General features: G+C 44.3%; 4 protein-coding genes and 1 long non-coding RNA gene across 9 annotated transcripts in view; 2 read left to right on the top strand and 3 right to left on the bottom strand.

Annotated features, from left to right (window-relative positions):
- Window positions 1-15677: 15677 nt before the first annotated feature.
- On the top strand, window positions 15678-21280 carry LOC310782926 (dephospho-CoA kinase domain-containing protein-like; the record flags this gene model as incomplete). Its single annotated transcript, XM_083643720.1, has 3 exons — window positions 15678-15789; window positions 17168-17371; window positions 21233-21280. 3 exons carry the CDS (start codon window positions 15678-15680, stop codon window positions 21253-21255), a joined length of 339 nt encoding a protein of 112 aa, XP_083499846.1. The 3' UTR covers window positions 21256-21280.
- A 39-nt stretch (window positions 21281-21319) lies between these two features.
- On the top strand, window positions 21320-28201 carry LOC310781931. The gene is made up of 6 exons (XR_014552993.1): window positions 21320-21522; window positions 23018-23124; window positions 26057-26159; window positions 27263-27339; window positions 27510-27616; window positions 28123-28201. It is a non-coding gene; the product is annotated as an uncharacterized lncRNA (long non-coding RNA).
- Window positions 28202-68291: 40090 nt separating this feature from the next.
- LOC310782423 (mitotic checkpoint serine/threonine-protein kinase BUB1-like) lies at window positions 68292-97438 on the bottom strand (the record flags this gene model as incomplete). Its single annotated transcript, XM_083643082.1, has 23 exons — window positions 68292-68649; window positions 68999-69105; window positions 69536-69713; window positions 70841-70998; window positions 73508-73669; window positions 74362-74462; window positions 74992-75890; window positions 76371-76428; window positions 77418-77598; window positions 79050-79140; window positions 79451-79529; window positions 80039-80224; window positions 81980-82099; window positions 89005-89051; window positions 90501-91084; window positions 91369-91508; window positions 93067-93236; window positions 94344-94366; window positions 94475-94554; window positions 94725-94786; window positions 95412-95608; window positions 96243-96384; window positions 97422-97438. The coding sequence occupies 23 exons, from the start codon at window positions 97436-97438 to the stop codon at window positions 68457-68459; spliced, it is 3975 nt and encodes a 1324-aa protein (XP_083499208.1). The 3' UTR covers window positions 68292-68456.
- Window positions 97439-104162: 6724 nt separating this feature from the next.
- Window positions 104163-116057, bottom strand: LOC310782759 (heterogeneous nuclear ribonucleoprotein Q-like). Of its 5 annotated transcripts, none has more exons than XM_083643497.1 (11): window positions 115951-116057; window positions 115086-115266; window positions 110946-111064; window positions 110269-110490; window positions 109740-109916; window positions 109413-109548; window positions 108639-108844; window positions 108108-108257; window positions 107068-107189; window positions 106271-106812; window positions 104163-104565 (listed from the first exon to the last, which is right to left on the bottom strand). In XM_083643497.1, exons 1-11 carry the CDS (start codon window positions 115951-115953, stop codon window positions 104537-104539), a joined length of 1887 nt encoding a protein of 628 aa, XP_083499623.1. In that variant the 5' UTR covers window positions 115954-116057; the 3' UTR covers window positions 104163-104536. The 5 variants fall into 5 exon arrangements, with proteins under 5 accessions (XP_083499623.1, XP_083499624.1, XP_083499625.1 ...); XM_083643498.1 differs by having other exon boundaries at window positions 104163-104562; XM_083643499.1 differs by having other exon boundaries at window positions 106428-106812.
- Window positions 116058-122618: 6561 nt separating this feature from the next.
- Window positions 122619-144179, bottom strand: part of bach2b (BTB and CNC homology 1, basic leucine zipper transcription factor 2b) — a gene marked incomplete at its 3' end in the record, with an annotated part of 121223 nt that continues 99662 nt past the window's right edge. The window contains exons 4-5 of the mRNA XM_083643495.1: window positions 124536-124742; window positions 122619-123146 (exon numbers count right to left, since the gene is read on the bottom strand). Of these exons, the coding sequence (XP_083499621.1) occupies window positions 122619-123146; window positions 124536-124742 (735 nt within the window). The remainder of the gene's footprint in view (window positions 123147-124535; window positions 124743-144179) is intronic.

The following is a 144179-nucleotide window of genomic DNA, read 5'->3' as shown; positions in this document are numbered from 1 at the left end:
GGTAAAACATTTAAAACACAAGTAACCATACATACAGGGGAGATTTTCAAGTGTTCCCTAATTTTAAACACTAAAGGGTACATGAAAGAAAGGAAAAAGGGAAAAACACAAGAGGAACAGTGGACACAAGTATCTCCTTTTGCCTGACGCGGCTGGATCTGCCAGTGTTTTGTCATTAAGAAGGTGTTAAGAAGGCTCCAGACCCTTCTTACAAAACCTTCTTAATGAAAGATCATCTTAGCGCTAAGAAGCTTTTGGGAAACGCAGCCTTCTTAACGGAGGATAATTGGAAGATAATTTTAGGCTAAGAAGCAATCGGGAAACGCGTTGGCTTCGTTGGCTTCTTACGGGAGCCTTAAGAAGGGTCAAAGAAGCTTCTTAGCGCTAAGAAGCTTTTGGGAAACGCATGCCTTCGTAAAGAAGCAATTGGGAAACGCGTTTGCTTCTTAAGGGGGCCTTAAGAAGGGTTGAATTAGCTTCTTAGCGCAAAGAAGCTTTTGGGAAACCCAGCCATTGACTGTAAAGTTACATAGGCTATTGAAGTACAAAATTAAAAAGTTGGTCAATATCGCTCCCTTATGTCACATCCTGTGTTACAGGATTTGTAAAGTCAAGTCAACTTTATTTATAGAGCACATTTACACCACTGGGCAGTGGGCACACCTGAATCCAAAATGTCTTCATATTGCACAACATGCGGCCCAACGTTTGCATTTGGTTGACACAAAATCATCTGTGAATGATCAATCGCAAGATTATGCCAATATATATATATATATAATATATAAATGAGTCCAGTAGTAGGGTCACTTTGGGCCTAGGGTGTTCATAGTGAAGTGAATATGAGCATCAGTGCAGACTTCGCTTTGTTTGCTGTAGTTGGTTGGGTCAACAAACCACACCGCAGGTCTGTTGTTACAGGCCTGAGACTCAGAACATCATGGCTGCCTGTGAACGCAGCCTGAAGCCCCACTCTGTAACACAGAACATCATGGCTGCCTGTGAACGCAGCCTGAAGCCCCACTCTGTAACACAGTGGAGTTCACTCTCCTCACTAACAGGGCTGGAAATGAGTGTAACCGAATGAATGTGAGTCCTCGTGAGTCCCGAGTGGTAGCGAGTAGGGCTGGGCGATATCGCCTCTAAAGAATATCTCGATATTTTTCGGCTATATCGCGATATAGATATCGGCTGGTTTGGGGTTAATATCAGTTGTAGTTCATTACACAGGAGGCTGGTTTGCGGTTAATATCAGTTGTAGTTGGTTACACAGGAGGCTGGGTTGGGGTTAATATTAGGGGTGTAAAAAAATCGATTATAAGATGCATCGCGATGCGGACGTGCACGATTCTGCATCGATTCACAAATGCCAAAAATCGATTATTATTATTATTTTTATAATCAAAGAAAATATAATGGAGGTACATGCATTTGTTTATTTTAATTATGGATCATAATACAATGCAATTCCAAATGCACTTTATTTTAAAAGTAGCCACACAGTGAGAAAAAATAAATCATGTGTTGGGGGGGAAAAAGTGATGCATCGATTTAAGATGCATCGATAATCGTAATCGAATTGAATCGTAGCCCTCTGAATCATAATCGAATCGTGAGGCCAGTGAAGATTCACAGCCCTAATTCATATCCCTGTATACATGATAAAGTACTAGTATCCCGGTTACTGGTTACTGCATGCTATCTGCGCAGGCGCCTGTGATGTTTACAACACAAACATCACCTGCATGCTCGCTCGTATCGGGTGCGTGATGTCATTCACCTTTTTGGGCCAAGACACTGCGGGATTCCCTGGGATTCCCTCTTCTTCACGGGTGCCTGGTCTCCGTTCACGCGCTGCTTCCTTCCTTCATTGTAGGCAGCACCTCTGCACAGCATTTCAATGCTTTACTCACCTCACTGAAAGACAAAACTGTTTCCTCATCGCTCCACAAGTGTTTGACATTTTCTGTTGCATCGTTTGGCTGAAGCTGCGCCTGCGCAGGCATTCAGCAGCTGCGCAGGCATTCAGCAGTGGTAAGAAACCAGGATAAGATGTATACATTACATGCAACAGTATCCCGGTTTCTCTCAGAAGCGGCATAAGGGCTGATCTAGGTTTCTGATATCAGGATATGATTTTTACATGATGCGCAAACACAAAAACCCCATCATAACCGGGATACTCGTTGTGTCCTGCTAGGGATGCCACGGTGTTGACATTTTCCCACCGGGTAATAAACACGTCTCAGCACCGGTGTTACCGGTTACACCGTGTAAAAAAACAAAAAACAGACTCCAGAGCTGCTCAGCAGTCCTCACGGTCCGGAGTTTTAATTTAACTGCTCTCAGTCACACCCGTCAAGATAGTCACCAATGCAAGCGTGTTAGGGATGTCAGGTTAACCACAGAGAATAGTTTGGAGCAGTTACGTTTGTCGGTCTATAAATTAGGCTACTTTGCACACAGTCCTTTCTACCCCATGTTTCTCCCCCAGTCAGTCAGCCCCTCCCATCCCTGCTGCTGTGCGCTGTTGTGAGCGCTGTCTGTCAGCCTCACATAACGGTGTTCAGTGCTGGTGGTAATGTAGTCACATGCCAACGTTCATGTCTCAAACCAGCTAAAGTTAACATGCTAGCTTTCTTGACAAAAAATCTGTGAGTGTTGGAGGGAGAGAGGAATGGAGGGGTAAAGGTTTGTCACAAGTTTTAAATCAAAGAATTAATTTGGATACATAGGTAAAACACAGCTTGTTCAGCTGAAGCCATGCACTTCAAGTGTTGTTAGATAGCTGCCCTTACATTGTAGAGAATCCAGTCAGTGCACAGTAGTAGTGAAAATCCAGTCAGTGTTTTTCATGTTTCAAAAACATTTAAAAAATGTTTTTAGTTTGTTTTTTCGCAGGCAACATTTTTTTGTTTTTATTGGCGGTGGAAAGGTTTGAAAGAAGGCTGCGTAAGGCATGCCACATTAAGTGTGGCATGGCATTAAGGTTTTATTTGTTCTGCACTTTATTCAATTCACCTTTTGATTGTATGGTGTAACATTTTAAATGCTGCTACCTATTTTTGTTTGAAAGGTCTTGGAAAGAAAGACATTAACAAAGCTGGAATTGTTTTTTGTTTTATTGTTAAAAACGACTTGAGTTGTGTCTCACACTGAGACAGAAAATTGCAGCTGTTTGAAAAGCAAATAAATAAATGTTGCTGGAAGCAATCAAAGTTCTCATCCTTGCATTATAATATAAAGCAGTTTGTTGATTGTGATGTTTGAATATGGTAGGCAAATGCTCCATTGTGTTTTACATTTATTACAGTTAATATTGCACTGAAACTTGAATTACAAAAAAATCGAAATTAAATCGAAATCGCAATATCAGTCAGAAAAATCGCAATTAGATTTTTTACCCAAATCGTTCAGCCCTAACCATGATGTGCAAAGAATAACATTGATCTGGAAGCGAAAAGATGCTTTGCACCAGACTATATTCAATTTGAGTAAAAAGTGGTTCCTATAATGAAGCTGTAGGCTAACTGTTCATGATTATTTGCAAACTTTAACCCTGACACAATAGTTTTGGTTATATATATATATATATATTGTAACAAAGTGGGTATTTGTCCAAGGAACGGAGAGTTGTAGTTGGTACAGGTTCTTTATTCACAGGCTCCTTTAGCTCCTAGCAGCTAGCTTCACACCGCTAGCTCTAGACACAACAACCGGTCTGCTCGCCCACATGGCACTGACTGGTTTCCGCCCCGGCCGCTGGTCACATATATCCCCTTCCCCCTAGGAACACACCCACACACATCAGTTCCTAGCCGCAGTTGAGACACTTCTATTGCACATCACATTACAGGTAATACTTGGATTACCTGAAACGCTACATACTCCTCACCCAACATTAGTCGACGCCCACGTCGACACCCACAACCCACACACATCCCCCTGTACCAAAACACACCCAACACAATATTTTTCCCATCACCACATCAAAATCTAATTCCCACAAACCCCACAACATTTCAATTCCCCACAATTAGTCCCTTCTTTTTTTCCAACACCCCCTTCATAATGTCCAGTTTGCATCAGGTACTCCGTAATGTCTAGTTTTCCATTAGGTACCCCCATAATGTCTAGTTTCCCATTAGGCACTCCATAATGTCTAGTTTTCATTATTTCCTTCTTTTTCACACATTCATTTAAATTCAACACAATAGCCCATTCAACAATAACCCCCACATCTCAATTAAACACAAGCCCCCACATTTTCCTTAACTTTTCTTTTTTAAACCCCATTTCCATCCCCCCTTTTACAGCTTCTGTCCCCCCTGAAGCACGCTAGTCCCGCTCAACCCCCAGTGGGGTTAATCCTCTGCAGTGTAAGTCAGCACGGTCCCCCCTCTGTGCCCCACAGTCCTCACACGCATCGCAGTATCTTCACACATCCTCCTTCTGTTTGCCCCAGTAGAAATGTCCACGGATGCGGGTGAGTGTCTCTTCGGGCCCAAAATGACTGGAACCAGGGCCCTTGTGTGCCCCCTTAAGCGCCAACTCTCGCAGGCAACCGGGTACAACCGCCTGCCTCCCTTTTTCCCCGTGCTCTGTTCTCTCCAACAGCCCGTCTTCATCCAGCCGCAGGTCGGAAAACACGTTCCACAGTCCCTTCGTGGCACCGGAAAACATGTGAGTCTCCTCCACAGGGGGCCGGCGTCCGGCCGCCACCCACGCAAGCACCGGACCGATCTCCGCGTCCTCCGCCTGCCTGCGTCTCCACTCACTCACGTCGACATCCTTGATGGTCGCTCTGTCGTCCTCCAGATCCACATCTGGACAGTCCTCCTCGTCTTCCTCCACCTCCTGCACTCGGTCGTCCTCCCGCCCCCCTTCCCCAGGGGACGGCGTGTTCAGGACCACAGGGGGAACACAACCGGCCTCGCTCTCCACCTCGGCTTTCCGCACAGCAACCGTGGGGGGCGCAGTGCAGTTTCTGGCTAAGTGCCCAGGCGAACGGCAAGTCCAGCAGAGTCTCACCTGTCCGCCGCCTGCACGTCTCTCTTCTCCCGCTGCCCTCCGGTCCCCGACAGCCTTTTGACACTCTCTAGCCAGGTGTCCAATCTCGCCGCATGCCCAGCAGGCTCCCTGCTGTCCATGTCGTTGTCCCGCATACCCGGTCCGTCTCCCGGGACCGCTTCTGCACCACCTCGCCACGTGGCCCGGCTCTCCACATGTCCAACACAGTCTCTTTTGCGGCTCCGCGTGGGGCCCGTGCTCAACTGTGACGCGGTATACAGTGATGTTATTGACGTTTGGTTGCTCCCCTGGAGCGGTGGGAGGGTGACCCATCTGGACTACCGGCCCCCCTGCAAACGTCAGTGTGCTCTTCCCTAGGTCTACTGTGCATTGGTTTAGCGTCAAGTAGTCCTCCCCCAAGATACAGGGCCCCGCCATCTCTACTACCCATACCGGAAAGTTCACTGTCTGTCCCCCCACAGTTATCATCACGGACCCCCTTCCCCTCATCGGCATCAACTCACCGGATACTGTCCTCAGCAGCTGGTCCGCTGGCTGCTCCAGAAGCGCTCCCTCTGGCATCATGTTGTAGTTCACCAGCGTTGCCGTACACCCCGTGTCCACCAGGGCGACACAGGGCTTCCCTTGCAGGCGGACCTGAACATGGCAGCCGTTCATCGTGTGCGGCCCGTTCTGCATGTTGACAGCGCCGGCGATGTCGTCTGCTTCGGGGGAAGGCGACGCCCCACCTCCCCGTCTGTACCGCTGGGCCCCCTCCAACGGTGACGTGGCCATAGGGAATATGACGTAGGGGGCCCGTCTCGCCCCTCTTAGACGGGCCCCGCGCCGTTTCCCTGGTTCCACGCTCCTCCGCGGCACTCTCTGGCCCGATGCCCGGGGCGTCCACAGGTCCAGCAGCGCATGGCCCCGGGCCCCCTGGCCCCGGCATTGTCTCGTGGGGTGGGCTGCAGGGTCGCTCTTCGGAGCAGTTGTTCTGTTAACTGGCGCACCGACTCAGATAGCTCTTTCACCATGTTGCCTTGCTCTGCCAAGGCCGTCTTCCACGCTGGCTCTTCTTGTAGCTGGCTCTCCGCTGCCATTCTCACCACTGGGGCGGCCTCCATTATGCCGCTGCTCTTATCCCAGCCTTCTACTGTCTCTATCTCCAGCGCCAACTCCAGCGCTGCTCCCAGTGTTTTTGGATGTCCCAGCGTTACCTTCTGGCTTAGACCCCGTGGCTCGATGGCCTGGACAAAGTAGCTTAGGGCTAACCCATCCAGCGCCTCCGTCGGTAGCTGGCTGTATGCGCGCCGGCTGAGAGTCTCAATGTCTGTTGCCAGTGCACGCAGCGACTCACCCTGCCGTCTGCGTCTGTTACACAGTTCCGCGGCTACGATGGCCTGCTCTTCACATCGTCCGAAGCGTCTCCGCAGGGCCGCCATCACAATGTCTAAGTCTTTTGTGTCTGCCATTGCTGCCACACATGTTATAGCTTCGCCCTCGAGCGACATCACCAAGTGACTGGCTCTCTCTTCCCTCGACCAGCCATTCATGTCCGCTGCTACGTTAAACATTGTGCAATATGGCTCCCACTCGCCTTTACCGTTGTATTTCGGGACGGGCACGTCCTTCCTGGTTCTGCGGGCGCCATCCCCCGCCGTCGCGTGCCGTGCTTCAGCCTCGTCACTCCCCGCCTGTCTGCCAGCGGGGCCCGGCTCGGCTCCGCTCTCCTCCCGCCCGAGGTTCTCCCTCATCAGTCTGTATTCCTCCTTCATCCGTCTGTATTCCCCCTTATTCTCCGGATACACCGAGGCTTCAGACTCTTCCACCTCGCTCTTCATCTTTAGCCGCTCCATTCCGCACTTTCTCCGTCGTTCCTCCTCACTCTCTCCTCTCCCGGCCGAATCAGAGGCGTTACCGCTTTACTGTCTGACACCAATGTAACAAAGTGGGTATTTGTCCAAGGAACGGAGAGTTGTAGTTGGTACAGGTTCTTTATTCACAGGCTCCTTTAGCTCCTAGCAGCTAGCTTCACACCGCTAGCTCTAGACACAACAACCGGTCTGCTCGCCCACATGGCACTGACTGGCTTCCGCCCCGGCCGCTGGTCACATATATCCCCTTCCCCCTAGGAACACACCCACACACATCAGTTCCTAGCCGCAGTTGAGACACTTCTATTGCACATCACATTACAGGTAATACTTGGATTACCTGAAACGCTACAATATATAGGCTATATGGGCCATTCTACCGAATTGGTTAAAATTGCAGTCCCACAATAAAAAACACATTTAAAAAAACAATTAAATATTCAAATCTTGGATATTTAGTAATGTCATGTTGTGATCTATTTAATCCCAAGGCATTAATTCAGATAGCAATACATTCAATATATAAATTATTCACCTTTTTATGTGACTTTCTATTGGGAGGCGGCTGTCCCAACCTCTAACCCCTCAATTTAAATTACTGAAAATACTATTAAAATGATTTTCTTAATATTTTACAACTGTGTTTTTTTATGTGTCTTTGTGATCTATTTTAAAGGGAAGTTGAAATATTTAAATAGATTTTGTGGTTTTGTTGGAAATTCAAGAAATATATCCCAAAAAAGCGGTCCCATGTTTTCATGTCACTACCGAAATACAAAGAGTTTTAGTCCATAGGTGGAGCCTGGTTTCAGCCACACCCCTACCATTTTCACCAGGAAGTGACATAGGGTTCCTGTCTCTCATGGCCTCATGGTGAGTATAGAAGTTGTAATATCTTGAAGTAAATGTGTTCCAACGTCTGAAAGTCAACGTGTGGTTTTAAGGAATGTCACTACCGAACACATAATTTCTGCAATTAAATAAATGTTCTTGTTTTTATTCAAAAGGGTTATGTTTTTATCTATGTACATCTTTTCAAAGCTGTGGTTGCTAGCCATGATTAACCTAGCATTGTTGTGTTATGCTAAGAACTAGCTAGCGTTGTCACTACCAAAACAGTCACTACCGAAATATATGATAATGTTTCGGTTGTGACCTGATGGTTTCGGTAATGACAAAAATTGATGTTCATTGTTTTTATACATATGATTAAACTTTATTTTTTAAACATATAGATAATTTCTGATAATTACTATAATAATTAATATTTTTCTATTTTATTATGTGGTTTCCCAGGGAGAGAGAAGATCACCAAAATGCCCAAACAAAATGGAAAAAGTGGGGCAGAGCGATTGAGTGAGCACAGGCAAAGACAGAAGAATGACCCAGTGAAATACCAAGAGTATTTAAGAAAGGAAAGAGAAAGAAATAAGAAACGAAAGGAAGAAGGACAGTTGAAATCCATCGGTGAATTATCGGACAGAGAGAAAAGGAGGGTCAGAGCAGCATGGAGGAAAAGACAGCAAGATCACAGGATGTCTGTGAAAACACAGAAAGAGGTGGATAAGTTTCGTCTGGCTTCCACACCACCAAGCACCTCCAGTGAGGGTGATCAAACACCAGGGCCTACACCAGAGCCTGCACCAGAGCCTACACCAGGGCGTAGGCTTTCAGGACAAAAACGGGAAAGAAGTGCAAGAACACGCAACTACAGAAAAATACAGAAGTTAGAGTTGAAGATCAAAGAAATCAAGAAGAGGGGAGACAAATATAGAAAAAGGTATCAGAGGTTGAAGTCAAGTTTGACAACAGACCTGTCCGAATGTTCTCCAAGAACGAAAACTCGGAGGGAAGTATCGAAGCACAACGTGCCTGCTCATATCAAAAAGACCCTTCTTTTTCATAACACACTTGTTCACCATATTCAGGAAAAATACAAGTCCCCAAGTTATAAGGAGAAACATACATACAGAAGAGCTGTCTCAACCATGTTGCTCAGAAAATACAGACTTGTTTCCATGGCGAGAAAAGCAGTTGGTATCTACCACAAACAGTTCAACAAGGCTGCAGACAACCCAAATGTTGGGTTCACCAATCAGAGGAGTAGTAGTCAAAAGACCATGGACACAGTCAAAACATTCTTTAGTCGAGATGACAACAGTCGGGCATCAGCAGGGAAAAATGAGACTATTACAAAATTCAAACAGAAGAAACAAAAGAGGTTCCTCTCTGACACAATGCTGAATTTGCACAAGAAACTGATGGTGGAGATGCCTCATCTGAAGCTTTCCTACTCACTTTTCTGCAGGATGAAACCTTTTTGGATTGTTACCCCAAACATTAACAACAGGGAGACATGTGTCTGCAAAGTCCATGACAATGCTCAAATGAAAGCAGATAGGCTGAAGCAGCTTGGCATTATTACCTCACAGAACCTGAACAAAGTGGCAGAGGACTTATGCTGTGACACACATGCAAAAGCTTGTATGTATAGGGAATGTCTCCAATGTATGAACAAGTCACTTCCACACACCACAAGAAGGTCCGGGACAGGGTTCACATGGTGGTACCAGTGGCTCACAAAGAAAGAGGACTATGAAAAAGAAGTAGATGGCAAAAAAGAGAAGATCACTGTCACAAAAACTGTGAAACAGAGATGTGAGGGCTACCCAGAGCATCTTTTGGAAGATTTTGAAAAAGAAATGAAAACCAAAGTTTGTAAGCACCTCTTCAACATCCATCATCAATACACACAGCTACATTCCTTGCACAGATCGCTGAAGGAAGATGAAGCCATACTTCACATTGACTATGCTGAAAACTGGCAGTGCAAATATGCAAAGGAGGTCCAGCAAGTCCACTTTGGAGCATCCCACAGACAGACAACACTGCACAATGCGGTTGTGTACACCACAGATGGTACACTTTCATTCTGTGCCTTATCATCCTCTATGAAACATGACCCCCCTGCCATTTGGGCTCAACTTGAACCGATTCTTCAGTTCTTGAAGGAGAACTATCCAAAGGTCCAAAAACTCTTCTTCATCAGTGATGGGCCAACCATGCAATATAGAGGGAAGAAGAACTTTTACCTCATGAGCATCATTCCATTCCAGATGGGATTCACTGCTGTAAACTGGAGTTTCCTGGAAGCTGGTCATGGCAAAGGGCCTGCTGATGGAGTTGGGGCCACTATCAAGCGAACTGCGGATTCAGTGGTAGCCAGGGGTACTGACATACCCACAGCTAAAGCCCTCTATGATGCACTCCTTGCACTTACCAAAGTTAAGCTCATCTACGTGGAAGAGGAAGAGATAAACAGAGTAGGCACACTCCTTCCGAAAGAGCTGCAAACCATCAAAGGTACACTGAGCATTCATCAAGTTATCTGTACTACCCCCGGCAAAATCCATCATAGAGTGCTCAGCTGTTTCTGCAACAGAGACGACATCTGTCCATGTTTCCACCCATCATCAACCAACATTGCACCACAAGCACAGCCTGAAAGTAATGCAAAAGCATCTACTTCAACAGCCCCAGAAGATGCACAACAAGAAAATCATTCCACCTCAAGCTCTGGTTGTGATGGGACTCTCTGTCCAGTGGATGATGTCACTGAACACCTTGTTGGAAAGTGGTGTGTTGTCACATACGACAATGTGCCATTTCCTGGGATAATCGAAGACGTGGAAGAAGGTGATTTTCTTTCCCCTCATTAATATTAAGCTATATTATTTCTAACAAACATTTACTCCCATTTGTCCATCTCTCACTGTCACATGTTTCAATTTCCATTAAATCAAACTTTTTATAGTCATTTATGCAACATTGCAATAATGCTTATACCAGCTATGTCAAACCCCATGTTTTCTGACCCCCCTCCCACACACCCCATCTCTCAACAGGTGCCCTTGAGGTCAAAGTCATGCACAGCATTGGGCAAAACCGCTTTTTCTGGCCAGCAATGGATGACAAGATCTGGTACACCATGGACAAGGTCATCACATTAATCCATCCACCTGAAGACGTCACACGGAGGCATGTCCAAATCAGCCCAACTGTGTTTAAAGCTGTGTGTGAAAAGCTGAATCTTTGAATAGATTGATTAATGCTGAAATCACTTGTAAATTGTGCCCCACTCCAGCGAAAGGGGGCTTAAATAGAGATTTATGAAACGGACAAAATACTTCTTTTTTCTTCATAAAAGTTTGAATGTGTAAGAACACTCATAACACATAACACTAAATACTTAAAAATACTAGTTAAACTAGTCTGTGTTTTGTGTGTTTTCAGAGAGCACTTATAGGGCAGAGAGGCATCATTCATTCATTATGCGTGATAAGCTGGTTTGGTTGGGTAATGGCTCCTTTTGTTCCTCTGTGATAAGATGAAGAGTGCTTAGGATGGAGTTAACCAGTTATTGTTCACACCCTTAGCAGCCTTAGCTGTGGAAAGGTCATACACTTTGAGACCATATTCAGTTTTAAGTTTCAGTTGTAACTCCACTCAAATGTTTGTATTGAATTTTGTCAGGTATGAATGATTAACCTTTTTGTCCATCCAAATAAATGGATACGGAAGTTGAAACCAGTGGTTGTGTCATTAATAATCATTTAATATATTTAATTGATATTTTGTTTATTTAATTTAAAACATAAATTATGTTAAGATTGAGCAAAAATAGTTCAGGGACTATAATATAACCTTGCAAATAAAACTATGGTCACTACCGCAACAGTATAGTCACTACCGAAATAGTGCAGTCACTACCGAAACACGGGTTATTTTGTAAAAAATAAAATATCTCTGGTTATCAAACAACATTTTATGATAATGATTATTTAGGTGTCTGTGTAATTTCAACAATCATCCATTCTGGGGGCAATATAATCAACTTTATACGTTTTACAAAGAAAGATGGCATGTATATTTAAATGAATCTTATAAATTCAACATACAAATCTGTTAAAATGTTAATTTAAATTAATTTAGCTTTGAAAACCTTCTAAATTAATTTTAGAAAAATAGTCTGTACAGGGGGGATCAAAAAAAAGATGAATAGGTTAATACAATTATTTTTATTCTGAATGGAATTCTATGTTTCGGTAGTGACAATTTTTGGGAAAGGAAAGTTATTACAAAAAAATATGAAAATACAATATCAACATTGACTGTACTTTTACTAAATATGTGTACCTTAGATGTTGTGCAACAGGTATGTGATGAAAGTTTTGATAAAAAAGAAAACAAATTTCAATCAAATTCCAACTCTGAATTTGAACCAATTCGGTAGAATGGCCCATATATTATCCTATATTATACACAAATACACCCATGACAGCAGCGCAGAAGAAGACAAGTGTTTGTAGCTGATTCATTTTGAAGAAATTAGACCTGGGGTTCAGTGAGGGATTAAACATGTTTATTAGTGGCGCTAGTGTTTCTACATCATGCGCGGAGGTTCACACAACCCTTTTCGGTCCGTAAGTACATTTGAAATTTCATTTGCGAAACTTTATCGAGTAGTTAGAACAATTTTGCAGACGGAGCGACCTGTTTCCGCTACATCGGCGGTGTACTAACAAGGGACTGCGTAGTAGCGTAAGCTATGTTAGCAGTTCCGAAAGGGGCAAATAGTCAGGATAGTGTAGTGTTTTAGGAAACCATTCTGATCCACACTCCATTTCAGAAGGTGGCGGTAATGCACCATAAGTTGTTTGCCAACCGCCATAAAACACTAGAAGAAGAAGAAGAAGAAGATTTGCCGGCGGAACAGAGGTCGCTTCTGGCGGCATGCTGTAACGTTAGCTGTCGAGTCAAGGGGAATCGGAGGTGGAGAGAGACACTGGAGTGTTGAGACGCTGATCAAATTGAACATTAGCTGACTGTGTCAAAAGAATAAATAAATCATGGGCAAGAACAAGAAAAAGCACAAATCGGAAAACCAAGGCGGAGGGAGAGGCATGGAAGCCTGTGGGCAGAATAGCGAGCAAAGTAAGGCTGGAGTGGGGTTTGAAAAAATGGCGGGTGATAGTGACAGCGACGAAATGGAGTCTGAAGACACTGAAATACAAATTGAGGATTCAGGAGGAGCTTTAAAAAAAGTGATTCCAGTAGATCAGTGAGGAGGAGTGAGTCGTTTGTGGTTGGAATGATTGCGGTAGCACAATCTGATGGTATTTTCAGAGATGCACATGTTGTAGGTAAGTTTGTTGAAAAGAAATTAGGAAAGGTTCGTTCGGTCAGGATTACAAGAAGTGGTATGGTTGTTATTGAATGTTTGTCAAAGAGGCAGCGAGATAAAGCTTTGAATATCAGTACGGTTGTAGCAGAATTTGATGACGATGGTGTCTATTGTTCTGTGTCTTGTTTCCCACTTGGGTCAGAAGTCAGGAAAAAAGGAGTGGTAAGTAGCGTGCCTTTTTCTGTGGAAGCAGACTTGTTTTTGGATGTGTCAGGTGTATGTGAGGCCAGGAGGCTAACACGATTCAGTGAAGGGAAGAGGGAGGATAGTAACTCAGTGTGCCTCAGTTTTGAAGGGGAAATGCCAGAAAGGGTATATCTAGATTATGTGTGTTACAGGGTTAGGCCTTACGAGAGAGCTCCACTAAGATGTTTTTGTTGTCAGGAGTATGGCCATGTTGCAGCGGTATGTAGAGGACGTTCGATTTGTGGGAGGTGTGGGGACAAGTATTGTGATGGAAAAAGGTGTATGGTAGGAAAAGGAAAAGATGAGGTGAAGTGCTTGCATTGTGGCGGAAATCATCATGTGGGGTCAGCACAGTGCCCTAAAAGAGTTGAGCAAAGAATAGTGAGCAAGATTAGAGAGGAAAATGGAATATCATATGCAGAGGCAGTTAAGATGTCAGAGGAGAGAAAGAAAGAATCAGAGCAAAAACAACCGGAGAGGGAAAAGGGACAAACTAACCAGAGTAATGTCATTTGCATGGAAAAGAAGCAATTCCTGGCTTTCATAGCCATGGTTATAAACTGTGCTGCTAATTTGAGTGGGAAGACGGAGAGGATTGAGATGGTGCTTGACGCTGCTAAGAGGTTCTTAAATGTGGTGGATGTATCTGGAGCAGAGATCGATAAAATACTGAGGGATGCTTTTGCGGAAACCCGGACAACTGGGTCTGAGTGACAGTATGGACAATAATATATTATTAACTGGAGCACGTTGGGGGGTGGTGGACACTATTTATTTTTTCATAATTGATATCTTTCACCTGCGGAGGGCAGTAAGACGCCAAGTCTGACACTATATACTGCTGAAAATCTGAAAGAAGAAGAAGAAGAAGACCTGTGAGAGGCAGCAATGTGCCGCAATGTACTATCAATGGCCGCAAGGCATCCAGTCTGCCGGAAAGCTAATAGAAGAAGAAGAAGAAGAAGAAGATTGTTTGTGATGCGAGCTCCTGTCTAGCGCTAGGTTGTTAGCACTGCAGTTAGCCAGTCGACTCGACTATGCGTTATAGTTCAAAGTTCTAGATAGCAGTTTTAAGAAATACGCGTCGTTTAAACCTGTTCATCTGACTGCATATTGTTTTATTTCGAGGTGGAAATGGCTGCGGCATAATTTGCTCACATGTGGTCGTATTGACCTATACACTTGTGCTAACGCTAGCTTGTTTAGCAAGCTTGTTTGTTTACTTCGTCTTCCCCACTCTGGCTCCTCTGCACGGATTTCCATTGTAATTTCAGTTCAACTAACGTTAGGGAGTGCCGCACGTATAAGGTAAGGCGAAAAGGCTAATTAGTTATTATCTATTTGGAAAGCAGGGTCAAATAACCCTAGTCTCTAAACAGTAAAGTGTCACAATGCTTTTGAATTTAATTACAAATTAAGTAAGGCTCTGTTAACGTTAAGCCTCGGGGGTTTAGATACCCATTGAACCAAGAACAACCTTCCACCTAACGATAACTTTCCAAATCTCTCAAACAAGTCTGACACCATAAATTGGCTGCTGAGCCCAACATCAGCTGTGTAGTAACGTTACTTTTACAGCAGAGAGCGTGTTGCCTCCTGGTAGCATGAGAAAGTAACAATTCAGTAACTAGTCACATACATTATTTACATACAGTTTTTCCGATCAACTCAACAGGGTTGTTGTTCAGCATAGCTTTACCCACTGACAATCTTTTATTTACAGTTTTAAAAGATTTCCTCGACATGTTTCCCAGTTAGGCTTTGGTGTTGTTTTTTCCTCATTTTAGATGGTTATAATGCATTCCTAAATCCTCTTCCACTCCAGAATAGAATTATATTTTTCAATGTAACGTTACACAGCATGCTGCACTATGGCCCCTAACTAGATGTTCTAGAAATTAATGTACCAGTCCAGTCCACTAGCCCCCAATTAAGTTATAGATGGCTTTGAGCCGCTCTTGTTTTATATCTTCTTATTATTAAAGCCTTACCACAGCAGTACAACAGACCCTTTTGCACAGATTTTTTACTTATTTCCCATACTCTGTTTTTGTAAATGTATCCCCTTTCATTTGCTTTTAATAGACACTATTATGTGTGGATCTATTTTTTTTATATACATCAAATGCACAACCTGTTAATCTGCAGATGTGTATTTTTCTTGTATGCAGGTATTTTTAATCTGTTCAAGTTAACCATGCTCTGACTTTTTTCTCTCTCAGTTTGAGGCTATTATGTTTTTAATAATACAACAAAATAGACAATATTTTTCCAGTTTTTTGTGTGGCTTTGGCTTTGAACCACCGACCGTAAATATGGATAGTGATTCTGGTAACATCCTGACCTTTGACCTTTGCCTCCAGATGTTTTTGGTGGGACTGACCGGCGGTATCGCCTCAGGGAAGAGCACAGTGTCTTCAATGCTGCGGGAGCTCGGATGCCCCATCATTGATGCGGATGTGGTGGCCAGGAAAGGTAGGCCACTCCCTCTCTCTCTGCTGGTCCTTTAGGCCACGCCCTCTCTCTCTGCCGGTCCTTTCCAGTGCAACCTCTTCTGGTTCACAGAATGAATATACTGTATAGAGATACTGTAGAGAATTAGTGATGTCACGGTACCAATAATTCAGTAGTCGACTCGGTACCGGTACTAGTGAATTTCCACGGTACTCTGTACCAATTTCGGTACCACGGTAAAAAAAACAGACTGATATTTCTTCAACATATTCTCCTTTATTAAAGTATGCAACCATTTCCAATGAACAAATGGCATGTAGCCTTCAACTTTAAAACAAAACAATGTGCTTCTGCTTACTTCTTACATTCAACTCTGTATGGCAGTGAGGGCAGACAGTGCAACACCAGTGGCATGTAGCCCTCAAGTATTGTTTATTGAAAAAAAAAAAAAAAAAAACCCCGATACGCTCGGTACCATGCAAAAACAGGTACCGAAGTACCGAAAACAATGTAGTACTGACTAAGTACCGAAGTACCGAAAACCGTGACAACACTAATAGAGAATATATATAAAGATATAGTTATGGACAAAACAAAACACTACTTGGTTAGGTAACAAAAAAAAGATTAAGAAAAGCATTTACATTATGTTAGGTTATTTAGCAGATGCTTTTATCCAAAGCGACTTACAATAGTACATTTTGGCAACAGTAGTGCAATCAACTGTGCATCACAATCTTTATCAGCGAAGACCTTAAAAGGTGTGTGTGTGTGTGTGTGTGTGTGTGTGTGTGTGTGTGTGTGTGTGTGTGTGTGTGTGTGTGTGTGCGTGCGTGCAATAGGGATGTAACGATAACCGGTTTTAATGATAACCATGATAAAATTCCTTATGATACCGTACCGTTTCAAATTTTCATTATCGTTAAAACCGTGGTACCGTGATTACAGTGTGTTGAAAAACATGGTAAATACTGTCCATTATCAACCAAAGTTGGCAACCTTCTCCCAGATGCAAATGTGCAGCCTTGGAGAAATGATTTAAGTGAGTTTATCAATCCTTTTTGGGTCCGAGTTTTCAATATAAAACGTCGTAAAATGATTTCAGTGAGTCTCGATAATGACGATAACCGTGATAGTTTTGGTCACGATAATCGTGATGTGAAATTTTCATACCGTTACATCTCTTGTGCAATACAACATAACAGCAAAAAGACATAGGACAATTGGGCAGTGTTAAAACTAGACATTAGGTGATTAAGAAGACAAGACAGTACAACAGTACAGCAGTTTACCTTGAGTTGGGAGGTTGGGTTTAGCTAGTGTGTAATTATGTGACATGTATGATGTCAAGTGGCATTTGTTAAGCACCAACTTCTCACTGCCCGTGCCTCGGTAACAGTGGTGGAGCCCCACAGTGCTGCCTACTGCCGCATCGTCGACCACTTCGGCCCAGAGATCCTGCTGGAGAGCGGGGAGATCGACAGGCAGAAGCTGGGGCAGCTCATCTTCGCCAGTGAGGAAAAGAGGAAGCTGCTGAACTCCATCACTCACCCAGACATCCACAAAGCCATGCTCAAAGAGATCCTCCTCTACTTCCTCAGAGGTGAGGGAGGAATCAGGCTTACATGGCTCAGTTACAGGTTGACTTGGGGGGGATTAGCTCACTGTGAGGCCATCAGATTTTAGGCTGTTCTTCACAAAGCTTCCTAAGTAGGGATGGGGCCGATCCAATATCGGTATCGGGTGCCGATACCGACATAATTCACGGATCGGAATCGGATCAGAATTTATATATATATATATATATATATATATATATATATATATATATATATATATATATATATATATATTTTTTTTTTTTTTTTTTTTTTTTTTTGCAATTCCAGCACGGGCCGCACGCTGGCCGTAATTTGCCCATGTATAATACTATCCTTCTTTGCCTTGTATATTTTCTTTATTTTGTCTGCTTTTTGCAAGGTAGGCCTATATTTTAAAAAAAATCTTTAATTGGCCAAATCTTTGCCTATGCTGTATATTCAAGAAAAATATCGGTATCGGAATAATATCGGTATCGGCAGATATCCAAATTCAGGTATCGGAATCGGATCGGAAGTGAAAAATGTGGATCGGTGCATCCCTATTCCTAAGCATAAGAATTGCTCTTAAATTAAAAACAGGAACAACATTCCCAAGTCTATAACATTTTAAGAGGTGGAGAGTAGTAGGTGGTTGGTATACATTTGATCTTTGGTGGTCAGCTTTTTAAACTATCACAGTTCTTGTTAATCCAAACAAGTCTTTATTGGTTAGAATTAGAAATGTTGTATTCAAACCCACAATCTGCAAATGGATGGTAATGATAGTAAAACATAGATGGGTGTTACATTACATTTAAATTATGTTTCAGCTTATTATTGCCTTCAAGGCCAAAATAAACCACTGCTTTATGGTTATATTTCTAGCTACATAGCTACAATGAAAAATAAATCACTTATTCCTGTAACAGCCCCCTCACACTCTACTGCAACAGAAACCCAGGGGCATACGTGAGTCGAGTCTTTGAAAACGATGATAAATGTCACAACTTGTACTGACTTCATGCCTGGCTGCACGTGACCGCTCGTGTCAAAAATAGGCCAGACGCAGAAACGCTCGCTGCAGGGCAGGAGCCGCCCGCCCCGTGCCACGCCACAGCCGGTGTGGTCCCACCCCGTGCCACGCCACGGCCGGTGTGGTCCCACCCCGTGCCACGCCACGGCCGGTGTGGTCCCACCCCGTGCCACGCCACGGCCGGTGTGGTCCCACCCCGTGCCACGTCACGGCCGGTGTGGTCCGTCTACTCCGTTAACAAGGACGCCGAAATTAAACTATCCACATGCTTCCATTTCCAGTGTGTTTGCACCGTTAGAAGGTAGTGTGTCTTTGTGGGGGGGAAATGTTCCTTTCCAAATAGAACCTTTTCTAAATAGAACTCATCTATTGACAGAAAACTTTTCTTTCTGTCTAGATAACATATTATGTAGGCAGCTGTGGCTCAGGAGGTAGAGCGGGTCGTCCACTAATCAGAAGGTTGGTGGTTCCATCCCCGGCTCCTCCAGTCCACACGTCGAAGTGTCCTTGTGCAAGGCACTGAACCCCAAATTGCTCCCGATGGCTGTGCCAGCACCCTGCATGGTAGCTTGCCGCCACTGGTGTATGAATGTGTGTGTGAATGGGTGAATGTAGGCATGCATTGAGTAGGGTTGAATTAGTTTGGAGTCTGCTATACTGTAGGTTGGAGGCTTTAGCTGATGTGGCCTCCAGAAGCATCCTACGTGAGGGGATCCAGGACCGTCCTCACGTGATCAAAGACGTCCCATAAACACGAGACCGGACAGACGTGACAAAGCAAAGCAAAATGAGACAGACACTAATATTAACTGTCCACAGGTGATGTGGTTGTGCGTACCAGACTGACCTCTCGAGGGCCGAGGCAGACGCCATTTTAAGTACGCCTATGGCAGCCCCGTATGGACAAAAAGGCACCATACGGACAAAGAGGTGATATAGAGGTATAAAGGGTGCCTCTATATCCTTCTAAATGAGCAGAGCAGATCAAAAGATGAACAGCCACAACAAATAGACATAAATATTGATCATATCTACATGCGAAAGGGGGATGACTGTAACACTACGAAACTGTGATATATGAACAATATTAAAGCCCCATTCAGTAAGTTTCCAACTGCGCCCTCTGCGTGCATTAGTATCGATAACGATATCGCTGTTCAAAGTCAACAAAACACAGCGCCAGAAAGCTCTATGTACATGTTGTGACATCGGGTACTCACCACGTGATGAAATAATAATCCATAGTTCCGTGAAACATCATTTTCGTAGCAAATCCGAATCGAGTTACTTCCTCGTTTTCATGAGCACAGCGCTTCCGCTGTACAGCGCATGCGCGCATGCTTCTCTTTTTTCTTTTTTCTTGCTACGGGACGTGACAGACAAACTGCTTAGTCCCAGTGCTGGCCAATGGAGGGCGGTGTGGGATAAATAAAGACGAGGGTCTCCCTATTAAAAGTCAATCTACCATGTCCTGTGAATAAAAAGCTGTTATATTTCAGTAAAAAATGTCAAAAATCTTACTGATTGGGGCTTTAACCAATTTTCTGGGATATTATCTCTCCTCAGAGTCACCTGTTTGAGAGCATCCAGGAGGGCCAAGTATGAGTTTCCAGACAAGGACTGGGCTCACATCTCAGAGGGAGCCAAAGACCTCATATCCAAGCTGCTGGTCCGGGATGCCACTCAGTGCTACAACAGGTCCTCCAGCACCCCTGGGTGCAGGGGGTAGGTGTCTTCTAAACTTGTATTTACACATGACTACTGGTACTCTAATTCATCCAGTGGCATTTATTAGTAATACAATTAGGAGTTTATTTCACAGTCTTTATTTTGTGGTTATTTAAAAGTTAAAGTGTACATGAAGAACCCATGCTGGTGTTTTCATTTCCCCAGAATGCTCCAGAGAGAGATCTTCCAACTCCTCATTTTCTCCAAAGGTAAAAGCAGATAGCTTTGAAAACTGTCAAATTCATCTCTAAAGCCCTTTAAACAATTGTCAGTGCTTGTGCAAAGTGCTTTACAGAGCAACAAAGGACATTGATAAATACATTTTAATTAATTAAATTAAATTAATTAATACATAATACATAAATAATTGTATTACTTTCTGAAGACTGGACAATGTGTGGTGCGTTTATACTATTACATTATACTTTTATACCTCTCAAACCATTTCTGTTGCTCTGCACAGCCCAGCTTTATTTTCCAACTTTTCTCAAAAGTTTCACAATCTAGGCCGTCCGGGTAGTGTAGCGGTAGATTCCCTGCCTACCAACATGAGGGTCGCAGGTTCGCGCCCCCGGGTTACCGTCGGGTGTCGGGCAATGGGTCTGCGGGTGGGAAGCCAGATTAAGGGTATGTGTCCTGAAGCGGCTGGCATGTCTTGGAGGAAGCATGGAGCTAGTCTACGGCTCTCCCCAGATTGGCAGAGGGTGGAGCAGTGACCCTGGGCAGCAGGGGGAAATTGGCCAAGTACAAATGGAGGGGAAATCTGAAAAAAAGTTTCACAATCTAAGCTTTTACTCTGAAGGCAAAATCGCTCTACTTCCTGTCTCACCCTGGTTAACTCCTACAGTAGGTAACTTGACGCAGCAAAATCGCACCACTTCCTGTCTAGTCCTGAGCAGGAAAGCTAACTTTTACTTGGCCCACATGTTCTTTTGGGCATGAAGTGTCCTAAATGAGAGCATTCAACCGTGTGTGTGTGTGTGTGTGTGTGTGTGTGTGTGCCGTACTGTTTGTCTTCATACTCCAAACGGACAGTAGGCGTTTTCGGACCAGAAGAGTTAGTTCTTCTAACTCAGGCATCCATGATCTTACAGATGCTCTTCTCCCTTCTCTCTCCTGACAGGAACAGCAGCACCAAAGACTTGACCCAGTTCGCTGCGCACGCTATCGCCTTCAACCGGCAGCTGTCCCAGCATGAGGAGCAGCAGGAGGAGGTGGAAGCCCTGGTCTGCTCCATGAGGCTCCAGCACGACGAGAAGCAGGAGGAGGTGGGAGCCCTGGTCTGCTCCATGAGGCTCTCTCCTCCCTCCAACTCCAGGCTGGCCCGCAGTAGGGCCATGTCCAGCGCCCTGCGAGGAGGAGCCATGGAGGAACTCACCCCCTGACTGACTCAACCCCCCACTTAAGGCTTGGGTGAACGTCCTCCCGTCTTTGTCGTCCCACTGACAAGTCGCTCTATTGTTCATTCTTAAAGGAGAATTCCTGTTTTTTACACCCCAGACCTTATTTCCAGCTTAAAATATGTTTTACTCGCCCAAATAACTTTGGTTTCATTCTGATCCCCCTAGAAGATATTCAGATCCAAGTAGAGTCCTGGAACTGGCCAAAACAGGCGTAAATGGGGCATATGTCGTTCACACTGTAAAGAACATATTTTCTGTCACCTCGCAGTTCATTATGGTTGTTATATAATTATGGGAACATGAATTAGCTATGTAATGAACCTCAGATGTGCTTATGTTCTTCTTATGTGGTTTTCTCTTCTTATTCTGTTACCAAACAGAAGCGCTTCTCGCTTCTTCTCATGAAGCACACCCGGGGCAGGTCAGAGTTCACTCCGTCTGTTGTGTTTTGTAGCGTAGCAGCCTATCTTAGCATAGAGATATGATCTGATTTCAAGATTATGGACGATTCAATTAAATTGCTGCTTGTATGGAATAAGGCCATATATCGATTACAAACAGCAGCGGGAGATAAAGCGGGAGATGTTATCTATGTGACGGACACTCGGACAGCAAACAGAGCAGGCTGTCGGCAGCACGGGAGGTTCGTTACATAGCTACTTCATGTTCTCATAATGATAAGTCACCCCTTGGCCCTTAACCCTCCGTTTTGCATGTTCACGTGGAGGGTGTCCCGATTGTTTTTTTGCATCAGATTATTTATATACTATAAGAAAGAGAGTTGGAGAAAGAAAAAAAGGTGCAAAATCTTAATGGGTGCGTTTTTATTATTAATTTAAATATCCAGCATTATATAAGAATTTAAATCTCCTACCACTGCCAATACCAACATTCAGCTAGGGAAAGCAAAATACAAATAAAGCAAGACACTATCTGTCTGCTGCACTTGCCCCCAAATCACTAAATATCCCCCCCCCTGCCTGGAAGTAAAATTTCAACAGAGATGATGCTAGACTGGGTTTTTGATGATAACACACCCAAACAGCTGGATAATGTTTACTACCCTCGTCTTTTCACCCATGTTCACATAGTCCTACCTGATGAGGTGGGTCGGGGCATTATTGACAGATGATGAAGTCGTGTGAACTAGCTTGTTCCCCTCCCCCCCGAACAGGCGCCCCAACTGACCAGAGGAGGTGCTAGTGCAGCGACCAGGACTCATACGCCGCTGGCTTCCCACCGATAGACACGGGCAATTGTGTCTGTAGGAACGTCTTGAGCACGCCGAAAATACCGCTGCCCGGGAATTGAACCCGGGTCTCCGTGGTGGTAGGCGAGTGCTTATTATACCTCTACACTACCCAGACCCACCCTGTCAATGAAATGTTTAACTTTAACAAATCACCAGCTTACTGGGGACCCCCTGATGGTCCCCAGACCCCATGTTGAGTCGACAACCACTCGTTAGGTTCTATCTTACTAATTGCATTATTATGCTTCTCAAGGTGGATATGGTGAATCCCATGAAGAATAAGAAGTGCAACCACCACTATGATGAAGCAGCCATCCTGGCCCTCATCAAAGCAAGACACACCCAGAAGAAGAAATGCGGGTAAAACACACTCCCTCTGCAGACCGCTAGAAAGTCCACTCAGCTTTTTCCACCACTAAACAACTGGGCGGGCCGGTGTGGGACCAGAACTTAACCTTAACTCACATTTTCTTCATTATAGCGCTTTGATGTTTCAGACAAATGAAGTTTGGCTGCCTCCTAGAGGAAAACAGATGAAATTGTGCCACCTGGCCAGTTGTTGTGAAGGAAACGTGCTTATTGTCTTGGCCTTGGTTAAGCTGTGTTCACACCGAGATATTTATTTTTCTCTCTGTCGCTCGATTCAACCCTTTGGAATCGCTCTGTCGCTCTGTTTAAATCGCTCGTCAACAGGCACAATAATTGACGGACATGTGGGGGCTATAACGTTACGCAATGTCATGATGTTTGTCCACTACGAGGCCGAGCCACCGTAGTTGTTTACAAGCTAAGCCTATCAGCGTGCTCCTAATGCGAGCTCTATACCGGTAGTACAGACTTCACTTCATGTCAGCTGTCAGCCTGTCAATCAGCTGTCAATGCAGTTTGTTGCCACACAATAAACCAGCGGTTTGTTCCAAGCCAGTGTGATCCTTGACTCACTCTCACACGGCAGCCAATCAGCGTTGAACAGCGATCGACTGATGCCAGCGTAATTTTGCTCGAGTTGGGATATTTCATCTCGGGCGTATTTTCGCCCTATCGTTCTGTCTCTGTCGCTCGGACGCCCAGCGATTTTTCTCCCGGGCGAATATACGCTCAATCGCTCGTTTGCATTGACTTTGTATGTAAACTCGATGCCAGCGAAAAATTTTAATAGGTCGGTGTGAACGCAGCTTTAGCAGTTTGTTTTCAAAGACACAAACTCTGGACGTTTTAATTTTGGGTAAAGCCAGAGGGTTTTTATATGGCTTACGCCAGCTCTGGGAGTATGAAGTGCTTTGAATGTGAGACGTTAAACGGTCTGGTTAAACGCAGGTAGACGCGTCTACTTACTTATTCTTCAGACGGATTTGCGTCTACTCACTTCTAAATCTCCTTTGATGCAAATCCATTCAAGTTTTTTTTCTCTTTTGGGACTAAAGTCTCTGCCGGGCAGCCGGGCAGATTGAGATTCCACCAGGAAACGTTGCATTACGACGGCGAGATGAGGCGGACGTAGCCTGTCTAGTGAATACTTGTGTCCACCAGAGGCGTCCCCGAAGCGGCTCTCCGCTCTGCTCCACAAATCAGCCTGTGTATTTTAGCTTCTCTCAAGAGTCACGTCAAGCAGCACAGAGCAGATCAAGCTGGGCAGGAATTCACGAGAATAATAAAATAAAACATCCTGTCGATTTTCCCCCCATTGGGGGGTGCCAATTTAGCCTGCTTTCTATAATAATGCATCCCTCAATTACTTGAATGCTTCCATTATTTTGGCAGCTACTTGGGTTCAAATTAACTTAGTGAGTTGGTTTGAAATTTGTGTATCAATGAACTAAATTCAGTAATGTTCAAGTTATGGTAGTCTAATTGTTCTCATTGTTACATTGTAGCCTTTAACTCAATCAAAATGTTGTTTTTGTAGACACCAATAATGACTGCCCAGCAAATGTAGTTGAAACTAGTAAGTATAGTTAAAGCAGGACTAAACCCCCAAACACCTTTTTCAGCTTTTAACCAATATATATGGCTTTTGGGGTGGTATGTGAAGGATTCTGGTCAAAATCTCCACATCTGTGACCAATCTGTTAAAATTGTACAAACCCCTATCATTTCAGCAGCATAAGTTCCCTCTATGGGTTCAAACCTGCTTTTTTTTGTGCCCTCAAATGAATGGGCGATTTGGTACATCGTGACGTCACGGTGGTATTTGCGCGTGCCCCACTCATGTGAAAATGTGTTTTTTCCCCCCATGTGATTATTACTGTAGTTAATGCGGCGCGAGCCCTTTAAGAGCAATGTGGCACGTTGGACAACAGCGGGATGGTGTACACAGCATTAATTATAGCCTCCTTCACCGCCTCGGCCGGCATCTTCTTTGAAAAGTTGAAACAAATCTCGGAACGCCTCCTCTCGAGACCTCGACTCTGATTGGCTAAACGGACAGTGACTATCCGACCATCCGACCATCCGATACGTCTATCCAGAAAAAGTTCATCCCTCTTCAACTTTCTGTCCATCAAAACGTATGCAAATTTTCTGGATACGTACGCTTCTGAGTACTCCACGGACAGTCGGACAGCTGTCATTGAAAATGAATGGAAGTGAACAGAGAAATGAACGCACACGGACAGACACCACGGATCAGTGTGGCCAAGGCCTAATGTAACGCTACGCTGTGTCCGTTGCATTGTTTTTGAGATGACCTGGAACATAGTTGTTAGTTGTGAGCTAATAACGTTAGTTGTGTGGCAATAAAACGACACTGAATTACCAGTTTGATATAACGGTCAACCGAGTCACACTCTTTCCATGAAGCCCACCAGCTTTAATAATATCTGTTGGCTAGTTGTTGATATTTAAAGTCCCTGGAAACCAGAAATATTTCTTTATTATTTAGCATTTTGAGTTCATCACATCACAGGACCCTATGTTAATAAGCCACCAGCCAAATTTGAACGATGATGAACGTCGCAAAGTATATAAATTTAGGTTTGACAGTCATGGCAAAAGTCATGAGAATCAATTAGTTTTTAGAGTGTATTTTCTCCCGCGGACTGTGTGGGCGTGTCAGGCTGTCTTGAGAAATCTGATGTAGTTACCGTAGTTCATTTGTTGACTGAATGTTTCTCAGAATGCGATTATCATGCTGCTGACTAACCCTGGTTTTAGTGCTGTGACTCACATATATGTGGACATGTTCCTATAAGTGCCTTTTATAGTTTCACTGTGCTTATGTGTTGATCTATATCTGATGGAGAAAAGTTGATTTTCACATTAATTATAATTAAATATTTTTTTACATTGCCAGGTTGCAAACCAACAAGTGAACTCCTACAACTCATCAGTTCAACTGGAAAATGGCAGCCATGCTAATTAACGTGGCCATGGGCCTGAAGTCACTTCACAGCTGGGTAAGTGGGTCACTCACATCACTAACCTGTTATTTTACGAGCTATTATTATATGACTCTCTTTCAAGAGTCATATAAAAAAGGTATCGAACACTCTAAAATTCAATCTCTGCAATTTTAGGCAGATTAGAGCATCTCTGACTGACAGTGCGGCTCTAACCTTTCTCCATAACTCCATTCAATGATTTTTGCACATATAGACTACTGCCTCACTGGTCCTTCACAGGAGTAACCACCTTGAAGCCCATCGAGTCTCTATATAAAAAGGCCCTGCAAATTTTAGATAAGAAACCTATATCTTACCATCATTGCAATATACTTCTAAAGTACAAGCTCCTCAGCTTTGCCAATTATAAAAAATTTAAAATTGCCTGTATGATTTATAAAATCCTTCATGGGCTAGCACCACCTCCTTTAGAATGCTTTATCAAACGGAGAGCTACCCAGAACACCACGCGAAGCTCGTCGAGAGGTGACTGTGAACTACCTCTGAGACGGTCCTCTGTCGGACAAAATGTTTTGTCCTACAGGGGTAGCAAACTGTGGAATAGCCTACCAATGTCAGTCAGAGAGAGTAGCAGTTTTCACACCTTTAAGGGGCTGTTAAAGTCATGGCTCAGATCAAATCAAAACTGCGACCATATCTAAACCCTTTTGTTTCATGTGTTGTTTTTGTATATATATATCCTTGTAAGTCCTATGTCTACCTTGGTCAATGTCCCTAATGTTTCCTGTTTTTGTTTTATTTGTATTACATACCGGAATTGAAGGTCTGTATGTGCCCACTTGAATTGCAAAGTTAAATGCCTCCTTCATGTATATGTATGTCTCCTCTCCTTTTTACCCTATGTGTATGTATGTGTCACCTACATTGCACCCCTGTCAGTTGCCCTATGTATGCACTAATTTTTCTATTTCTTCTTTTTAAACTTTTTTGTACCTCACCTGTCGAGGGACTACGGATGGAAATTAGCTAAGGCTATAATCCGGCACATTTACATGCAAATGTTCATTAATGTTGCACTGTCCCTGAAATAAATAAATAAAAAATTACCTACCTGTCTTTAGACTAAATGTCATGACTTTGTTTCAATCTTTTTACAGTTAACAAACAAGCCAGAGCTCCCAGCCCACCGCCCAGCGACATGGTTCTGTGAAACAGTGCCTTCTCCTTCAACCAGGTATAATTCTGGACTTGATCTGAAAGCTTGTGTGATTTATCAAATGTCTTCAAAGGGCGTAATGTAGGGCTAGCATTTGAATCCAGAGGTAAATTAGTATTTGGGACAGCCCTACAGTTGGAACAATATTTGGCATTAAAATGTAATACTTTAATTTGCCTTCATTCCAGTGGCAGCTGGTCTCCTCTCCATGACCTTCTGCTCATGACCGATGCCTGCAGCAACTGGCGGATGGAGCAGGATGTGGCCGTGCTGACCAAGCAGCTGGAACAGCAAGGTAGAGCATGAAGAAGCACACATGAATTTGAATGAGTTTTCATAAACTGTTAAACTCCACCTACCTCCCCCCCATAGAGACACTGCGGAGCGTGCCATCATTCAGAAACCACGCCCAAAACGGGGGAAAACACAATCTCCCCTCCAATCCTGGCATTCCTCCTATGTCGCGTGCATGGTCGGGTGTTGCACAAAAATATCGTATATGCGGAAGATGAACACTCCAACTTACTTCATTGACAGCAACATCCACATTTTTCTTCTTGCCAATTCTCAATGGCTTCCTTGTTTTCCTTGGGAGTACAAAAAAATGTTAACTGGCGATTTTTTTTTACATTTGTTGTCTGCGCAGCCCACCACACAACAGCTTTTAGCTATGTTTAATTCAAGGAAAATGACACTGGTGTGTGGAAATGAACTGTGCTTTTCCCCCGTGATGGGCGTGGCCTATTTCATACTGTACATTTACTGTTTCTCATCTCACTCTGTAACCATCTATCTATACAGACTGAGAACATCCAGTTGAAACGCAGTCTGGAGAAGCTGAAAGGACAGCGTGAGGAACAGGAGCTAGAGATCAACAGGTAAGCACCTAAGGACTCAAAACACTTTTTTTTTTGTTATCAATTTTTTTTATTCATGATTTTGTTACATAAAACAGTGCAATGTCAAGTACATTTTGAGATGACCCCGGAGGGATCAGGGAGCATAGGAATAAAAACAAAAATACAAAAACAACCAAAAACAAACCCCCCCCCCTCCCCCCTCCCTTTCCCACCCCTGTGGCGATCCGGACCCACCCCGCCCACCCCACGTTGGTTGTAGAAGAAACAGAGAACACTGTGTTACCATTCAACAAAGAAATTAAAGAAAATGAGTATTTAAACAAAAATGATCAGGTCAACAGCTGTTTGACGTTAGTTGCTGTAGAGGTCCATGTTAGTAAGGTTTTTTCACAAGCTCCGTGCATTCGAGCTATTGATAGTTCCATATGGACAATGTTCAGGAAAGACATAAGCCATGATTTATGGTTGAGAATGTGTGGAGGACTCCATCTTAGAGCGAGCATTTTCTTGGCAGCTGTTAGACCTGTAAATAATACCTGAGATTTATAAAACGGTAAAGCAAAAGGTGATGTGTCATTCAAAATTAATAGTTTAGGACAGCAGGGGACAGGCACGTCCAACAGTTCCGATAATGTAGAGGAAATTTTTTGCCAGAATATTACAACTCCGGGACACTCCCAGAACATATGGATGAATGATCCGACAAGGTTGAGATTACACATTTGGCAGACAGGGGTGGAGATGATTTTCATGAGGTTTCGTTTTCTTGGTGTGAGATAAAGTCTATGTATGAAATTAAAGTGAATTAGTTTATGGTTTGGATTTTTGGACGTCCTGTCTATATTGTCCCATACAGTGAACCAGTTCACCTCTCCTTCATTGAGACCCAGGTCTCTCTCCCATACTTTTTGGACAGCAAGTTGACCAGAGGAGGAAGTCAGTAACAAGTTATACAGTTTGGATACCAAACCAGTAGTGTGTACACCTATATTAAATATAGTATGAAGATTATGTGATCGTAAGGGACTGGTCCACGGGACGCCATATGCACGCATGGAAGATCTGAGTTGCAGATATAAAAAGAAAGAAAAGCCGGGTAAATCATAAGTTACTCGAAGATCGTTAAATGATCTGAGACCCTCATCACTACAGACATCAGCCAATACATGGATACCCCTACTACTCCACTGAGGAAAAGTAAACGAGACACCTCCAGAAAGTAAAGCAGAGTTATGAAAAATAGGACTATTTTCATGCCATTTTACATGAGAATGGGTGGCTTTCTCTACCTTATGCCAAGTGGATAAAAGAAAAGACATTATGGGGCCCATTGATTTGTGGCGTTTAAGAGGTAAATTAGAGTAGATTAGGTCTTGTAAACGGTGTGGAGAAGCTATTTTTTCCTCTATTGTTCGCCATGAGACTGAAATGTTGGGGTCTAACCAGACTGATAATGGGCGTAATACATATGACCAAAAATACATCTTTAGGTTGGGCACGGCGAGTCCTCCATCCTGTCTGTCACGTTGTATAGTAGTCAATTTAATTCGTGGGCGCTTCCCTCGCCAGATAAATTTTGTAATGAGAGCGTGAATCTTATCCCAGTAGTTTTTAGGAGGTGAGAGGGGTATCATATTGGAGAAGAAATTAATTCTAGGTAAAATGTCCATTTTTATAACTGAAATGCGGGCTTGCGGAGAAAGTGGGAGAAGAGTTCGTTTTTCTAAGTCGGCCTCCACTCTATTTAAAATACCTTGGTAATTTTTAGTTGTGGTTATATAGAGAGAGGGGAAAATTTCTATCCCAAGGTATTTAAAGGATTTGACTATTGGGATGTGAGGAGGTAAAGTGGAAGGGCAAAGAGATGAGTTAAGTGGGAGTAAGGAGGACTTAGACCAGTTAATTTCAAAACCTGAGAGAGCACTAAATTCTTTGAAGATATCTAAAACATATGGTATGGAGGTAGTGGCATAGTCTATGTATAATAAAATATCATCTGCAAATAAAGAAATGTGATGTGTAGTGTTACAGAATGTGATGGGGGAGATCATAGGGTGTTGTTTTATTGCTAAAGCTAAAGGTTCGAGTGAAAGCGCAAATAATGATGAGGAAAGTACGCAGCCTTGACGGGACCCTTTGAAGATAGAGAAAGGAGAAGAGAAAATATTACCTGTGATAATCATAGCTGAAGGATTAGCATAGAGAACTTTAATCATGCTAATGAAGTTAGTGCCCAAGCCAAATTTATCTAGGGTCATCCATAAGTACTCCCATTCTAAACGATCAAATGCCTGCTTAGCGTCCAGTGAGAGGACTGCACAAGGGGAAGGAGTGTCTTGTGAGAAATGTATCACATGTAAAAGTCTACGTATATTATCTGCAGCTTGTCTAGTTTTAATGAAACCGGTTTGATCGTGATGTATAAGTTTGGTCATATGTTTTTCAAGTCTCATGGCTAACACCTTTGCATATATCTTGATTTCTGCATTCAAGATTGAAAGAGGTCTGTAGCTGCTGCAAAGGGAGGGGTCTTTCTTAGGTTTTAAATGTACAGTCAAAATGGCAGAGTTAGCATCCCTATTAAAAGAGCCCTGTTCTATAGAAGTGGAGATCATCTGTAACATGAGGTGACCCAGGGAATCCCAAAAGGCAAGATAGAATTCTGGAGGAATGCCATCCCAGCCAGGTGATTTGCCCTTTTTCATGGCCTGCGTAGCTAACTTAAGTTCCTCAAGGGAAATAGGAACTTGTAGCTGTTCAGATGTCTCCTGAGTTAAGGATGGTAAGTTCACATTATTAAGAAAGGTTTCACATTTATCGTGATCTAGAGTAACTTCTGAAGAATACAGACTAGAGTAAAAGTTACGAAATTCATTATTTATATCTATAGGATTGGTGATAGTGTTATTTGAATGGTTGGAGACGATAGTAGAAATAATAGTGTGTCTGTTGTCATGTCTCAGTCTCTGAGCAAGGAGATGACTCGGCCTGGGTCCATTAAAGTAATAATTTCTTCTAGTTTTGTGAATAAGAAATTCAGCTCTCCTTCTGAGGAGGGAGTCGAGTTCTATACGCGTTACTTGAATATTTAGATTTCTGGTTTCACAAAATGACTTTTGCTGCTGCCGCTCCTGCTCGACTAATGTTGATTCCAATTCTTGAATTTTATTAAATTTAATCCTGCTGAGATGAGAGGCATAAGATATTGTGGTGTTTCTAATACATCCCTTCAATGCATACCAGAGGATGCGCGGGTCGTCTACAGAACCGACATTTTCTGATAGGAATTTATCTATTTCAAGTCTGGCAAATTTACAATAGTCTGCATTCTTCAAAAGTTCGGTGTTCAACCGCCAACGTGTTGCCTTAGGAGGTGTATTTAATAAAGTAAGTTTGACCAAAATAACAGAATGGTCAGAGAGTGGGCATGGAAATATTGTCACGTTATGTATTTCTGAAATGGCAGGTGAAATGAAAACGTAGTCTATCCGTGAGTATGTTCTATGTCTATGGGAGAAGAAACTGTATTGTCTAGCTGAGGGATTAAGGACTCTAAACGTGTCTAATAGATTGAAGTCTGAAATAATTTTTGATAAAGAAGCTGTTGCTGATGTTTGGGAGTGAGACCTTTGTTCGTGTGTATTTGAACAATCAATTTTAGGATTTAAGACTGTATTCATGTCACCTCCCATGATCAGAGCATAATCGTGAATATCCATCAGTAACCTAGATAAATAATTGAAAAATTCTTGATCATATTGATTAGGGGCATAAACTGACAGAAATGCAAGCTTACGACCTGCGATTATGGTTTTAATCAATGAAATACGCCCGTCATCACTGCCAAAGTTCTCTAAGATATTTATTGATAGGGAGCGTTTTAAAACTATAAGAGAACCACGTGATTTGGACATAAAAGAAGCTGACGCTGCTACATGGTAGGATCTGTTAGCAAAGCGATTTATATCAGCTGCTTTAAGGTGGGACTCCTGAATAAAGGCAATATCAATATTCTTCCTACGAAGAAGATCTAGGCATGCTGTGCGCTTTGTAGGGCTGTTTAAGCCTCTAGTATTCCAACTAGCTAACTGGAGAGATGTCATAATAATGATACAATGGTATGAAAAGAAAAACAGGAAAGAATGATTGATAACTGTACATGATTAGTTACCCAATTATCACTGTAAAGGTATGTAAAGAAACCAACGTTGAAACCCCCCTGGCCACGGAGGCCACAGTACCCAATTTTGCCACCCCATGGCAGATAAACGACAAAATAAAAATAAAGAAAACTATTCCCCATTCCCAAATATTCTAACAAACCTGACACTGAGAAAAGGAGGCTATAAACGCTATCGTGCCTCGCCATTCCATTAAAGGAAAACGTTGATTGATCAAAACTACCTTACACTATCTAAGTTATTAGGAAAGAAAAAAAGAGAGAAGAGACTAAATTAAATAGGGGGATAATTCCCACTGTTATCTCACAATATGGATAGAGTTTAGCAGGTAATGATGATAGAACATGAGTGAGAATTGGTGACCCCTCTTTTTTCTTTTAATAATATATATATATAAACACCTCTTTCTTACATGAAATAAAGTAGCATTCAAAACGTAGTGCAAGATAACTTCTGGGACATAACAAAATCAAGGTGTTGTGCAATATAGTTACCCAGAATAATTTATGTTAACTGAATGTGTATCTAGTGAACCTGAGCCATCTAGTCAGGTTCTGGGTTGCTGAAATGAAGAATGGAGATGGGCGTTGGGTCCATTCACTTATCCACCGACGATTGTTGAGCTCGTAGGAAGTCCTCAGCCTCGGTCTGGGAGTCGAAGACGTGTTGTTGGGAGCCAAGGATGAGTTTCAGCCTGGCTGGGTAGAGGAGGAAGGTTAGGAATCCCTGCTTCTTTGCTGTCTCGATGGTGGGAGTGAAGGCCCGGCGTCGATTGATGGTGAAGGGGCTGTAGTCAGCAGTAAAGCGGATGCTTTTGCCGTCCAGGGTTAGTGGGGACCCTCTTGCTGCTTTCAGAACTTTATCACGGTCCAGGAACCGCAGACATTTGCAGATAAGCGTACGAGAGCCATTGTGATTGGCGTTCCTAGGAAGCTGGATCCGATGTGCTCTCATAATTTCAATCGGCTGCTCGCCGAGGGTTGGGAACCATTTAGGGAGATTTATAGTTAAGTACTGTACTGCATTAGTACCTTCGGCACCCTCGGGAACCCCCAAAATGCGCATGTTGTCCCGCCGGCTGCGGTCCTCTAGGTCGGCTAGCTTAGCTTCTAGCTTTAGCAAGTCAGTTGCGTGTAGCGTTGAGCTTTTCTCAGCCAACGTCATCCTCTTGTCCAGCTCTTTGCAGTCACCACGGAGTGTGTGGATGTCCTTGGAACAGTTAGCGAGTTGTATTTTGATATCGTCTAACTTGCCGTTCATGCAGGAAAACTGGGTTTCAATGTAGGAGCGTTGATTCTCCATAGCAGCGCTTAGCATAGCAGCTATCTCGCTGGTACCGGCTGGTTCTCGGTCTGGCTCGTTATCGCTCGGCATTTTGTTGGATCTTAAATGCCAAGTGGCGTCAGCAGGTTTGGGTTTCCTGATCGACATCCAAACAGTGAGATGTTGGAATCAAAGATTGTCTCGGAAAGTTACTTCATTGGTAGTTTTTTAAGTAAAAATGAGAGGGAAGAGGCGAGCGCGAGAGCGTTAGGCAGCCATCTTCTCTACAGGTCACGTGAACACTCAAAACACTTGAAGGGAATGTGAGTCTCTCTTCTTTTTTCATTTCTTTTCATGAGTGCTGGTTGTACGACAAGAGACCATTTCTCATTTGTGACTCAGAAAAAACGACAGGACTTCTGATGAAGCTGTTTTTATTCATTCATGTATAAATTGCCTGACCCACAGTTTCACTGCTCGCCTGTCTCTTTTAGGTTGACAACACGCCTGAAGGAGGAGAGAATCCACTACTTTGACCTCTGCAGTGAGCAGGGGGCGAAGGAGTGGATGCTGACCCAAGAGCTCATCTCCAAAATCAAGGATGAGAAACATCAGCGGGAGATCCAGGACTTGAAGAACCAGGTGGGGAAGCACTGTATGCTATTGTGTGCTGGGGCAGCAGGCTGAAGGCAGCGGACGCCAACAGACTCAACAAACTGATCCGTAAGGCCAGGGACATTGTGGGGCTGGATCTGGGCTCTCTGACTGCGGTGTCAGAGAAGAGAACGTTGTCCAGGCTACACTCCATCATGAGCAACGACTCACACCCACTCCACGGCGTGCTAGTCAAACACAGGAGTACGTTCAGTGAGAGACTGATTCCACCTAGATGCAATACGGAGAGGCACAGGAAATCATTCCTGCCTGTGGCCATTGGTCTATTTAATGCCTCTCTTAAAAGAGCACCTCGGAGACGCTCAGTCAAGGACAGTCTGTTGAAAGGCCAGGAGCCCCTGAGCCCCTGATATAAGAGTCATGAAACAGCTTCCCAGTGTCAATTCCTTTTCTCACCCCTCCCTCATGCCCTTATAGCCAATCCAAGATTCAAGATTCAAGATTTGTATTGTCACTCCAGTCCGTAGTACAAGTATCACGTGTGAAATTCTTGTGCTGTAGACTCCGTTACAACATAGTGCAAAATAGCAGGGCATATGAGTGCAAAAACAACAAGAGACACAACAAGCAATAAAACAAGCCAAAAAACAGTGACATATTCACTGCACATAGGTGCAAATAGTATAGACATAATTTAAACATAATTATAATAATGTTTAATAATTAAACATTCTGTTTGCACAGGTGCAAATAGCATAGACCTAATTAGAATTAAACATACATAATGGTAGTAGCTGCAGTACAGCTACTACATGATTGTTGGGAGTTTATTTGTGTATGTTAAGGAGTCTCGTGGCCTGCGGGAAGAAACTGTCCCTCAAGCGATTTGTGCGTGCTTTTGGGACAGTGTATCTCCTCCCTGAGGGTAACAGGGAGAACATGTGGTTCACATGTGGGGGTGGTTTGTGTCCTTGATGGTCTTCAGGGACCTCCTGAGGCAATCCAATATTGCTGTAGAGGTGGAATGATGAGCAGCTGTAGTGCCTTATGCAACTTGGATGACATTAGTTTTTCGGCCTCTGCATCTTTGACATGATAGTAGAAGTGGTTACCAGACTGGGGTGGGGACATCTCTCTCTGGCTGTCGTGTGTGTTTTCCTGATCAGAATGTATCTTTGACATGATAGTAGAAGTGGTTACCAGACTGGGATGGGGACATCTCTCTCTGGCTGTCGTGTGTGTTTTCCTGATCAGAATGTATCTTTGACATGATGGAGAAGTGGTTACCAGACTGGGATGGGGACATCTCTCTCTGGCTGTCGTGTGTGTTTTCCTGATCAGAATGCATCTTTGACATGATAGTAGAAGTGGTTACCAGACTGGGATGGGGACGTCTCTCTCTGGCTGTCGTGTGTGTTTTCTGATCAGAATGCATCTTTGACATGATGGAGAAGTGGTTACCAGACTGGGATGGGGACGTCTCTCTCTGGCTGTCGTGTGTGTTTTCTGATCAGAATGCATCTTTGACATGATAGTAGAAGTGGTTACCAGACTGGGATGGGGACGTCTCTCTCTGGCTGTCGTGTGTGTTTTCTGATCAGAATGCATCTTTGACATGATAGTAGAAGTGGTTACCAGACTGGGATGGGGACGTCTCTCTCTGGCTGTCGTGTGTGTTTTCTGATCAGAATGCATCTTTGACATGATGGAGAAGTGGTTACCAGACTGGGATGGGGACGTCTCTCTCTGGCTGTTGTGTGTGTTTTCCTGATCAGAATGCATCTTTGACATGATAGTAGAAGTGGTTACCAGACTGGGATGGGGACGTCTCTCTCTGGCTGTCGTGTGTGTTTTCTGATCAGAATGGAACTTAGGCTGGAAATTGGAGCAATTTGTTATGCAGTAACCTCTGACATCACTGTTCCCCTTTGTTGCTGGAGAAGAGTTGAAAATGCTATTTTGTTCAGATTGCCTGTTCCAGTGTGTTCCAGGCCAACGGCGCCCCCGCCAGGCCAGAAAAAAGATTGATTTTTTTTCCTGCTTTCCCCAAAATTTCAATAAACCTTTATGGCATATTATTACAATACAACAATGCTGGTGTTGACAGTGTTGACAGTAATAGAAGATGCCAAATCATTAAAAACAATAAGCATTTTGCTTTTAGGAGCATTGTGCCAGCGTGCAGCGCTGTTCCAAAACGTGTCAACGTGTGTCGTTGCCTGGGAAACGCACATCCCATAATACAACTGTTCGCATCGCATCCCATAATAGTATGATGATACTTGGGATGCCATTGCGTACATGGATGCGAACAGGTTAGCTAAAAGTTTAGTGTCGCCAGTGAGGGCCCCCATCGTTGCGGTCGGGGTACATTTCGAAATCCCTCCAGGCCTGAAATTTTTCTAGGGGAAACACTGCTGTTCCCATATTATTCTCAGAAGCAATAATCAGTGATTTGATAATGTTTGCTTTTATACTAAGACCATCAAAGCTAGATTCAGAAAAAAGAGCGAACATTTTCTGAGGAGTTAGGAAACTATTCAAATCTCATAAAACAATCAAATGTTCACTCACTTTATTATCCATTCAACTGATGCAAAAGGCATTAGCATCTTGTCCCTTGTCCTTACAGGTTGATAGCATGCGGGGCAGTGATGCGACCCTACGTGGAGGCCAACATATCCCACAAGTCCCACACCACCATCAAGTACTTCCTGAAGATGTGGAGCAGCGTCAGCGAGACGCTCATCTTCAACTTCCTGGGCGTGGCCACGGTGGACGGACAGCACTCCTGGAACTGGACCTTCGTCACGGTCACTGTCATCCTGTGTCTGGTGGCACGGGTCATAGGTCAGCTCTACTGTAGTGGTTTCCAAACGTTCTGAACGTATATGTGATGGCAGGCGGGGGTGTGTTAAGATATACATTCAAACGGAAACAACTATGCATGATGTCATGGTGGACTGCCGTTGATAATCTATGCACAAGTCAAGTGAATAGCTTCTTATGAAACACGTTTGTCACAAAGTTCACTATAGAGCAAGTACTGTACATAATATGTTAAGCAATGAGCAGAGCATATATATATATATATATATATATATATATACATATATATACACCAGAGGGTTAGGGTAGCGGAGCGGTGATAATTACCGCTCCTCGCTCCCAGAGCGGTCCTTTCCACCCGCTCCAGCGCTCACGGCCGCTCCAGACCGCTCCCCGCTCGATACAGATTTCACCCGCTCGCACTCACCGCTCCACTCCGCTCAAGAGAGATAAAAAGGCCAGGGTGTTTTAATTTGCATTTAAACGCGTTTCGGCATATGTGCCTTCATCAGAGCAGAGCATGCTCTGATGAAGGCACATATGCCGAAACGCGTTGACCCTCAATAAAAAAAGAAAGTGGAAATCTGAAGTCTTGCATCTCAATTTTTGGCGTGCTGCTACCGTCACTCTTGTAGTGATTTTTTTGATGATATACTGTCTGTCTGTGACTTCATTGGTTGTTGCCAAGAGTCACGAGCTCATCACAAGATACTGCCACACACATCATGTGATGGGAGAGCTTGTGATGGAAAACCGTTTTTAAGTTGTAGCGGTCAGTGGGTTTGTGGTCACTTCAGTGCCTACGGAGCCATCTCACATAGAGTAGCTTATTAAAACACACAATCAGAGAGAAAAGTCATTTGACTTTTATTAGAACTAATTCATAAAACTCTGCAGTGACAGAACAGCAGCACGCAAAATCTGCACCACGGTAATTTACCCCGATTCATAAAATTATGAATTATGATTGTGAATACCATGATGGATCCACATTAGTTATTAGTCAGCTGCAACACAGGTGATCACAGCCAATCACAACCAACATGTTAATTAAGCTTGACATACTGTATGCAACAGTCTGCCTCTGAGTCTGTATCTGTCAATGGGCAGCAGAGACATGTTAGAATGGCAGATGATGTTGGGCATGGTAAACCAAATGTTTATGATGTCACTGACTGAGATTATGAATTGGTCAGTGGTGATCATCACCTGATGAAGACCTATCAATGCTCTGTAAGATAAATATATAGGAGCATTGGTGGCAGCAGCCTTCTCTTTAGGCTACTTTATCTCTGCTACACTCCAGCACCTGCTAAAACGTTTATGTGACGTGTATGGTCATCTTCTCTTTTTCAAAATGATAATTTTCATTAGTTAACGTTCATTTTTACAATAGACCGTGACCAAAATGGGTGGAAGAATGGAGAAAACGGGTCATGCAAAATTTGCAAATCGCTTCCCAATATTTCGCATTTTGAAGCACCCTACCGTGACGGTATCTGCCCCTAACGTTACTCTAAACCTGCCAGTAAGTTTTATGATACAGCCCCATTCTATGGCCCTAAATGGTCAACTCTGGCAACTAAATAGGCAAAAAAAATAGCAAATATTACAGTATTTGACCCAAATCTGTTACACACACACTCAAACCCAGTTTCTCATGACATTGTCCTTCCCAGGTGTGGTTGCTCTGGTCTACGTTATCAACAAGTTCCACATCGTCAAGCTGACCACCAAGGACCAGTTCATTATAGCCTACGGTGGCCTGCGAGGAGCCATCGCCTTCTCCCTGTGCTACCTGCTGGACAAGGACCATTTCCCCATGAGAGACATGTTCCTCACCGCCATCATCACCGTCATCTTCTTCACTGTCTTTGTCCAGGTACTGGGACACCATCTTGTCTGTTCTGTTCCCCACTCAACAGACTGTGTTGTCACATCGTTAGCCGTTAGCTGTTAGCCGCGTTAATATAAGAGCCCGACCCGTCACCCGTGACGTAAACACATACATGCAGGCAGGCTACATACACAGTCACTCGCAAAGGTTTATTACAGCTGAGAGGCTAAGTAAGGGACGCTAATGTTATCTCTCTGACTCGTTGGCTCCAATACACCCTTTTCACGGGGGCCATTTTGTGTCAAAAAGGCAGGGTAAACACAGGGGCAAGCATAACACTAATGAGGGTTTCCAACTTCCATGATTCACCCGTTTACACAACTTCTTTGCGGGTTATCTGCCCCGGTGTACAACTGATTCAGCTCAGTCTGTCAGGAGGTGTGAGGTGATGCGCTTCATCAGATGGCCTCTAAGTTTACACCAACCGCAAAGATCATCTCATATCATACGAGGGAGTCCTGTTCAGTCTGTCTCGTGGTGTTGCCTAGTTGAAGGATTTGCCTAATAAGATTCAAGATTATTTCAAGATTTCAAGATTATTTTAATTTGTCCCGAGGGAAATTTGTCTTGGACATACAGGCTGCCACATAGGTACACAGTGCCATAACAAAAACAACAACAAAAAACAATAGTGCATAGCACACCAGTGCCGACATGTGCAAACACACAACCAAAGTGCAAACATCAATAATTTACAGTACAATCAACAATACATTACCTATGACCTGAGTTTAGGAGACTGACTGATATGGGGATGAAAGAGTATTTGTATCTGTTGAGGTGTCTTTTTTTGTTCTTGATTGGGACTCTGTAACGCCTGCCAGATGGAAGCAGTTCGTATTCTGAATACAAGACATGAGAGGGGTCAGCAATGATCTTCCTAGCTTGTCTTATGAGTGATTTTGATAGCGAGGATGATATGCCATTCACCTTGGTGACAAGAGGATACAATTATGAACCAGAGAGAATACAGAAGAGGAACTTTTGCAGAGAGTGAAGTGAACAGGCAGAGAGATGCGCCTCCTGTCTAAATGCCTGGGTGCCCTGGCTGCAGACCTTTTTCACCATTCCCAGGATAAATTGTGGAAAACGTCCCAGACCAGAGAGGCCAGGTGACTTGTTGTCTCTAAAGTAAGTCAGTGTTTTATCTCTCTTCTAAGCCTTCCTGTTTTGTAAACCGCGGCTCTGTGCTCTGTGCAGGCTTTTAGCGGAGGAATACGGTAGTTGTACGGTTGGGAGAAAAAGCAGTGCCGAATGAAACTGCTGTTTTGCGGAAAAGTAAAGCGCTGAAAATTGTCAAAATAGAGCGTGCATGTACACGGATATCGATTTGTTTAGGTGGGCGTTGTTTTAGGTGGCTAAATTACGTTTTTTTGTTTAGTTGTTGACCCCCAGGACTTAGAGAGAAAAAGCTGGTGATGCTGCTGCTCTGGGTGCCGGATCTCGTTCGACGCTGCGCCCCGCTTCAAGAACACTGTACCTAATTAAGTTAGTGTATCTGACTAGCTGATACTTGTTAAATACTTGATAAATGTTTTAACATTGCATGATATAAAGTATAATCTCAGATATCCGGCAAGAAAAAAAAAATTAATTTCACTAAACTTCCTGAAATTCCAATTCACTTCCAATGTTTCATTGGAATTGATTGATTGATTGATTGATTGAATTGACCCCAATGCTGTTGCAGACCACCATGCCACTGCATCGTGGCAATTACGGTCAGATGCAGCATTGGGATGCTGAAAATAGGTGTTAGATCTACTGTATGCAGTAGATGGCGCCATTTTGCAATGACGAATACCTCTGTTACATTTAGACTTCACTGTTTATACCAAGATATATTTGAAGCTGCTAGTGTAAGAACGGAAACCCACAGTGACCTTGGCTTGTGTGATGAACACCAACATGAGGAAGGGATCAGTGGGATATTGCAGCAGACGTGTCTTTAGCATACATGTAACAAACACTGACTTGCATGCAAGATCATGTGACACAGTTCCATTTCTATTTGGTCCTAGATAGTCCATGGGCCAAGGCAAAAATCGGTACCACCTGAGGTGACCGCACGATTTTGTTATTTTTGTCTTCCTACATGTCTGTAGTTTATATTTTGGTATGATAACCCTGCCCATTTGGTAGCTTAAGGATAGTTATCACTCTGTAAACAAACCTACCCCCATATAAATGACAAAACCCTGATTTCTGTGTATTAGTCCAGATGATATGTGAAAATGATGTTCCCTTTTTCGTAAAAGCATGAAACTTGGTACGCTTATAGTTTGGGGCCCTGTACAGTTTCAGAAATTGAGCCATCACAAAAATGCCTTGTGGCGGCCATTTTAATTCTGCCATAAGCATAGTTTGCATCATATCTCCTGAACCACACATGCTAACACTGAAAAGGAGATGTCTATCCCAACGTTTTCATGGTCAAGGATTACAATGATACCATAGAACATCATAAAGTGTTAAAGTGACTAATCAATTGTGAATTTGATGACGTTGTGAGAAGGAAATGACAGTATCTGATAACTGATGCTATCCTCTCCCGGTAGGGAGGGGAGGCTGGCCAGCGAGACTAACATAATTATGAAATTACCCTCAAAACACAATAATTGTCAATACTAAACCATGTTTGGTAGGCATGAATTTGCAATTAAAATAGCTATAATTCACCATTGTTAATCTCCGTCCTTACTCTAAAAATGGTAAACCCCATCTTGGATTTGGCCGTCTGGCAGAAAGTCGCAGGATGTTTGGGAGGGGCCTGGGGGCTATTTTAACAAAAGGCCCATAGAAGTAACCCTGACCCAAATTACTCATCAAAAAATGTTAGCCAGAGAGTGGTCATGGAATTGAGGTTATAGCATCAGTTATCAGAAACTGTGATTTCCTTCTCACATCATTAAATTCACCATTGATTAGTTACTTTAACAGTTTATGATGTTCTATATGGTAGCCATCACCTTTTCTGTGTTATCATGTGTGATTCAGGAGATATGATGCAAACTACATAATTCACTTATGGCGGAATTAAAATGGCCACCACGAAGCATTTTTGTGATGGCTCAATTTCTGAAGATTTACGGGGCCCCAAACTATATGCGTACCAAGTTTCATGCTTTTATGAAAAAGTGAACATGATTTTCACATATCATCTGGACTAATACACAGAAATCAGGGTTTTGTCATTTATATGGAGAAGGTTTTTTACAGAGTGATAACTATCAATAAGCTACCAGATTGGCAGGGTTATCATACCAAAATATAAACTAGAGACATGTAGGAAGACAAAAATACAAAAAGTGCGCGGTCCCCTTAGGTGGTACCGATTTCACCATTGGCCCATGGACTAATTGCATTGTATCTTTCTCAAAACACCACTGAATTCACCAAAACATCACTGAATTCACCATTAACTATTCATGTGAACAGTTTATGATGTTGTATAGAGTGTCATTGTAATCCCTGACCATGAAAACATAGGGGTAGACATCACATTTTCTGCATTATGTGTGGTTCAGAGATATGATGAAATCAGGGTTTTGTCATTTTTTGGGGGTAGGTTTGTTTACAGAGTGATAACTATCCTTAAGCTACCAAATCGGAAGGGTTATCATACCAAAATATAAACTAGAGACATGTAGGAAGACAAAAATAACAAAATCGTGCGGTCACCTCAGGTGGTACCGATATGTCAAAATTTCAGCCTTGGCCCATGGACTATTGTGGGCGTGAGATATTTCAACATTGTATTACAATGTTTACAATGATGACTGTTGTCTTTTCGGGTGTAATTCTCCACCCTGGACTTTGTGTCTGCTAGCTTGGCTTTCTTCTTCCTCTGTATGAGCAGTGAAAGTTACATTTTGCCTACATTGTCGATTAATCGGTTAACATAGATTGATCGATCAAATTCTTAGTGTAGTAGGAGGAGTAGGGTTGAATTAGTTTGGAGTCTGCTACTATAGGTTGGAGGCTTTAGCTGATGTGGCCTCCAGAAGCATCCTGCGTGAGGCGATCCAGGACCGTCCTCACGTGATCAAAGGGGTCCCATAAACACGAGACAGGACAAAAGTGACAAAGCAAAGCAAAATGAGACAGACACTAATATCAGCTGTCCACAGGTGATGTGGCTGTGCGTACCAGACTGACCTCTCGAGGGCCGAGGCAGACGCCATTTTAAGCCCCGTATGGACAAAAAGACACCATAAGATCAAAAGATGAACAGCCACAACAAAGACATAAATATTGATCATATCTACATGCGAAAGGGGGATGACTGTAACACTACGAAACTGTGATATATGAACAATATTAACAAATTTTCTGTGATGTTATCTCTCCTCAGAGTCACCTGTTTGAGAGCATCCAGGAGGGCAAGTATGAGTTTCCAGACAAGGACTGGGCTCACATCTCAGAGGGAGCCAAGGACCTCATATCCAAGCTGCTGGTCTGGGATGCCACTCTGCGTCTCAGTGCTGCTCAGGTCCTCCAGCAGCCACTCTGCGTCTCAGTGCTGCTCAGCTCCTCCAGCACCCCTGGGTGCAGGGGGTAGGTGTCTTCTAAACTTCTATTGACACATGACTACTGGTACTCTAATTCATCCAGTGGCATTTATTAGTAATACACTTAGGAGTTTATTTCACAATCTTTATTTAGTGGTTATTTCAAAGTTAAAGTGTACATGCTGGTGTTTTCATTTCCCCAGAATGCTCCAGAGAGAGATCTTCCAACTCCTCCTTTTCTCCAAAGGTAAAACCAGATAGCTTTGAAAACTATGTCAAATTCATCTCTAAAGCCCTTTAAACAATTGTCAGTGCTTGTGCAAAGTGCTTTACAGAGCAACAAAGGACATTGATAAATACATTTTAATTAATTAAATTAAATTAATTAATACATAATAGATAAATAATTGTATTACTTTCTGAAGACTGGACAATGTGTGGTGCGTTTATATTATTACATTATACTTTTATACCTCTCAAACAATTTCTGTTGCTCTGCACAGCCCAGCTTTATTTTCCAACTTTTCTCAAAAGTTTCACAATCTAGGCCGTCCAGGTAGTGTAGCGGTAGATTCCCTGCCTACCAACACGAGGGTCGCAGGTTCGCGCCCCCGGATTACCTCCGGCTTAGTCGGGTGTCGGGCAATGGGTCTGCGGGTGGGAAGCCAGATTAAGGGTATGTGTCCTGAAGCGGCTGGCATGTCTTGGAGGAAGCATGGTGCTAGTCTACGGCTCTCCCCAGATTGGCAGAGGGTGGAGCAGTGACCCTGGGCAGCAGAGCAGGGGGAAATTGGCCAAGTACAAATGGAGGGGAAATCTGAAAAAAGTTTCACAATCTAAGCTTTTACTCTGAAGGCAAAATCGCTCTACTTCCTGTCTCACCCTGGTTAACTCATACAGTAGGTAACTTGACGCAGCAAAATCGCACCACTTCCTGTCTAGTCCTGAGCAGGAAAGCTAACTTTTACTTGGTCCCACATGTTCTTTTGGGCATGAAGTGTCCTAAATGAGAGCATTCAACCGTGTGTGTGTGTGTATATAACCTTTATTTAACCAGGTAGAAACAAATTGAGATACGAAATCTCTTTTACAATTGCGACCTGGCCAAGAAGGCAGCAAGTTACAGATCAGATCATACACACATTTACATACAAGATACAAAAACTAATTAAAACAGAGCACAGACTACACCAACACTGCATCAGAAGTAATAGTAAAAAGCATACGAAATAAAATCGTATATTACGATTTACATCCTAAAATCATAGTCATAAAATGATGATAAAAGAAGCATAAAGTGCAGAGGCATATTGTGCACAGAGGAGTCCAAATATTGCTACGAGAGGCATAAAGTGCATAAAGAGACAAAGTGCACAGTGGAAATTTAAATGTTGCCACAGGAGCAGCTCGAGACAAGAACCTCTGACAACTTGTGTTTAAAACTGGACAACGAAATCAAAGAAACCAACTTAAAACGTGTCTGCAGGTCATTCCAGGACCAGGGACCAAAATAAGACAAGCTTCTTTTGCCAGCCTCAGTCCGTACAGGAGGCACTTTAAAGCGCAACCAGTTGGATCTGAGATTATACGAGGTAGTTATGGACACAAATTTAGAGCATAAGTAAGAGGGTAACTTACCCAGAATGGTCTTATACATGAGAATATACCAATGCTGCATCCTACGCATAGTCAGGGAGGACCATCCAACTAGATTGTACAAGATACAGTGATGGGTCCTGTAGCCTGAGGTGGAAATATATCTCAAAGCAGCATGAAAAAGTGGATCAAGTTTGGCCAGGGTAGTAGGACTCGCGAATCTATAGATAGTGTCGCCATAGTCTAACTGAGACATGAACAGGCTTGCCACCAGGCGTTTACGAGAAGGCATAGAAAAACACGATTTCAATCTATACAAGGAGCCCAAGGTGAATTTGAGCTTCCTGGACAGAGTTGCAATATGGTGTTTAAAATTTAGGTCCTTATCCAGCCAAAAGCCTAAATATTTATAAGTATCCACATACTCAATGGCTGTCCCTTCAAGTGTGTGGATAGCAAGCGGAGGAGCCACAGTGCTGCTATGTGCAAATAACATTGTCTTAGTTTTGCTGGCATTTAAGAGCAGCTTAGCTTCGTTAAGCTCGTGCTGCAAAGAGGTGAAATCAGATTGAAGATTGGCAATAGCAGCTTCACAGGAAGGAGCAGAGGAGTACAGAACAGTATCGTCCGCGTACATGTGGTACTGTGAGTATTTCAGACGGTCACAAATTTTGTTTACATATAGGAGGAAGAGAAGAGGCCCCAAGACGGAACCTTGGGGAACCCCTTTCTCCAAGACAACAGGATCCGAAACAACATTACCAAACCTTACAAGTTGTGTGCGGTCGGACAAATAACTCTGAAACCAATCAGCCGCATTCTGACAGAAGCCCGCCTTCAAAAGAATGTCAATTAAAATAGCATGATCAACTGTATCAAATGCCTTGGTTAAATCAACAAATAACGCAACACAAACAGATTTCTTGTCAATGGCAGCCTTAATATCATCTAATACTTTAAGACTAGCAGAAACGGTGCTATGCCCAGGTCTGAATCCCGATTGCATAGGATTTAGTATATTGTTGGAGTCAAGAAACATTTTAATCTGGTCTGATACTAGAGACTCCAAAATCTTTGCTAAAGCAGAAAGATTAGAAATAGGTCTATAATTATTCATTTCAGCTGAGTCACCAGACTTTAACAGAGGTGTGACAAAGGCTTGTTTCCATAAGACAGGCAGTTTCTGAGAAGCAATAGAGAGATTGAAAATGTCTGTGATTGGTTGAGCTACAATCACAGCTGCCAGTTTCAGAAGAAAAGGATCAAGGCCGTCAGGCCCAGCAGTCTTCTTGGGGTCAAGTGTCTGCAGGGCATGCAGAACATCAGACACCAAGAAGGGCACAAAGTCAAACGCAGCATCGGAAGCGGACTGTGTAGAGTCAGCCGGTACATGACTAGAGGTGTTACCAGTACCTTGCGATGTGTTTTGGCTTTGTTCAAAGATGTGACCCGACTTCTTAAAGTGGGCATTAAACATGTCAGACATGACTTTTTTATCAGAAACAAAAGAAATAGAGTCACTGGCTTTCAGTTTTTGCGGAAGGCTGGCAGCTTTGCCACCCCGTAGTGCCTTAATGGTTTTCCAGAATTTAGTGTGATCGTTAAAGCTGCTCGTGGTTAGAGTCAGATAATAATCTGCCTTAGATTTTCTAATCAGAGCAGTGCATTTATTTCTAAGTGTGCGGAAAAGCTGCCAGTCTTTAACAGCATTAGACTTTCTGGCCAGGGCCCATAGTTTATTACGATCATGAAGTAAATCAGCGAGTTCCTTCGAAAACCAAGGATTATCCCTGTTTTTGATCCTGTGTTTTCTGAAGGGTGCATGTTTATTTACAATCAGTAAGAAATGATGTTGAAAAAAGGCAACAGCATCATCAACTAACGGGATTAAAGTTATTTGCTGCCAATTCACTCCAACTAAATCATGGAGGAAGGCCTGTTCGCAAAACTGTTTAAAAGAACGTCTTATTACTATTAAGCCAGCAGACTTTGGCAGCTTGGTGCTCCTGATACAAGCAATGGTACAATGATCACTTATATCGTCCGGGAACACACCAGCTGCCACATACTTATGGGCTGAATTAGTTAAGATTATATCTATCAAGGTGTCCTTACCAGGTTTAGCAGAATTGATTCTGGTAGGACTGCCTATAAGTTGTGTTAGGTTCATATCATCACATATGAGCTTTAGGCTAGCAGATTTATCGCTCATCCAATCCAAATTCAAATCTCCAAGCAGGATCAATTCAGATGGAATTATATTGGCTAACAAGTCAGACAAGCTTGTGATGGAATCACTAACGGCTGATGGTGGCCTATAACAACCAATGACTGTAAGAGGGGTACCAGCTAGCATTATCTGAACAGCCAAAAATTCAAACTGCTTCGGAATTGTTATCGAATGGATTACAGTACCTTGAAATCTCTCAGCAACGTACACAGCAACACCACCAGCTCTGGCCTTACGATCAGTTCTAAAAACATTATAACCAGCAATATGAATGACACTGTCTGGGATAGTAGGTTTTAACCATGTTTCAGAAACAACCACAATGTCGGGCTTAGTAGTCAAAAACCAAGTTTTAAAAATGTCCAACTTTGGTACAAGGCTCCTAGCATTAATATGTAGGAATCCCAGACCATGCCTATTACTAAAATCGTTGGGAGTTGTAAGCTGATGAAGGTTTCCAGTGTAGGGCTCAGGGCCAGGATTACTATTCACATTACCAGAGGCTAAGAGCAGCAATACAATAAGCAATCTAGACATTGATTTTCTGGTATTCATTTTAGAATGTTCTTTTTCCTGAAGAGCAGCAGGGCCATGAAAGTTCCTAGAAAAGAGTGAGTCCAGGATTAAAAGGGCATAGGGCAGAGGACTTTTCATGGCATCAATTGGCACCATACTGAAGGAACAGTGTATGGGCTCCAAATGTGTAGTGGCGCGGTCCGAGTGGTGGAAATGATCAATAGGACCACATGATGGCAGTCCGGTGGAATCACTATTATTTGATCTAACCAGAAAGCCAAAAAGGAGGACCAGCGACAACATGACTTTCAACATAATTGAGCTAGCTCAGACTAGCTGTCTGGTAGCTAGGAGTTACAGGCTTTGGAAGTCAATGAGTTCCTGGCCTAAATTACTGGAATTGCATTCATCACAATACACACAAATTACAAAAAGAAAAAGAAAAAGAAAAGAAAAGAAAATTGCAATCATCACAAGCAGATACTGAGGAGCTCTGAATCAGAGGGTTCCCCTCAGCCCAGTTAGATTGGAGCTCTGAATAACAGAGAGTTCTCCGCACTAACTGGCTTGATCTACCCTTAATTAATTAATAATTTATAAATTAATTAGGGCCACCTAACATTACTAGCCTAGCACGGGCTAGCTGTCCGGTAGCTAGGGATAACAGGCTTTGAGAAACAAAGAGTTCCTGGCTCATTGGGAGCTGAAAAAGTGAATACTAGCTTGTGCTATAGTCCCGCGATCATTTAGTTTGCTCAAATTGAGTGATATTACCGAACATTGAGGAAGAAGAAGCCTGCAGCAGTAAGCAGACACAGCGACAGGGGAGTTCCAGGGCAGAAGGGCAGGAGAAGGCCCGCTCCGGGGTCCGGGAAGCAGCAAGCCCCGTCAACAGCCCGACGACAGCAGGGTCTACCGGCGTGGAGAGGCACCTGGCCAGCAGTCAGCACGCCCGAGGTGACGGGCAGGAGGAAGGCGGCCCCGCACAGCAGCAGCCAGCACGCCCGAAGATGATGATGGAGAGGGCCGGAGGAAGGCCCCGCACAGTAGCAGCAGCCAGCACGCCCGAAGATGATGATGGAGAGGGCCGGAGGAAGGCCCCGCACAGCAGCAGCCAGCACACCCGGAGATGATGATGGAAGGGGCCCAGGGCAGAAGGAAGGCAGCTCCGCACAGCAGCAGCCAGCACACCCGACGACGATGATGTAAGGGGCCGCGTTCGGCTCCAAGGAGCAGCCGCCAGCAGTTAACCCGAGAGCTAACGTTAGCATCAAAGCGCCGCCAACGCTGGGTTGCGATGGAGGGCCGCCGCAGGCCACAGCAGCAGACGCCGTCTACCGCCCCGGCAACAAGAACAGACACCACCGGAGATCCAGAGGTGCAGCAGCTGCCGATAATCGATGATATAGGCTCGAGATGAACACTTCCGAGAGCCAGTGTTAGCACCACAGCTCCGCCAACGACAAGAGCAAGGCAGCCCCGCTACAACAGGCTATCGTTAGCAACGAAGCACCACCAACGCTCAATGGAGACGAGGGACCCTGTGTGTGTGTGTGTGTGTGTGTGTGTGTGTGTGTGTGTGTGTGTGTGTGTGTGTGTGTGTGTGTGTGTGTGTGTGTGTGTAGGTGTGTGCGTGCGTGCGTGCGTGTGTGTGAGAGTTCTCCCGTTCTGGAGTCCCAAAAACTGTTTGTCTTCATACTCCAAACTAGGGATGTTCATTTTGAAAATTTTCCAAAATCGATAATCGGTGAAAATTAACGATCAATTATCGATTATCGATCATATTAAAGGAACACTCTGCCCATTTTCAACCAGCTTTGTATCATTAGAACATCAGTAGTATATCAGAAAACTGTAAACTGTTTTGAAGTCTGTCATTTAATTTGACAGTTTTTGAGTGTTAAAGTGTGGACCAGTGACGTCACTGGTCCACACTAACTAAAATTAATAACTCATTCACTCAAATCAACTCTCAATAACTGTCAAACTAGATGAATGATGAATAGTTTGACAGTTATTGACAGTTATTGAGAGTTGATTTGAGTTCACCCAGAGTCGATTCCAATCCTTAACGATCAATTATCGATTTTCGACAATTGATGAACATCCCTACTCCAAACGGACAGTAGGCGTTTTCGGACCAGAAGAGTTAGTTAAAGACAGTCATCCATGATCTTACAGATGCTCTTCTCCCTTCTCTCTCCTGACAGGAACAGCAGCACCAAAGACTTGATCCAGTTCGCTGCGCACGCTATCGCCTTCAACCGGCAGCTGTCCCAGCACGACAAGAAGCAGGAGGAGGTGGAAGCCCTGGTCTGCTCCATGAGGCTCCAGCACGACAAGAAGCAGGAGGAGGTGGAAGCCCTGGTCTGCTCCATGAGGCTCCAGCACGATGAGAAGCAGGAGGAGGTGGGTGCCCTGGTCTGCTCCATGAGGCTCCAGCACGACGAGCAGCAGGAGGAGGTGGAAGCCCTGGTCTGCTCCATGAGGCTCCAGCATGACGAGAAGCAGGAGGAGGTGGGAGCCCTGGTCTCCATGAGGCTCTCTCACCCCCTGACTGACTCAACCCCCCACTTAAGGCTTGGGTGAACGTCCTCCCGTCTTTGTCGTCCCACTGACAAGTCGCTCTATTGTTCATTCTTAAAGGAGAATTCCTGTTTTTTACACCCCAGACCTTATTTCCAGCTTAAAATATGTTTTACTCACCCAAAATAACTTTGGTTTCATTCTGATCCCCCTAGAAGATATTCAGATCCAAGTAGAGTCCTGGAACTGGCCAAAACAGGCGTAAATGGGGCATATGTCGTTCACACTGTAAATAACGTATTTTCTGTCACGTCGCGGTTCATTATGGTTGTTATATAATTATGAGAACATGAATTAGCTATGTAACGAACCTCAGATGTGCTTACATAGCTAATTCATGTTCTCATAATTATATAACAACCATAATGAACCGCGACGTAACAGAAAATACGTTATTTACAGTGTGAACGACATATCCCCCATTTCTTTTTTTTTGCCAGTTCCAGGACTCTACTTGGAGTCATAAAACATCACATTTTAAGTTTAAGTAAGACATGCAAATTGAATTGCACACGTTCTCTAACCGATTTTAGCCTCTGTTTTGACAGGATTATCCACACAGTATCAGAAATGACTAACTGTGTACCGTAGTTTCTCATGCTGTGATGCCAGTGTTGCAGCTGTCTCTCATGGCCAGTAATCTTCTCACCTGGACCCGTTTCACACTTATGTCCCCTATCGCGGCATACGGGTCTTATCACAAGGTTAGAAGTGGTCAAATGTCCGCGATGACGGGGGCGCGCTTATACCGGAAAACAACTTTCACACATGAAGGCATTACACCGCTTTCTGGTAATTTCCCGGTATAAAGCGCATGTGTGAAAACGGCTCTGGAGACAAAGAGCTGGAGCACTAAGGAGACACCTTATCCTTTGCTGCTGCTTGAATGAGATTTGTCCAGGAGTCATTGGCGTTCCCAGAGTTTAACACATGGACTTCATAGTTTGGGAGTAGCTCCCTGTTTAGTTTTAAGAATTTTATATATAGATTGCATATATTTATCATTCTCCTAAGTACTAATACAACTCATGCTGAATCCAATACAGCATAAACCCCTCTTTATGCCAACAGTTTATACTCAGTAGCCTATCGATGCATATCATAAACACAGGGCATTACAGTTATGCAGCTGTTGCAGCCTTAAGATGCAATATCTTCCTTATTTTATAGATTGTATTTGTGTTGTACCAACTGTGAATTGATTTCTGTTTAAATATTTAATTGCTAGTTCCTGAATTTTGTAAGAGCATTGCTTCTCAGCCACCTGATGAGGCAAGGCTAGTCTTAATTTTTTATTTTTTAGGCAGTCTAGCCTGTATGTGATTTGATTTGTGTGGATGTAAAAGGTAGACAATGGACTCCACTTAAGGGATTGGGATTACCTTGCTGTTCCAAGTCCATCCTCATTGGTCTGGTTTACTGCTGATGTTTTGAAAGGGCATATGCAGAATTTATGGAAAAGTGCTGAGTGAGGAATGTGAATGGATTCAACATGAGGAGAAGTTCAACATTTGATCAAATTGTAGATCTTAGAAAATCTAGCTTTCACTTCAATGCAAGCTACCTGTAGCACCAATGTACTTTGAATTAGTACATTGAATTACTAGTTTACCCGAAAGCTAGATTATTTTAAGATGAAGCATCACTTTGGTTGAAAACTGTGAATTGAACACCTGCTATTTATAAACCAACTTTACCTCAGATTCCTCAATTGAACCACGGCGTTGCATGTTTTGTACAGATGCAAAATCATTTGAACCAGCCACAAAAGATGTGCTTGCTTTCTTAAAAATAAGTCTTATTGATCAGATATGAGTGTCTTGTCAGTCTGAATGATTTTGAAATGTGACAATTAGACTTGTATTTGGTATAAAATGTTGCTTTTATTATTATTATTATTGCCATATAGTTTACATTACATCTACTGGGATGGATTTTTTTTAACCAGTGTATGTAATGGATTGTGTTGTGTTGGTTCGGTTGCATCTATTTGTTAATTCCACCAGCTGGTTGATTTTCCCTCCTGATTGCCTGATTGGCTGTGTGAGTAGGTTCCAGGTGTGTTGTGTGAGTGCTTGATGCCATTGGGCCAGGTGCCAGCGGGTGATTGGTCGGTGTTGGGCCTTTAAAAGAGAGCAATAAGCAGACACAGGTGCGTTCAGGGGCCGTATCCCATCCTACTCTACTCTCAACCAGCCACATTTTTGTTGGAGCTGCAGGAGCAGGCTGCCGTTTAAGGTAAGATGCTGTTCTTTGGTTTTCTCTTTTCTTTAGGTAAGCTTTCAATTCCTAGTGAGTATTTTTGGCACAGGCCTACTCTGAAGCCAACCCTCCAACTCAAGCAGCTCAGCTTCATCTTATTTGTTATTTAGAACTCAGAATTCTTGTCCACAATCTGAATTTGGAGTTCTAAATAAGATGAAGCAGATGCTTGAGTTGGAGCATTAGCTTTACTAACTGGGAAGTTAAAGCCTACCTAAGGAGGAAAACTGGAAGAAGACAGCATCTTCACTTAAACAGAAATGGCCGTCTACTCCTAAAGCTCCAACATAATGGCTGGTTGGGGGGAGAAGAGGATGGGATATGGCTTCTAGCCCACCCCCCGGGGGGGGTGGGGTCCTCTGCACAGAGGGGCCTTGCTGTTGCAATGTGATGTAACTATTGCACGCACACACCTTTATTTCATTGCCCCATGCAAACACAGACACTTTTTCCACAAGAATAAAACACCTCACAAGGCTGAGACGTTGAACCCATTGAATACTTAGTGGTTATTTCTATTTGTTCTCCTGATTGGCTGTGTGAGTAGGTTCCAGGTGTGTTTAGTGCTTGATGAGATTCAGGTGGGGTGATTTGTCAGTGCAATCAAGAGGAGACGCCAGCTTTACATCCTGCATTACCACCTCAAAGTGGTTGCTGTGAAAAGGGGCCTAATTCTGAGATGGGGCTCGAACATGTTTCCATTGAAAGAGAATGAGCCAATAAGGTGGGAAAGGTAGAGGTTTTCGCCGCCATCATGGTTTTGCTGGGCCCAGTGTTACTTCCTGAACAAATCTCAACAAATACACTTTGTCCCTATCTGTGTACGCTTACCTGGTAACTGATTGTATTATTGAATGTAGTTCCGGTTTGACTGTATTTATATGCCATTGCCGCCTGACTCGGCACAACGCTGTATACTGTGCTATTGAAAAATTGAAAATAAAATTTTGTGAATTTGGGAGTGTAAATAGAAAATAGAAAAGGAAATAGACATGGGTCATTGAAAGTGCTTGTGCAAGTAGCCTATAGAAATTGCATGTCATTTTGTTTGTTTTTAATGAAAGTGATAATCTCTGATTTTCATGTAAATAGATGTATGTTATGTCAGTATCTATCACAACTGTGTCAACACAAAGGTGATTGAGCCTATGGCCCATTGACAGAAGCCTTTACATTTAGAGTATTGCAGCATTTATGAACTGGGTGTCTGTGTGTTCATGTCAATTGGCTAAAAGAAGCATGGAGGGGCAATTTGAACCAACCTACATTTCTGAAATTTGTATATGTGGCTGCAGCTATTGCAAAACAGCGCTTGTATTTTACATTATAACCATTTTCTGGAAATGAAAAGATTCAAATACAAGCAGAACATTGGAATTGGAAACAATATCCACTTATTTGAGGATATTCCAGAATAGCGGTCCGACACTATACTGTATGTACTGTAGTTTTGTATTTTTATGCCCAATATGCCCTACTGAAATGTCATAATTTGTAACTGACTCTCAAAATAGGATCAAGCTTGTGTCTAGTCCATCCAACCCTGCCACAACAACACAGAACGTCTTTGCACAGAAACATCAAACAAGAAGTCCCAAACTGAATGGGAGCAGCTCACCTGCCATCAGGCCGGGGCGTTTGACAGCTATAGACGGCCCCTCAGTCGGTGGGGTGGAGGCCAGATCCAAACAGCCTCAGCTCATAAGACACTTCTTAAAACAAAAGTCACACACACACACTGACACCCACCCGTGAGAACAGAGGGAAAACTACTAGGGAACAGGGGCTCCAGAGAATCAATCATATATCACCCTGTAACACTAACCAATAAATAAAAACTTGAAGCGAAAGTAAAACTCAAAACAGTTTATTGGCATCACACATCAAACTTTTTTTCTTTCATATAAAGAGGGAATGTATCAAGTATAGACTATGAAAGTGCAAATAGCATTTCAAGGATTAGTTGTTTTACAATAGAAAATCTCAATGCATTACAAAATATGTTTGCCATTTAAAAATAAATCACCTTGACATTGGAAGTGAAATACAAAGGAAAATCCAAATCCCATTTAGATTTGTACCCATTTCATGCACAGCATACTGTTACAGAAAAAGGACAAAATGTGTTAACTCCTCTGCTTAACCCATGTCCAACAAAGTTAGCTCCACTAACCATATGGCACTCACAGTTTCACAACTTCAAGACACATTTCAAAGCAATCAATACATTTAGATTTCAGTGGCTCTCTCAGTCGGCTAGAATATAAAGGTAACTGAGTAAGGGTCTGGAAAAGAAAATCTATAAGTGTGACGTAATTTCTAAAATACCAACCTTACTTATTATACTCCACACACTTTGTAGACAATCAATACATTTGAACTCAAATGGGTTATCCATTGTCAAGGACAGTTTTTTTTTTCTTTTTTCAAATAAATACCAACTTTATGTTGTGAGTGTCTTCCATTTAGTGTCTTCAGCTATGATACATGGAACACATACAATAAGTCAACTCAGTCAATACAATGTTTTTAGTTTCCAAACCACAGACAAACCAACTGTATCAAAAAGAGCAAAGCCAAGCTCTACTGCACAAAATGAGAGATAAATAAAACGCGTGTATAAAACGTGTGTGTAGGGGTTATCCATGAACACATTACAACCCCACACAAAATCTAACAATGTCATAATGTGACCATAAAAGGGAGGCTACAAATATTTAGATGAAGAAAAAAAATTAACTTGATGCGAGAAAAATAATTTTAAACAGGTGTTTTAGTTTGTATACACCGTTATTAATTACTGTGTAATAATCAAAAGAAAGAAAAATAAATAGCTGTGATTGACATAAAGGCACTATAATAGATTGTGTAGAGAACCGTTTCAAAACACATGGACTCCCCATGTTTTTGAGACATTCATTTCCCCCCCGTGTTACATTGCAGCCCCGGAGCTTTACAAAGGCTTAGCCTAAATGACAGTTTCAAAGAAGCCAGTGACACATGACAGTGACTTGGGCTTGATTAATTCACAGGACTGAATGTGATCGCCTGATTATCTTGTCTACTGGCCTTTCTCCTGCATTATATCAACAGCAGCTCACTGCCTATTTAGTCTGTCTTACCACTTGGATATGCTCCACATTCAGCCACAGTACAACATTCATTTAAGACAGGCTACAATGGAATTCAGAGGATGCTGTTACAAATGGTGTTAATTGAATGATATTCTGCAGCTGCATTGGGACGGCAGCATTTGTTGTTTTAAGACACTTCTCCATGAAAGCGTCTCAGTATTGAGGCCTCGAGATGAATAACCAGCGAAAAACATTTGGACTTGACAACGGTTATTGTCAACTCCATTTTCAAATGTTTTTCACTAGCTAGCATACTTTCATTTGAAAAATGAATTTGACATTCGAGTGTGAATGTTGCACGCAGTCCCCCCATGGTCTTTGCAAAAATAACTAAAGATTTACACAACACAGCTTTTAGATTAGTGTGATTTGGAAAATATCACTCAGCTGAAATCTCAAAGAACATAATGGCTGTCTTACGGAGTCCTTCACATTGAATTTGGGCTGGATCAATGAGATTGTAGCAAGAAGAATCCACTTGGTGATAGCAAATTGTGCTTTTGCTAGTCAGTGTTTTGGCACCTATATAAAGTAGGCAGATACGGAGAGGAGTGAGACAAGTATTTCTCAGACTGACTACAAACTAGGGATGGGCATCGAATTTCGAATTTTCGAATAATCGTTGTTATTATCAAGGTCGACTTTTATTATTGAAATTCGAAATTCGATTTTTTTTTTTTTTTGAGTGAAATGTTGCATTGTCTCCCCTGATTCTAAGTATAGTCAAATCGCTTGGTTTGAGCAAGTAAAACAATTTTTATAAGCATTTTAAGCAAGGTTTATGGAAAAATTTATGGCAGATGAAATCCCATGAAGAGGGAGAGGGGGTGACTTTGGCACCCCTTTGGCACTCAGACCTGAGCCTACTAAATATTTAATGAACCACTCATGATTGTCAAAACTGTTTTTTATTTTCGAAAATGTCAATGTCATGTAACATGTTCTTTACTTCAGTGGTGCAATGCTTGTTTGAGCTAAAAATCCACAGCAGAAGCTTTTTATATTAATTAATAAAGCCGTAGACTTAGAATCAGGGGAGACAATGCAACATTTCACTCACAAAATTTTTTTTTTTTTTTTTTTTTTTTAACATTTTTTTTATTTATTTTCGAAATTCGAATTAAATTCGAATTTGGCCAGCGAATTTCGAATAGTGTTTTTGCTAGAAATGCCCATCCCTACTACAAACCTTACATTGGAACAAAATATCACTCTGCTCACTATGTACAGTTGAAAAACCTCCAATCCAAAACGCATACAGTAGGCTTTTACTCCAGTTGAAAAAAAAAGAAGTATATGGTATATGCCTGCATATGTTCTAGGCTAAATCCTCTATATTTATAATGTTTTTATCTCTTCTATAACAGATTTCAGAAAAAAGGAACTTGCACACAATCCATTTTAGGAAATATATTAGTGCTTTTCTATCCAGGAATGAAATCAATCGCCTAGCCATCTGTCGCAAGGAGGAGGGGGGGGGGGGGTTGGGATTGCAACAATATAGGCTAAAGCCCCACACGCACAGGGAGCACCAGATCCCAGCATTTGGAAGCCCACCCATTGTTTTAAACGACCAAACACGCACCAAGAGCGTTCTGACGCGCGTCAAACTGCCTTGACGCCCGTACTCCCAACCTGTTTCCATTTTCGAGCGTCAAATGAGGTTCCAGCAGCGACCAAAGCCTCTGAGCTTCCCCCCTCCCTCTCTGCCACTTCCATCCCCGTCTCTGTCTCGTAGTGCTCCTCAAAATCTCACGGCAGTTTAAATACAGGCATTGCTACACTAGCAAGACTACAACGTGAGAATAATGTTCGAAACACATCGGCTAGCAAAACATAGCCTATCCCTGGATGTCATGATGAGATTAGAATAAGTTTGGACAGAATTGCATAATTTCCCCCCGCAGCGCTGCCTTTTTTCTCTCCCCTTCTGCACGGCAGAGCGACAGACAGGTAGGATGATCCAACAGCCTCTATCTCAAGCTTGCCCAGAATGACGTGCTGAACAAAAGGCTATATTTCCCGCTGCAAAGTCGATCTCTGAGAAGAATACTAGAGGAATAAATGCATTCGAAACATATTGATCCAGAGGAGAGAATTGTAGCCTATCTTTCCTCTGCAGTAGCCAGGCAGCAGCACTGTGCTCCAAACCACGCCGGAGCTTCTCCCCATGTTTCGAAAGTGATTAAGCGGTTTATTGAGTCATGTCTAGCAGGGTAACTGCGGTGGATAGTCAGACCTGATTCTACGGTTATAATCCGCAGTTCATGTTTAGAAGGGGCTCAAAACTACGGTATAACAGAGACGGGGATGGAAGTGGCAGAGAGGGAGGGGGGGGGGGGGCTCAGAGGCTTTGGTCGCTGCTGGAACCTCATTTGACGCTCGAAAATCGAAACAGGTTGGGAGTACGAGCGTTAAGGCAGTTTGACACGCGTCAGAACGCTCTTGGTGCGTGTTCGGCCATTTAAAACAATGGGTGGGATCTGACGCTCCCTGTGCGTCTGCGGCTTAACTGTGCTAAAGCAGAGTGTCTTCTTCTTCTATCTTTTCCAACCAGCTACCAGCCTGTGACATGTTCTTCATTCCTGTATACATTTGTCCGGGTCCTACTGGAGGAATAGGTAGAGACTATCCATATTCCTCACTTCTACTTTGCCATCCAGATTGGTTTTTGGCCTTCCAAAACAAAACAAAAGCTCCTTCCTGTCTCAACCAATCAGATCACACCAAGTGCACTTGGTCCTCCCACTCGGAGGAGCTGCTGCTGGGCAGCTGGTCGGACACCGAGTTGCACCGCACCACCGGAGTGTCGACTCGGACCTAGGCGCTTCCCCGCTCGGCGCGGTCGCCGCCCGTGTCGAGGGCGGCCATGTAGGGCAGCGTCATGGCGTCCAGCCCTACCAGGTCTAACTGGATGGGCCTCTGGGTAACGGCCGACTCCTTCTCCTTCAGGAGGCCGGGTCTCTGATGGCAGAAAGCCACCTCCTCCTCCAGCCCTTCCTGAGGCTTTGTGTTGTCGGGGAGGACGAAGACCCCGATGGATGTGGAGGGCACCAGCGTGATGCCTTGAGGGTTCATGTCGTGGAACCAGGCCATGATGTTGCCCAGCAGGTTAGCGTTGGCCGCCGCCGCCGAGGACGGGTCGCGGCTGTCGCACGCGGTCCAGTCTGTGGTGTCGCTGGAGGACGAGAAGAGGCCCGTGGACGAGTTGCTGCCGCCCGGGGCCACCGGGATGGGCACGGAGCCGCCGTAGCTCCGCCGGTGACTCTCCGAGTGCCGAGACGCCACGGAGACACTGGCCGAGTACTGGCTGTTGATGTTGCCCAGCCTGGCCAGGTTATCTCCCAGCTCCAGCAGCTCTGAGCTGCTCAGCGAAGCTCTGGGGAGGACCTCCACACCCGGAGCGCTCCGCTCCAGCCGGGAGGGCAGCGAGGTGCCGATGGCGCTGAGCGACGCTTCGTTGGCGAGGAACTGGTGGCTGGTCCCACACGCCATCGCAGAGTCCTGGAGTGACAGCTGGATGGCCAGGAGAATGTTAGGGTCATCGTCGTCTAAAGAACCAAGAGCCTGGAACAGGACAGAAAAAACCTGTTTAGCATTTATGCAACCAGGTGAAAAACAATCAAAACATCTGGAAGACTGACCGCAAAGGCGAGACCCTTTTACTTGATTATCATAGTTGTCGTCGTCGTGCTTAATTGCACCAGTTTGACAACTATAGTGTCACTACTTTTTCAACCATTTTTTGTAAGGGAGGATGCCCATGGAAATGGCACTGAAAGAAACTAGGAAAGTACCTGTGCCCACACACCTAACACCCACATTCAGAGGAATCCTGTTAAGTGAGAAATGAAATGCAGACGTTGCATAAAATAGGCACAGCTATGGCAACGTTTCACAGATGTTGCTCTTAAAAGCGGATTATCTGTAGTTTGCTGTAGCCCCATTCCCACTGTGTTTGGAACAATCAATTCAACTGTTTTTCTGTTGGCATGGTGCCCAAATAGCAGTACAAGGACATTGTTTTATAGATCTGTTAAAGAGAGAGAGAGTTATGAAAATCTTTCCCACCACAGCTTCCCGAGCCACTTAGTGCTGCAAGGACTTTTACAAGTGAATTCTAATTGATTTCTGAGGTGCTTTTTGTTTGACCTTATCTGAAAAGTTTTCAGATGATGTAAAGAAACGCATGCTGGAGTGGAAACTTTGGAGGCAACTCACCATCAGAGGACCTTGTCTGTGGCCATTCTGGCTGGTATGCAAGCTCAAGGACCTGGGACTTAACACAGCAATGTGCGACTGGATCCTGGATTTCCTGACAGACCACCGCCAGGTGGTGAGGGTGGGCAACCTCACCTCCTCCCCACTGACCATCAGCATAGGAGCGCCCCAGGGGTGCGTCTCCAGCCCCTTCTGGTACGACCTCTACACCCACGACTGCGTGGCGACTCAAACCTCTAACACCATCGTGAAGTTTGCAGACGACACAGCAGTCGTGGGGCTGATCTCGGGGAGCGACGAGACGGCCTACAGAGAGGTGGGGGCCCTGGAACAATGGTGCCAGGACAACCACCTCTCTCTGAACGTCTCCAAGACCAAGGAGATCATTGCTACAGGAGGGGGGGGGCGCACACCCCCCAATCACCATCAACGGCACAGTGGTGGAAAGGGTGGACAGCTTCAAGTACCTGGGAGTCAATATCCACCAGGACCTGACTTGGGCCGGCCACACCGCCACTGTCGTCAAAAAGGCCCAACAGCGAATACACGGACTCAAGCGCCTGAAGAAATTTGGGCTAAGGAAAGAAATCCTCAGGGACTTCTACAGAGGCACCATTGAAAGCCTGCTGACTGGCGGCTTCACCACCTGGTACGGGAACTGTACCACCATGGACCGCAGGGCGCTACGGAGAGTGAGACGCGCGGCACAGCACGTAACAGAATGTGAGTTGCCAGATCTGCATGAACTGTATAAACAGCGGTGCCTCAGGAGGTCCCTGAAGATCATCAAAGACACAAACCATCCCCACAACAGCCTGTTCTCCCTGCTACCCTCAGGGAGAAGATACAGGGTTCCGAAAGCACGCACAAATCGCTTGAGGAACAGTTTCTTCCCGCAGGCTACGAGACTCCTTAACATACACAAATAGTGTAGTAGCCGCACTGTACCGTACTGTAGCTGCTACCATTACGTATGTCTAACGTTTAATTGTATGTTTAATAAGGAATATGCTATTTGCACCTGTATGTCAAATACGCCGAATTTAAAATGCCGAGTTTAATTGTATGTTTAATAAGGAATATGTTATTTGCACCTGTATGACAAATACGCAGGATTTAAAATGTTTAAGCACGTCTAAAGTATGCACACGACATGTGCACCTATGTGCAGTGAATATGCCACTGTCTCTGACTTGTCTTATCACTATACTGCCTTATTGCTTGTCCGGGTCGTTACTGTTACCAATGGCTTTTAATGGGAGTTTGAGTATTTCCTGACATGTTTTGCTTCCCAGGTGCGCTGGATTTGCGTTGATCACTTGAGCCGCCGTCTCCGTGTAACAGCATGTGTTGTTTGCTCGCCGCGTGCAAGTGGTGCACCATGATAATGAGATCAAACACACCCTGCTGTAAATTCAGCGCAGGCTGTGGAAAGAGGGGTTCGAGTTATGGGGGGGCCTATGGCGTCTTGGACCCCATAGCTAGAGTCTGGGACCCCATAGGGGTCTAACCCCCATAGGGGTTAGAAATCACGCGTCAATAACACCTGTGGGACCCCCACAATATAGCTATTTTTGTTTTCTCCTCTCAAATAATTTATTTTTCAATGTAAGAATTACATTATTTATGTTAACTAGATAAATAGGCTAAATAAGAAACATGTTTTCAGTTTTCCAAAACTACCGTGTGAATTGTTGTTTGTGTGAAATAGGCTGCATTTCACCTCCAAGCCACCATGCGTCGCCCATGAGGGGGTCCACGCGTTAGTACGACACCCCATAGGTCAGACTACACATAACTCCGACCACCCGCTAATCCTACCATTGATGTCTACGGCGAGTTTGATCATTGTAGTCTCATAATGTCGACCCTCCATTAATCCGACCATTTTAACGCCATTATTCCGACTGTCGGATTTCATACCCAGTAGTTCGACCTCGCGTAAATCCGCCTATATACAGCACTTCCAACAGAAGCGCCCATGAGCGTGTGTTCTAGGCCTACTACTACAACCCAGCTGGTGGAGAAGCCAAGGTGTGTGCAACATCACGTGATGTCAACAGCCTGCCCTGCCCTGGCTGAGCTAACAATTCATCTTAGCAGCGCCGCCAACGGGGTTTACAAGCCTTGATAACTTCGGTTTTGTAAAGTGACAAAAAACTGCTAACGGACAACAACCTGTTGTTAGCGCGGTAGCTAGCGCCACTGAGTGCTACTGAAGTTGCTAGTACTAGTTAGCTCTGCTGCCAGGTCTGATGATGATGATGATGATGATGTGACAGCCAACGTGGATAACGTTACCGCGGCCGCCGGGCCTGAACCTGGACAGTCCATCAGATTCTGAAGAGGGACGTGAATCGCGCGATAACGAGAGGTAATGACGAGAGCAGAAGAGAGGAGACATGACTGGAGAGCAGAAGAGAGACACGAGACCCAGGGGTCCTTGAGGGGGTTTCAATTGTTTTTTTTAGCAAATTCACCGTTAGGCTGGGTTCACACCGACGACCCAAGCCTTGCCTATGCCTTGCCTTTACCCACGCTTTTTAATAGGCGTCCGTTTTAGTCAACGAGGCTGTGTACACCGGCCGCCTGAACGTGAACCCTGCGTGTACCCACGCCTTGCCTGTGCCTTGCCGATTTTATCGAATAGGCGTGAGTTCTATTTTGAAGCCGACAAGGCGCGTGCAGGCAGACTTCTTCTGTCAAGCCATGAAAGAAAAACGCACAATATCCGTCGGAAATTGCAAAGTCAACTGAATTTCAAAATAAAATGGAGTTACAACATGTTGAGCAGAGAGACAGAGATTGACGGGTGGCTATCACGTGGGGCTTTCTCCCCGTCGGCAAACAAATCTTCATGAGAGAGAATAGCGACCGAAGAAGCAAGATGGACAATGTTGTTGTGCCAGCACATATTCTTGCAAGATCACCTCTCTAAAATGTCCGACTATAGTCAGACCTGGTTATACATATCCAGCATCAATAGAACATTAAATATATCCGATTTATTTTACCTAGAGTAGAGGCTACCCATGACAATTCTGGACAACACGTTAAAAAATACAGTCGGGAGAGAGGAGAGGCGCTTGTGACTCGGCTCCAGGTTCGGCGTGCAAAAGGCGTGCGGTGTGATTGCAAAAGCGTGTAACAGGTTCACGGCCAGCTCGGCGTAGGCGTGGGTTGAGGCAAGGCAAGGCGTAGGTTGTCTGTGTGAACGAAGCGTTATGGTTGACAGACATGACCTCTGTTATACGGATGGAGACTTTGGTTCCTGAGGACCAATTCACTTCAAAAGTTTTCAACCATATAGGACCCGTTTCTAGATAATATATATGTAATGATAATATAATAATATATAAGATAATACATGTAATAAGACATTTCTGACAGCACTTGGACGCAGCATGACTTCCCACAAGGGCAAAGGGGGTCCTGGTTTAATTGGAGAGTTTTGTGCTCCTGCCCGGGGCGCGGCCGCAGACTCTGCTGCTGCCTTCAGCCAGAGATATCCATAAGCAAGCTAGAAATTATCATGCAATATTTTTAGTCCTATTAATATTTGTTGTTACAATGTAATTTCCCACAGGAATCAAATCCAACATCAAGTCTCATCTTCAGCCATTCGATCTGCTAATTTTGAGCTTGGATGCTTCCTCTGAAGGTAGCACAGCAGTGGAGCAGCTTTCCATAGGTTTCAAAAGGTGAAACATTCCTGATGTGCTGTAGTGGAGCCTGGCTGGGGAAACCTGGAGGCTCATGACACGGTGTAGTAGGGAGAAATATGCAGGAGACAGCAGCTGCAGGTCTGGACATGACTGACGAGGAGCGGAGCGGAGAGGTTTCACTGTCTGCAACACACACCGCCTCCTCAGACGACCGTTTTTCCTTCAGACCAGTAAGTAGTCATGAAGTCTATGAGGCTCTCTCCAAATTGAATGCCAGGAAATCCAAGGGTGAGGACGACATTCCACCGTTCCTTTTACGCCTTGGCGCTGACCTGGTCGCCCCCTCAATTGCCCATATATTTAATTTAACATTTGTCACGGGCGAGATCCCGGCCATATGGAAAACTGCTCAAGTTACACCCCTCTTTAAAGGTGGTGACTTGAGCGATCTAAATAATTACCGTCCCATTTCTAAATTGTGCTGCCTAGCCAAGGTGCTTGAAACCTTGGCAAACGTACAGCTCCGTGCATTTCTAGATACTTACAACATTCTTCAGCCTCATCAATCTGGTTTTAGACCCGGCCATAGCACGGTCACTGCCACATCCCTCGTTTTGAATAACATTCTGAATGGCCTGGATAGCCGCCAGCACTGTGCGGCTCTCTTTGTAGACCTCTCCAAGGCCTTCGATACAGTAGATCACAACATCCTGATTGATCAGTTGTCTGCCATCGGATTAGATGACCCCTCAGTCAGATGGTTTACTAACTATCTGACTGGAAGGAAACAGTCTGTAATGGCGGAAAATATCAAATCCATTTCATTGGACGTCGGGAAGGGCGTGCCCCAAGGTTCCATTTCCGGGCCTATCCTGTTCACTCTTTATATAAATAATATTTTTTTCCCCTTCTGATCTCTGCAACGTCCATTATTATGCGGACGACACAATCTTATATTGTTTCGGACCCACCCCGGCACAGGCCGTCTTATCTTTGCAGGCCGCTTTCGATTCGTTGTAGCGGTCCCTGTTCGATCTTAAATTAGTTTTGAACTCCACTAAGACAAAGTGGATGTTGTTCTCAAGATCTTTAAACAGAAATGATAATTTGTGTATCCGTACGCTTCAAGGCGACCAAATTCAATCAGTTCATTCTTATAAGTATCTTGGTATTTGGTTGGACACTAGGGATGTCAATTTTCGGTTAATTTCACTTTCGATTAACCGACGCTAATAATCGATTAACCTATCGGTTAATTCATAATTTTTTAATATTAAAAAAAAAAAAAAAAATTTTTTTTTGTCTATTTACTCAATGAGCTCATGCCCAAACAAGGCGTGTCTATTTAGATGCTGAAATGTTAATGCTTTTTGTGTTAGAATTTCTAACACAAAAAGCATTAACAAGCATTAACAAAAAGCATCAACATTTCAACACAAATTCTTTTTGTGTTAGAATTTCTAACACAAAAAGCATTAACATTTCAGCATCTAAATAGACACGCCTTGTTTGGGCATGAGCTCATTGAGTAAATAGACCAAAAAAAAAAAAAAAAAAAAAAAAAAAAAAAAAAAATAATATTAACTGATAGACCGACAGCAATAACCGAACAACGACGTTAGCGACGGTTAATCGATTAACGGTTAACCGTTGACATCCCTATTGGACACCAAACTTTCTTTTCATGTACATGTAGAACATCTCACAAAGAATTTGAGGAGAAAAATCGGCTTTTTGTATAGAAACAAGTCTTGTTTTTCACTATTGGCCAGAAAAACTGTTGTACAATCTTTGATAATGTCAGTTTTTGATTATGGTGATGTGATTTACATGTATGCCTCTCCATCCGTCTTAAAGCCTCTTGATGCTGTATATCATAGCGCTCTGCGTTTTGTTACAGGTGATGCTTTCAGTACACATCATTGTATTCTGTACGAAAATGTGGGTTGGTCCTCCCTGTCGAAGCGTAGAGATCAGCAGTCTGATATTTATTTATAAAGCATTACCGTAAATTCCGGACTATAAGGCGCACCGGTGTATAAGCCGCACCTTCTAAGTTGACTATTTTTTTCTTATATAAGCCGCACCGGACTATAAGCCGCGGGTGTTTTAATGGTATTTTTTGTTTTTTTTTACAGTGCACACAGTGTCCGCGGTGTGGTGAAAAGAGGGCAAGAGAGGAAATTAAAACAGAAGTGGATTTATAGTTAGAAAGAGTGCTAAAGAAGAGAGAATTCCGTTTTTTATTTTTTTATTTTAGTTACTCACAGTACTATTGACCAGTCCAACTCAAAAGATATTCGGCAGTTTCACTTTGAGCTCTTGTTCCGCCGCTGTCCATCAATGGTTATGACGAGTCTCGCTGGGTACAGTACGCCAAAGCGATATCCATTGACTTTAACCTTTTCGATTATGCTGTTGTATGTTGCGCGTTTCTGTTGCACCAACGCGGAGAGGTCCTGCCGGACGAAAAAGCGCGTACCCTCCCAGGTGAGGGGCTTCTTCCCCGCAGCCTGGAGGATGAGTTGACGGTCGGGCCAGCGGAGTAGGCAGATGAAGATGGCCCTCGGTGGCAGGCCGGGGTCTGGACGTGGCCGAGGCGCCCGGTGTGCCCTGTCCACCTCTGGTGGTTTCTCGCCTTCCTTCAGGTCCAGGATGTAACACAGGATTTTGCCACGAAAGCGTCCATGTCACCAATCTCAGCTCCCTCTTTTACATTGATCAGGCGAATGTTATTTCTTTTACTCCTGCTGATTAAGTCATCAACCTGCGTGTGCAGGGTTTCGATTTGTCTTTGCATTTTATCCACTTTCGGACTCACTGTGTTGTTTTTGTCCTCCAGTGCGCTGATGCGCTTTTCCGCATTAGAAACTCTGTTCGCTTATTTTCTTTAGTGAGTGAGTGGATGGACTTCTGCACGTTTTCAAACTTGTTTTCAAGCTGCTCAAACCTCTGAGCGATGTCGGACTTAATCGATAGTGTTTCACGGAGTAAAAGTTTAGCCCAAGCCGTGTATCTCCAGCCTCCAGCAGGTGAGTCATTTCCTCATTCATGGCGGTGATTGCTTCGTCTTTTTCTTTCTGCTTACCTGTGTTGTGTTATGTTATGTTATGTTATGTTGTTAAAAGAGGGCAAGAGAGGAAATTAAAACAGAAGTGGATTTATAGTTAGAAAGAGTGCTAAAAAAGAGAGATTTTTTTTTTTTTTTTTGAAAAAATCCATAGATAAGCCACACCGTTATATAAGCCGCAGGGGCCAAAAAAGGCCAAAAAACGGGAAAAAAGCCGCGGCTTATAGTCCGGAATTTACGGTAATTAGGAAACTTCCACCTTACCTATCCTCACTCCTTTCTTGTAACAGTGGAGGTTATCAAACACGATCGCGGTCCTATATCAGACTGTCCCACGGGTGCGAACCGAACAAGGAAAGACCGCTTTTTCTTGGTTCGCCCCCAACAAATGGAATGTGCTCCAGGAAAACTTAAAAATGGATCACTTGATCCCGCTTGCTTCTTTTAAAGCACTTTTAGAAAGCATTCCTCGTAGGGTGTGTTCATGTTTTCTTTGAAATTATTTAATTATGCTCTTGATGCTTGTTTTGTCTGTTATGTTAACCTGTAATTTTGTAATTGCTGTATATGTTCTTTGTACACCAGGGCTCTCTTGTAAATGAGAGCTTGCTCTCAAGGGACTCTCCCTGTATAAATAAAGGTAAAAAAAAAAAAAAAAAAACATAGGCTACATGTTTTGTATAGTGGGGAAAAACATACATTTGAGTGAAGATATCTGAACAGCGCAATTTGTTTGCTGTCTGCTGTTAATCTTTAATTAAAAGTGCATGATTATATATATATTACCTTAACAAAACTTTATTGTGAATTTCTAATTGGGCCATGTTCACCCCAAACCACTGACAAATTTATTTATAATGACATGACATATCTATGAGCTCCTGTCGGATGGGCGGTGGGTGTTGGTCTCGCACGTGGGCTGGGCCGGGGTGTGGTTGCCTGGCTCGGGGGCGCGCCCGGGAGGTGGGGGTTTTGAGGGGGGCGAATGGAGAACTTAACTGAAGAGAGAATAAATAAATACACCAACCTCAGACGGTCAGACCGGCTTCCTCCTACAGGCTTGGGAGTGATCCCGGGTGGGGTTTTTTTATCGGTGGACCGACCACCCCCGACAGGTCTGGGGGAGGGTCCACTGCAGCTTCCCCCACTTGAGAAGAGTGAAAATTGTCACTCTTGAAAACTAAAATGATTTGTGGTTGACAAGAAAGCAGAGGGGAGAGAGCGAGACAGAGGGAGAGGTTCTGTGAAAGTAGTTCAGAAATACTTTTTATTGCTACCTGGAATTGCATTTAAGACAAATTTAACATCCAGTAAAAAAAAACAAGGCAAAACAAACCTATTTCTGATTGAACATGTTGAAAACATAAGACCTCTAAAAAAAGTATTTAGGAAATTTAACAAAACTAAACGAGTTAAAAAGCCCTGGAAAGAAATTATATTGCCGCAGAAACGCATAAATCAAACACCACAAATTAGAAATTATTAATTAAAACATCTATAAACAACATAAAACGATATGACTATTGTCTAGGGATGGGCAGGAGTACTCAGGTACTCGTTCATAACTGTCCAAAGTGTCAAAAAAGGGACACTATTGTTATTAATTGCGTTAATGAACGAGTACTCGAGTACTCATTCATTAGTTAATGAGAGTACTTGAACATTGAAATAACTTAAATGCCCATCCCTAGTATCATGTTCATGTCCTGGTCCGGTTCTCCAGCAGCAGCACAGTCAGGCGGGACTTCAAACCGGGCAGCTTGCTGCTGTAGGGCTGCAGGGCAGTGGTCAGCATGCGGCGCAGGCCCTGGAGCAAGTCGGGTGGGGGGCCGCAGGCCGGCACGTTGAGCAGTGTCTCCAGCAGCTGCAGCCACATGTCGGCGTGCGGGATTCTGTTCACCAGGGGTTAACAATACACAGACATAAGCTCCTTAGCTGTTCTGCATCATATCATTTTCTCAGGCTGGATTCTGTTCACCAGGGGTTAACAATACACAGACATAAGCTCCTTAGCTATTCTGCATCAGATCATTTTCTCAGGCTGGTGGCCCCAGGAGACAGCAAAACCTAACTGAATTCTGAGGACTTTGTTCAAATTGGTCCAGTTACTATTGACCAAGATCGCAGCCTCATTTGCACACATGCCCCTCCTGCACTACATCCACTAAACAAGCTTGTTTTTGCCACTGGCCTCCAATAGACATGTTGCTTGCCAGAGTGAAATATCTCTGGAGGAATTACCTTCTGAACGCATTGCCGCTCGTCCACCTGCCGTCCTCCTGCTTGACCTTCATGTAGTGCCCAAACAGCATGCAGTACACAGTCGCTGCAACTCCAAAGTAGTCCGTCTGAAATGTACATTCTACCTTAATATATCAGCTTTGAAATCATTTGGATCATTCCCACTCAGCACCCTGAACGCCTCGCCTGTTACTGCACCACCTGGATGTCCTGTAACTCCCATTTTCTACTGTAGCTCCTTCATATTAAAAGCTTTCCTCTGGCAAACGATTATGAAGAACATATAGGAAGTGAAATGTGTTTATCGCTAGCTAGCTTGAATAGTGGCACAATTAGCAACTTGTGTCAATAAATGTTGTGACAACAACATTTGGAGCTATTTCCCCCCCCCAGCGAATCAGTTGCTGCTAAACAGATTGCTACATATTGGAGCTATTAATATTCAATTTGTAACATTGAATTATTGTTGTTAATATAACAAATCTACATATAATGTAATAATGATAGCAGCTGAAGTTACAGTAAAGCCATGTGCACCTGGTAGTTCCAGCGTCGGTTGCTGAGCATCTCTGTGCACTGGAAGCCGGAGGTCTGACACTTTGCACTGAAAGCAGTGCCTTCTTGGAACAGGTCCATGTCGATGCTCTGGCCCCAGTCCACCAGTGCCAGGCCGTGCTGCAGGTCCTCCACATCACAACTCCTGTTCGCCAGGAACCTGAAACACCACCAGACAGTCATCTTAGGTCTGATGAGCAGAGACGTGTTTCTTTGCAACTTGTGCAGCCCAATAACTGCAGTGCTGTTCTCTGTGTGTGTCTGTTCTCTCTTTGTTCAACTCTTTGTCTGGTCCAGAGCGGAGATACCGGAAACAGTTATTCCGCCATGACAGTTGCCCGCATGGTGAAAAAAAGAAGAAAAGAAAAGCCACAATATTGTTATCAACAACTAGCCAGCATAAAGCTGGTGGGCTTTATGGAAAGAGCGTGACTCGAACTGGTTGACAGTTATATCAAACTGATCATTTAGTGGCGTTTTACTGCCATGTAACTAATGTAGCTCACAGCTAACAGCTAGCTAATGCCAGAGGCGAACGCCAGCTTTTTAATGTAACTCCATACTGTAATGTATTATCTGAATATCATACGTCAGTCGTTAGACAACCATAATGTCTGACGTCATCACCCATTTTTACCAACAGCTTATTTTTAGGGTTTAGGGTGGGGCGGCTTTAGCTCAGGAGGTAGAGCGGGTCGGCCAATGACGCAAGGGTTGGCGGTTCGATCCCCGCTCCCTCCCAGCTGCTGTCGTTGTGTCCTTGGGCAAGACACTTAACCCTCCTTGCTCCCGATGGTGTGTAGGCACCCTGCGTGGTAGTCTGCCGCCATTGGTGTATGAATGGGTGAATGTAGACAATCTACTGATTGTAAAGCGCTTTGGATAAAAGCGCTATATAAATGCAGGCCATTTACCATTTACCATTTTTTAGGACTTTGAGCCCAAGATAAGGTTATTCGTCAACAAAATACACTGACAGGGAAAAACCCAGTAACACATGAAATATCTTAGAAATTACTAAATACACTGGAGGGGGCTTTAGACTGCTGAAAGACACATTCATTTTCCAAACAATTTCAGACCTTTGAACAAGTTTGTCTTCTCAGTGACATGAATGAAATGATAAAATTGATGTTGTCTGGAGCGATTTCACTTCCTTACCCGTGACTAGTTCAGGATGCAGCAGATAGATCTTATAACTTCAGTTTCGTCTCCCTTAAATTGACTTAAGGGCAATGTGTTTTACAGTGCTTGGTGTCTTTCAGAACGGTACTAAATGATTTGTACCTCTCTCCCAGCAGGAAGTTGTCAGGCTTGATGTCGGCGTGGACGATGTGGATGTGGTGCAGCTGCTCCACCATGTGCAGGATGCAGATGGTGAAGTACATGACAAGAGGCTGGGGCATCATCTTCTCACTCAGTTTCTTGTACATGTTCACTGCGTTCTGGTGGGCGGAGTCACAGCGTGTAAGTCACATACAGTCTGGTGGGCGGAGTCACAGCGTGTAAGTCACATACAGTGTGCTGGTGGGCGGAGTCACAGCGTGTAAGTCACATACAGTCTGGTGGGCGGAGTCACAGCGTGTAAGTCACATACTGCGTTCTGGTGGGCGGAGTCACAGCGTGTAAGTCACATACAGCGTTCTGGTGGGCGGAGTCACAGCGTGTAAGTCACATACAGCGTTCTGGTGGGCGGAGTCACAGCGTGTAAGTCACATACTGCGTTCTGGTAGGCGGAGTCACAGCGTGTAAGTCACATACTGCGTTCTGGTGGGCGGAGTCACAGCGTGTAAGTCACATACTGCGTTCTGGTGGGCGGAGTCACAGCGTGTAAGTCACATACAGCGTGCTGGTGGGCGGAGTCACAGCGTGTAAGTCACATACAGTGTGCTGGTGGGCGGAGTCACAGCGTGTAAGTCACATACAGTCTGGTGGGTGGAGTCACAGCGTGTAAGTCACATACAGTGTGCTGGTGGGCGGAGTCACAGCGTGTAAGTCACATACAGTCTGGTGGGTGGAGTCACAGCGTGTAAGTCACATACAGCATGCTGGTGGGCGGAGTCACAGCGTGTAAGTCACATACAGTGTGCTGGTGGGCGGAGTCACAGCGTGTAAGTCACATACAGTCTGGTGGGCGGAGTCACAGCATGTAAGTCACATACATGGTGGGCGGAGTCACAGCGTGTAAGTCACATACAGCGTGCTAGTGGGCGGAGTCACAGCATGTAAGTCACATAGTCTGGTGGGCGGAGTCACAGCGTGCAAGTCACATACAGCGTGCTGGTGGGCGGAGTCACAGCGTGTAAGTCACATACAGTCTGGTGGGTGGAGTCACAGCATGTAAGTCACATACAGTGTGCTAGTGGGCGGAGTCACAGCGTGTAAGTCACATACAGTCTGGTGGGCGGAGTCACAGCATGTACTGTAAGTCACACAGTCTGGTGGGCGGAGTCACAGCGTGTAAGTCACATAGTCTGGTGGGCGGAGTCACAGCGTGTAAGTCACATACAGCGTGCTGGTGGGCGGAGTCACAGCGTGTAAGTCACATACAGTCTGGTGGGCGGAGTCACAGCGTGTAAGTCACATACAGCGTGCTAGTGGGCGGAGTCACAGCGTGTAAGTCACATACAGTCTGGTGGGCGGAGTCACAGCGTGTAAGTCACATACAGCGGCTCTGCACACTGGACCGGCTTTGTACGAGCTTCAAAAGGCAGGGTCAATCGTATTTTCTGAGTGCAGAGCTGTCAAATCTGTGCTTGTGGTCAATATGTCTAATAAACGTCAGATTTCTCATTCTGGGGATTTACATCATTGCTGAAGTCAGTGTTGCACAATTAATTGTGTGTATAATCTGCCCATTATAGTTGAAAATAGTCAAGATGTTAATGGCAAAGGTGCTGTAATATAATTTCATTACTCAAAAACATGGAGACTAATAATCTTGATTAACAATTGTGATCATACATCATGGACTTACCATTTTAGCCATAATTGTGTCGCTTTAACTGAAGGCATGTCAGGTGTATTATGCTTAGTAAAAAAGAAAAGGAAGTTTCAGCTGCTTCTTGCTTTCATTTGGGACACTATAGAACAGGGGTGGGCAATTATTTTTCATGGGGGGCCACATGAGAAACCCAGATTGTTCCCGGGGGCCGAACAAATATTGTCATGCCGTAACGGTTACCCATGGATGGGTAACTTTGATGATAGAGAGGGCCACAAAAAATGTCCTCGCTACCATTTTGCTGATTTTTGCAGCGCGAAAAATTTGGTGCATTTGAAGCCAGGTTTAGAGGAATAACAGTTGTGATGTCATTATTCAGTCTTAACCACCAATATTTGATCCTTTTCTCACTCACTCCTATGTCACCACCTGCTCTCAGGGCTTGAAATTAACTTTTTTGACCACCTGCCAATATGGCTGCTAGATTTTAAAGTTACCAGCCAATTAGAATTTCCACTAGCTGAAATGTTTTTCTTGAAATAAATCAGAATATGAGTGGGTTAATTTAAGCATAAGTATCAGTAAGTGGCCCGGGATGATCAAAGCATGTGTTGAGGGTCACACAAACAAAAATGCAGTCTTGAAGCTAAATAAATCCAAAACCAATGAGTTATTTGTTATTTAAATTTCTACTTCAATGTAGCCTTTTAGTCATAAAGATTATTGAAAGATATTCCATATTCCAGACTGAAATGCTATAACAGAAGTGGAGTATTGGCCAGAATATGACATGAACATTTGGACACTTATTCAGCGGGTATCTTGCATGTTGCGTTCAGGTGCACTGTGTAAAAGAAAAAGAAAAAAGATTTTTTTTTTTTTGTTGCAAGGGCCGTATTTTGCCCATGTGTGCTATAGCTGGTTGCTTAATATGGTACTTTGAGTTGATTGTGATACATTCAGGACGTCTCCAGTTAACAGTGTGAAGTGATCAGTACATGTGAACCTACCAGCAGAGTGCCACAGTTGTAAAGCTTGCCCACTAACACGCTGCCGTCGTGGAAGACGTGAGCGGAGTGGATCTGGCTGTAGAGATGGCGGACGTGAGGTGGCATGCGAGTGTCCAGCTGGGTGTGGATATAAAACTCCCAGGGACTGGCTGGCTTCTGGACCTACGATGCCGAGACGTCAAGAGAACACACAGTGACATGCAGGCACTCAGTGTGAGCTTGGGGGAGGAAACTAGCTTTTTTGTCTATAGTGGCAGGTAAAATAAATCCAAAAATGTTTTCACCATTTTACCAGTCAAACTGCTTTTCAGACTATGACAATGAACAATGATGGCATGACTGTCACGTGACGGCACACTAGCTCCTTGATTTGTCCTACATATCTGTCAGACTGAAGTGGGTGGAGCTTATGGGGCTACCGTTATAGGCTGATAATGATTCATTTTGGGTAAGAATCTTAGTATAAAGGCAGCTGCAAAACCCATCTTCAGATCATCGTTTTGTTGTTTTAAACCAAATACCACGTTAGTTTTATTCTGTTACCAATCTGACAGTTGTATTAAATTACACACAAAAATGCTAATTTCATAATTGGCCACATACTGTATCGGCAGTAAAAAATAGTTGAGCGATACTGCTATTGCTTTTAAAAGCTGATAACAGGCAGATAGCGAGTCTGCTGATATATCGATGTGTCCCAATAAAAAGCTTTAAATCTGAGCCAACCGATATTCCCATCTTACCTTTAAAACCACCTTATCTGATGTCATCACATCTTACCTTTAAAACCACCTTATCTGATGTCATCACATCTTACCTTTAAAACCACCTTCTCTGATGTCATCACATCTTACCTTTAAAACCACCTTCTCTGATGTCATGGGGTCAGTGGCCTGGAAGACACTGGCGAAGGCTCCTTCTCCCAGCAGGCCGTCGACTCGTAAAGACGCCTTTCCTGTTAGCAGTCAGGCAGTTTCAACTTAGCAGTTAGCACACACCCAAAACACCAGCTTACAGTCAGACAGGTCCATCAGTGCAAACATTTCTGTTGTGGGAGGAGCCAGGCCCTACAAGCCCTGGCACTGAAATGTACTTAAAAAACAACAACATCCAAATGACAGAGATGCAAACTCATGGAGAAAAAGGTGACAGATCTACCAGGGCAGACACAAAAACACTAAAAAGCATGTGTAGCCATATGCACCAATGCAAACTCACAGACAGTGAAAAAGGTGACAGAAAACAACTAAAAATCATTCATTCAAGCGTACTATTTTGGGATGAAAAAGGTGACTGGCACCAAAAGGCGACTAGTTTGCATTCCTGCATGTGTGTATCAGGGCAGATTTGTGTGTGTGTGTGTGTGTGTGTGTGTGTGTGTGTGTGTGTGTGAAAAAGAACAAAGAAATACAGCAAGTTGCAACAGAGTCAAAGGCTAAAGGTTGCAGCAACAAACGCGACAGTAAAAAAAAACTTCTCCTTACCCATGGTGATGGTGGTCTTGGCGGTGAAGCTGGGGACTTTACACTGCCAGGTAGTGTAGCTTGGGTGAGTGCTAAGAGGGGGGCTCAGTTTAGAAAGCAGAGCGGCTATCAACTCATTGTCCCAGGGATCTGAAACCAGCTGAGCAGGGGCTGAGCTGGCTGCTGCTGGACTCATGGCCATGTCTTCACTCATCCTCAGCCCTCTGTCTGGACTCATGGCCATGTCTTCACTCATCCTCAGCCCTCTGTCTGGACTCATGGTCATGTCTGCACTCATCGATTCATCCGCGGCCTCGAAACACGGCCGCTGCGCGGGGCTCATGGGCACGTCGGAACAGAACGGTGCTTGTTCCGTGCTCATGGAGACATTCAGGCTCTTCTGAGGAAACGCCTCCGCTCTCTCGCCTCGATGTGGACTCAAAAAGGCATCGAGGTCCGGCTCGGACACGACTTTGGGGCTTCTCATGGCCGCCAGCCACTCCGGTCCTGGAGCTCCAGACTCTGGGCTCATGGGAACGTCGGGCGTCTGGTCTCGTTCTGGGTTCGCAAGTCGCAAGAAATCGTTAAAGACGGCAAACCTTTGGCTTTTGGGCTTGACTGATCTTTCAGGTTTCTGTGAGAGTGGAGAGGCCGGTTTGGGAGACCTCTCTGGACTCGTGTCCAAGAGCACACCCCAGCTGGGTCCTGCGATCCTGGGGACGGAGGGTTCGGTGTGAGCCAGTGTCTGGTCTCTGAAGGACAGCGTGGCGGGAGGCGGAGGCTGCACCACAGTGACAGAGGTGGCTACCAGGCTGAGACCCTCACAGATGATGGTACCTTGCTCAGCGGAGCCTTGGATTCTCAACTGGCCCAATGCTGTTTCAGAGAGCGTGTCGTCAGAGCTCTGCTCTACGATGGGGCTGGACAATGACAAATAAGAGAAAAACTGATGTCAATAAAGATTGAATTTTATGGGATAGTATTGCTGTATGTCTACACTTTAGGACTGACATGAATGTCAGTTACAGTCTTGAAATACTTGTGATTTGCAAACGATCACTCAAATACTCATTCTCAATGATAAGACATATTCGCTCAAAATAACGTTAAACTATTAGAATCCAAAATGTACGTTTAAATGTCAGCCTGATGAACAAATATCCAAATTGACAGGGCCAGCACTAACAACACACTTAGCATAAAGAAGGCTGTGATAAGCCTCCTGAGGATGTATTTATTTAAATCTGCATCATCTCTGGTTTTGGACGTGAAAATTGTGTTTCAGAAGCGTTACTTTATGCATCCTGGCATGTTTGGATCATCAAAATGACACTGGGACAAACTACTATAAACAGTAACCAGTCACATTAGCACCACTCAGTGGGGGACAGATTTGTTACCTGAGTTTTTGGGATTGTCGTTTGGTATAAGGGTTGTCCTCAGTAGCACAGCCGTTCTCTGGACACAGAAAAAATAAACTACAAATAAATACTTTCAATCCAAAATGAGATAAACAATTTGAACAAACAATCTTTTAAAGGCTAAACCACAGATGTGAATCTGAATTCTCCATGCTTTACAGATACTGAACTTACCTGCCTAAAAGCCCCCCTCCAGCGTATGTTGTCATTTGTAAGATATGTAGGTAAAGTCCCACTGATTGTCACACAATGTGTGAAATTTGTTCTCCGCATTTGACCCATCCCCTGGGGGAGCGGTGAGCGGCGGCGTGCGGCGCGCTCGGGAATCACATGGTGATCTAACCCCCCAATTCCAACCCTTTGATGCTGAGTGCCAAGCAGGGAGGCAAATGGGTCCCATTTTTATAGTCTTTGGTATGACTCGGCCGGGGATCGAACTCACAACCTCCCAGTCTCAGGGCGGACACTCAGACCACAAGGCCACTGAGCTGGGCCGTAACAATATTTCATGTGTTGCTGGATTTTGCCCTGGTCTACTGATTAGCCACATTGTTCTCATGTGTATTTTAGTGACAAATAACCTTATTTTGTGCTCAAAGTCCTAAGAATAAGCTTTTGGTCAAAACGGGTGATGACGTCAGACATTATAATTTCTGAGGAGTGACGTATAAACAATATTTACAGTAATTACCCTCCGCCGTTAGCTAGCCGTTAGCCGTTACGTTTGTTAACTAAGTGTTCACCTGGCTTTAATGTTGAAAAAAAATGCATGTGGGGAAGGGAGGATTGCGATGGAGATGATGAAAATTCTTAGGAAACACTTTGATATAAAGTGAGTTTCCAGTGCCAGACAAAGCACAGGAAAACCTTTGAATGTTTTAACAGCCTTTACATATCAGGGGGGCTGCCTTATGCGACTTTGTTGTTTGTTGTTATAACTGAAAGTTCTGCTTAATTGTAGAGTCCTACAGTGAACATGGAGGATATGAGCAGGAAGTTGAATGTAGTTGGTAAGCCAGTAGCTACCTTGGTCCTCGTCGTGGGAAGTGAAGACAGGAAATGTGCCTGTGAACGGGGTGGAGACCATCTGGGCCGACATGGCGAAGTCTGTGGTGCTGTTGGGGCAGGAAGCCAGCGAGTGAAGGGAGTTGTAACGAGCACCCCACATCATGGTGCTTTCATCTGGTACCAGCTCCGGACCAGTCTCCTGATAAACACACACAGCACAATGCATTACATAGACCAGTCTCCTGATAAACACACACAGCACAATGCATTACATAGACCAGTCTCCTGATAAACACACACAGCACAACAATGCATTATATATTATACAATGCATATATCTATGTGTGTGTGTCTACAGCTGTTATTTTTATTTTATTTTTTATTTAGCCTTTATTTATACAGGGAAGCACTTGAGAGCGAGCGCTCATTTCCAAGAGCGCCCTGTTACAAAAGAACATATACAGGAGTTACAGACAGACAAGATTACAAAATTCACAATCAAGCAGCTAGGGATGGGTAATTAAGTACAATAATATATAACACAAGCAAATACAATAAAAAGTCCCTGCTGAGAGAACATTAGGTAAAACACGAGCATTCCTCCTGTAGGGTGCTCTGTGAGAGCGCTTTGAAGGCTTCAAAGGAGACAAAGTGGTCCAATTTCAGTGTGTTCTGAAGACTGTTCCATTTGTCTGGGGCATAATAAGAAAAGGCAGTCTTGCCTTGCTCCGACCTCACACGCAGAGTAAACAGTCTGATGTGAGAACGTGAGCGTGTTTGATGACTTATGTCGATATGGGTGAGGAGTGAGGACAGGTACAAGGGGAGCTTTCCGGTTACAGCTTTATAGATGAACAATAAGCAGTGTTGCTCTCTTCACACAGGGAGGGCCAACCCACCTTATTATATAAAGTGCAATGTGTACGAAAGCCGTCACCTGTGATGAAACGCAGAGCACTGTGGTATACTGCGTCTGGCGGCTTCAAAATGGAGGGTGAGGCGTACATATATAAAATGTCTCCATAATGGAAAACCGACATTATTAGTGAATGAACTAAAGATTTTCTAGTAGAAAGTGAGAAACAGGATTTCTTCCTATACAGAAAACCTATTTTTATCCTCAGCTTTTTTGTAAGGTATTCTACATGAGTGTGAAAAGAGAGTTTGGAGTCCAGCCAGATGCCGAGGTATTTATAGGAATTAACTTGATCTATCTGTTCGCCCTGAATTGTACGGATATAAATATTGTTGCTGGGAGTAGGGGATCTTGAGAATAACATCCATTTCGTCTTCTTTGAATTTAAGATCAAGCGGAGAACGTTGGAAGGTGTCAAAAGCAGTCTGTAGACTTGCAGCGGCCTGTGCAGGAGTGGGCCCGAAGCAATATAGAATTGTATCGTCAGCGTAATAGTGGACAAAACTGTGACCGGAGGGGGAGTAAATATTATTTATGTATAGGGTGAACAGGATTGGGCCGGAAATAGATCCTTGCGGGACTCTATGAACTCTTACTTTAATTGATTCTAAACAGACCCTTTGTCTCATGTCGCTTGCCTGAAACTCTGCATCGACACGATTATCTAAACGATAAATGATGCATTTTCTGGCACTCGGCTAATGGATGAATGGTTTCAGCAATGCTGTACTTACATTAGGCTTGTGTGGTTGAGACACAGCCAGAGGCCTGACGGGTTTGGCCATCTCAGCCACAGGGGGAGCAGCAGCAGCAGCACTGGACAGACTAAGACAAATGCAAAGCAACAGGGCTATTATTGGTCTACTTGTAATGTGACAACCCTCAATTTCAAATTTCATCATAACATAATGATGACATCATATTTTTTTGTTGGAATACATTTTAAACACGGGTGCTCCCAGTGAGATTAAGTGCCTGCACTGGACAACACAGAAAATCATTGCATACATTTTTCATAATCACAACTTTGGCCTGCAGGGAGGAAACCATTATCAATTCAAACCCTCGGAATTACGAAAGCATGCACAAAATCTATGTGGTTGGTTGGCTGAATGGTTCTGGAATCCATGTTTACCTGTGGTTCTGCTTGTCGTCCTGGAAGATGGTGAATGGGACTGTAGTGGCAGGAGGTTTGGTGAACGAACAGGTCGCTGCTTCACATGATGGAAAGAGACAGAAGGGTGATGTTAACAGGATGGGAAACAGGGCGTCCGGGGAGTGTAGTGGTAGATTGCCTGCCTACCAACACGAGGGTCGCAGGTTCGCGCCCCCGCTGTTACCTCCGGCTTGGTCGGGCATCCATACAGGCCCCATTGGCTGTGTCTGCGGGTGGGAAGCCGGAAAGAGGGTATGTGTCCTGGTCACTGTACTAGTAGCGCCTCCTCTGGTCGGTCGGGGGGGCGCCTGTTCGGGGCGGAAGGGAACTGGTGGGAATAGCGTGATCCTCCCACGTGCGACGTCCTGCCGGTGAAGCTCCCCGCTGTCAGGTGAAAAGAAGCGTCTGGCAACTGCACATGTATCAGAGGAAACATGTGTGTGTACGGCTCTCCCCAGATCGGCAGGGGGGGGGGGGGGGGGGGGGGGGGGGGCAGCGACTACATTTTCAATGACTTTTACTAGCCTCAGACCCTTTCCACATCCAAAAGGGATAACAGTTAGTTACCATTTCTGGGGCAGCCAGAGTCAGACTCCTTCTCAGCACCGTGGTACATGTTGTTGAACGGATCTTCTGTCCGGAGAGTCGGGGCCTTGAACATGAACGGGTCTTCTTCCAGGAGAGTCGGGGCCTTGAACATGAACGGGTCTTCTTCCAGGAAAGTCGGGGTCTTGAACATGTCCATGATCACACCTGGATGGGACAAAACCATCAGCAGATGACAGCATCAGGCCACTACCTTGGTTCTGGTCCTCTGAATAGGGCCTTCTGCTCCGTGCCTCAGTTCAAACTTAAAATCCAGAGGAGACTGTATTTTGCCATGATTAACATTGGCTGTGTGTTGTGAGGTTTCTGTCAAGTGTTTCAGAATTATAAAGACTAGGGATGCACCGATCGATCGGCACGTGACCGGAAATGGCCGATTTTCACGTGATCGGCCTCGATCGGTGATCTGCGCCGGTCACTCTAAAATGCCGATTCTGTGAGCCGATTTTCAAGTGACGTGCGCGAACCCAAAAGCAGCGAGACAGAGACGGATGAGTTGCAGCCAAAACAAAAGCTGCCACTACACACATGTCACAGCATGTCTTCGTCGGTGTGGAGCCGTGGAGGGGCAGGGTAGGTTGGAGTCCACTCCAGTCTGAGCGGCTGGCTTCACCTCACCAGCTCTTCCCCGACCAGCGTCCACTTCACCGCTGCCTGCTGCTGCTGCTATCTGTCAGTCATGACTCACATTGTAACGTGGATACAGCCAGGAGAGGACTTGTGTTTCGTATTGCGAATAGAACGACGAACATAATAATAAAACGCATCGGACCAGTGTGCGAGATGATTTTTTTTCGAATGGCGGATTAAAAAAAACACGCTCTGTGTGTAAACTACGATATTCAAACGGAGTCAACTCGAACTCATTTCCTCATCTAGGCTACTCAATAACAGCCAAATCCACAACTGTAGAGTGGGCATGGCTTCGAAGGTCTCTGGGCTCCAGAGCTATAGGCTATAAACTCCTTGTCCATGGATAACATTTTGACGTTTATTTATTTTATTTTATTAGTTTATTTGTTAGGGACATATACAAAAAAACATTAAACCCCATAGGGGAAGATATGCTTTGTAACAGATTTAGCCATAGGCTACTTTCCATCTGGAGCCCCTGTTCTGTTGCACCTTTTTTCTTTTGGAAAAGTAAACGCATGATAGCTGTGGGATATACTGGAATTAATTGTTTTATATTCATTGCATTTACACAAAAAAGAAAAGCTCTGTCCAGTAACCTGGAACACTTTTATTTTGAGATGTTTTTGAGTGAGATCGTCCTACCTCATGCAAATGATAAGAAATGTGACATGAATGTTAATTTTCTATTAAAGCAAAGTTAAAAAGTTAAAAAAATAACCTGCCAATTATTGTTCTTAGAAAAAAAATCGGAATCGGCAAAAATCGGTATCGGCAAGTCAGACTATTCAAAAATCGGAAATCGGCGAAGAAAATCGCAATCGGTGCATCCCTAATAAAGACAATTCGAGTCAAACACTTTCTCATTTAGTTGTGTACTTTATTTATCCCATCAAATGTTTTTGGCTAAATGGTCTTCGACAGTGACCCTAACAGAAAAGAGGGTGCAATTATTTATTAATATTATTATTTATTTATTTATTTTCCACTGGAATTTAAGTGTTTGTGACATACAGTATGTACTGTGGTCCTGACCAAAGTCTGTGGCAAGAAGTTCTGCATTGTTCTGGATGGAACCAATGACAGCCGGGATTCCAGGAAAAATATAATAAAAAAAGAAAAATGAAAAAGAATAATAATAATAATAATAAATAAACATGACAGAGAAGATTTGAGAAAAGCAGTGGATTTTAGAGGGCCTGAGATAAAAGATGAACACAATGAACTCCCTTATTACACAATGTAAAGAAGTGGTCGATCTGCACTCACCCAGTGCCTCGCGTGTGTTGACAGTGGGTGATGGCAGCACCCTTGATGGTGTGGCGTAAACCAATCCCAGTGAAGTGTTAGGAGTGACGTGAGACAGGTTACCTGTGCCAGCCTGTGACACTGAGAGAGAGAGAGAGACAGAGTGAGACAGGTTACCTGTGCCACCCTGTGACACTGAGAGAGAGAGACAGAGTGAGACAGGTTACCTGTGCCACCCTGTGACACTGAGAGAGAGAGAGAGACAGAGTGAGACAGGTTACCTGTGCCACCCTGTGACACTGAGAGAGAGAGAGAGACAGAGTGAGACAGGTTACCTGTGCCACCCTGTGACACAGAGAGAGAGAGACAGAGTGAGACAGGTTACCTGTGCCACCCTGTGACACAGAGAGAGAGAGAGAGAGACAGAGTGAGACAGGTTACCTGTGCCACCCTGTGACACAGAGAGAGAGACAGAGTGAGACAGGTTACCTGTGCCACCCTGTGACACTGAGAGAGAGACAGAGTGAGACAGGTTACCTGTGCCACCCTGTGACACAGAGAGAGAGACAGAGTGAGACAGGTTACCTGTGCCACCCTGTGACACAGAGAGAGAGACAGAGTGAGACAGGTTACCTGTGCCACCCTGTGACACAGAGAGAGAGACAGAGTGAGACAGGTTACCTGTGCCACCCTGTGACACAGAGAGGGGGAGAGACAGAGTGAGAGAGGTTACCTGTGCCACCCTGTGACACTGAGAGAGGGAGAGACAGAGTGAGACAGGTTACCTGTGCCAGCCTGTAACACTGAGAGAGAGAGACAGACAGAGTGAGACAGGTTACCTGTGCCACTGAGAGAGGGAGAGACAGAGTGAGACAGGTTACCTGTGCCACCCTGTGACACTGAGAGAGAGGGAGAGACAGAGTGAGACAGGTTACCTGTGCCACCCTGTGACACTGAGAGAGAGTGAGACAGGTTACCTGTGCCAGCCTGTGACACTGAGAGAGGGAGAGACAGAGTGAGACAGGTTACCTGTGCCACCCTGTGACACTGAGAGAGGGAGAGACAGAGTGAGACAGGTTACCTGTGCCACCCTGTGACACTGAGAGAGAGGGAGAGACAGAGTGAGACAGGTTACCTGTGCCACCCTGTGACACTGAGAGAGAGAGAGACAGAGTGAGACAGGTTACCTGTGCCAGCCTGTGACACTGAGAGAGGGAGAGACAGAGTGAGACAGGTTACCTGTGCCACCCTGTGACACTGAGAGAGAGGGAGACAGAGTGAGACAGGTTACCTGTGCCAGCCTGTGACACTGAGAGAGAGAGACAGAGTGAGACAGGTTACCTGTGCCAGCCTGTGACACTGAGAGAGAGGGAGAGACAGAGTGAGACAGGTTACCTGTGCCAGCCTGTGACACTGAGAGAGGGAGAGACAGAGTGAGACAGGTTACCTGTGCCACCCTGTGACACTGAGAGAGAGGGAGAGACAGAGTGAGACAGGTTACCTGTGCCACCCTGTGACACAGAGAGAGAGAGAGAGAGAGACACAGAGTGAGACAGGTTACCTGTGCCAGCCTGTGACACTGAGAGAGAGAGAGAGAGAGACACAGAGTGAGACAGGTTACCTGTGCCAGCCTGTGACACTGAGAGAGAGAGAGAGAGAGAGACAGAGTGAGACAGGTTACCTGTGCCACCCTGTGACACTGAGAGAGAGAGAGAGAGAGAGAGAGACACAGAGTGAGACAGGTTACCTGTGCCAGCCTGTGACACTGAGAGAGAGAGAGAGTCAGAGTGAGACAGGTTACCTGTGCCACCCTGTGACACTGAGAGAGAGGGAGAGACAGAGTGAGACAGGTTACCTGTGCCACCCTGTGACACTGAGAGAGAGAGAGAGAGAGAGAGAGACACAGAGTGAGACAGGTTACCTGTGCCAGCCTGTGACACTGAGAGAGAGAGAGAGTCAGAGTGAGACAGGTTACCTGTGCCACCCTGTGACACAGAGAGAGAGAGTCAGAGTGAGACAGGTTACCTGTGCCACCCTGTGACACTGAGAGAGAGTGAGACAGGTTACCTGTGCCACCCTGTGACACTGAGAGAGGTAGAGACAGAGTGAGACAGGTTACCTGTGCCACCCTGTGACACAGAGAGAGAGTGAGACAGGTTACCTGTGCCACCCTGTGACACTGAGAGAGGTAGAGACAGAGTGAGACAGGTTACCTGTGCCACCCTGTGACACTGAGAGAGAGGGAGAGACAGAGTGAGACAGGTTACCTGTGACACTGAGAGAGAGAGACAGAGTGAGACAGGTTACCTGTGCCACCCTGTGACACAGAGAGAGAGACAGAGTGAGACAGGTTACCTGTGCCACCCTGTGACACTGAGAGAGAGAGAGAGACAGAGTGAGACAGGTTACCTGTGCCACCCTGTGACACAGAGAGAGAGACAGAGTGAGACAGGTTACCTGTGCCACCCTGTGACACAGAGAGAGAGACAGAGTGAGACAGGTTACCTGTGCCACCCTGTGACACAGAGAGGGGGAGAGACAGAGTGAGACAGGTTACCTGTGCCACCCTGTGACACTGAGAGAGGGAGAGACAGAGTGAGACAGGTTACCTGTGCCAGCCTGTAACACTGAGAGAGAGAGACAGACAGAGTGAGACAGGTTACCTGTGCCACTGAGAGAGGGAGAGACAGAGTGAGACAGGTTACCTGTGCCACTGAGAGAGAGTGAGACAGGTTACCTGTGCCAGCCTGTGACACTGAGAGAGGGAGAGACAGAGTGAGACAGGTTACCTGTGCCACCCTGTGACACTGAGAGAGAGAGAGACAGAGTGAGACAGGTTACCTGTGCCAGCCTGTGACACTGAGAGAGAGAGACAGAGTGAGACAGGTTACCTGTGCCAGCCTGTGACACTGAGAGAGAGAGACAGAGTGAGACAGGTTACCTGTGCCAGCCTGTGACACTGAGAGAGAGAGACAGACAGAGTGAGACAGGTTACCTGTGCCACTGAGAGAGGGAGAGACAGAGTGAGACAGGTTACCTGTGCCACCCTGTGACACTGAGAGAGAGGGAGAGACAGAGTGAGACAGGTTACCTGTGCCACCCTGTGACACTGAGAGAGAGTGAGACAGGTTACCTGTGCCAGCCTGTGACACAGAGAGGGAGAGACAGAGTGAGACAGGTTACCTGTGCCACCCTGTGACACTGAGAGAGGGAGAGACAGAGTGAGACAGGTTACCTGTGCCACCCTGTGACACAGAGAGAGGGAGAGACAGAGTGAGACAGGTTACCTGTGCCACCCTGTGACACAGAGAGAGAGAGAGACAGAGTGAGACAGGTTACCTGTGCCAGCCTGTGACACAGAGAGAGAGACAGAGTGAGACAGGTTACCTGTGCCAGCCTGTGACACTGAGAGAGGGAGAGACAGAGTGAGACAGGTTACCTGTGCCACCCTGTGACACAGAGAGAGAGAGAGACAGAGTGAGACAGGTTACCTGTGCCAGCCTGTGACACTGAGAGAGAGAGAGAGACAGAGTGAGACAGGTTACCTGTGCCACCCTGTGACACAGAGAGAGAGAGAGACAGAGTGAGACAGGTTACCTGTGCCAGCCTGTGACACTGAGAGAGAGAGACAGAGTGAGACAGGTTACCTGTGCCAGCCTGTGACACTGAGAGAGGGAGAGACAGAGTGAGACAGGTTACCTGTGCCACCCTGTGACACTGAGAGAGAGAGACAGAGTGAGACAGGTTACCTGTGCCAGCCTGTGACACTGAGAGAGAGAGAGACAGAGTGAGACAGGTTACCTGTGCCACCCTGTGACACTGAGAGAGAGAGAGACAGAGTGAGACAGGTTACCTGTGCCACCCTGTGACACACAGAGAGAGAGAGAGAGACAGAGTGAGACAGGTTACCTGTGCCAGCCTGTGACACAGAGAGAGAGAGAGACAGAGTGAGACAGGTTACCTGTGCCAGCCTGTGACACTGAGAGGGAGAGACAGAGTGAGACAGGTTACCTGTGCCAGCCTGTGACACTGAGAGAGGGAGAGACAGAGTGAGACAGGTTACCTGTGCCAGCCTGTGACACAGAGAGAGAGAGAGACAGAGTGAGACAGGTTACCTGTGCCACCCTGTGACACAGAGAGAGAGAGAGACAGAGTGAGACAGGTTACCTGTGCCAGCCTGTGACACTGAGAGAGAGAGACAGAGTGAGACAGGTTACCTGTGCCAGCCTGTGACACTGAGAGAGGGAGAGACAGAGTGAGACAGGTTACCTGTGCCACCCTGTGACACTGAGAGAGACAGAGTGAGACAGGTTACCTGTGCCAGCCTGTGACACTGAGAGAGAGAGAGACAGAGTGAGACAGGTTACCTGTGCCACCCTGTGACACTGAGAGAGAGAGAGACAGAGTGAGACAGGTTACCTGTGCCACCCTGTGACACAGAGAGAGAGAGAGACAGAGTGAGACAGGTTACCTGTGCCAGCCTGTGACACAGAGAGAGAGAGAGACAGAGTGAGACAGGTTACCTGTGCCAGCCTGTGACACAGAGAGAGAGAGAGACAGAGTGAGACAGGTTACCTGTGCCAGCCTGTGACACTGAGAGAGAGAGACAGAGTGAGACAGGTTACCTGTGCCAGCCTGTGACACTGAGAGAGAGAGACAGAGTGAGACAGGTTACCTGTGCCACCCTGTGACACTGAGAGAGAGAGAGAGACAGAGTGAGACAGGTTACCTGTGCCAGCCTGTGACACTGAGAGAGGGAGAGACAGAGTGAGACAGGTTACCTGTGCCACCCTGTGACACAGAGAGAGGGAGAGACAGAGTGAGACAGGTTACCTGTGCCACCCTGTGACACAGAGAGAGAGAGAGAGAGACAGAGTGAGACAGGTTACCTGTGCCACCCTGTGACACAGAGAGAGAGAGAGAGAGACAGAGTGAGACAGGTTACCTGTGCCACCCTGTGACACTGAGAGAGAGAGAGACAGAGTGAGACAGGTTACCTGTGCCACCCTGTGACACAGAGAGAGAGACAGAGTGAGACAGGTTACCTGTGCCACCCTGTGACACAGAGAGAGAGAGAGAGAGACAGAGTGAGACAGGTTACCTGTGCCAGCCTGTGACACTGAGAGAAAAAGAGAGACAGAGTGAGACAGGTTACCTGTGCCACCCTGTGACACAGAGAGAGAGAGTGAGACAGGTTACCTGTGCCACCCTGTGACACTGAGAGAAAGAGAGAGTCAGAGTGAGACAGGTTACCTGTGCCACCCTGTGACACAGAGAGAGAGTGAGACAGGTTACCTGTGCCACCCTGTGACACAGAGAGGTAGAGACAGAGTGAGACAGGTTACCTGTGCCACCCTGTGACACTGAGAGAGAGAGACAGAGTGAGACAGGTTACCTGTGACACTGAGAGAGAGAGACAGACAGAGTGTGAAAACATCCAGCAGAATCTGTGTTTATAGGGCTGTTTATTTGTTTATTAAAAGGAGCCACCTAGACGACAGCTAGTCTTCCTGGGGTCCAAGACAAAATATACATTACATGACACGCAATAATTAAAATACAAAAACACAAAGTAAGAGAATAGAAGACAGAATAAACAACAAATCTAAGTTAAGACAAACATTAGCATGGTCAGCTTAGCTAAGCTATCTAGGTGGCCAGTAAGACAAATAACAACGTTTGGTCAGTAGTTACAGTATTTGTGTGAGTGAGGGTAAGTGTGTGTGTGTGTGTGTGTGTTATAGTGTGAGTGAGTGTAAGTGTGTGTGTGTGTGCGTGTGTGTGTGTTATAGTGTGAGTGAGTGTAAGTGTGTGTTATAGTGAGTGTAAGTGTGTATGTGTGAGTTATAGTGTGAGTGAGTGTAAGTGTGTTTGTGTGTGTGTGTGTGTGTGTGTGTGTGTGTGTGTGTGTGTGTGTGTGTGTGTGTGAGTTATAGTGTGAGTGAGTGTAAATGGCTCTAAGCATCCTTTTAAAACAAGCTCTCCCTTTAATGGAACAAATGTTGCATGGAAGACAATTCCAAGTGGCTATAGACCTGTGTATGTATGTGTGTGTATATATATATATATTTATAAAACGGCTCTCTCAAATCAAGCAATCTGATTGGTTCACAGCCATTGTATAATTCCAGTAACCGAGTTCAATAACCCATGGCCATGGGTTATTGGTTGCCATGGCAACTCTCTTACTAAGAGAGTAATAATAAGGCTTACCTCAAATGACAACGTAGAAAAAAAAATGGCGGAGACAGCTGTCAGATCCTTGTGAATCGATCTTCGCTTATAACTTTACTAATACTTCGCAGAAAATGATGTTTTGTACAAGAATAGATGCGGGCTAATGTCTTCTTTGCAAAAGAAAAGCTGTTAACCCCGCATTTAACTCCGCATTTAACCCCGTAACGTTAGTTGGTGTCGGGCTTTGCAGAAAGCATTCAGCTTCTCAGCAAGCGCTGAGAATGCAACGCTGCGCTCGAGCTGCCTGTCGGGGTTTCTCAGCAAGCGCCAGGATTGGCCAATGTCAACTTCAGTCTCCAGAACGATCCAATCAAATCACCCGCATGTTCTTGCGGTCCCGCCTTACAGTAGTGTTTCAACTGACTATCAGAATGACATGCCAGTCGGAGTCGGACTTATAGTATTATTATTATTATTATATTATCATACTTGGAAACCGTTTTATAAAAGCAATATATCACTCGAGCTGCGTGTGTTGTGGAATATATCCCCCTGCTCAGCAGTTATCCCACTCGGCCTGCGGCCTTGTGGGATAACAGCTGATCAGGGGGATATATTTGGCACAACACACTGGCTCTCATGCTATATTGCTTATATATATATATATATATATATATATATATATATATATATATATATATACATATAGTTGGTTTTTGGTCTAGGTAAAGTCATCTGGCCACCATCTGGTAGAGTGTGTGAGAATCCCTGAACTATAAATTGTTATTGAAAATAAATGTGGGAGTTTGATTTTGAATAACTGTGAAAAGATATGAGTAGGCTGTGGTTGTGTAGTGGTTGCTGCTTACCATCTAATTTCTCCTCAGGCTCTTCAGACATGCTGGCAGATAGGTCCCTGGAAAAAACAGGTACTCCCTATTAAGCTCCAAAACATTCATGGGAGGAAGCTGTGTCCAGGCTACATCTGGAAGCTGTGTCCAGGCTACATCTGGAAGCTTTGTCCAGGGTACATCTGGAAGCTGTGTCCAGGCTACATCTGGAAGCTGTGTCCAGGCTACATGTGGAAGCTGTGTCCAGGCTACATCTGGAAGCTGTGTCCAGGCTACATCTATTTTACTAGATATTTCAGGCCAACTAAAAACTACATTTATAAAAACACACAGCATCATGCAGTCATGTCCCACACATCATGTGATCCCATAGATGTCCCCATCTTACTTTAAATTTAAACAATATATATATATATATATTTTTTTTTTCCGATTATTCATTCAAACACATTGAGGGTTGCAGGGTGCGTCTTCATCAGAGTCCTGAGACTCTGATGAAGATGCACCCTGTGTCGAAACGTTGGTTCAATAAAAAAAAAGTCTATCCACCTTATTTTTGAATGCCCCGCTGTACAAATAATTGTGGGTACAAGTTCCGGTTTAACGTGACTTATTTTTGCAGCTTGCCATTTCCCAAAACGGTATTCTACTTGATTTGAAAGATGGCCGCCTATACTCCCTTGTACCCTGGCTGAATTGAACATAACTTGGTCAATAAGTATGTAACATACCAAATAAAACAAACAGTAATGTCTTTATTTGATGTAGAATGCAGAGGACATGTCACTGTTTCGTTAAACTCGCGTTCCAGGAATATTGTATTTATTGCCCTGCTCTAAAATAACGTTAGTGGCGCGCAAGTCGCGACTCAGAGATCCTGTTCGTCCTGGAAGCCACTCGCTTTGCGCCAGAACACAATCGATTTGGGGGTGGAACACGCCAGGATTGGCCAACACCAACGTCAGTGCCCAGAACTGTCAAATCAAATCATCGACAGAGATGCTATGGCCCGCCTCCCAGTATTTTCAGAGTATCAGAGTTAGATAGAGAATGTGACAAATATAGTCACGTTATGGTTATAAACAACAAACGCTGGTGATCCGTATGGAAACAGTGTTACTCGAAATGGTTAAAAGTTATATCAATTTGGTCATTCAGTGGCGTTTTACTGCCATGTAACATAGCTAGCTAGCCGCTAACATTAGCCACAGTAGGTGATTACACACATGATGCACTGCGCTCTTTAAAGGGATATTTATCGACGAGATGTTTGCCAAGCTGGACCTGATTAGTGATTTGCTCCGTTCCAGTTTCAACCGTTGGTCTTCGTCAGCCTGACGAAGACCAACGTACCAACCTTGTATTCTATTTTGCCTGCTGAGCTGCTTTGGTCCACATTTTTTGTGCTTTCCTAGAAGATGAATGAGGAAATACTCTTCCGGAACCGAGGTGTCACGTGACTGTTGCGCTCTATAAGAGGAAACTGTGAAAGCGTGTGAGCAGAGGTGACTTACTGATCTGTGGTGACATGTTCCTGGGAGCCGCCGGCCAGCGGTTTCAACAGACTGTTGGGTTGAACACGATCTCCCAGGCAGAGAATGTCGTTATTCACACTGGAGACGTCGGCAGGAGTCTGGAGATGGTGGTTATTCACACTGGAGACGGAGGCAGGAGTCTGGAGATGGTGGTTATTCACACTGGAGACGGAGGCAGGAGTCTGGAGATCGTGGTTATTCACACTGGAGACGGAGGCAGGAGTCTGGAGCGTCGAGTACGACTGCTCAAACGCCACAGGCCCCTGACCTGCCTGGGGACAGAAGCTCCTGTCAGCCAGGACAGAAGGATGACGGGGTGTCTGGGAGCTGGGAGCTTGTGTGGGAGGAGCCCTCGTGCCATTCTCCTGCTCCTGAGGTGGTGGCGTGGCGGCGGGCTCATAGATGAAGGTGGGGTTGGAGAGCAGTCTGAGGCCCACAGACTGCCTTCTGCTCAGGCTAAGGCGGTTCGAGGGCCGCCTTCGGATGAGAGGACACCCAAAGGATTGCTGCAGGTCCTGGGGAAGATCGGGATTCAGACTGACCGTCGTTTCGGCTCCGGACACCTGCAACAAAGACCAGGATCTAGTTTAACATGCATAGCTTTCAAAATGTGTCCTTGTCGCTATGGTGATTTTGATTTAAAAAAAAAAGTTTAATTACATTTCTATTCAATTTAAAATGTCTAATAGGTTACAGTTTGTATGAAATATTCCCAAGCAGGAAATTTGATAAGCTCATCCCATAGTTTGTTGGTCCATGATTTCCTCCTGGACTTCAAACTGGAGACAGAAATGCTAAATTCAGGGTTCTTGCACCATTTGCAAAGTCAAATTGAAGGTCGTCTCACCTGCTGTGCGGCAGGGCGGCTGCTTGAAAACCCACAGGCTCCAAGATCCAGGTTGAGATCCTGATCCTGATCCTCCAGCAGCCGCTTCATGCTCAGGATGTGTTCCTCCCCCTCTCTCACCATCTTCTGATGGGCTTCTGCTTAATGACAGAAACAGAGAGATGTCACAACTAAAAAAGACCTTAGTAAATTGATAAAACACACACACATTAGGGCTGTCCTGAATACCATATTTAGAGCTTCAGCTGCTACTTCATCATGTTATAAACCAGCGGTCAGCAACCTCAGGTGCCACCTCTGGCACGCGAAGGGTTAACCAGTGGCACGGCAGCACGCAGTAGCAATAAGTGCGCAATTGAGATTTTTTGTAGAAATGTTGAAGTGCCCTGTCAAATTACCTACTTCACAGCCATTTGCAATTGTGCGGCATGTTGTTATTTAGGATATTTACGGTAGTGACCCACTCTCTGCCTCCGATTGGTTGCCTTCCATGGCAGCAGCAGAGTAATCTAGTAAGACGCCAGTCTTACTAGATTACTATGTTTGAATTTGACAGTTTCACCCATTTTCCCAGAGTTAGAAAATAATAAATACTTTCTCCTTGCAGACCTTTTTATGTATTTGGTGTAGTCTGAAGTACAGTATGTCAAACAGCAATATGAGGCTATCTTAGCTCAATTGTTGAGTATCTATGGGATCAAATAACATAATCATGATTCCATCATAGGCATCCAGGGAGGAAGCCTTGTTTGGAGGCCCAGTCTCATTCTTTGAAAACCCCTGGTTTAGGCTAAACACAGCTAATAGTGATGGGGGTCTGTATGCTGGATTGCTGGTTTAAATTTGATTATACTTTTTGAAATCAGTGTTTTAAGGCTAATTTGTACTAACTTTTTAAAGAATTCTGCACCCTCAAAAAACTCTTTAGGTCAAGTGAATGTAAAAAAAAAGTAATTCTGAGCATCATTTTGATTCATGTAGGCATCACCTGCCCTATTTGCGCATGTGTGTTGCTCACTAAATGTTATTGCATCAGTGATGTCACAATGCCTCCTTGTGTGTGTGTGCCCAATTATAGATGACATCATCAGTGTGTGTGCCGCCTATGACATCACTGATCAGTCTTGTCAAGTTGTCACAATGCTTCCTTGTGTGTGTGTGTGTGTGTGTGTGTGTGTGTGTGTGTGACATCACTGATCAGTCTTGTCACAATGCCTCCTTGTGTGTGTGTGTGTGTGCGTGTGTGTGTGTGTCCTTATGACATCACTTTTGACATCATCACTGATGATCACATCATTAGCTAATTAGCCTAATTTAAAACTCCGGCTCTGTCAGGTCACCCACACGGGTGCCCTTTACACACCCCGAAGGTTTCAGCCCGATCGCACCTAAAACGGCATAGCTGTGGCCGAACACAGAACTTGAAACAAACATTGTCCACATACTCAATTTTATATATAGACTGTTAAAAACAGTAAAACAAAAATATAGGGAATGAGCACGGGAGGCTGAAAAAATAGAGCATCACTCACAAATATATATGTCACAACAAGCCTTTTGGCCCCCCGCTGCCTCAAATCTGATCACTACTGACCTACTTACTCTGCAAAAACACGAGGGAGAACTTAATATAAACCATGGGCTTACCCCATTCTCTGTGCTGCTTGTCTTGCTTCAGCTTTGTGTAGTACTACTTACCCCATTCTCTGTGCTGCTTGTCTTGCTTCAGCTTTGTGTAGTACTTGGCAGCTCTGACCTCCTCGAAGGTGAGCTCAGACCCTTCACACAAAAGGGCCACCTTTGCGTACATGGAGAGGGTCTCAGGGCCTTCATCAGAGCTTTGTGTCTGCATCCCAGAGCGAGAAATGCTGTGGACGAGATGCTTGGTCAAAATAACCTGACAGCAAACGCCACATCAAATGACATTTGATTTTGGGGGGTCGTTTTTGCTTTATTTGATAGCCGACAGTAGAGATGGGACGATATATCAAAATTCAATATCGCAATACAAAAATGTGACAACACTTATGGTAGGACAGAAAAATGAATTGTGATACCAGCTCCATGTTATTCTGCTGTCGTAATCACAAATGACACCTGAGCATCAACATTTCACAAGCTCTCCCTCCACAGTATATTACAGTATTGTCACTTTCTAATGGCATTTTTTTAATTGCGATTTACATTCTAGAAAGTCAATGGCATCGCTAGAAAGATTTGTGGGTAAAGCTGCGTTCACACCGACCTATTAAAGTTTTTCGCCGGCGTCGAGTTTACATACAAAGTCAATGCAAACGAGCGATTGAGCGTATATTCACCCGGGAGAAATATCGTTGGGCGTCCGAGCGGCAGAGACAGAGCGATAGGGAGAAAATACGCTCGTCGCCCGAGATGAAATATCCCAACTCGAGCGAAAATACGCTGCCATCAGTCGCTCGCTATTCAACGCTGATTGGCTGCCGTGTGAGAGCGAGTCAAGGATCACACTGGCTTGGAACAAACCGCTGGTTTATTGTGTGGCAACAAACCACATTGACAGGCTGACAGCTGACATGAAGTGAAGTCTGTCCTACCGGTATGGAGCTCGCATTAGGAGCAGTTGATAGGCTTAGCTTGTAAACAACGACGGGGGCTCGTAGTGGACAAACAGCATGACATTGCGTAACGTTATATCCCCCACGTGTCCGTCAATTCGCATGCCTGTTGATGAGCGATTTAATCACAGCGACAGAGTGATTCCAAAGGGTTGAATCAAGTGACAGAGCGAAAAATAAATATCTCGGTGTGAACACAGTTTAAGAAATAAACAGAATTCTGCAGTCAGACTTTGTTGACACTGATCTTGTATTTATGACATCGTATCGTGGTTGTATTGAATCATCAACCACACATCGCGTACCAAATCATACATGAGATCTGCACCAAATCAAATGCTTTTTGAAGAAAATGAATGGAAACAACAAAAAGTAACTTACTATGTGTTGTACTCCGTGGAGCTCTGTAACAGAGAGAAATGGGGATTTGTGTGTTTGGGGAGAAGTTGTGGAGTCATTACACAATTATTATAAGAATCTCTCTCTCACACAAACACACACACAGTAGTTACCTTGCTGGGAGATACGGGCTCAGTGTGGGATGTCATTTGATTGACGAGCTGGGAGTTTTGAAGAGGGGTGCGACGACTACCTGCTTTAGAAAACAAAGGTGTACGGTTAGTCGCACACATGAGATAAACACCTAGCCTGGTAACCAGACCCAATGAATCCAGTGTTGTCAATTGGAAATCGTTGATTCATATGGGGCTGGATACCAGGCTCATAAACACCACCTTGAAAAAAATATGTTTTGTCTCTGACCTGATGCTGCTGCCTGGCCTGATGCTGTTGCCTGGCTTCTCATGGTTCTCATTTGAAACTGCCTGCAAGTCAGAATTGTGTTTAGTACATTAAAGGGGAAGAAACACAGTTTCATACTATCACTGACCAGTCATATCATCCACTATGATCTAACCCAGCTACAGCTATGGGGGATGGGGGTGGAGATGTAATTCAATTGTTTTTTTTATGTTCTTGTACTGTATATCAATTATTTATTTAAAGCCCCCCCCCCCTTACATATAGAATATTTTCCTCTGTATGATTCTCAAGTTTTTTTTAATATCATATAGTATTATAGTATAGTATAGAATAGTATAGTATAGTATAATTGGTGTTGAAAAATGAGAGCATCACAGTGACATTTTCTGTGTTGCTTCCTGTGTGCTTATTTCTGTGTGTTCCCGGGTCAGGATTGCATGATTATTCTAGTCTAGTGGAAATACAGCCTTATGGTTCAGATTGATCTGTGCATATTTACTATTATTAGTATTATTATCATTATCATCACAGGCTTTGAACAGGTTTCATGGGTCATGAGATTTGCTCTACTAACAATGCACCAAAGAAACCCTCAAATAATTCCATGAAAATCAGCCAAAATGGAGTGCCCCCCCCCCCCCCCCCCCCCCACAGCAGCATAATATATTTCTCAGCGAGGGGAGTCACCTGTATTCGTGCAGTATGGTGTCAGTCGGCTGGGCTTGGTTGTCCACGGCTCTCTGGTAGACGAGGTCAGCCTGATCGTTCATGCCACGCTGTTCATACTGCTCAGCCCAGGCCACATAGAGTTCTGCGGTCCTGGTGCCAACGCCGTTACTGTAGATGTAATCATACAGTGCGATGGGCTCGCTGCAAACACTCGCCTGCAACAAAGAGGTCCAATTAATGAACATCCTTGTGAGATTCTGCCAGGCTGAATAACAACATACATGTACATTGATTGAGAGGTGAAAGGCGGTTATGCGATCAAAAGCATGACAGTGTTTCTTGTATTCAATTCAAAAAAGAAAAAGCCATCACTGCTTGACACAAAGTGAAATCAACAGTATGAGTTACCGTAGTCTAATTTTCATAAGACATACCATTTAAAAGTTTGGACATGGCAAATGTCTCTCTTTTTTTAAACCATTTTCCGCATTTTAGAATAGTAAAGACATGAAAACTATGAAATAACACAAATGGAATCATGCAGTGACCAAAAAACCTTTAAACAAATCAAAACTAGCTTATATAAAAAAAAAAAAAAAAAAAAGTAGCCGCCCTTTGCCTTGATAGAAAGGCAAAGGCTTTGGAAAGAAATTCACAAGCACCACTGCGCTGATGTATAGAGCTTGCAGAGTTGACGTCACGCATTAGAGGATACCGAGAAGTCCACTGTCTCCGCTTCGTATTCAACAAACGTGGCGCTCCTCCCGTCCCAACATGCAACACGGCGCGTCGTAACTCTGCAAGCTCTATAATCATTTACAAAGTAAACAGTGTGAGAAACAGACTTACAGCTTTGATGCAGTAGTTCACATATCTGATGTCGTTTGCGTATTGCTTGACTTCCAAAAATGTCTCTACGATTCGTTTGAACACCATCCACATCCCGCTGGCCTGGTCCGCCGGTAGTTTTTCCTTCAGGAACTCAACAAACCTAGGACAATGTAAAGAGTCCGCTAGCTGGTTATTTAGTACTCGTTGTCAGTCACGTACACGTATTTCTCATCCTGTTGTTCAGGTCACAGATATTGACAGAGCAACTGACAAATGAATGGAAACCAGGGAAAAACACATCACACAATATGAGAGCAAAGCCTGTATCAGTGTGTGTGTACATGTGAAGCAATCAAAGCCTGTATCAGTGTGTGTACATGTGAAGCAATCTGGGAACCCATCGGTTAAACAAAACAAAATCTCTAACAAGTCTGTCTCGAGAGATTACATGTGAAGTGAAGCCAGGTGAGACAACATAAACTTTAATCATCCTTGTGAGGAAATTGGGTAAACGTAGGTAAAAAAAACCCTCCAACTTTAGGCACCCATGTACCTGATTCTTAAAGGATAGTAAGATCTGTTTTCCTACACACACACACACACACACACACACACACACACACACACACACACACACACACACACACACACACACACACACACACACACACACACACACACACACACCTTACTAGCCAGGATATCTGCAGGTTTCGGATTCAGAAAACCAAGTTTAAGAATGTTGTAATTCTTGGTTCCATTAGCTAATGAACCCCTGCTCTTTGGACTGCAAAGTGATGTTGTATTGTACCAATGAGCTCCTGCTCAATATTTCTAGTTTACGAACAAGAAACAGAAATGACGCCTGCTGGCAGCTAACGTTACTTTGTTTCCTATGTAGCGTTAACAGACAACAAACCGACCTGTCCCATTGCTCCAAAGGGTCGTCTCCTGAGTATGTGCTCATATGGTTTTCAAAACGCCTGAAAGAGTAAACATAACGTAACATGTAACATCATAAGTCAAGGCACGTACATGTAAAGAGTATAGCGTTTAAGTGGCTAACGTATTTGTCAATTGTATCTTCTCTGACATACTGAATTCACGTTAGCAGTGTGGCTAGCTAGTAGTTCAGCTAACCGTTAACGCTGTTAAGCTAACGTCAGTTAATTTTCAACTCAAGCAAGACGGACTTACTGTAACTTCACTTCCATTTTGCGTTTCGTTAGTCCCAAATGAACTCAACTCATGTGCTTCCTATGTAGCTGTAGTTTGCTAATAGCTAGGTTAGCTTACTAGCATCAGTAGTTAGCTAGTTAGCGAGTGCGCACCGCAGTCATCACCACCAGTCTGCTCTGCCTAGTACGTTTTAAATTTCGCGCTCCTTCTTCTTCTTTAAGATTTATTGGCGGTTGGCAAACAACACATTAGTGCATTACCGCCACCAACTGGTATGGAGCAGTCGATGGTATCAAAGAACTTTTATGGAAAGAACTGACAGCTCCATATTGCCCCATTGCAACATCAGCGCCCAGCAGCCTCCGCCATTTTTTATTTTTGGAAGCGTGACAGCGCCAAAAGAACCTCGCACAGGCTCGCAGTGGTCAGCTGCGGTAGCGCGGGCCCCTATACTCAGCCTCTCTAAACAATAACTCAACGGGAGAACACTCTCAATTCGTGGATTCACATCTTTTCTGGGCGTACTGCAAATCTTGATTGAAGTGGTGTAGTGCAGGGATGTAAAACAACAACCATATTGTGGAAACTAAGCAACATTTTTCGTTTTCTTTGTTTAGTTTTTTCAAGATAAATAGCTAATGCGGCTGTCGTCCACTCCGTCAGAAGTGCGTTGCCCTGGTTTTAACCTCGGGTCCTTTGCATTTACTATTTATCTTGAAAAAAACTAAAAGAAAAAAAAAGAAAAATTTTGCTTAGTTTCCACAATATGGTTGTTGTTTTACATCCCTGCACTACACCACTTCAATCAAGATTTACAGTACGCCCAGAAAAGATGTGAATCCACGAAATTTAGAGTGTTCTCCCGTTGAGTTACTGTTTAGAGAGGCTGATTATAGGGGCCCGCGCTACCGCAGCTGACCACTGCGAGGCGCATTCTGTTTCCAAAAATGGCCGGATGTCCTCTCTTTCCTTCCATGCTCTTTGATGGTATGGAGTTCTTCTTCTTCTTCTACTAGTATTTTATGGCGGTTGGCAAATAACTTATGGTGCATTACCGCCACCTTCTGAAATGGAGTGTGGATCAGAATGGGCTTCTAAAACACTATCCTGACTACGGTATATTCTTCTAGTCCAGTTTCCTCTAAAAATGAAAATATAGCCCTATACCCCCCTGAATTCAACTGCAATATTCCTTTTAACGCCAGCTTGATGCGATTGCTCTCCAATCTGTTCTTAAGGACATGTCTTTCCTGTTGGTAGTTGGGACAATCAGTCATTAGCTACATGTTCTACTGTTTCCTGCCTATTATTGCAATATTCACCCATACCAGTCTCATGCTTTCCCATGATCTTAAGTGTACTGTTAAGCCCAGTGTGCCCAAATCTCATCCTTGATATATCTTCATCTTTTTTACTTCTGCTCATGTCTCTCATTTTTCCTACTGTCTTTTGGATACTATAATAATGCTTTAGTTTCTTTATTCCACTCCTCCTGCCATTTATTTTTCATTTATCCTTTGACAATACTTTTATACTATACTTACTATAACTTACTATTTATTTCTGTCTTATTAGTTGCATCTTTTGCATAGGTTATCTGCTAAATTAATTACCCTCCACCCCTATATGTGCTGGGATCCAAATACGGTAGCCTACATTTCACAGTTGTTCCTGATTTACTGACTCTAAATTGCCTGAGATATTTCCAGCACAATATCCAATCTTCCCTCCAACTGTACATTCTTGACACTTACTAATGCACTAGTGGAGTGTCTGACCCTACTAAAACATGACCTGTTTTATTTCCTTCTACCCAATTGAGTGCTCAAAGAATAGCCAACAATTCCCCTGTATATACTGATAATTTGCCAGTCACTTTTATTCACCATTGCATTTAATTCTGGACTTATAAATGCCACCCCCACTCTACTACTTGTTGTCTTTGATGCATCTGTGTATATTTTAAGATAATCTGCATACTTCCCTTCTACAGAACTGTTAAAGGATGCACTGATGGTTGCACAATGCGTGTTTATTCTGCTTTGTAACACGCAGCAGCGAAGAAACATTCAAAAGAGAACTAAACACATTACAATGTGAACAATTATGTGTACACAGTCACACAATATAGCGGGCGCTGTCGGTGGTCCTGAAAATGAGAAATGGAGCTGGAGAGGAAAAAGGCCCATCGACAAATCATCTTTATGTATGTGTACACACACACATACTGTACATAAAGATGATTTGTCGATACAGTATTTATATATATATATATACACATATATATATATATATTGCTAAGAAGATTCATTCAAGGTCATAGAGGAAGCAATCAGAACCATATATATATATATTAGGGCTGGGTATTGGCAAGGACCTCACGATACATGGGTTGCGATACGATTGTATCACAATACATTGCGATACATTACATATTGTGATATATTGCAATACTCTACACAATTTACTCAAAATGTAAAAATCGGGCTAAAAATCCAACACTGTGTACCACCCAGGTGGTGTAATAATATGTACATCACTTTATATTGATAACTTAGTGGACAAATTTAGTCAAAACTACTGAGTGTTGTATTGTTACTGAACGCACTGAAATAAAAAGTATTCTTATCGTGTCACTGACCACGTGCAAAAAAATCAATATGGGAAATATTGATAGTCTCGATACAGTATCGGTACCGATATCAATACAGTATTCATATTCGTGTATTTGTCATACTATTTATTATGAAAAATGGCAATTACAGAAGACTATATATACATATATGACATCTCTGATCATTTTATTTTATCAGTCAGTGTGGTATCCAGAAGACATTATTGAAGCTAATTGTCCAACCGTACATCAACGTGAAGTGAAAGAAGTGCTCCGCTCTGCCTGTCAGTAGTAAAGTTGACCAAATTGCACACAGGAGTCACTCACTCCTGTGGTGCGTCAAAATAAAAACCTACTGGCACATGTAGATGAAACCATACCATCTGTGGGTCTACTAAGCTACTACAGGTATCTGGATGAAAATAGAAATCAGACAATGACACATTTGCTGTCTACATTGACAAAGGGCATATCTGCAGACTTCCGCAAGATTCATTTTAAGACCATTCATATATATATATATATTAGGGGTGTCACAATACACTCAGTTCACGATATGATACGATATTTGAACAATATTTTTTTGCGATCGATTTGTAAGTTGAGGGGGCATCCTCCACGCTAATTTGAGTAATTTCACCATTTTCATCCTCCGTGTCTGTAACGTCCCTCGTCTGTTCAAACAAAGCAATGAAAAGGAGAGCGAGCCTGCAATCAGCTGCAGATCAGTGCCACCATGTTCAGCTTCTTTGTCTCGCGATGAGATTTCATCTCAACGATACATATTGTCACGTTTTGATATCGCAATATATTGTGGGATGATATATTGTGACATCCCTAATATATATATAGCTACAAAAATACACCTGTTAGTGAGGGGGTACAGTAGTATACTGTCATGAACATGAAGCAGGTTGGAGCCCAGATTGCATTGTGTGTGTGTGTGTGTGGGGGGGGGGGGGGTAAAGATCACACTGCAGGGGGGACTTCCTGACATGAAACTGTACACGTGTGATGTCACAGTGATTTTATGTCTGCCCTGTATCCATCACCATTTTCACTATCCATGAGTTTGCATCCCCATGTCAGCCCCAGCGAACGTCCACCCTTTCTCATAAAATCACATTTCTACACAAACACGCCAGCATGACAGACTCATTTTGATGGAACAGGTCACCATTTCTATTTAAGACTGTTTAAGGCCCCCGTTTTAATTAATATGTCATTTAAAGACCCTTAATAAACATTGTCAGCAACGCAATTCATATAGAAAAAAACAATGCCATTCACTTCAAAATAAAACACACAACCCAGATCCAAGTCAATAACTTTATTAGAAAAATAAGTTTAACTCGCCTCACTGTACAGTATAAAACAATTTATTTGCAAGAATGCAAACACACTTGTTAACCATAACAAAAAAAAAGAAATGTTTTGACCAGTAACATCTTTTCAAATAATTGTGATGATACAGACGGAGAGGGAGTGAAAAGTACAAAAAGTTAACTAAAAACAACTGTGTTCTGGTTGTTTTTACAGTCTGAGGCAGAAAAACGAGCTGCAGAAACCCTATAAAACGTGAGATGGTCAAGAAAACTTGTCCTACGCATTTTCATGTTAGAAATTCTGCACGTTTTTCCTAGACATTGAGAAATCCACCCTCAGCTATTTAGTCAGTTATTTATCTAGCGTAAATCTGTGATGTCCAACGCATTGCAGGATTATTATTTTGTGTGTGACAATTTACCGTTTTGGTGAACCCACTTTCCCTCAACCCACCCCATCTACTTGAGTTAGTGATTTTCGTACTAGAGCGGCAACGATAATCGATTGACAGAAAATTATGCTTTTTTGTTTCTTTTAATCAGACAAATGTGTAGTAGATCTGACCACCGTCAGTCAAAAAAAAAAACTTCTAGTGAGGTTTCCATACCAAATTTCAAGCTGAGAGAGAGGCCGTCATATCTGTATTACCGTGACATCAGTCAAGCCCAAGCGTGCCGTCAGTCATCATCAGTCCTCCCTAGTATACTGTATACTGTATATAGCGAGGGTTCTACGTCACCCCCCACTCAGGCGGATCATAGCAGCAGCCGGCATCGCGCCCCTGAAACCATCCTCTGAAGCCGTCATTTCAGCCCACCCACCTCCCCAGTCCACCACCAACGAGTGTCGACTCCGGAAGAATCCCGGGGGGGGGGGGATTTTCTCTAGCCCAAATAGATGCCGCCCTCTCACCTAAAGAGGAGCACCATCTTACAATGGAGTCATACGCCAAAGTACTTGCCATGCACGCCACTTGCTAAATAAAGTCCCTTGTTAAACCTTACCGACCGGTCTCTCATGATTTAACTACACATTTGTCTGATTAAAAGAAACAAAAAACTATCATTTGAACTAAGAAGACAATTAACCTGATTGAGTAGACAGAAAAATAATCGCCGTTAAAAAAAAAATCAATTAATCGTTTAAACTCATTTTTAAGAAGAAAATCTTGAAGAGAATAACCTCTCGTTCCAGCTTCTTAAATGTGAATATTTTCTGGTTTGTTTAGTCTTCTATGATAGTAAACTATCTTTGGGATGGCTTTGGGGAAAAGGTGAGCGATATTTTCCACCATTTTGTGACATTTTATAGACCAAACGACTAATCGATTAGTCGAGAAAATTATCGACAGATTAATGGATAATGAAAATAATTAGTTGCAGCCCTATTTCCTACGTTTCCCAAAATGCCTTTTGATAACCCCAGAGAGAGGGGGGAAGAAATACAGAGCAGTGCAAGTTTCGAGTCCTAAAACCCAGAAGCGAGTTGGCATTTTGGAGCCACGGGTTCCCCCGGCTGAAAAGTGATTATGATTTGAACGGGCTTTTGGTTAAAAAGCCAGACAAGAAGGTCTGGCTGTAAAGTGCGGCGGGGGAACCCTGTGTCTTGCACACATGCAAAATTTAAAGTGTCAATAAAAATGTGCAATAATTCCCACCGACAATGTATCACTAAAGGGTTTTATTTTATTTTAAGAAAAGGTTACAAAATAGTTTATAATTTAGATGAATCAAGGTCAAATTCAACTCATGGGGCATAAGGAAAATGCAGCAAACAAAATGGGCCCAAAAATGTAAGGTAGACCCATGTTTGTTTCAGGGTGGATTTTTATCTTTGAAGAATTTGCTCTTTATCGTTCAGATGACATATGATGTTAGTGTAACAACAACAAGACTGTTAACTAGACCATTTTCACTAGAGGATCATTTGTCACAAACACAAATATGTGACAGGACAGCAGACCTACAACCACATACAAATACATGGAATCTGTAGTCCTGCATTGTGGACTTCTTCCATTGTATTTTGTGCAATTCCTAAACTTTCCAGGACCTGGGAAGTGATCAAACTCACTTTCTCTACTCTTCCAGACCGGCATAGGAACCCCCCAAAAAGGCAGCTTTGTTGGATGTCAGTGAGCACACGTCCTTCCACTGATGGGAGCAACTACAACACACACTTAAGACCGTTTCCTCGTCGAAGGAGGCAACGCAAAACACAAAATTAAGACTCGTTGCCCCATCGATGAAGGAAAAGGAAGACTGTAGAGGCGGCTGTTTCCTGCCGTCAACATTGAACAAAAACAAACAAAAAGAAGACGAACAGTTTGTCCTAGCTACTGTACAATCTGGCAACTACATCATCTCACAGTTCATTTAAAGACAGCAATGCTTGTTCAGGCTCATTTCAGGTGGATTAGCTAACATGCCCACAGTCTCGCTCAACAGATACAATTCATCAAGTGCTCAGTTGTCGTTGCTTGTGCATATTTCCGAGGTGGGCGGTCGAACCCTGCCTCGGTTTCCTAAAGTACAGCTTGGGACAGGGCGGGCAAGTCCTCGAAACTGAGGTAGTTAACCAACCCTTGGTAGCTCAAGTTCTCAAAAGAACCATTTTCCTGGAATGCCTGACCTGCAGCGGCAGGGCGATCTCGCCGCTAATATTCTTGTGTAAAAAAAAAAATCTATCCGAGATGATCATGTCTAGTCCGTCGTATTAAAGACACCCCCCCCCCCCCCCCCCCAAAAAAAAAAACACACAAATAAAAAGTAAAATACATTAGCATCAAGCTACATTAGCATCAAGCTCCACTGAGCCACTCAAAAAAAATAAAAGTGCAAAGACATTTCCAGAGGGACGCCCACAATGAACTCTTACTTAGCAAGTCTAAAAAAAATGGCATATTGAGGAAGAAAGCGGGCGGGGCACAGAGGAGGAAGAGGTGGTGGTGGGTGGGGTGTATAAATGTGTATATATTTATATATATAAAAGTTGAATCTGTAGCAAGCAAAGCCCAAGTTTTGCTCTGATTATCTTCAAAAGTGGCAGTTTTGGGGGGGGGGGGGGGGGGGGTCTGCTCCTGTAAGGCTGGAAGACCATTGGACCACTGAGTCAGTCGACCTTACCATCCCATCCATTGGCAGCCTGCAGTGACTCACGCCGTGTGACACTGGCCAGTCTTCATAGCGACACATCAGGACCAGCTTCCGCCCCTTTTCCCTGCTAGCCAGGTCACAAAAGGAAGCAATTAGAGAATGGAAAACAGGATCACATTACATCTACACACACACACACACACACGCTAAGACAAGCTATGCTAGAGGAAAGAAAGAAATGAATTCTGTGTAAGATAGAAGCCAAACATTCAAGCATACTGAAAGACTTCCACGCTCCGTTAACATGCACATGGCAATGCCTTAAGAGGACAAGAATAGACCCTTTTCACAACACCCATTTTGAGTGTCAAAGCAGGGTAAACACAGGTGTAACTAATAACAATGAGCACCGGAACACCTAAATGGAGTAGAGCCATCATTAATGTTACTGGTTATACCTGTGTTTACCCTGCTCTTGACACCTCAAAATGGCTGTGGTGAAAAGGGTCTATTGGGATGGTGGTTTTAACAAAAAAAAAAAAAGTGGTTTGAGGGTGGACGTGGACAAGCTTCAGGAGGGGCGGGGTTAAACGAGCAGCCAGAATTTCTATAAAAGCAAAAAAAATGAAAACAAATAGCATGCCGGTTATTTACCACCATTGCACAATATTAAACTTTCCAAAGATAAACATGCAAGATTAGTATCCAGGCCTTCAACGGCTAAAGGTAGATCCTTCTGGGACTAGGAAAAGCTTCACTATCAAAGTGATGATCAAATTGTGCTCCCCCACCCCCCAGTAGCAAAAGGGACTCGAATAACGGACTTGGAGGTGGCGGTACGAGTTGCTCTTTCCACTGCGTCGACAATGACTGAATTTAGAACACCAATTTGTGAACCATGTGATTTCTGTGTGTTTTGACATGAGGAACTCATAAGGATGAAGTATGTCACTACACATACGGAGCACTTGAGATGCCAACTAGAGAAGTAGGTGATTTGGAATTTGATGGCATGCAAGGTGACATTGTAGCATGTGGCCAACATTGGCAAACCTTTGGTCCATTTTCTTCCACAAGGAGCCTTAAATTTGAAGGCAATTTGAAGAGGGAATTTGCCGAAACATGAATTTGCAACACAATTTGAGGTTTTGTACACGTGTGCGTGTATGTTTATTAAAGCAGACAAACAGCAAAGAATACAAGCCAAAATGTAAAGCCAAAAAATAGGACTGCGGTGGTCCTTTTTTTTCTTTTCAATAACAAGACACGCATTACTTTGTGACAATACAAATTGTAGCTTCATTTGTTTTAAATACAGGTTTAGGAGACATAACCGTTGTTGCTGTTAGCTACTTAAAACATGGAAACCAGAATTTCTAAAAACATACATGTAAAGCTATAGCCAAATAGACAGCTCGAGCACATGATTGCAATCTAAAATCGTTTTCACTTTTTTCAAACTTGGTTATGGAAAATCTTTAAACGACCACCTGTCATTAAAAAAAATAAGTAAATAAAAGAAACTAAAAGCAGTTGGCCAGAAGCAGGTGGGAGTGTGACTACTGTTCCAGTCCAAGCGGATTATTCAGATATGTACAAAAAGATACCTTGCCAGATGTCACCAATTTTTGGGGGAAAATAAAAAAGAAGCAGGCAACCGTATGTGATTTAGAGCCAATCAGATCATGTCTCTAAATAAAGAGAGAAAAACAAAAACAAAAAACAAAAAACACAGATTTTGTTATCAAAGCCCTACTGTTTCTACTTCCACTGCTGCCCAAAAGAATCCTGATAAAATTCCTGGTTGTCAGATTTGTAACCGGAATAGTTACCAGAATGATCAGCACCTTGGAGCGGTTGCTGAGCAATGGGTTGAGAGCCCCAGTTCTGATTATTGGTCTGGCGCCGCTTGGAATCTGGCTGGTTGTACCCGTCAGCTTTGCGCTTTCCTCCTACATTTCCACCGCGGCCACCCCGCGCACCACGTACCCCTCCTCGCCCTCTGGGCTGCACGCCTCCTCTGGCGCCCCGCCCGCCTCGGCCCGGTCCGGGCCCGCCGCGCTGGGAGAAGCTGGCCCTGCCCCTGGGTGGCCCGGTGCCGCCGCGGGAGGAGCCTCCCCGGGGGCCCCGGCCGCCGCCGCCCCGCCCCCGGCTCGGGGCCTGGAAGTCGTCATAGCCGCCGTAGTAGGGGTCGTCGTAGCCGCCGCGGTAGTTGTGATAGTCGTAGCCGCTGCCGTAGTAGTCGTAGTAGTCGTCGTAGCCGTAGTAGTCGGGGGGGTAGGAGTAGCCGCCCCGGCCTCCGCCGCCTCGGCCCCGCCCTCTGTTAGGTGGGGGCATGTGGGGCGGAGGGGCGTAGTAGTAATAGTCGTCATACCTGAGGAGACGGAAAGACAATATATAAGAACTGGGAGCACAATGTCCACAAGAGATTCATTTAACACAAAACATCCACGTCTGCGAAAAATGTGAAGACTATTCTGACAAAATGATTCCAATAAAACTCAAGTTGGATATTATATTAGCCATACTCCAAAATGCCGTCATTTTAAAAGGGTATAATCTTTAGTGTTTTTTAAATATTAAGCAACGGACATCCGATAACCCTTTGAGGCCCTGACCATAGACTTACATTTGTGTTTTCTGTGCTTGTCTCTGGGCCTTGCGCTCCTTCCTCTTCTGATCTGGCGGCTTGGCGAAAACAATCTCGATGTGTTCTCCCTCTAGCTCCTGACCGTTCATCTCTTCCAGTGCCTGAGGAAAGCAGAACATCATGCACATTTGCAACCACATCCACAAAATCCTTTTCATGAAACCAAAATCTTGACTTACAAACAACTTGAATAATCAGAAAAGGTGGATTCGACTAGAGCTGTGCATCTTCACTGATCTCACGATTCGATACGATTATACAAGTCTACGATTCGATTCGATTCGATTATACGATGCATCTTAAATCGATGCATCACTTTTTCCGCAATACATGATTTATTTTTTCTCACTTTCTTTTTTCTCACTGTGTGGCTACTTTTAAAATAAAAGTGCATTTGGAATTGCATTGTATTATGATCCATAATTAAAATAAACAACTGCATGTACTTACATTCTATTTTATTTGATTATAAAAAAAAAAAAATTATAATCGATTTTTGATATTTGTTAATCGATTCAGAATCGTCCTATTAAGCATCGCGATGCATCTCTGAATCGATTATTTTCGGCAGCTCTAGATTCGACAGGGCAAACTATGTTCATCCATGCATGCTTAGTATGCCGAAATAAACATGGTTAAGTCTTCTTTACAAATACACACACATTGTGAAGTCATATAGATGTGCTTTGTATTTGATGTCTGGGGTTGGGAAGCAAAAGTGCGTGACAATTGACACCAAATCTCTGGCAACAAGTCAAGTCAGCAGTCTACATCCACTCATACAAGCACAACTAGCTTGAAGTCCACGGCGCAGTGCTGTGACCATGCAAACTTATGGCACTTTAGGCAATCAGCACAATAGCTACAAAATTGTATAGCTAACAAATGGCGATTAAGACTTTTTCATACTTTTTAAGGGCCTTAATTTTCCCTAAATTGATTGATCAACTTTCAATACTTTTCAAGACTCCTGGGATACCCTGAACATTCACAAATAAGAGGCTGGTGAAAGGCAATACCTTGAATGCACCGTCTCTCTCCTCAAAGTGGATGAAGGCGTAGTCTTTCAGCTTCTTCACTCTCTCCAGTTTCCCAAACGCACCGAAGGTTTTCTCCAGGATTTCTTCTGTAACACCGTTGGCAAGGTTTCGCACAAATAAAACCTTCACCTGCAGAGTGGGCAGCGAAAAGAGGTTCAATATCTCAGGTCCTTTTCACTAACTGCAAGTTTGCTTCACGTACAATAACTTGAAGATTCCTATTCAAGATAATGGCTCCAACATACACATCCTTATCACAAGTCCACAAGAGCCTAGTTGTCATATTGGCAACTCTGAAACATTCGGTTGATCAAGAACGCTCCCAGTAGTTGAAGAAGCCAGAAGTGTAGAAAATGATGTGGCCTCAAACTCACAAAAATAACCATATTAAATAATCCTATTAATATCTAAATAATTTTAGTCATAATTGTGACAATTCAAAAAGGTGTGACACATTAAACTCAGCTTGTTTCAAAATAAAAGCTCCAACTAGGGACCGTTGAGGTTTACCTTGGCCATGACATCTGGGTCGGGGTCCTCGATGGGGTCGGCCCACTCCACGGTCACCACGTTGCCCCACACCTTCACCTTGCCGCTCATTAGCCGGCGGCGCGCCTGAGCCGCCGTTTTGTGATCTTCATACTCGATGAAGCAGAAGCCGCGGTTCTTCTTCTTGTCGTCCGGTTGGTGGTAGAGTATGACATCACTGAGGCCCTCTGGTGGTTTAAATGAAAGGGGAGAGGGTGAGTGAGAATTTACACACAAGAATAAACATAATCCAGCACTATTAAAAGCTGCTTCAGTCAATGAGCAGCAGAACTGGGACATTGGTTCTCAAAGTGGGGTCCTTCAGGGATTTTCACAGGGTCCACAGCAAAAAGGGGAATAATTTATTTTCACTATAATACCGTCCATTTGGTCATGGGTGTCGTACGCTTTCTGTAAAAAAAACATCTAAAAGCAAAAATCGTATCGGGCAGGGTCTCTGGTACAAAATATTATCAAATAGTGGTGTAATTGGTGGTCAGTTTAGGGATGCTTGAAAAAGTTTTGAGAAGCACTGAAGTCGGAAGCAGAAAGGTTTGACACAAAACCAAAATCAATAAGAAGTGAGTTGTGAGGAATGTTGAACTGTGACTCATCTCAGATCTCAGACAGCAGAAGAGAACGGAGCTCACCTGTGACTTTAGGGTTAGGGTTAGGTAGCTCACCTGAGGGTTAGGGGTTAGAGGTTAGGGTTAGGTAGCTCACCTGTGACTTTAGGGTTAGGGTTAGGTAGCTCACCTGTGACTTTAGAAAACTCTTCCACAATCTGCTCCTTTGTTTTACTTTTGGGAATGGAGCCAACAAACAGCCTGTTATTAGCCACAGAGATGCACACCCCAATGTGCTTGCCTGGGCGAATCTCATGATTATTACACTGTAGAAAGAAAGAAATATAGACAAATATATATATATATAAGATGAAGTAACAACACAATGGTTGAGGGAAGAGGTGCGAAGCTCAGCCACCTCTAACAGTTTTGAGACACAGCAACTCCTCAAATACTTCTAACCCCATGAGGGTTAGAAGGAAGTTACCGAGTGACTGAGCGCCATGAGAAAACGTACCAGCTTCACTGCCTCCTGGGCAGCGTCTTTAGAGCAGAACGTGACGAAGGCGTAGCCCCTGTTCAGGCCGCTGAGAGGATCCATCATTAACCTCAGGTCCCAGACAGGCCCTGCCTTCTCGAAGAGGGGGACCAGCTCGTCCTCAAACAAATCGCGAGGAATCTTCCCAACAAATATCTAGACAACAACATTAATATTAAGAACAGCAGCAGAAACATACCACCTTCTCAGAGGAACAGGTTCAAAAACATCTAATTACAAAAAATAAAAAAAAATCGAAATACAAAACAAAACAAACAAAATCATTCCTTTGAGAATTCATTCTTGACTTTTCTCATTTGTTAAAGGAGGGAGTAACTATGCTGCTGGCTATGAACAGACTAACTTCAGCCATTGATCAAACAAAAGCCTACAGGAAACACAAGAGCATGATAGCTAAGCATTGGTGGCCATTAGAAAACAGTGAGCTATTTCCTATCTGGTCTGATAGTAAAGTTGACTCATGGTAACCGAACGTGAAGGAGCTTACCTCTGTTCCAACTGTGGGCTGGACGCCGGTGAACACCGACTCGGGCGGGGGGCCGCCATACTTGCGCTGGCCTGTTGTTACGTCGAGTGTGTAGTGGGTCCTGTCCAGGAGCTCTTTGATTTTAGCCTCATCTGGTCCTTTAGTGGCATCTGTCACTTTAGTCCCTTGTTTCTCCCTCTGTCTGTAAGTCTTCATTACTCCACAGAGAAAGGCACTTTTGTTCTGGAAGAGAGAAGATGAGTTTCATTTCAACGTGAGATATCCAGCATTAGTTTAGATGAGGGGGGGTGACACCTAAATGAATAACAAACGGGAGGGAAAACTTGACGACTATTCCTTCAGAAGTTGTAGCTGTCATAGACTGTGTTGCATAGTTGATTTCTCTATTGCTGACAAAAATGTGTTTGGATAAAAGCGTCTGCTAAATGATGTAATGTAACACAAATTGAAAACAAATAATCATTCTTTTCTGGATGATAGTAGGTCACTAAAGTACTAGGTTGACAAATCACAACAACACTTATTTACAGAGTCCAAAACATTGAAATCACTTTTTTTTTTTTTTTAAGAAAACGTGCAGTGGTTTGAGAACTAACCTGTCAGATCTTCATTGATGCCAAAGCCAGGCATGTGATTAAACTATTATCCAACAGGCAGCAGCACCATCGTTCACTTACTTGCACGTGTGACAGATCACTTTCTTTGAACTGGATCAGGACTTGCAGCGCTCCGTCCTCGTTGAATTCTTTCAAAGCTTCGATGGCCCTTTCGTCGAGGTCAGCGTGCGCTACGAGGCCTGGAGGACAGGAACACACGACAAAATGATCAATCATCTGGGGTTCCAAAAATAAGTCGTCCTAAAAACATATTCAAATCAGTGAATTCCAAACGGGTAAAAGCAGTGATACAGAAGATGTGATGACGTGATTCATGCAGCCTTGAAGCAATCACAAACATAGGCCTAATGGAGGTAAAAAGAAAAAATAGATATATATCAGTGCATTTTAAATTTTAATCCTATTCAAACTTTGCACCCTATGACCACATGATACCCCAAAACAACTTCTGCTACACTTTACAGGATGCAAACTCATGGAGGGTAAAAAAAAGGTGACGGATACAAGCAGGGCAGACTCAGACATTCTGCCATTTCAACTCTAGTGACCGGCCACTTCTGTGCACCTCCGTGCTAGATAGATGCTTCGAAAAGTCCTCATATCAAGAGTTTTAAGCCTGGAACCACCCAGCTACTGAATTGTGAGTGACCATTGTGAGCTCCAAGTCAAATGTTTTAAGGTTACTCATGACTTAGTAGCTGGCTGGTTGGTTTAAAACTCTGGCTGTTGAGCTCTATAGTGAAACCTCTGGTTTTTACTGGCTCTTTCTGGTACAGGCCAATATTCGTTCTTACTAAGCCCGTTTAGCGACAGGTTTTGTGGGCGAGAGCTGAAAAGTGCGGTCACTGTTGGATCTCCCTAATGCTGCACAAACCGTTCACAGCCAGGGATTCCGCTAGGCATTTTTCCAGACGTTCCAGAATTCCGGCCATATCGAATATTTACCGGCCGGCGGCCACTATTAAAAAAAGGATGTTATAAAAGAATTGTTTCCTAAATAAACGTTTTGAATCTATTTCTCTATAGTGTATTCTTTAGTATAGTATAGTTGATTATCTTCATTCCGGTGTTGTCATTAAGAGGCCGATTTTGCAGCAAGAATATTTTAATTGGTCGGCACGTTGTTCTCGGTAAGGACGCTTTTGTTATTGAAACAGACAACATGCATGCTCCTATTGTAGCCTATCTATCTGCATTTGCAGACACTCGTGAACCCATATCTTCTGGACATTGCCTTGATGAAAAAACAACGTAGTGTTAGCTAAGTAATAAGTGCGACAGTGTCAGTGCAGACAGCGCACAACTTGAATCTCCAGCAATAGGCTACGCACCTTAATCTCCCTCCACACCTGGCACCTGCGGCAGCTCTCCTGCACTCGATCAGCATTTTGATTCATCTCCTCATCATACGAGCGTCGGGCAACAAGCGCGAGCCATTGATTGATTGATTGATTCGCCCGACGTAGGTAAAAATACTTTTTATCTCCGCTAAATTGACAGCCTACGTAGGTCTCTTTCGCTTTTGACGGCGGCAGGCACGCTAGTGTTTCTTCATGAGGAAGAATAGGAGGTGGTTGACGCTTTCCTGCCGTCTTGCTGGCCTCGGTTGAAGTACTTGTCGTTGCACGATCTAGATTAAAAAAAGGACTGGCCTAGCAAGGGATGTCTGTTTTGACATTTCGGTTTCCTCCTGCATGAAGTCACAGTGGGTCCAGCGCTGGCCGGCGGGACTGATGCTGCGCGTGTGGCTCTTGAACGGCGCGCTACAGTAAAGAAAGCGTCTGCTATATTTTTCTTTTTCACCAACACTCAACATAACGGGGCGGGAAAAATATGATGTAAGTCTCTATTTAAGTCGTAGCTTATTGGCAACATCACTTAGGCTATAGGTCACACAATATTAGCCTATTTTATATAAGGAATTGATTTATCTGGCACATTTTCAGCCGGCCACTTGAGCCGGTGACCTTTTAATTTGCCGGCCCACGGCAACAAATACCGGCTAAAAGCCGGCTAACGGAATCCCTGTTCACACACAGCACCACAACATTGGAACTTTCAATACAAGATAATTCCCCGGGGGGTTGGGACAGGTTGACGACATTAACTGACAAAGCTGACACTGAATTGATTTTTTACCCTATCAAATATTAAAGTGTTGTGCTGGAAATGAATAACAAAGCACAGCGATGTCACTGACGGGAACATTTAAGACAATTGAAAATTGTCACAACACATTTTTTAACATCTTAAAAAAACATGCTTTGGCTTAGAAAAAACAAATGTACATCCGCTTTGGGTCCTGTTGGACGGGTTCAACTCCCCAGCCAGACAGCTGCTCTGTTATCTCTGTGTGCCACGATACCAGCTGACTTCAAACTGCCTTCCTTGAAACATATATGTCTACAACCATCTTTTTGCCAATTCTTGAGGTTACCTTCCGGTGTTGTTGCTACACAATGCTGGGGAAACGGAGCTCGCTCTCCTATGAGTTACGCCCACTGACGCCAAACTCAATACAAAAACCAGTCAGTTACTGTTGTCTTGCTTGTCACTAAGTGTGCCCAACTGCTAGGCAGCACTCTGCCGCGGAACCAATGGTGTCCGTTGAAAAAAGCATGTGATCTACTCGCCATAGGAAGAGCGGAAGGGCTCTCAGCTCAGAGCCACAAGCCAACCTAGCTGGCTGCTATAAACGGTCACATAAACAGACGGAAATAAAATGTGTCAGACGATGGTTTTGTACATGGGAGACAGGGCTACAGTTGCAGCAGACAATAGTGCTAGCTAGCGTTAGCTGGCTGGCATGAATGAGATGGCTAGTTAGCATTTTACTGTCGATGGCTACCGGTAGCGATGTTAGCATTAACATCAATTTTGTCATATACACCGAGTGTATATGACAAGTCGTGAAAGCGGCTAGCCGCTCGCAATCTTCAAAACGTCCGTTGACTATCTGGCTATCGTTATGCATGTTGTCTGGTAGACCATTTATAATTTAGCAGTTATCTGAATATGCGGTTATGGTTTCAACTATCTGTGCTTCCTTTATCAGACTACAGCTAATGTTAGCTGCTCAACAACATGCAGTGCCTAACGTTAGTAGTCAGGTGCAGGTGTTTATTCAGAACACTGTCAGTGTCTGCCCACTGTCATCAACCTGCCTTACGATGTTACACTGTGGGATATGTGCACCACATCCATATGATAAAATAACCTATTTGTATAGCACCTTTCTTAAGGTTACAAAGTGCTTGTACACTAGAATAAGCACACAAAAGACCAAATGTATAATACGGCAAAACAATTATAAACAAGCACAGAAGAATTAAAAATAAATGTAAAATCACACATTAGAGATGAGAGAACTCCTTTATCTTCCTTCACCTCTCCTGGCTCTCCTGTGTGGTTCTGTGGGTAAAGCATGGCACTAATAATGCCAGTGTGAGCAGTTTGGATTCCCTCTGGGGCAGTCAGTAGTTGAGTATTTGCACTTTCACTTAGAATTTGAAATCAGATTAAGGCTCTTTGCACACCAAGTCAGTTTTTTCCATTTGAAGTTGACACAAGTAAAAAAAAAAAAAAAAAACGACCTCACTTATTAACGTTTTCGGAACAGGCTTGATTTTCTGCGGTTTTGCATTCAGTTAAAAGCCTTTTGCGAGCCTTTTAACCCATGTGTGTGTGTGTGTTTGGGAGAGAGAGACAGAGGAGCGGCTGAGTGGAGTGGCAGCTGGAGAGACATGGTGCACTCTCCGCTCCCTCTCCCCGGGGCACGGTGCTTCGGCTACCGGCCACGGCCCACCACAGCTGGCTTGTCGAGCACGGAGCCCCTGTCCGTATACGGCACCATTCCCCGACCTGCTGCCATGATCTGCCTTCTCCAGTCCACATCACCACTGTTGTAATGTGCATACAGGAGAGGACGAATATTTGTCTCGCATTGCGAATATAACAACAAAGCTATGAATAAAACGCATAGGACTGAATGTGCAAGGTGTCTGTGCGTGACGATTTTTTCAGGTGACGGATTAACAAAAACGCATACGAACTCTGTGCAAAGAGCTTACGTAGAGGAGCGTTGTGTGCATGTGTTGAGCATGTAACTTGCGTCTTAAAGAGCATGTTTCCCCCTCCAAGTATTAAAATACAGGAGGTCAGACAGTGGCAGAGCAATAAATCTTCAAAAGCTTGACTCACCTGCTACGTAAATTTCATCCAGCTTTTCAGCAACTTTCTGGGGTAAACCTGCTTCCAATAAAGTCTCGAAATGTTCCGAGTGGGTGACCTCTGGCTCTGCAGTCGTATCCATTGGTTCCTCTGTGCCAGGTTCCTCTGTGCCATTCCCGTTTACATGATCGGTGGCCATGTCTGCAGACATCTGTGCAGATGAGATTAGTGCGGTGTTAACAACACTTCAGTGATCAGAGCGGGTGTGTTTACCAGCAGCTCGCTGGTAACGCTTCAGATTGGCGCCACTGTTTTGGCCACGATTTTGCTAACGCTAGCTTTATGGCTAACGTTGACGCTAAAAACCAGCTGTAAACTGCACGAACACTATCTGTCGGCGCATTTTAAGAGTTTTCACATTTGGTATATGAATTGATAGGTGATTACAATTGAAGATTGATTGATTGTACAAAACCCATGCCCAACGCTAGCTAACTACTGTCCATACCACCACGCCTCTGTAGACATAACGCTAACGTTAGATAGCTAGCCTGTGTGGATCCCAGGCCCAAGTCTTCGCCAGACGCGCGGAAGCTTACACTAACACTAAACTAACGTTAGTGCATCGTTAAGAAAACGTCACATGCAATTGCTTTAGGCTAACGTTAGTTGCATTTCTCTTCTTGGACGTCGGATTAACCAACCTTCAATCATATTATGGGCCTCTTCTCAAAATGCCGGCTGCTGTTACCTTGCTAACACATTAGCACGTTAGCACAGTAGACGGCCGCGAAAACTCGAGTCCCCGACATAGATTAGCATGGCGCTCTAACAACGGAGCAAAAACAAACAGCATTATGTTTACTAATCGGTGGTCATCTCGGCAGATACGTACCATGCGAAGCTTCAATTGGGTGCACGATGCCGACTCTCCGTGTGAAAGGTGCTTCAAAGAAAGAAAAAAAATCCACGCCGGTGTTGCTGCGGCTGGTTTTCTTTGCTCCCGGGTGACACAAAATGGCGGCTACGTAAGGTAACGTCGCGAGTTCTCGGCCGCATGTAAGGGGTTTCTTGAACTGCTCCTCACGGGCTGCTCAGTTTTCTTGAGTCGAAGGCTGAAGTGGATCGGCCGGAGGGAGGGGGCAGGACCTATCCCTAAACCCAACCAATCACCACTCATCATGTCCCTCCGGCCAATCCATTCTAGCACGGGCCGTTTTCTTTCTTTCTTTCTTTCTTTCTTTCTTTCTTTCTTTCTTTCTTTCTTTCTTTCTTTTCTTTCCATGATAATTAGGTATCATGGAAGGTATCGTGTTCCATCGTGGTTATTTGGCTGTGGTTGACTTGAAATTACAGGAAGAAACATGGGGAAAAGATAGGTAGTGGTACCAAGTTAAGAAGGCTGCCCCAGACTGCATAAAACACAAAATGACAACATGATATGCATGATATGTTTCTTTATTTCATAAACAGAAATGGTGTCTAGACAAAAAAAAGTCATTTACATAACACTAGCAATTGAAATGAATGAAAATGGGGTTTGCACAATATCGTATTTACAATGGTTATTAAGTCATTTTAATTCATTAGGGTCATGTAGCATTTAAAAATTATAAAGGTAAGAAGTCTTAGTAGAGAATAAGCAAATAACAGCTATTTCAAATTGACAATATTAACACAAAACAGTCATCTAGAAAAATGAGAGAGAAAAAAACTTTTGACTACAAGCTTAAGAGCTATTACATTAAAAATGATGCACCAAAATCTACTAATACAATAATCCATAGAATCTGTGTAAAAAGCATGTAGAAAAACACCTGATGCAGTTTGTTGATACAGTCATTGACCAGTTATGAGAGGTATGAAGGATTTCACAGGTAGTTAAGTGTGAGAAAGTCCGCACTGGTGACTCGGGGATGGGGGCCAGGCCCCTGCAGGCCAGGCCCCTGCACTGCAGGCCAGGCCCCTGCATACACTCACTTCACTTTGAAGGTGAACTATGGCCTCTGCAAGTTCTAAGGCAAATATTGGAGGTGCACTTGTATCCATGTAATGCTGAACCATCCCAACAGTTGGATAGACACGGTGAGGACGCCGACACTCACCGTTTGTCTCTTTACAAAACACCCATAACCAGTCCAATTGAAACCTAGCGATTTTACATGGCAAATTGATCAAACACGACATGACACCTTTTTGTAAACATATTCTTTTACTCAATGATCTCAGCCTGCGTATTCAACCAGGATACCAGATTAGTATAAAGTTGAGCAATCTGTGAAAAAGGCAAGTTTTGTTCATATTGTTTTAGAACAACCTTTGGAGTTGAAGAGCCAGTGTTTGTTTCAGAGAAGCAGGAACAAAAAAGAAAACGGTCAAACAAAACAAGACAGACACACAGCAAAACACAGAGTTACAGCAACAGCAAAAAAAAAAAAAAAAAAAAAATCACTGAAACGAATCCATTGTAATGGCCATAACAAAAAATCCAATATAAGTGTTTGGCTTGTACAAAATCAAGTAGCATAACCTGGAGGATTCCTCATAATGCTGTGATCAATTAAATTAATCAATTTCATTTTAAGAGCTTTCTATGTTTATAATCACTGGTTTATCAGTTTAAGGATTTTAGGGTAAACAATGTTAAATTGTTGTTTATGTGACCTTTTTTCAGATTCAAACTAATCAAGTCAAGAAAAAGAAAGTTTGCTAGTAAGCAAACAAACTAGCAACATGTACAAAAACCTGCTTCAGACTCTGATATGGAGAGCAATGTCAAATGCTTGGCACCCTGAGACGTTGAAGGAGAATGAGTGTGGAAATGATAGTCTCCATGGTGTAAACCAGACTTCTCTAGGTGTGATTGAAATGAAGACGGCATGAAATCATCTGACCGGTGCCGCTGAGGAGGACGAGGCCCGTTAGTGGACTCTGACCAAACGGTCAGCAAGCGTTGACAGACAACACGGTCTGACGGCATCACTTCATCCGTTTGTGTGACCTTTACAAGAAGCTACGGGCTCCTTAAAGTGGAACTAACAACTTGAATCATTACAAAATGTTGCACACAGTAGGCCCACCAAACAGACATGATTCTATGCACCTATGCAGAGAACAGCTTGGATGGTGATCATTGTGGCATTATTAGGGGATAAAAGAGATACCCAGGGATTATAATGAATTCACATATTTTCCTCAAACCACTGAACAGAGAAAGATCTTGGATCAAATAAAGCCTATAAGTCTGGAACAGCAGACTTTGCAAATTTGACTTCAAAGCAAACAGGAAAAAGTACATCCAAAAGATTATGACTTGCAGAACGTTTGCGGGGGGGAGGGGGACTTCTGTAATGTAGACCAGTGGCTCTCAACCTTTTTCCTATAAGGACTCTTAATTTAATCCACATTAGTGCCTCAGACCCCCATCCGATGAGATTTTGTCTCTTGAACCCAAATCTGAGAATATTATTATTATTTTAGATACAATTGTGTCCAGAATTCTATGACTGTCTAATTAGTAATCAACTTACTATCAAATTAGAAATTCTTCTACAATCTCTAATTGTGTTTAACTTTGGTGAAGTTTAACAATTTAATCAAGGACCCCCTGTTGAGAACCACATTCTACTTTCATTTCCTGGGTTTGAATCTCTACAACCGACTGCTTCACTTAAAAGACAGTGAAGACTGCTTCACTTAAAAGTGAAAATGCACACAAGGATGAAAAGAGCACAAATGTGGGGAGGGATCACACCAGTTAACAATTACAACTTTTCCGTACAGGTGTGCACTGTGTATACGTGTGTGTGTGTGTGTGTGTGTGTGTGTGTGATGGTGTCTGGGTTTGTGTACGGTTCTATGAAAGAGGGACTGATCTTTAGAACCTTTAAAGACAGGATTATCAAATACACTTAAACTTACTGACACAGTTTTACATGTCGGATCATCATTTGGACTAGATCTAAGATTTACAATGATAACGAGGGAAGAGGAAATCCACTTGGGCTTCTCACAAATTTATCCAAACCTTAAAGCCCCAATCCAGGGTTTATTTGGCCACAAACAATTTAGACATTAAAATAAGGAGTCTGAGCGTAGAAATAAGCTTGTGAAACTCACCAGAAGTGAAAATACAGGTCTGTTTTACCTCCATTTCTTACAAGCATCCCACATACTTTACAATTCTAAAGTACACAGTCAACTTCGTTATGTTTGTTTCAATTCATATACGAACCAATTTCCTTAAGGTCACAAACTGAAGCTCAGTTTGTCTACAATCTCATCTCTAATCATGTATCAAGGTGACAGTGTTTCAGCAGGGGGCGCCATACTACAATTATGAATTGGGGCTTTAAAGAGCTTTGAATAAAAGCTTCACATTCCAATTGAATTCACTCTTTGTCATTGATTATGGCTCTTTGAAGCACGTCTCTATCACGGTGGAGATCATTCAATTTGTTTTTACATAGGAAATTTAAAATATCATTTTAAAAGCAGACTGTTCCAGAGAGAACTTACGAGGCAAACATAAGCTAGACAAACTAACTAGGCTTATAGCTATAGGCAGCATGCATGCACATCACAAAATAGGATGTTCCAACAAATGTACAATTAGGGCAAACATGTTACTATTTTATATGATTGTTACTCAATCATGTTGACAACACATACACTGCTTTCACGTCAAATGAATTCTGAATTAGCTTATTCAATTCCTAAAGAAATACAAATATAAGATGTGAACACTCTCATATGAAAACATTAGCTTCCTTTTTGTGTTAAAATACCTGTTTATGTTTTAGATGCAAGTTCTTCATAGAGATTTTTTTTTTATGTATATCAATATGCTTACATCAACAAGATGATTACTTTTGAAGTGCCAAATTAAGTGCTCCAGTCTCAGACTTTTAAGGGTTCTGAAACTAAGAAGAAGACCCTCGATGAAGTGCTAACTGGCTCTGGTTGCCTGCAGCCAGAAACAAAGTGCCTGAATCAAGTTCCAATTCTGGTCAAATATTTGCTAAGAAAATCGTTTTTGTCAATAGATTTTTCTTCTTTTTTTTCCCAGGATACATCTGAAAAAGTATCTATCACTCAAGTTGTTGCGTTGGTGTTTGGCCGCGCTTTCTGATGAGACGTCAAAAGAACATCAAGAAATTCTAAGCGTGTCTGTGAGAGTGTAACACACTAGCATGTTTAAATACTGATAGGAAATAAGGTTAACACGTTATAATACTGTACACACAATTGATAGTTACTAGGTAACTACTGAGGAACTAACTAACTAACTAACTAACTATTAAGTTAGTCAGTTCTTGAGTAACTCCTAATCTTAATGTTATAGTAGTAGCTAATCAGTAGTTAATGAATACATAATGATTCAGTACTCAGTATGATGCGGCACGTTACTTTAGGGTCGCAAAAAGTGCAACTTTTGGACAGGTACGAAGTAATGATTGATGCTATAATACTACTGATATTATATGCATATATGTGTGTGAGTAGTTCATGAGTACTGAATCATTACTTATTCATTAAGTAATGATTAGCTACTACTATGACATTAAGATTAGGAGTTACTCACACATTAACAAATGGTTAGTTCCTCATTCGTGTTTCATCAGTCCCCTACTAACTACTCAAAATGTTGCGTACAGTGATGTAACGTGTTACCGAAATAAGATTCCCTCTAAAACAACAAGGCAAGGCGGAACTCTTTTCACATTTTTAAGAGGAGTCAGAGGTGGAGAGGCGGTGGCTGGAGCCACAAGGTAAACACACGTCCTCTATATCAAATTTCTTATTTTTTTCTACATGCATGGGGCTAAAAAAAATCATGTTTAGGTGTTTGACCGAATGTGTGTGCATTTCTATGTTGAAGTGTGTGTGTCTGTAATGTGGGTGTATCACGCTGACTTCCTGAGGAGGAGAACACCCACCATGATGGGGACTATTCCGTTAGGCAGGACAGGAACCAGCAAAGAAAATATTTTCCCTTAGCGAAAAGGTGCTTGACATAACCCCGCAGAAACAGAAAGATCTAAGCCTCTACCTGTACAATATCACTGTTACAGTCATCATGCTCCATAATATATACATTTACCTTCTGCCAAACAAGCACTTGAAAGTCACCGTTACAACATCCAAATACAATGGTATTGCTGATGAGTGGGAAAATAGCCATTTAACCGCCTGGAGAGAAGAAAGAAAATAATTCTTTTTCACTTTGAATTCAGTGCTGAGGAAGGCAAAGGAGGAATGTTTAGGTACAGCCTGTACAAAGTTCTCCTGTACACAAATACAAATGTGAGACGCAGAAGAAGATTTTTTTTGCATATGAACATTTTACAGTCTTGCTGCATCATACAAGTTCTCACGTACAGAAGCTGTATTCTCATTTTCATGAATTAGGTTTTGAACATTCAGAAGATTTTCCTGAGTTTGAATTGCTGTGACAAGGGTCACTGAGAAATAGCGAGATAACCACAGAGAGGGAGAGAAAGACAGAGAGAGAGGAAGAGGTAGAAAAGAGTAGGGCGGGGTATCGTTCAATTACGAATTACGATGCCAATACCAATACCAGCAACCTTAAAGTAATACCGATACCAAGAATACTCCATTTGATAGTGTTTTGTTTTTAAACACACATAGTATAGCCATACTTTTTGAACATTTTGGTGGCATCTCGGCATGCTGAACTGCCAACTCCGCCACAGACACCGCGCTCGCCTTCACCACCACATACTCTGTGGGTTGTAGCTGCTGCGGTAGTGGGCCAATCACACGTCACATTAAATCGAACAACGCTTGCGCCGATTGGCTGCCAGCAAAACCATACAAATAGTCATTTTTATTCTAGATCTGTGTACAAAAAGGATCGAATGGAGGTATCGTTTGAGTAGCAAAGTTTCGATACTACTTGGCACTGGGTTTCTTCAGTCGATATGGGTCCCAAGATGAAAAGCTTTGCGAAGCCCTGCCATAAAGGTATTGAGTACCGATACCCAGCCCTCGAAAAGATTAATAGACAGAGCCAGAGTGGGGAAAAGGAGAGAATGTGGAAGAGAAAGGCAGAAACAGAGATTCTATACCACACAGAGAGACAGAGAGAGAGCTGCTGCTAGGTCCGATGAGGTGTGACTTTGAGTTGTGATCTTTGCCCATCCCTGTTGTGAGTAGACTGCCATACGTGAGGAACAGTGTCTCCATCCCTGTTGTGAGTAGACTGCCATACATGAGGAACAGTGTCTCCACTGTAGAGGTTGCTGCCGGAGCGAGTATAGCACCATTATAAGGGTTTGGTGAGAAGCTCCCACTTTGTCGTGGGAAGAGGAGAATACCTGGAGAACAGTATTGCTGCTGTTAAGACAACTTTAGTGTCAACCTTAAAAAAAAGACAGCACAAAAAGACATAAATACAAACAAAGCTTGTTTTCAATGAACACTGGCAGAGGCTGAACCATCTCAACAACCCCGAGAAAGGGTTTGTCAGAAGAGTAAAACTCAAATTAAATAATCATAATAAAAAAACAACAACAACAACAACAACACAGAGAACCACCGTTACTTAGTACAGTCCTTCCTTGGCTGCTCGTCAGTTGTACATTTGTCAGTCATCTCCTGGCAAAAATCGACCGTTACTGTCTGGTTGGATTTCTCCAAGGAAAGCCCCGCCTCCATGTACAAGCCGGCGTCTTGTCCGTCCATATCTTTGAGCGACCCGCCTGCCCCGTTTCTGACGGCCGAGTCGCGCTCGCTCTCGGAGGGGCCGGGCGACCTGAGGAAGCCGGGCTCCGGGGTGGTGGAGCCCGAGCGCGTGGTGGTGAGGTCGATGCTGGTGGCGGCGGGGAGGGGCTGCTTGGTGTTGGGGCGGGGGTTGGAGTTGGGGTGGTGGAGGTTGGGCTCGGGGGCGGCGCTGGAGTTGGCGGGCCGCAGCACGGGGCAGTAGTGGTGTAGAGACTGGACCTGCTCGGGGCTCAGCTGCACGTCACGGCACACCTCCTGGGACAGGCAGGAGAAGTTCTCCCACAGCTCGCCCATACACGCCTTCAGCTGGTTCCTCTCTGTCAGCAACTTCTCCTTCTCACAGACCTGGAGGTGCGATAAATAAGACATTGAATTGTCCCATAGCACAGCAAGATGTAGAGCGTTTGACCTTTTGAGGCTGACAATTGAAGAAAGAACAATGCAGCTAATAGTTTTCCACATGGAACATGGTCCTACTCTTAACCCCTCCCCCCTCCCCCTGACCCACCCAAATGAAATTGAATGAGTGACAGGTCGTAGCACCGATGAGAGAGCGGTTCGAAAAATGGGGTGCGTCTGATCGCAAAGTCGTTACTGATTGGGGAGGACTGAAGCCATCAATGGCATATGAACGGTTCCCTCCCATAACCAGCCCTCTGAGGGAAAGTGTCCCAGACCCAGAGAGAGCTCTGCAGCATGCAGTAATGTAGTGTATCAGACCCAGAGAGAGATCTGCAGCATGCAGTAATGTAGTGTATCAGCGTAAGAACTCTCATGGGTCTGGCATTGAGACTATACTATCCCTAGCTACGACCCCTTTCCCTAGCCCGCCCTTTCCCTTACCACGCCAATCCCACCACCCACAGGTTTACTTTGACCACTTGCTGGCCCGTACGGCCCATACAGCCCGTGCGGCCCGTACTCTCTGTCCTGGAACCCGTAATCTCTGTCCTGGAACCCGTAATCTCTGTCCTGGAACCCGTAATCTCTGTCCTGGGACCCGTACTCTCTGTCCTGGAACCCGTACTCTGTCCTGGAACCTGTACTCTGTCCTGGAACCCGTACTCTCTGTCCTGGAACCCGTACTCTCTGTCCTGGAACCCGTACTCTCTGTCCTGGAACCCGTACTCTCTGTCCTGGAACAAAACTAGTTTCAAGCCAATCTCGTCCCCCACGTGCCTGATGAGGGCTAAAACATGTCGTCTCATCCTCAAGCCAAAAAAGCAAGTGATGAAGCAGTATCATTATGACCGTGATATATTTCCTCTTCATGAGATGTTTCTGTTGGATCTCTGCTCTAACTAGCTAGCTTGAAAAAGTAAAAATGTAACTATATTATTTGTGTCCATTACAGGCCAACGGGGATGGGAGACCTTGAAACGTATGTTCTATCAATGTTGGTGCAATTCCTACTTGTCGCCAATAGAGGCCGACAAAGCTAATACATGACTGAATCTCCCTTTAATATTTTCTCTCATCATCTACCTCAGGCTGACAGGTGCCACTTCTTAACATGAACTGTGGATTATAACCGTAGAATCAGGTCCGACTATCCCCCGCAGTTACCCTGATAAATAATAGTACATTAGGTCAGGTTGCGATCCATTTAGGGATATTTCTCCTTGATGCATAAAAAAAAAAAAAAAGAAATCCCGGGATAGAGAAGGAGCTGTGTTCTCTGTCTGATTAGGAGGAGGTTGAGAGCAGCAGTCTTCTTGTCCCGGGTCGACTCACCAGTTTTCTTATCTCGCACTCCAGGTTCAGGATGCAGTCGAGCTTCCTCTTGCGGCAGCGCTGTGCTGCGATGCGGTTCTTGCTCCGCCGCCTCACGTCGTGGATGAACTCCAGCTGCTCTGAGGTCAGTTTGTGCATTTTCACCATCATCTGGAAGTCGTTCCGTGGAAGATTTGTGATTTGATCTACAGGGAAAGGGAGCTTTACCTGTGAGAGAACAAACAACAGAGAGCTGTCAATCAAAGAGTCAAGGTGAACTGAACTTACATCTTCCTCCTACAGCCCTTTTTGCTCAACAGTCACGTGGCATTTCATGCCCTGGAAGTGAGTTTCCCATTCATTTTCTCCATAGACATTTCAAAAAACGAGTTTTAAGGCTGGAACCAAGCCAACCTGTGACCTACTGAATCATGTGACCACAAAACATTTCACTTAGAGCAAAAACAAAAAATAAAGACGTTCTGAAGGTTCACTACGATCATTCTATTATCTATTGAAAAAGCAAAATAATATTTAAGATATTTAAGATAGCAGTCAACTTAATAACCGTGATTTAAACTCTGACTTTGAAACTCTGTAGAATGTGTTTAGATTCAGCTCAGTCATATAGTCATATCCCTCCATCATATTTTGTAGATCCACATCCACATCCAGTGTACCGGTACTTTTATATTGTATAATATCAATGCCCCCTTCTCGCTCTAATAAGACAGTTCCTGCTTTTCTCCACAAGATGGCAAAAGAGCACCACTCCCCTATGGCAGAGAGAGTATGAGTCACGTGACACAGTGAGCTTTTAGCTCCGTCTCACCCTCGTATTTAACATGTAGCACATTCTCAAGCAGAGGGGGAAAAGGTGATCCAAGAAAAGAGTCCCTCTCTCCATCTGTCCCTCACCGCTTGGCAAGGTGCCAACATGACAGATTTGGGGGAAGGAGGGCGGGGGGGGGGGGGGTGGTGCCTTGTCAACCTGCTCCAAATCAGTGGCAGGTGCTTTCTGGGGGGCATGAATATCTGCACCGGCAACTAGCGAGAGTCTTCAGGGCCGCAGAACAAAAGAATTACTGGAATAAATGCAACACCGCCAGTGCTAACCTATTCAAACGCAAACATCAAAATAGGCATTTTGAGTGTGATGTTCCTCAGCCGATGTGACAGTATCAAGGTTGTATGTGGTGATTCTCTTTCTCTCGGCTTGGAGAGCAACAATAGCTGGGCCTCTTCTCCCTCAGGTGATGGCAAACCTTCTGAGAAGCACATCACAGGCAGCGCTATCTGCTGCACCAGGGAGCGGGGAGCTCGCAGGGAAACAGGCGAGCAGAGTCGAGGCATAACAAAGAGCCAGAGGAAGACAGCCGGAGAGCTTGGCAGAGATGAGAGGAGGCTAGCTGCTCTCCCTTTCCCTTTCCCTCCCCGTGGCTGCCTCTCCTCTGCGCTCTCTCCTCTCCTCCTCCTCTCCCCTCCTCCTCTCCCCTCCTCTCTCCTCTCCCCTCCTCTCTCCTCTCCTCCTGTCATCTCCTCTCCAATCCTCCTCTCTCCTCTCCTCTCCCCTCCTCTTCTCCTCTCTCCTCCTCTCCTCTTCTCTCCTCCTCTCCTCTTCTCTCCTCCTCCTCCTCTCCTCTCCTCCTCTCTCCTCTCTTCTCTCCTCTCTCCTCTCCGGAAGAACAAAGTCAAACGAAGGAGGAAACGGAGGAGCTCTGCGTTCCCTCCTGTACCTGGCTGCTCAAGCAGGGCCAGAAGCTCCCTGGGGACGACCCTCAAGTCACACAGCTGCCTGCTGCAGAGGACAACACAGCACAGCCACTGACTTCCCCATTTGATACGATTCCGATACACAAGGTCCCAATTCTATTCGATTTCCGATTCGATATCGATATTTCAGTTACAATACCAATTTTGCTTGGATATGAAAGAGATTCTCAAATAACTAATGTTGTTAATTGTATGAGGAACCCTCTAACCTGGTGCATTATTAAAAAGATTAATGTTTACTAGGGATGTCACAATATATCGTCCCACAATATATCGCGATATCAAAACGTGACAATATGTATCGTTGAGATTTAATCTCATATCGCGAGAAAAAGAAGAACATGGTGGCACTGATCTGCATCTGATTGCATGCTCGCTCTCCTTTTCATTGCTTTGTTTGAACAGACGAGGGACGTTGCAGACACGGAGGATGAAAATGGTGAAATTACTTACAAATCGATCGCAAAAAAATATTGTTAAAATATTGTATCGTATCATTATCGTGAACCCAATATGGTGTGTCGTATCGTATCGTGAACTGAGTGTATCGTGACACCCCTAATGTTTACAGATGTTTACGAGATCTTGTTTCCTAAGAACCAAACCACAAGTGTCTAACGGGGTTAAAGCCTCAAGCATCCACGGCAAAAGGCATTCTATTAAAAGATCGATATTGGGATTTATGGATCGATATCAGCTCCTTCAAATGAATATCGATTAGATATCGATATATCAATTATTTTTTACCCAGCCCGACACAGGAGACTCTCTCTCTCCGACCAGACGGTATACAGTGGCGGCCGAGGCGTCACCGGGTAGAAGTGGCACACCCGGGGGGGATGGAGCCAGGTGCCTCCTCATGACAGAATCCAAATGACTCTCCGCCCGAAGAGCAAATCTAGACGTCAATCTATCCCCAGCCAGAGAAAATGGCTTGAGTTTCCTCATTAGGAGCTCCGACCTCTGTGGCGCTCGGAGCTCCTGCTTCTCATCTCAGCGTGACATCTGCATGCAGACACATGAATAAATAATGGACAGAGCTTTCAAGGCCACACTGGGCTCACGCTGCGTGCCAGGGCAGGACAACGCCAGCCTCAAAGAGAGGCACCAAGGCTATCATAAAGCAGCCGTACGAGCTGCCATCTTCATCTAAAGCAGCCGTACCAGCTGCCATCTTCATCTAAAGCAGCCGTACCAGCTGCCATCTTCATCTAAAGCAGCCGTACGAGCTGCTGTCTTCATCTAAAGCAGTGGAGGAGACCACTCTGTTTGTGATTCAATTGCTTCTCTGAGCAGCGGTGTAGAGAGGCGCAGGCTTCCCAGGCAGGTGCTGTTTGACCCAGCCCGGCTGGATGAAAAGGGGAGCAGGAGACGAGGGACAGCCACTTCTCCGCGGCGACCTTGTGATGGTTTGGTACCCCCCCCCCCCCCCCACCTTCCCCCCGTGATGGTTTGGTCCCCCCCCTCACTCACTAGTCTGTCGTACGCAGGGGACGGCTATATTTAGCCGCTCCACCAGGAAAACCAGTTCAGCAACAAGGCTGGGATGACAGAGTACGCTTCAACGGTGGTCATAAATTCACAGCCAACTGTTCTGGATTTACACAATCTCTTTATTCCTCCATTACACCGTCCCTCTCTCACTCACTCTCTTCCTCTGTTCTGGATTTACTCTCTCTCTTTATTCTCTCACTCACTCTCTTTCACTGGGTCATTTTGCTGCAATTGGGGTACAGAGTGAAAAGTAGGGCTCATCTGTTATCAGGGCCAGCTGGGCCTCCTTTCTGACAGTGTGCACTGTAAAAAAAATAAAAAATAAAAAAAAGTTTCTGTTTCAATATCTTAAAATGAGGCAGAATAATAATTACGGCAATAATATCATTAAAATACATAATTAGGGTTGGGCTATATTGGCAAATTAAAATACCACAATATTTTAGACTGAATACCTTGATGCTGATAATGTGGTGATATTCTATGGAAATTATTATATGTGTTTTCATAAGATATTTACACACAAGAAAATGAGGAAATTTTAGTAATCAGTAATATCTAATATGAATATGATGCGGGCAAAAGCCAATCATTGTTCATTTTACTCAAGCCAAAACAGGCTAACAAGTACAGAAAATTGTATCACTTTACCGTAAGTTATTTCACAATATTATCATAATCAAAATCCCAGAGGATATCTCGTCTCATATAGCTTAATAATAATGTTAATATTATATGATATATTGCCCAGCCATACACATAATGCAAGCATAGTGCAAGTCAAATGATCTTGTGACATTTGCAGATTTCGCTTTTTCACTTTTTCATTTAAAACAAGATTTCAAGGCTCAACTAGCTTTAACTTGTTAGGGTGTATCTTTTTGTAGTGTGCCTGTCTGGGCAGCTGGCAGCGGGTGGAGACCCGCGGCGGGGCGAGCCGGCTGGACGGGTGACCCGGACTGGGACAGGTGACCCGGCTCACCTGCAGTCTGTCACCCTGCGCTGAACCCTCCACACTCACCTCATTCCCACAGAGGCTCTGTCTCCATTCACAGCAGTCCACACAAAGCCCCGGGCCATCAGCACTCTCATTTCTCTCTAGCAGCTTGCTTTCAAAAGGTGAGGCAATTTTCTAAAATAGTCGCCCCTCCCCGCTGCCACCCATTGTCCAGGTCTCTGACTTACACCATGTAACACTTGTGCAACTCCCTTATCTAATCCAATCTTAAAGGAGACCTTATTGTGTAGTGTGGGGTTCGGAATTGGGCATATTTGTGTTTATTGTGCCACGCTAGTTCTGTAATTAACCCTGTGATGAAGCTCACATGCTTCCAAATGGGATTATCAAGCAGCATCACAATGATTCATCACGGCTCAGATCTTTATGAAGATAATGTTCCTCAGAAGTTCATTAGTAACCGCCCCATCCTGCGGGTTAAACTACTAATCCACAACATTCTCTTATAAACATATTTCCATGAAGCTATTCTCTATCACTGATTGATATAACACATAGCAGGTTCATCACAGCTAGTTTTAAACACCTGGTTTCCATGGAAAAATCCTCTGGCACACAGGAAGTGATGCGTTTTACATTTCCATGGCACACAGGAAGTGATGCGTTTTACATTTCCAGTGGCACACAGGAAGTGATGCGTTTTACATTTCCAGTGGCACACAGGAAGTGATGCGTTTTACATTTCTATGGCACACAGGAAGTGATGCGTTTTACATTTCCAGTGGCACACAGGAAGTGATGTGTTTTACATTTCCAGTGGCACACAGGAAGAGATGCGTTTTACATTTCCATGGCACACAGGAAGAGATGCGTTTTACATTTCCATGGCACACAGGAAGAGATGCGTTTTACATTTCCATGGCACACAGGAAGAGATGCGTTTTACATTTCCAGTGGCACACAGGAAGTGATGTGTTTTACATTTCCAGCGGCAGCAACAGCGCCTTGTTTGGAATGAATGGAGGAATAACTTAGTTAGGGCTGGGCGATATGGTTGAAATCAATATAAATCACGTTGAATAATTATGTTAGGTGTGTGATTTCAAACAAAACTGAAATGTTCAAATATTCCTTCCTACCATAACTAGTTTTTAAGTAAAATGGTCATGATGGGTTAGGGTTAGGGATAGGTTGTCATCATCAACTTAGACAGCCGAAATGTGTGTCACGATATTAAAATATCTTCATGTCATCACAATAATGATTCCACTGAAAGACGATAAATGAATTATCGCCCAGGCCTAATCTGGGTAGTTAACCACGGCCGAACAGACACAGAAAAGAGTGCCACCTACAGAAACTCAACTTCACCAACAGTAAATCCCAGGAAAGAGATGCCAGAGTCCCGCCCACAGCTGCCACAGTATGGAAGGTCCTGGGGGGTGTCTGCGCCCCAGCTGGCCCTGAGGCCTGACTGACATATAATTAGATGTAAATCAGCTGGCCCTGAGGCCTGACTGACGTATAGTTATAGATGTAACTCAGCTGGCCCTGAGGCCTGACTGACGTATAGTTATAGATGTAACTCAGCTGGCCCTGAGACCTGACTGACGTATAGTTATAGATGTAACTCAGCTGGCCCTGAGGCCTGACTGACGTATAGTTATAGATGTAACTCAGCTGGCCCTGAGGCCTGACTGACGTATAGTTATAGATGTAACTCAGCTGGCCCTGAGGCCTGACTGATGTATAGTTATAGATGTAACTCAGCTGGCCCTGAGGCCTGACTGACGTACAGTATAGTTATAGATGTAACTCAGCTGGCCCTGAGGCCTGACTGACGTATAGTTATAGATGTAAGTCAGCTGGCACTGAGGCCTGACTGACGTATAGTTATAGATGTAACTCAGCTGGCCCTGAGGCCTGACTGACGTATAGTTATAGATGTAAGTCAGCTGGCACTGAGGCCTGACTGACGTATAGTTATAGATGTAACTCAGCTGGCCCTGAGGCCTGACTGACGTATAGTTATAGATGTAACTCAGCTGGCCCTGAGGCCTGACTGACGTATAGTTATAGATGTAACTCAGCTGGCCCTGAGACCTGACTGATGTATAGTTATAGATGTAACTCAGCTGGCACTGAGGCCTGACTGACGTATAGTTATAGATGTAACTCAGCTGGCCCTGAGGCCTGACTGACGTACAGTATAGTTATAGATGTAACTCAGCTGGCCCTGAGGCCTGACTGACGTATAGTTATAGATGTAACTCAGCTGGCCCTGAGGCCTGACTGACGTACAGTATAGTTATAGATGTAACTCAGCTGGCCCTGAGGCCTGACTGACGTATAGTTATAGATGTAACTCAGCTGGCCCTGAGGCCTGACTGACGTATAGTTATAGATGTAACTCAGCTGGCCCTGAGGCCTGACTGACGTATAGTTATAGATGTAACTCAGCTGGCCCTGAGGCATGACTGACGTATAGTTATAGATGTAACTCAGCTGGCCCTGAGGCATGACTGACATATAGTTATAGATGTAACTCAGCTGGCCCTGAGGCCTGACTGACGTACAGTTAGATGTAACTCAGCTGGCCCTGAGACCTGACTGACGTATAGTTATAGATGTAACTCAGCTGGCCCTGAGGCCTGACTGACGTACAGTTAGATGTAACTCAGCTGGCCCTGAGACCTGACTGACGTATAGTTATAGATGTAACTCAGCTGGCCCTGAGGCATGACTGATGTATAGTTATAGATGTAACTCAGCTGGCCCTGAGGCCTGACTGACGTATAGTTATAGATGTAACTCAGCTGGCCCTGAGGCATGACTGACGTATAGTTATAGATGTAAATCAGCTGGCCCTGAGGCATGACTGATGTATAGTTATAGATGTAACTCAGCTGGCCCTGAGGCCTGACTGACGTACAGTTAGATGTAACTCAGCTGGCCCTGAGACCTGACTGACGTATAGTTATAGATGTAACTCAGCTGGCCCTGAGGCATGACTGATGTATAGTTATAGATGTAACTCAGCTGGCCCTGAGGCCTGACTGACGTATAGTTATAGATGTAACTCAGCTGGCCCTGAGGCCTGACTGACGTATAGTTATAGATGTAACTCAGCTGGCCCTGAGACCTGACTGACGTATAGTTATAGATGTAACTCAGCTGGCGCTGAGGCCTGACTGACGTATAGTTATAGATGTAACTCAGCTGGCCCTGAGGCATGACTGATGTATAGTTATAGATGTAACTCAGCTGGCCCTGAGGCCTGACTGACGTATAGTTATAGATGTAACTCAGCTGGCACTGAGGCCTGACTGACGTATAGTTATAGATGTAACTCAGCTGGCCCTGAGGCCTGACTGACGTATAGTTATAGATGTAACTCAGCTGGCCCTGAGACCTGACTGACGTATAGTTATAGATGTAACTCAGCTGGCACTGAGGCCTGACTGACGTATAGTTATAGATGTAACTCAGCTGGCATCACAGCATCTTTCTCCAGCCCAGCCTCATCACACACTACACACTCGCCTCCTCCCTGCAGACATGACAAATAACGCAGTAAAAGACTCTGTCTGTGTTTGGGCTGAATGGGCTCTCTATCTGTGGCGCTCCGCTCAGCACTCCACATTCTGTCCTCCAGGGGGGCGATTTGAGCTGTAATGAAGAGGCACAGTATCTCATTAACGTGTTACTACTTTTTCTTCACATCACCCTGGGTAAATATAGGTTTAAAAGTAAAATGCTTGGGCAAACACCGCTCCTCTTGTTAGGTTTGAAGAAGCCAGCCTCCGCTCATCATAGCTCCATACTAGACTCCCTCTGCAGATGAGAAGAAGAATCACTGCCAGGGATTTCTCCTCATTACCATACTGCCTCTTACTGTAGGTGTACACTCAAAATAAGCCATTCAGCTGTAACACTTCTCATCATATTGTCATACATCACTACATCAGATTCAAATCTCCAATGAGTACTATAGTATAGTATAGTATAGTATACAGTGTTGGGCAAGTTACTTTTAATTAGTAACTTAGTTACAGTTACTAGTTACTGCTCTGAAAAGTAACTCAGTTACTTTAAGTTACTCGTTACTGTCCAGGTAACTTAGTTACTAGGAAAGTAACTTTTGAGTTACTTTTTTTTTAACTCTCAATTCTCTTATTAATGCACACACATTATTTTGGGGTTGCTGTAGCACAGTGTGGGACAAGACAACATTGAGGCATATTTATTATTGCCTTCAAAAAGTAGCCAGTACACTTTTGGCACTGTATAATTAACAACTGTATCAGTAGTCTATAATATCCTGGCTGAACAACATAAACACTGTGGTTACCGTTTGTAAAAGCGGAGTGACAGTGAGCAGCAGAGCCCAGCACTGCCTGCAGATAGGGACAGAGCAGAGCCCCAAAGCAGCCGCTCATCGCGGGTGCCTTTAATAGCAGTTCATCTCCAAAAGGCAGCAGACTTGCAGGCATTTTTTCCCCATTTCATGACCAAACAACGTGAAACACACCGTGAACACCCTCCAACGCGAGGGGAATCTGTAAGCGAGAGACGAGTGCTGTGCTTGCCTGGGTGCAGCAGGACACTGGTGACAGACAGCCTGAGAGAAGCGAGGAGGAGAGGGCTCCATGCTGCTGACTCGCCGAGCGGTGTGAAGTGAACACCGTTACCGTACACAACACAGCTCGCGCAAAATGACCCGTTTCACTATCAGAATTTGGTCCAGTAACATTAGAAAGTATAGAAGTGCCGCACGATTAGCCTACTTCCTCATCAGACCGCCGCCAGACTCGCATTTTCCTCTCTACCCTCGCTGCTGTAGGTCCCGCACAGAATCGTGGAGTAACGAGTAACGAGCCTGTTTAAACCGCAATAATTGTAAGTACGTTACGTTACTGATGAAGTAATTCGTTACAGTACTCGTTACCGCAAAAAGTAACTTAGTTACTGTAACGCGTTACTTAATAACGCGTTAGTCCCAACACTGATAGTATAGTATAGTATAGTATAGTATAGTTAGTAGAACTTATTTTCCAGTTGACACTGTTGTATTCATGTAGTAGGGTTTAGAAACTACCCAATGTGTTTTTGTTTGTTTCATGGCTGCCAGGGTGACAAAACTTCCTCAGCAACTTTCGGTTCAAGCAAAACAATAAAAAGAAGAAGAAATGGTTGAGTTTTACGAGGATTTCATCTGACAACATTAGTCGAGCACATAATAAAACAAGTAAGCAGCCACTACACTGTTCATGTTACTAAAACAAGTAAGCAGCCACTACACTGTTGATGTTACTAAAACAAGTAAGCAGCCACTACACTGCTCATGTTACTAAAACAAGTAAGCAGCCACTACACTGCTCATGTTACTAAAACAAGTAAGCAGCCACTACACTGCTCATATGACTAAAACAAGTAAGCAGCCACTACACTGCTCATGTTACTAAAACAAGTAAGCAGCCACTACACTGCTCATATGACTAAAACAAGTAAGCAGCCACTACACTGCTCATATGACTAAAACAAGTAAGCAGCCACTACACTGTTCATGTTACTAAAACAAGTAAGCAGCCACTACACTGCTCATGTTACTAAAACAAGTAAGCAGCCACTACACTGCTCATGTTACTAAAACAAGTAAGCAGCCACTACATTGTTCATGTTACTAAAACAAGTAAGCAGCCATTACACTGCTCATGTTACTAAAACAAGTAAGCAGCCACTACACTGTTCATGTTACTAAAACAAGTAAGCAGCCACTACACTGCTCATGTTACTAAAACAAGTAAGCAGCCACTACACTGCTCATGTTACTAAAACAAGTAAGCAGCCACTACACTGCTCATGTTACTAAAACAAGTAAGCAGCCACTACACTGCTCATGTTACTAAAACAAGTAAGCAGCCACTACACTGTTCATGTTACTAAAACAAGTAAGCAGCCACTACACTGCTCATATGACTAAAACAAGTAAGCAGCCACTACACTGCTCATGTTACTAAAACAAGTAAGCAGCCACTACACTGTTCATGTTACTAAAACAAGTAAGCAGCCACTACACTGCTCATGTTACTGAAACAAGTAAGCAGCCACTACACTGCTCATGTTACTAAAACAAGTAAGCAGCCACTACACTGTTCATGTTACTAAAACAAGTAAGCAGCCACTACACTGTTCATGTTACTAAAACAAGTAAGCAGCCACTACACTGCTCATATGACTAAAACAAGTAAGCAGCCACTACACTGTTCATGTTACTAAAACAAGTAAGCAGCCACTACACTGCTCATGCTACTAAAACAAGTAAGCAGCCACTACACTGCTCATGTTACTAAAACAAGTAAGCAGCCACTACACTGCTCATGTTACTAAAACAAGTAAGCAGCCACTACACTGCTCATGTTACTAAAACAAGTAAGCAGCCACTACACTGTTCATGTTACTAAAACAAGTAAGCAGCCACTACACTGTTCATGTTACTAAAACAAGTAAGCAGCCACTACACTGCTCATGTTACTAAAACAAGTAGGCAGCCACTACACTGTTCATGTTACTAAAACAAGTAAGCAGCCACTACACTGCTCATATGACTAAAACAAGTAAGCAGCCACTACACTGCTCATATGACTAAAACAAGTAAGCAGCCACTACACTGTTCATGTTACTAAAACAAGTAAGCAGCCACTACACTGCTCATATGACTAAAACAAGTAAGCAGCCACTACACTGCTCATGTTACTAAAACAAGTAAGCAGCCACTACACTGCTCATGTTACTAAAACAAGTAAGCAGCCACTACACTGCTCATGTTACTAAAACAAGTAAGCAGCCACTACACTGTTCATGTTACTAAAACAAGTAAGCAGCCACTACACTGCTCATATGACTAAAACAAGTAAGCAGCCACTACACTGCTCATGTTACTAAAACAAGTAAGCAGCCACTACACTGCTCATGTTACTAAAACAAGTAAGCAGCCACTACACTGCTCATGTTACTAAAACAAGTAAGCAGCCACTACACTGCTCATGTTACTAAAACAAGTAAGCAGCCACTACACTGTTCATGTTACTAAAACAAGTAAGCAGCCACTACACTGCTCATATGACTAAAACAAGTAAGCAGCCACTACACTGCTCATGTTACTAAAACAAGTAAGCAGCCACTACACTGTTCATGTTACTAAAACAAGTAAGCAGCCACTACACTGCTCATATGACTAAAACAAGTAAGCAGCCACTACACTGCTCATGTTACTAAAACAAGTAAGCAGCCACTACACTGCTCATGTTACTAAAACAAGTAAGCAGCCACTACACTGCTCATGTTACTAAAACAAGTAAGCAGCCACTACACTGTTCATGTTACTAAAACAAGTAAGCAGCCACTACACTGCTCATATGACTAAAACAAGTAAGCAGCCACTACACTGCTCATGTTACTAAAACAAGTAAGCAGCCACTACACTGCTCATGTTACTCAAACAAGTAAGCAGCCACTACACTGTTCATGTTACTAAAACAAGTAAGCAGCCACTACACTGCTCATATGACTAAAACAAGTAAGCAGCCACTACACTGCTCATGTTACTAAAACAAGTAAGCAGCCACTACACTGCTCATGTTACTAAAACAAGTAAGCAGCCACTACACTGCTCATGTTACTCAAACAAGTAAGCAGCCACTACACTGTTCATGTTACTAAAACAAGTAAGCAGCCACTACACTGCTCATGTTACTAAAACAAGTAAGCAGCCACTACACTGTTCATGTTACTAAAACAAGTAAGCAGCCACTACACTGCTCATGTTACTAAAACAAGTAAGCAGCCACTACACTGCTCATGTTACTCAAACAAGTAAGCAGCCACTACACTGCTCATGTTACTAAAACAAGTAAGCAGCCACTACACTGTTCATGTTACTAAAACAAGTAAGCAGCCACTACACTGCTCATGTTATGAATGGCACATCGGACTCGAGACCACAGCCACATCATTTCAAGAATAGAGCAAAGGTTCTCTGGCACAGCACACGCCGGGTAGCGGAACTGATATTAAGGTCTGTGCACTTCCTGTCACGCGTTCACTCTATTTCACATTTGGCCTGATAAAGAACAATGTGCTGATGTATCAGGACTACTTCCCCATTCCTCCCACTCGCTCTCCAGATCAATATTTGCACCGCTGTGGCCAGACGATAGGCTAGAGCGCGCTCGACGCCTACACTGCAGCAGAGCAAGAGAGGGACTGAGAGACACAAGGACAAGAGACGGAGACAGAGAGAGAGAGGGACTGAGAGACACATAGACAAGAGATGGAGACAGACAGAGAGAGACTGAGAGACACAAAGACAAGAGATGGAGACAGACAGAGAGAGACTGAGAGACACAAAGACAAGAGATGGAGACAGAGAGAGGGACTGAGAGACACAAGGACAAGAGATGGAGACAGACAGAGAGAGGGACTGAGAGACAAAGACAAGAGATGGAGACAGACAGAGAGAGGGACTGAGAGACACAAGGACAAGAGACGGAGACAGAGGGAGGGACTGAGAGACACAAAGACAATAGATGGAGACAGACAGAGAGAGGGACTGAGAGACAACAGGACAAGAGATGGAGACAGACAGAGAGAGGGACAGAGAGACACAAAGACAAGAGATGGAGACAGACAGAGAGAGGGACTGAAAGACACAAAGACAAGAGATGGAGACAGACAGAGAGAGGGACTGAGAGACACAAAGACAAGAGATGGAGACAGACAGAGAGAGGGACTGAGAGACACAAGGACAAGAGACGGAGACAGAGGGAGGGACTGAGAGACACAAAGACAATAGATGGAGACAGACAGAGAGAGGGACTGAGAGACAACAGGACAAGATATGGAGACAGACAGAGAGAGGGACAGAGAGACACAAAGACAAGAGATGGAGACAGACAGAGAGAGGGACTGAAAGACACAAAGACAAGAGATGGAGACAGACAGAGAGAGGGACTGAGAGACACAAAGACAAGAGATGGAGACAGACAGAGAGAGGGACTGAGAGACACAAAGACAAGAGATGGAGACAGACAGAGAGAGGGACTGAGAGACACAATGACAAGAGATGGAGACAGACAGAGAGAGGGACTGAGAGACAAAGACAAGAGATGGAGACAGACAGAGAGAGGGACTGAGAGACACAAGGACAAGAGACGGAGACAGAGGGAGGGACTGAGAGACACAAAGACAATAGATGGAGACAGACAGAGAGAGGGACTGAGAGACAACAGGACAAGAGATGGAGACAGACAGAGAGAGGGACAGAGAGACACAAAGACAAGAGATGGAGACAGACAGAGAGAGGGACTGAAAGACACAAAGACAAGAGATGGAGACAGACAGAGAGAGGGACTGAGAGACAACAGGACAAGAGATGGAGACAGACAGAGAGAGGGACTGAGAGACACAAAGACAAGAGACGGAGACAGACAGAGAGAGGGACTGCGAGACACAAAGACAAGAGATGGAGACAGATGGAGATATAAATGGGTGCTGTGTGGGGCACAGTAAAAAAAACTATTTTATCAATACGAATTCATTTGAAGGAACCAATATCGATTCATAAATCCCAATATCGATCTTTTATTATAATGCCTTTTCTCGTGGATGCTTGAAACTTGAACCCCGTTAGACTCGCGTGGTTTATTTCTCAGCGCAACGAGATCTCGTAATCATCTGTAACGTTAAACATTCATACTTTTAATAATGCACCAGGTTAGAGGGTTCCCTGTACAACTTACAGCATTAACGTTAGTTCTCTCTTTCACATCAAGCAAAATTGTTATTGTAACTGAGCGGAAGTACGTGGAAATCGAATCGAATCGGGACCTTGGGTATCGGAATCGTATGGAAACGTGAAGTCAGTGGCGATACCCAGCAGCCATAGTGGTGCTGTGTAGGAATGCGTAATGGGCCGTCAGTTGAGTTTCCGGCAGTATACACAGGCACACTTTGTGGCTCTTTGTGGAGACACTAACCTGAGTGATTGAAGGCTCTGCCCTCTTCACCCTCATTGACTCGTAAAAGCCGCTCAAACAGAGCTGTAAAATCCCGCCCGTTAAAAGTGGGCTGTGAAGCGGGCGGGGGCGGGGCCTGTGCGCCTGTCAGCTGTGCGGAGGTGTTGTCGGGGTTAACACAGATGTGGCTCATATGAACTAACAGCCCATATAACCCACAGCAGAGTGGTGGGGAGCTGCCCCGGAGGAGACCTCGAGTGACACCGGCTACCTTGAATGACTACGGCCTCGGCCAGACCAGAGCCCGCGCTTTAACTACTTCCTTCCTCATCGGGATTCATTGTGTGTCCAGTTCTCTGTTGCTGCAGCTATTTTTACCGGAGCGGAGTTGCTCTCCTCTCTCTCTCTCTCTCTCTCTCTCTCTCTCTCTCTCTCTCTCTCTCTCTCTCTCTCTCTCTCTCTCTCTCTGCCTGCCATTCGCTCTGCAAACATAACGAGGGAGCGGGCGAGCCTTCTCTCCGTTTTTGGACGGCCGAATGACAGCGAGGGGATCGGAAAAAAAAAGAGTGTCCCAGGAAGCATGAGGTAGCATTTCTCTCGGCAGAGAAAGGCCAAGGGGGGAGTAACCCAACACTGTGTGGCTTCATTTTGTAAGTACCTCGCCGTGACCTCCACTAGAAAGCCCCGGTGCAGGAACGTGTGTAGAGCAAGGAGACCTGGGAAACGCAGTCATTCATAATAAATCTTATCAACAGCCGGCGATAGCCAGTGGAAAGCTGGCAGATAACGCCGTGCGAGTCAATAGAGATTTGACAGAGGATATTGTGCGTGGTAATGGAGTGCATGACACACACACACACACACACGCACACACACACAGACGGGTTCGTAGTACCCAGACAAAGGCATGACAAAGGGAACATATTTTGGGCTGCTCTCCTGCTCGACAGCTCAGCGCCGTAAATCAATCAGGCATACTTTACGGCAGCCCTTCAAAGGTCCATAAATCTGATGGCAGTTTGTGTCGGGTGCCGCGCTATGAAGGTCATAATGACACTTTACTGCGCTGTCTGTCTGTCTCTTTTACCTCTGCAGCGTACGGAACTACATTCTTTCCACAGGAAGAAAGAGCACAATCCCGTCATGTTCGGCTCCAACCCTGCAAAACCACAAACGTGCTCTGTGAATCTGATCACCATGGCAACGCAGCAGTTCCCCTCTCTCTCTCTCTCTCTCTCTCTCTCTCTCTCTCTCTCTCTCTCTCTCTGTGCACTCGGTGCAGCCCTCTCCACCAAAAGATCATCACAAATAATCATTCTGCCTACACCTAAAACAAACATGGCAATGCAATCACGAGTGTCAAGGAGGTCTGGTGGAGAGAGAGAGAGAGAGATCCTGCTGGAAAGGTCAAAAGGTCATAGGTTTGATATATGCAACAGCCAATGAATGATTTGAGCAAGGCGGCGCTCCTGCCCTCCTCACTCTTTTGTCATACAGCTTTCGCTTCTCTACGTGAGTGAGGCGTCTCCATTCGTAGCATGAGCTGTCAGTCTGTTTGGAGCAGGAGAGGATCGACCAATCAGGAGTAGCCTATGCATATGGAGAGGAGTCACCAAGATGACTGCTCTTAAAGGAACACTCTGCCCATTTTCAACCAGCTTTGTATCATTAGAACATCAGTAGTATATCAGAAAACTGTAAACGGTTTTGAAGTCTGTCATTTAATTTGACAGTTATTGAGTGTTAAAGTGTGGACCAGTGACATCACTGGTCCACACTAACTCAAATTAATAACTCATTAACTCAAATCAACTCTCAATAACTGTCAAACTATTCATCATTCATCTAGTTTGACAGTTATTGAGAGTTGATTTGAGTTAATGAGTTATTAATTTGAGTTAGTGTGGACCAGTGATGTCACTGGTCCACACTTTAACACTCAATAACTGTCAAATTAAATGACAGACTTCAAAACCGTTTACAGTTTTCTGATATACCACTGATGTTCTAATGATACAAAGCTGGTTGAAAATGGGCAGAGTGTTCCTTTAAGCGTCTGGCATACTCTTCGCTCACGCGCTGGAGGCGGGGCTCCGCGGAGGGCGCGTGCACTCTGCACGGGCCAAAACAGAACATAGTCAGTGCGCAGCTCGCTCCTCCCACCACCCCTCCTCCTGTGGAAGCTCCGGGGGAAAATGGCGGCGATTAGTGCCAGGCAGTCTGAATGAAATTGAATGTAACGTTCCCAATTCTATGTATTAACAAAAAAAAAACGACCCTCAACATTTGGGAAGGCTAAGCCACACAACTAGTTCGTTATAATCGGACGTCATGCTTCGAAGTCGACTTTACGATGATGAGGACGGCAAGGACTCAATCACAGCAGATATCCGCTGATAGCCTACCACGGAGATCTCTCAGGCACAATGTGCCAAAACCCGACGCGCTGATAGAAAAATCTCCATGGACGCGCCGCGCCGCGCTCAGGCCTCGCCCCCCGACACGCCCCGTGCGATGACGTCAAAATCGCCGCGCGCCCTATGCTCTTGGCTGGGCGCGAAGAGTATGCCAAAGGCTTTAAACCTGCACCGCTTAGCTACTTCAACACCTGCGTGTGATTTGATTTGACTTCAACTGAAAGATTGCTTCTATGGGCTGAGAAGATTCTACCATCCTCGGGCTCATAAAACATTTTAAACCGCATTGAATAAATAAAAGATGCATGTTAGATGCGATCATTCATTCTAGGCCATTTTTATGTATGTGCCACCCCTCAGTGTATAGATCACACAGCTGTGTCCGTTTTTTTTTTATTACAATTACTCCAATAAGGGCAGGTAAATACCGGGGTTGAGGATCACTCATTTAGAGTTATCAGACACAGGCTAAAAATAAATACAAATAAACAATACTACAAAATATAGAGTTGTCAAGCTAAAAAAAAAGAAGGCGAGCTCCTGAAATGTAATTAGGTTTTCATCTAACAGCGACAATATGAGCATCGGCTAAAGGCCTGAAAACATACATGTACATTTCACAGTGAAAGTGCAGAGCTCATTCTCGTGAATTGAATTCATCGCCATTCGTTTAAAGCTGCTCATTCTGACGTGATTAAACCAGATCAGCACACGAACGCTCCTTCATGTTTCTCTAGCCGGTAAACAACAACAACAGTGGTCTGGTCCGCAGCCTGCAGGACGTCTGCCCAGGTGGATGATGAGATGATGATGAGAGGACTGGCTATGATCCCTTCTTGTCAGCAGTGTGGAGCCCCATCATGACGAGCCGAGCTGTGCTACCCACCCACTCACATCCAGCTCACTGCATCCAGCACCCGCGACATCTTTATGACCACAGCACATCACTCCTATAAACTGTCATATGGCCTGTACTCCCTCTGTCACACACACACACACAGCACACACCTGACCTATAGGGAGAAATTTAGTTTGTCATTGTAAACCCACAGCACAGTAATGATGACGTGTTCTTCATAGATCTAGCCTTTTAATTTTGCTCTTAAGCTTTCTCAAAGTACACCAAATTCATGCATTTTACTTTAAAATGTTTTTAAAAAATCTTGCGGGGGGCATGCACCCGCACCCCCCTAGGGGGTCTGCGGTCCCCCACCACAAATACTCAAAATCCTGTGGGAAACACCTTCATCACAGCACACATCTTCACCACAGCACACACCTTCACCACAGCACACACCTTCACCACAGCACACACCTTCACCACAGCACACCTTCATCACAGCACACACCTTCATCACAGCACACACCTTCACCACAGCACACCTTCACCACAGCACACCTTCACCACAGCACACCTTCACCACAGCACACACCTTCACCACAGCACACCTTCACCACAGCACACACCTTCATCACAGCACACACCTTCATCACAGCACACACCTTCATCACAGCACACCTTCATCACAGCACACACCTTCACCACAGCACACCTTCACAACAGCACACACCTTCATCACAGCACACACCTTCATCACAGCACACACCTTCATCACAGCACACACCTTCATCACAGCACACACCTTCATCACAGCACACCTTCATCACAGCACACACCTTCATCACAGCACACACCTTCATCACAGCACACCTTCATCACAGCACACACCTTCACCACAGCACACACCTTCATCACAGCACACACCTTCACCACAGCACACACCTTCACCACAGCACACACCTTCATCACAGCACACACCTTCATCACAGCACACACCTTCATCACAGCACACACCTTCATCACAGCACACACCTTCATCACAGCACACACCTTCACCACAGCACACACCTTCATCACAGCACACACCTTCACCACAGCACACACCTTCACCACAGCACACACCTTCACCACAGCACACACCTTCACCACAGCACACACCTTCACCACAGCACACACCTTCATCACAGCACACACCTTCATCACAGCACACACCTTCATCACAGCACACACCTTCATCACAGCACACACCTTCATCACAGCACACACCTTCATCACAGCACACCTTCATCACAGCACACCTTCACCACAGCACACCTTCATCACAGCACACCTTCACCACAGCACACACCTTCACCACAGCACACACCTTCATCACAGCACACCTTCATCACAGCACACACCTTCATCACAGCACACACCTTCATCACAGCACACACCTTCATCACAGCACACACCTTCATCACAGCACACCTTCACCACAGCACACCTTCATCACAGCACACACCTTCACCACAGCACACACCTTCACCACAGCACACACCTTCATCACAGCACACACCTTCATCACAGCACACACCTTCACCACAGCACACACCTTCACCACAGCACACACCTTCATCACAGCACACACCTTCATCACAGCACACCTTCACCACAGCACACACCTTCACCACAGCACACACCTTCATCACAGCACACCTTCATCACAGCACACACCTTCACCACAGCACACCTTCATCACAGCACACACCTTCATCACAGCACACATCTTCACCACAGCACACACCTTCACCACAGCACACACCTTCACCACAGCACACACCTTCATCACAGCACACATCTTCACCACAGCACACACCTTCACCACAGCACACACCTTCACCACAGCACACACCTTCATCACAGCACACACCTTCACCACAGCACACCATCACAGCAAAGTGCTGATATATACACCAGAAATGTCAGATCTCTCTACCCAGAGAATTAGCATATGCATATTTATGGAGACGGATTATAGCATGCCGGTGTTTCTGCCGCGGATTAAATTAGCTCGTTAGGCTAGTTAGCATTGGCAAGGAGACAGATACAGCCACAGGGAATCACTTGAGAGGCCAGCCGTGCCCTGAGAGAATCCTGACCCTTCCATCGCCTGCCGTTTCTCTC

Source organism: Poromitra crassiceps, assembly GCF_964638095.1.
Source record: "Poromitra crassiceps genome assembly, chromosome: 9".
In the NCBI taxonomy this organism is placed as follows: Eukaryota; Metazoa; Chordata; class Actinopteri; order Beryciformes; family Melamphaidae; genus Poromitra; species Poromitra crassiceps.
This window is presented reverse-complemented; position numbering and strand designations above follow the sequence as displayed.

What these genes read in the sequence shown, in the direction of transcription:
- LOC310782759 (XM_083643496.1), bottom strand. An exon ending in GGATGAAATTTACGTAGCAG is followed by an intron (nt 111,065 to 115,085) that starts GTGAGTCAAGCT and finishes CCTGTCCTCCAG; the next exon opens with GCCTCGTAGCGCACGCTGAC. An exon ending in AGAGAGACGGTGCATTCAAG is followed by an intron (nt 107,190 to 108,107) that starts GTATTGCCTTTC and finishes TGCTTTCCTCAG; the next exon opens with GCACTGGAAGAGATGAACGG.